Source organism: Pogoniulus pusillus, chromosome 9, assembly GCF_015220805.1.
Source record: "Pogoniulus pusillus isolate bPogPus1 chromosome 9, bPogPus1.pri, whole genome shotgun sequence".
NCBI classification, from domain to species: domain Eukaryota; kingdom Metazoa; phylum Chordata; class Aves; order Piciformes; family Lybiidae; genus Pogoniulus; species Pogoniulus pusillus.
Genome location: NC_087272.1, coordinates 27,511,330 through 27,655,508, shown reverse-complemented (window position 1 = coordinate 27,655,508; position 144,179 = coordinate 27,511,330). Strand labels below are relative to the sequence as shown.

Here is a 144,179-nt window from a genome sequence, read left to right as displayed (position 1 = left end):
TATAAAGTGTAAATGCAAAGTACTTAAAAGTTAGAAATACATCTGTGTAAAAGGGATGCTGTCATAATTTGCATTGTTAAATATCACAAGGTGAAAGAAGTTAGGACAGATACTACTTTGATAGCTAAAAATTCATTCAGGTGGCTAGCTTGTGATAACTAGACTCCTTACCCTGTTTGCTAAAATAAGTGAACAAATACCCCGGTAGCAAGTTAAATACCTGGATGATAATGTGTGGTTAATTAATTTCTACCCTTTTGAGGCAGCAGATTGCACTAGTGGGAGGTCTTGTGGGCTTTATCTGTTCTCATCAAGAAAGCCTGGAGCTCATGCTCACTGCATATATATATATACACATTCTTGCTTATATTTCATATTTATTGGGATCCTCATATTCATGAAGAACAGTAATGCTGTAGTAAATGGCACCGGTAGGAAAAGTGCCACAGTCTGCTTCTATATCTATTATCTCCCTTTGCCTTCTCACCCAAAACCAACAGCCAAAGCAAGATAGTTGTTCAGTGGAAGCTGCTCAACTTCCAAGTGCATTTCTTATGAAACTTTAGTTAAGATTCCTCAAAGTGAAAGTAATCACTAGGCATTTCCAGTCCAGAATTTTATTAAACTAAATCCTCAGTTCTATGAACTATTGATCAGGTCATTGGAATTTTAAAAAGTGATTGTTGTTGCATTTCTCTGGATGTTTAGGAAAATTTAGGAGAAAGTGCACTTTGAAATTATGATAAATCAGAGACTGATGACAACAAAGGAAACATTCTATACCGTGATAATTTAGGATATAATGAAACAGTGATTCTTGTAAATTACAGTCCACCAATGCTAAGACATTTGCACATTGTAAACAAATGCCTCCTAAAAAAACAACAGAGCATCCACTAAAAGGATTTATTCTAGTTTTTAAATAAAACAAACCAGAGCAATAGAGTATATAATTTTGATATTGCACTTGTAAACCTTTGATTTGAGGCTTTTTCCAAATAACCTAGCTACCATATAGTTGTAAATGTCATATAAAGTGAACTAAAGTTAGCTTCTAAGACTGCCTGAAATACTGTCTCTAGCTGATGAAAAGTACTTGTGGAAAGAAACGTTCTCTTTGAGGATTGCTTTTGCTTAACAATTTCATGTGATACTGTGGTGGCTATTATTTATTACTTCAGTTGTCCAAAACTTCCAGAAGGAAATTATCATCTTTGTCTTTAATACATGGAAATTCTACAAGTATGAATTAATCTGAAAAGAACAGAGCATTTGATCAACAAAATTACAGATATTATAGAAGAAAATGCTTGACATGACAGTTCTAAGCTCATCTAAGTGATATTTTGATTTTGTAAAACTTTGTTCATGCTATTTCAATTAACAAAATTATTATCTAGAATTTCATTGAACAGTATACATGTGTCTATTATTCAAATGCAAAAAAAAATAGATAGAATCCCTTTAAAAATAGAATAACTTGAACAGAAGAAGAAAAAGACATCATAAATGCTCAGTCTGTAACAATTCTACTTCCTCTTCTATTTCTTTTCAAAGTCGGGACAGTTTATCCTACAAGGGGAACAGTATTCAAACTGACTTACCTGTCTTTTCTTGGATGATAGCGTGAGATGATTATGTGAGTTTTCCAGTGGTCCAGCAAACTCTCAATAGCAAAGAGAAGAAACACTGGTAATATCATAAAATGGCATAAAATGGCATCTCTATTTCTGTAATCAATATCTGATCATCGCTTCTTATCAAAAGAGCCCTCTTTCCCACAACTTCTTAGAGACGAAGATTGAAGTTGAGAGAGAGATAGGCAGTATATTATACTCCAGATTCTGGATATTTCAGGTACAATCATTTCCTTCTGGTGAAAGCTAAATTGTCGTGGGGTATGGTCCTGAGTGATAAAAAAGTGTATGGGAAATCTTTTGCAGAGAATCTTTTTTTAAGTTAAGACATTTATATGCCACGATTATTCACCCTGAGATTTGCTGTCTTCCATCTATAATCTTAAACATTTTCGAAGGAGATGATGATACATTTAAAAAAAAATGCTAAGGCTGAGTTTAAATCAGAGTTACTGCCAAATGCCATTCTGATATAACCTGACATTGAGATGAACATGTGCAAAAAGTTTGTTTGCTGATAGTGTTGAAATCGGTCTTAGTTAATATACAGTGCCTGAATAACCTACTATCCACAATGTAGATTTTACTATAGGGCCTGGTTTTGCTTTTATACCATTTGGAGATGCTGGTGGAAATCAAACCCTTACCTTTATAGGTGTGTCAAATGCTTCTTCAAAAATGGTGTTCTCTATTTTCATGTAAATCACTTACAAGATTACAGCAACATATCTAATTTTACTTAACACATTTCTTCTATTCAGGGAGAAATTATAGCAAAAATCACTATTAAAGTACTGGATCTAAAGTAAGTACTTATTCCACTGTTCTCTGTGCCTGTTTAGACATGTATTTTCTAAGTTTCATTGGAATCTCTTTCAAACTAGTTTTAATCCTGCACTGGCACCCTCAGCTAGAGGACCTCAAAATGAGGCAAAAAACCAAAATGCAACAAATGCACAGATGCTTTAAATTCTGATACAGTTCAAAGGCATCTATGCTTATATTTGCTCTCTCAGAATGTTTTTATCTGCTCTAAACTTGTTTTCTGCCAATGTTAAAGGAATTAATAGAAATCCATTAGGTAAAATGTATGCCTTAAAGCCCAGTTTATTTTCCTACATTACACAGAATGCTCCCCTACTATTTCAAGAAATATCAAGTAACTTTTCTGTATGTGGAGCAGAAGTGATAGGAGAACCACTTCATCTCCAACACAAGTTCATGACAAGATTTGTGATGGACAGACAGTAAAATCTGTAGGCAATATGACTTACAAAAGACAATAGCTGATATTACTCTAGTTTTTAATTATTTTTGTATAATTCAAATATAATTTGTTCTATACTATGTTCATTCATAATAGCAGGAATCTATGTTGTATGAGACCTTACTCAACGTGTCATACCTTACTCAAGACACCATTTCTAGCTACTTTGCAGGTGGTGTAGTCATCTGTCCAGCTGAATTGTTCATTCAAGAGTTTTATCCGATAGAATATAGATTGGTAGCAGGCAACCATATAATGGAGACTCATCCTTGGTAAGAGTGCAACGATAGCTAAAAATTACAACGTTCTGAGGAATCGCTAAAATTTGATAGCTAAAAACTATAATGTTCTGAGGAATTGCTACAGATTGTGTTTTTGCACAAGACGTGCAAGTGAATGGAACAGATTTAATCTTTCCCCAATTGTTTTTATAGATATAGGTGTGCCAGTGTATCACTGTTGGTGATACACTGTATATACAAGAGGAGTCAAGTAATAATTTATCAATATTTAGTACATTAAAGGTAATTTTTAGAGGAGTCTTCATTTAATGATAACCTAAGATAACAATAACATAATACTTCTGCTGTAACAATAACTTCTGCTGACAGAAGTAGCTGTAATGGGAAACGTATTTTTTTTTCACAAAATAAATATGAAGAGAGAAAAAGGAAGACTGGATAGCTGTTATTTTGGGGCAAGAGTATTATAGTTTATAAAGAAAGCTCCCGGAGAAGAATGCTCTGTTTATGTGTGCATTCCTTTCACATGATAGTTTTTAAGAGAGGCTTTGCGGTTAACCCCTGTCAATGGAAATGCATGGATTCTGCTGGAAGGAGAATGAGACACTACCACAATTTGTAGGAAAGCTTTATTTTTAAAGTATTGACTACATGATTATCAAAAAAAAAGTATGTCTGAGGAGGGTAGTAGTGAAGAAAAGCTTTGCTCTTGCTCCTCCTGAAATCAGTAGATAAAATTCATGCCTTTGGTGTAGTGAAAGTAAGTCTAGTTCAAGAAATTTTATGTCAAAGATAAAGGCCATTTTCTAATTTTATAGAGAGCTTACAGCATGCTTCTATAGTAGGAAATTAAGGAGGTTTTTTTTATTCCATTCCGTTGATTTAAGTGTTTTACAGGAACTTCTCTAGGTCAGACTGATATTTTGGCAAATATCAGACATTTAATTATTATAACTCTGCTGCAGTTAAGTTTGCACCAACAAACTTATTCCATAATAGAAGAAAAACCAGGAACATACAGTTCAATAAAATCACAGAATAACAATCACTAACAATTATGTAAGTCATAATACTTCAGAGAAAACTGTTCTCTTCCACTATGTGATGGATTGACCTCCTGAAGAAAAAATAAACCAACATTGGTAATGGTGAATGAATGACAGAATCATAGAAGGAACCCTATTGAGGGTTTTCATCAAGATGTCACTTCCAGCAGTCATATAGGCTTTCTGCCACTAATTCTACATGTTCTTACATGCTGACACACCTCCTGTAGAAGTCTGAACACAGAACTAATCTTGATTAGACGTTAATAAGCTTTTAAGAGAAAGAAGCTGAGATACGTAGCTTAATCTCTTCTTATGTCTTAAGAAAGACAATCAGGGCTAGATTTCAAGAAGTCTTTTTGAGAAGCCGTGTAATAAAGTGTGGTGTGGCAGAAAGAGTCATTTTTGCAAAGTGAGCTGGTATACGTGCAAATGCATGCAAGAATCCAAATCTTTTGTGAGAACAAAGAAGTTGCCCAGATTTAGTTGGAGAAGAGCAGAAATCACACATGAACAAAATTAAAAAATACAAAAATCACAAAAACCCAAAACCCACAAAACCCCAACACAATTTCTAGGGCAAATCTTAGATTTTGATTTTAAAGTTGCTAGAATATCTGTGAAGAATAAGATAAACTTTTAGGATTCTCATTAAGTAGGTTGCATTTTGAAAGGTCCTAAGTTAATTGACTCATTCTCCTTGAAATCAATAGCAATCAGTGCTGGCTCTGTACAAAAGACTCAATCTTATTTAGGCAATTTTTCAGGGCAATTTTTCATTCTTAGGTGCTCGCTTGTCTATTGGAATCCAGAGCTCTGAGGTGAGCGGAAGAGTTTCTCATGAAATGCATGGCAGCTCGCCCAAAGACAGACTATGTACCTCCAGAACTACAGCTGTGATTCCTGCTCAGGTCTGCCTAGGCCAAAAGCATTTAAGCTTCAAAGGCACAGAAGTTTGAGCATTAGGATTTGCCAGGATTCTGAAATTCTGTTTTTCAGTATACAGAAGGGTTCCCTTCACTGCTCTCCACATAATAAACATCAAACCCAACAAGGATCTATCTTCTAGGTACCCTATATCTTTGGCTACTCAGGCTATTCAGCATACTCCAGTACTCCCTAACACAAGTTTATGAAATTAGAATTCACCAAGAAAACCTTCCCACACCCAAATAACACTGGGTTTCCTGGCACATGAATCAAAGTGCCTATCAAGCTTAATAGTTTGGAGTTCATCACTAAAGGCCTTTGTCTCTGAAGATGAAAACCTAGCTCAAACCCCAAGTTACTTGAAAAGAAATAGAGGGGAAATCTTACTATACCTTTTAAGCTTTTTCACCAGGAATAAAAAAGTAAACTAAATTTTCCACTGTGAGAGACAGGGAGAAAAGCATTGTAACGGTGCCATTATCATATAGATCATAGGCATGATTCAAATTCTCCTCCTCAATCAGCATGGGTAATAGTCTTGCATCTGATTCTCAGAAGGTCTGGGTTTATGTCTTATCCTCTGGGTGTAAACTCCACCTCAGCTGCCACTTAATTCTGTGAGTATTAAACCGGACAGTACAGAAGTTCAACTGTTTCAGTAAAAATGGATAAAATTACTTGGGACATTCAGAAAATCTGAATTCAGGAATTGTGGAGATGTTTTCTTCAGTTGTGAAGTTAGACATTCACAACCCCACATCCTCAATTATGTTTTCTTCAGTTATGATAATCAGAGAATCACAGAATCACAGAGCATTAGGAGTTGCAAGGGACCTCGAAAGATCATCTAGTCCAACACCCCTGCCAGACAATAGTTTGTGGACAGGCACTATGAACTTAGTGGCTGAAATAAAGTGGGACTAAAAGCCAGAGAACCTTTGTAACAAAGCATCCATCTAGGTTCTGACCAGCTTGTAAAGGCTTTTAACCACTGAGGAAATGTCTACAATCTGCAGATCACATCTACACTTCTCCATATGTTGATATTTAGAGATACCTAATCAGTGTCAATCACAGTAGCTCCAAAACTGGAATCAGTGTGCTTCATTGCTGCAATGCTTCATCCTACATACTTAGGGGAAGAGGAGAGAAAATCTCCCTTTATGTTAACCTGAAGCAAAGCTATGTATCCCCAAGTCCCTAGGACAGCATTTTAACTTAGCTATGTGCAACACTGTTTGCATGAAGTTAACAGAGACATCTTTAATACAGCACAGAACAGTGTGGCATGGAAATAGTCTGCTGTAAATCAACAGAAGAGGAAGTGACCAGCTGCTGGGGCTGTCCCTCATAGTGTTCTTGGTCATGTTGCACAATATGTCTTTTCACTGTCAAGGATCACAATACTCTGAATGGCTAAATATGCAATGGATTTCAATACAGATTGTGTAATGAGGTATCTCTGCACATAGGTTTGATAGTCACAGGTCCAGATCCTCAGCTCAGGGGATATCAGTGTAATAGCATTAACTTAGAGATGCCTTGATTGACACTTGCAGTCTGTTTGGTTTGGAGCTTTTTGTTTGTTTGTTGTTGACTTGTTGTTTTGTGGGTGGGTTTTGTTGCTTTGTTTTGTGGTTATTTGGGTTTTTTTGAGGTGAGTATTTTCTAGTCCTTTTCCCATAATCTATTGTTTTAATACCTTCAGTCTGCCCATCTGCACAACTTTCTCTTTATCTGTTCATCTATTTTTGGGCAATACATGTTGTTGCAGGCTGTGAAATAGCCTAAAATTTAAATTCCCATTTTTTGCAAGACTTTATTTAGGCCTCATATAAAATCAGCAAGAGCAGAATATGTTAGACTAGGAAAAGACTTAATTATGACAGACCTAATAATATACAGCTATATGAAAACTTGGTGGGAGAAGTGAAGATATGAACTGAGAATGAACTCACTTTCATTGCTATATACAAATATAAGCTGTATGCATATGCTGAAATTATGAATAAGGATATGAAAAAAAAAAAAAGAAGGAAGAAAAGAAGGATGAAAGTTTGTTGAGATGGAAAGAGAAGTCTGAAAACTTTGCATGTGCCACTTATTATTTGTATTCTAAACATGTAAAATTACTGAATTGTATCAAGTCCTCCGGACGCTAAATAGGAACACAAATGCTGAGAGATGGGAAGGGCAGGCCCAGTACAAAATATTCATCAGTTACAGATTCAGCACTGCACTATGTGGTGTTACTGCTCAAAACAAAGGAAATATTTCAAATGCTTTCTGCAATTTTTATAAGGCTTTTAACAGTATTATCACCATCACACAAATCATCTCTTTTCTTGTTCATTGGAAAATGAAACTTTATAACTATTAAAAGCCTACTATGAAACAATGATATAGTGTAGTGTCTAAAACCATTTGTTAGGACATTCTTCTATTCTTTGCTAGTACATACTCAGGGCACAATTCTTGACAGGAAAAAATGGGAGATTGCATTTTGATGGCCAAAGATACCTACAAAAACAAGAGAGAAAAAAATTGCAGTGTCCCAGTAGTAGTGGGGAAAGCAGCTCTTAAAAGCAGAAGGTGTAGACAAGAGTGCATACTTGCACAATCTTTTTAACCAACTTTTAGTGTCTACAACAATATTTACAGGTTAATCCAACTTAAAAAAAGTCTTGGACTTACAGCTTTTTGTTGACTTCTGTAATAAATGTTGCTGCAAAGCACTACCTCAGATTCCTGGATTGGTTCTCTTACTTAACTATACTTGTATTGAGGTTTTAGAGAACTCTATGTCTTATATCTTTCCATCATGGTGCACTTTATTTCCTATAAGGAATTTTGTTATTGTTCACTTATGGAAAGCAAAGAAGTATACAAAGAGGTATATATATATATCTATATATCTCTTCACTTATATATACATGAAGATTTATTTATAGAATAAAAGATTTGCAGAAAACATTTCTGGTGATTAAATATCAACTTGTAGAGGAAGAAATGCAACTAAACACAACAAAGCAGCTCACTGACGGCACTTCTCATTCTGGAGAAGAGTACCGTTTGAGGACAGCAGAGAAATGTAGAACTAGAGATTGTGTAGGGTGTTTCAAAGATGAGCTAAGATTATAGACAACTGAAAAACTCATTGAAATTGTGAAAGACCTAAACCATGCAGCTAAGGACCTAAATCATGCAGCTTCTCATAGGTTTCAATATTAGAAAATATGCTTCTTCAGGTTATCTATGGGTTTTTAAGCAGCTCAGGTACTGAAGATACAAAATAGGAGTAAGACATGTTTCTACAGTTTTCTTACACTTCTATACTTTTTCCCTTTTCTGATCTCGCCAGGCATTTTTGGACATGATGTGACCTCATTGCTGACTACAACTACCTGAAGGGAGGCTGTAGCCAGGTGGGGGTTGGTCTCTTCTCCCAGGCAACCAGCAATAGAACAAGGGGACACAGTCTCAAGTTGTGCTGGGGGGAAGTATAGGCTGGATGTTAGGAGGAAGTTCTTGCCAGAGAGAGTGATTTCCCATTGGAATGGGCTGCCCAGGGAGGTGGTGGAGGCACTGTCCTTGGAGGTGTTCAAGAAAAGCCTGGCTGGGGCACTTAGTGCCATGGTCCAGTTGATTGGATAGGGCTGGGGGATAGGTTGGACTGGATGACCTTGGAGGTCTCTTCCAACCTGGTTGATTCTATGATTCTATGATACCTTTCTTACTGCAATTTGAGGGAGATCACTGGGGCAGCTGTGGGAGGGGTGCTCAAACACTGGAAAGCATGCATATGAAAAGGCTGAAAGATGGACTCATGATACAGAGACTTTAGAAACTTTCTATCTTAAAAAAAACATAATTAAAAAATCCCTAATATAAAGCCAGATTGTCCTGCAGAGTTTAGACACCTGGATCTAATGAAAATATAGAGAAAGGTTGTCTAAAATCTAAACAAATAAACAGACAAAAAAAATAAATCTCAGCCAACCTTCCGTAAACAAAATCAAATCAAGGGTCAAATTACTTGTTATATCACTTCTTTTGGAATTTAACTTTGCTCTCCAGTTCAGTACAATTACATCTTTGCCTTTAAAACATCAGTGAAAGAGAATGGGAGTTCTTTGTCTTTCTTTTCCTTCTTTTCAGTAGCAGATAGGAATTTGCCCTCTGTTTTCAGTTTGTATAACATCATACTGTGTTTAAATAACCTAAAGGGTGAAATTCAACCTGATATAGCTTCAGTTTCTTCAGAAAAACACAGCTATATATTCCTATAGCAAGTTACCCTTCAGAGGTGTGATATAACATCTGAAATACAGCATTTTAAGAATCAGAGGAAATGTCACCCATGGGGTACAGTGATGCTGAGAAACACAGAAGCCATAGCTCTTCACAGAGGAGCAAAGTTTAAATAAAGATATAACAAACCAAACAATGCTGGGTCACAGTAACCTGAGAAAAGTCAAACTAACGTAAATAGCTCATGTTTCTCTTACAATCCTACAAGCTACACTCAGCAAACATCTTTCAAACAACAATAACTTTAATCTACATTTCTCAGCCCTCAGCATATGTATTTTCTTTAGAGGCATGAAAAGAGAGGGCATAATTTTGATCCTGAGCTTTTTTTTTTCCCCTGTCTTTCTATATATAGTTTATCTACACTTTGGAAGCTCAGTTTCAAGATTAAAATTCAATGAAGGACAAGTACAACAATTAAGGAGAAGGACCACATAGGTCCTCAATTACAGAGGCATGGGGCACTCCTAGACAGTAAAGATGGAAATAACATTTCAAAAGAAAAAATAACAGAAAGCAACTTTAGGAACTTCTTAAAGCAACTGCACGAGTAGTAAATAGTTGCTACAAATGGTTGCTTTTTTAGAGCAAAAGATATATCTCATGAATGTATTGTGCTTTGCCTTCTGCGTTATCCAATAATCAATCCTAACTCTTACAGCTGCATCCCTTTATAAATAGGTACAGCATACTGATCTATAGCCTGAAAATCATTGATGTATGCAATATGTGGTTAGCATGTCTACCAGGTCAGCCTACTCGTATTATTAGTCACTTAGCTCCTACAGGTCTTTTTTGTTGTTGTTGTCTTGTTGGATGATTTGAACAGGAGGGTAATAAAAAAAAACAGCAGACAATAATTAAGAGCAAATGCTGTTGCATCTACTCATTATTTTGATTATAAAAATCAGGTATGTTTGTACAAAATTTTTCAGCGGTGCCCAGTCACAGGACAAGAGGTAACAGGCATCAATTTAGACACAGGAAATTCCTTCTAAACTATCCGGGTGGTAGAGCACTGGAAGAGGCTGCCCAGAGAGGTGGTGGAGTTTTCATTTCTGCAATCATTCAAAACCTGCCTGGGTGCTGTCCTGTGCAAGCTGCTGTGGTTGACCCTGCTCTGGCTGAGGGGTGGGGCTAGATGATCTCCAGAGATTCCCTCCAACTCCTATTATTCTGTGATTCAGTGATTTCCTGTAATTTACATTTTGAAGACTTAATAAGTTAGACAGATTTCAGTTATACCTTTTCTATATGAGAAGAAATAATCTACTGTCTAGTCCCTAGAAAGTACTTATTTCTACTTAAGTTTAACCTATAGATAGAAAGTCTACAGATATTGCTATTTGTACAGGAGAAGCATGACTAACATTCATTTTTTTTCCTTCAGAAATCCTATACTGGGTAAAATCATGTCCTTGAGATAGTGTGAAATCTCTGCAGCCAGGTGACATTCTTCCCTCTTAAAGATCTTCCTTCTAATTAAACTTTATATTAACAACTGAATGCAGACAGGTTTTCCTACTTTCAATTATACAAAGTTAGTAATTCAATGGTTGTATGCACATTAATTTACCTAGAACTTAATGGAATTTGCTTACCTAGTTTCAACTGATACATTTGCAGAGCTATACTGAAACTCCATTCACATTCCATATATTCTTTCCTGGTGAAAAAATACTTGCAAATGCATGTGACTGCCTCTTTGGATCCATTTCAAAGCCTTCTTTAGGAATCTGAACACACCCTTCTGTGGGAAAAAAATGAAGAAACAAACAAAGGAATGAAAAACGCTTTAAGACCATTCTTCCTCCCAGAAGTTTCTCAGAATTTGATTGAGAGTTTTAAATAGAAAGAATCCTAAAAGAACGGGAAGGATGAAAGCTTCCAGCATCACAACATTTTGGTTTCACCTTTCACTGCACCTCCTCCTTACAGTCATGAGTGCAGAAACAGTAAAGCACAGGGAGGGAGGAGATGAAGCTCTGGGAGAGATGTTTAAATGGGAATTTCACCATGGATGAAGCTTGGCAGGTTATCTAAGCTGTACTATTTTCCTGCTTTGATCCCTGCTGGGAAAATACACACCTTTCACTTTCTCAGTGTTTGCCATCCCAGAGAAATTGCAGAGTATCTTGACCTACAAAAGAATTGTGTGATCTATATGTACATGCACACAAACATACTGAAAGCATAAATCGGCAGACACTTGTAATGATTCATTCACTGTGAAATCATACTCTGCCAAATCAATGAGTTACTGCTCTGTAACTGAAGGTAAATTTCACTCATGGTGGATGATTCATATCTATTGTGTTTGGCAGGATTTTGTCAAAAAAGTAATTGAAAACAATGATTGTCTATTATGCATGAATAGTATTGTAAACAACACAGACTATGATGTGAATGACATCTGTAATACTGTAGTTTTGAACCACAGCATTTGGGGCAGAGAGAAAGAAGTGCGAACATTTGGTGGTTACATGAAAATTTTCATTAGAAAAGTAGGTTTATTTTATGCCTCCTTTCATACCTAGATCAAAGAAGCTTGTGATGTGACTCATGCTTCTAAATAATATTATGTCTGTCCCCAAGGTCTTCACATATCCCAAGGGAATTGGCATTATACATCAATTGCAGTATAGGTATAAAGTATAATAAATGGATCTTGGTGTACTAGCTATTATAAATTATGGCTCCTCATGTTTTACTGATTGGTATGAGAGCATCTGTATTGACTTACAAATGGTGCTTAGAGAAGTGCATACATGTTCTACCTGCTTATGAGCCGAGTTACTGAAAAGCCCTTCTCAGCCCCTTCACAGCATAAATAACTACGAAGAGCTCAGACACAGCGAGCTTTAACCTCTGGCCTGATGGTAGAACTGTAGGTGTCTGTGTTTTTCCATTTGGAATGAATGAAGAAAAAACAAACAACTGTTCATAGACTGTTATTAATCATTTACAGTGAAGTAGCTACTCATATGAGATAGATCTATCCAATGTGCAGTTAATGAGATGTGAGGATCGAAGCTGCTTGTTTCTTTTGATGTATTATTTTATAATACATTTTTAAATGTTCTGCCTTTGTATGCCAGCAAAAAATAACAGGATGGCAGGAGGTGACATGTGAACGTAGATGTTCACACTGAGTTAATACAGCACATGCAGAGGTTGAAGCTAAACAAGAAATTTTGCATTGATTTATTCCTTATGTAATTCACAAATAATTGCAGTAAAGAAGATCATTCAGAAGGATGTACATTTACTTCTGTGGACTTAGTTCATGGATTAGGATGTCAAGACCATTTAAAAGATAAAAGTGCTGAGCATGAAAATTATATAATTGGACATTCATGTAATCTTGAGTCAGGGATGGGGACTGGGAGTTGGGGGATGCTGTTGCCAAGAAACTTAAAACATTGCAAATTTATTGCTATCCCACTTTTAAAACCAAGGCAAGGGCACATTTCTCCAAGTGCTTCTCATTGTGTTTGGAATACAATTACAGAAAATGCCTTCCTTGCAGTTCTTGCTTTGCAGGCCTGAGGGTATGTCTGAGAGGGCAGACAGTCCTGAAACTATGTTTTAAGCACAATCTCTTTCTACTTTAGTTACTGGAAGAAGAATGGTCATAAGAGCCCCATCCATTCCAGTATCCTGTGCTTTAACTACGGACAAGAGAAATGTCTAGAGAAGAATATTACTGTTAGGTAGCACCATGCAGCTGGACTCGGGAGTCCAACTGCAGGCAAGTCAGTATACACCTGAGCTTGAAACTAGGCTAAATGACCTGGACACTACTCAGGTGAGGAAACATTGAAAGCTGGAACTATTCTGCCTGGAGAAGAGAAGGTTCTAGGGGATCTTATCAATATGCATAAAAATCCTACAAAAAGGAAAGGAGAGAAGGGATCTTGACTCCTCTCAGTGGTGCCCACAGACAGCATAAAAGGCAGTGGGCACAAATTAAAACACCTGAAGTTCCCTCTGAACATCAGAAACACTTACTGTGAGGATCATCAACAGTGACACAGGTTGCCTAGAGAGGTTGTGGAGTCCCCATCCTTGGAGATATTCAACATACAACTGGACACACTTGTGGGAAAACACCTGTGGCTGACACTATATGAGCAGGACAGTTAAACTAGATGACTTCAAGTACCTTTCAACCACTTGGAGATTCTGTGATTCTGTGGCAACAGGATTGTCTAGGGACAAAGGTTAATAAAAGGTAAGGACATTGAAATATTTCTCCCAAACACTCCTCCAACACTTTGACTTGGGAATTTCTTTCAGCCAGAAGTGGTGTTTTGATATTGAACAGAACATTCATAAACTACATATTCTGCCATAAAATGTTTCTCTCTTTCTTTCTTCTACTGTTCAACCCATGATTAAGTAGTTAACACTCTGCAGAGGCACTAATTTAAGGCTGTCTGCAGACTCACAAGAACCACTGAATTATTTCACACTAATATTTTTATTATCTTTGCAATCTGTGAATGTGTTTAGGACCTAATGTCGTTTCCATATGTGAATAGATGAGATCAGTGGTAGCTCACCATTTGCATTAATATTCTGAATGAGGTAAGTGCCTAACTTGATGTGGCACTTCTGAAAATGCCTAGAAATATTTAACTGCATTTATTTCACACAAATTACCTTTGGATACCAATTCCTACTATTTTAGATAACAGCATGCTGAGAGCAAAGATATAGGTAATTGCACTTGCTTGCTGAGGTAACCCAGTTTAGTTACTATCTTTGTGCATTTCCATTTAAAGTTACATCATAAGTGGTACTTGATATTGCCCTAAATAGGTGACAATAACAATTAATCTACTAAATCTCTTCAAGGTCCTTTATAGTACAGATAAACTTGATCAACCTGCAAGCTTGTAATTTTTTTTTTTCACACAAATATTACAAAATCTAAAAAAATTCATTGTGGTTAACATAGAATGACTCTTGAGTAGCTTTATTTAGAGACACAGGTCCTTAGATGGCTGATGGGAGTTGTTTTTTGCTCTCCAGTCTTTGTTTTTAAGTCTTCAGTTCCTGACTGACAAATGATCAGTAGGTTATTACAATGCAATAGTACATCACCTTCCTAAATGATGGTTCTATGCCTTTCCAAGACTTGAGAGTGAAAAAAACTTATTCAAAACCATTCACCACATTCACTCTGACAGAGCAGCCTTAAGATCAGATGTAGTTACCGCAATTGCTACTGTTCAGGATTAGTTATAGCACCAGAAGTAACAGCTCAGCTAAGTGTAGCAATATGCAGTTGCTTCTGACACTGTTTCATATACAATGCTAATTATTGTTATTCTGACTTTACTGACCTATTTACGATGCCTCAATATTTCACAACTAATAGTTTAAAATATGGATCTTAGGTGCTTGAACATCAATAGTACCTGTGAGATTTTGGCATCAAAGTAACTTAAAAATTGGTCTTGAGCATGTTAATAAAAGCTCTTCTTTGTGTTTCTCTTTCTCAGGTATGAAGTGAATATACCAAAACCTTCTAACTACAAAGGGCAAAGAAATGCATTGAAGTTGTGAAGTAAGCAACTGTTATATGATAATGTAAGATGGTAGTTACATAGTCTTAGAACTGGATTTTGAAATAGAGCAATTATATACAAGAATTCCATGCTAAAATGACTTATGCTAGAAGAATAACTTTGCTGTATGTTTAAATTTACTTCTGCAAAGAAAAAGAAACTAAAATAGCGGCTAGCATCCAATAGTATGCTGCTGAACAGCATTATTTAAATCTAATTAGTCAATTAATTTAAAAGTTCAGTTCTTAAGTCTTTCTATTTACATTAAGATAAAGAAAATACCCAAAATGTGAGCTTTCCTTATCCAGGTAAACTTCTCTATCCTACATGCTCCCTAAAAACATTCTGGAGTTCTATAACATGATCAGAGAGTCAGCTCATCTGGACTCTGAGAGCACCACAGAAGTGTGTTCCATGGCCATGGATCCAGAAAGAAAAATGCCATGAGAGACAATGAAACCTACTGGAACTGGGCTTGTCAATGTATTGAGAGATGTGTGGTTCATATTGGTCACAAAAAAAACCCCAAAACCAACAAAACAAACAAAAAAAAAAGTGAAAACAGACAGAGTAGAGCAACCCAGATATGATTAAAAGAACCAAATGAAAACTGCTTACAGAGGGTAAATTATCAACAGGTGTCAACTGACTGACCAGTTAATTCCAATACCTGCTTTTCTTATGGAGACACTGACACTGAGCATCACAGCAATGGCAATGAATCCTTCTCCTTGTTCCCTGTGTGTCCCCTACCAAGAGCAATGTGCTAGTTTGAAGCTAGCTAGAATGTTTGGTGAGAAGAGCTAGATCATAGGCTGTGAAAGGAAAACAATGGTGATGTCCACTTCCATTTGTGTCCTTGAAGTCAGTTGCAAAGCTTTCCTTGCCAGCACTCTGGTGTTTTATTCTTCTCAGTTCATCTCTCATAAGTCATTTATACACTTTGATGACAGAAACATGGAGAAAATCGTGGAGGGATCATTTTTAGTAACTTATGACAAAAAACCATTTGCAAATTTTCGTTAACATCTCACTTTCTCCAAAATTCTCATATTGCCATCTGGAAATAAACAATACAGCACTCCACATTGAAAATTACTTCAAAGGGCATCCTAATATTCTTCAAATTAAGTAGCTTAAGGACAAAAATCCTTCAATTATTAAAATATCTGGTAAGCATCTTGATTTATTTGGACTCACTGGCCCACTGCCAGTGTCTCTTGTAAATATTTTCAAAATAACTAGTTAAAATCCTTCTGAACCAGCCCCAAAAAAATCTCTTTTATTTACAGTAACCCTGACAACAGTTAGTTTTCTGGCAGTGATACTCAGTCCTCTCTAGCTGATCACTGCTTCTGAGCACTTCTTGTCACAATTCTGTAACTATTTTGCTTATACACACACAAACATCTTGAAAACCTAGGAACAGGAGTAGTTTATTGCATACAGGGAGCCTGAGAACAATTGGGGGTGAAAGCATTACTGTAGAATCTAGGCTCTATTTGTAGTAATACTTGATAGTAGCAACAATAATACATTGCAAAAAAATATTTTTCTTTGTTGAGTTGAATTCATGAAACAGAACAGGTGGTGTGGATTTGACCAAGAAACCAAGTGCATTTAAATGAACAGTGAAGAAAGGAAAGTCTTAATTTTCTGTAGTTTCTATCTAGAAAAAAAAATAATGAATAAGTCAAAGAAAGCAAAGGGGGTGCAGTGTATGTCTGTGTGTTAAAAACAAAACAGACAATGAAACAAACAAAAAAGCCACCAAAAAAACCCCAAACCCAAAGCATTCCTGCATGCCTGACACTTCCACTTTAAAGGGGAGTAGCATATCTGTGTTAAGCATACCTTAGTATATCTACTATCATGGATACAATACAATATAAGCCAAGCAAAACATTTTCTTAATAGCAGAGTGAGACTTACACATAAATAAACTATGGAGGTCTAATTCAGACAGGACCATATTACACAGATCAGCTTGAAGAAACGCTTCAAGATATTAACCAAAGGGGAAAAAGAGTTAAAAAATATCACTCATTGGTTCTATTCCTTTTTAATAAGCACCTCATCCATAGCTGCAAATCTGAAAGGTGTCTTCTTAACAAATAACTCTCCAAAATGTTTTTATTGGAATTGTGCATGACATTTTCCCTGAATTTGTTTTAACCAATAAAACAAAATATATTTTTTCCTGTGGTTTAAGATTATAGTAAATTTCCTTCTTTCTCTTTCTTTCTTTCTTTCTTTCTTTCTTTCTTTCTTTCTTTCTTTCTTTCTTTCTTTCTTTCTTTCTTTCTTTCTTTCTTTCTTTCTTTCTTTCTTTCTTCCTTCCTTCCTTCCTTCCTTCCTTCTTTCCTTCCTTCCTTCCTTCCTTCCTTCCTTCCTTCCTTCCTTCCTTCCTTCCTTCCTTCCTTCCTTCCTTCCTTCCTTTCTTCATTTTTTTTTTTTTCATCTTGAATTTTGCTTAAGGTCCAATTGTGCAACAATTTCCTACATTGGATTTTGCTTAGGGAAACATTTTTTTTTATAGTAGTTACAGAATTTCACCTCATTTTTAACTACATATCCTTTAAAAAAGAATAAGTAATGTCTGCAGTAATCTGTGAATAGTCTGAGAAACTCAAGCTCTTGATGCACATGATGCAGGCCTCCTTTTATTGCTATCACCCACTTATTTGCATTTTCAGAGAAAATGTTATTCCTGTAAGAGTCTCTAGAAATATCCCATTTTATCTTCTGAAACTTTAACTGTAAGTCCCAAACATACACTCACACAGAACTAGATTAGTTCTCAAATAATTTTTTTTTACAGCCAGAGGTGAGCTACCAGAAGGTAACACATTTGGTTTCTACTGGAATAGGTCAGTTTAAAGCCAGTGACCCAGCAGTGAAAAATCCATTCTCACTCCCCTGAGCATCCATCATCTCAGATAACCTTTTTACTCTGTAATTATTTGTTTCCGCTAAACTCTAAAGTACCCTATGATGCTTGGTAAGATACAGGCAATTTAACTTTCATGTTTGATATTTCATCAAAATGCAGGAAACTCTTTCATGGTCAGAGCTTTTATTCTTCTGTGCAGTGGTCTTTGCAGTTAGAACACAACTGGAAAAAAAGTACAAAAGAAATGCAGCTCTCTCTCTCTGTGTGTGAAAATACTCTGGAGAAAAATATTTTAATTAAAACTGAAGGAAGCAGAACTTCCAAATATTTTTTGAAAAGGACAAAATCTTCACAACAGTTTACAGATTCAGTTAACATAATACAATCAAGTCATGCTCTGTTATAGCCACTGCAATTCCACTATGCAGAGTCTTTTGTAAGTGAGCCTACGTGATTGGAAGCACCCATTTTCATCAGAAAGAAGGCTAAAAATAAAACAAAATCATTTTAATAGGTACTTTTATGTATGTAATTAGAAAGCACAGTTATTGTAACCAGACCAAGCACTTAGTTCAACCATATATTTGAATGTTTAAATCAAGCAAGACGAGAAGAGTCATATACCAAAATACAATTCCATGTAATTTAATTTCTGTCTGGCATCCCTGTAGAGAAATGAGACAACCAAAATATTTCAAGAAGTTGAGTAAAAACTTATTTCCTGCTCCTCAAACATAGTTACTCACTGAATATGCAAATTTAGTCCATTGCTGTGAGAGCAGTGAGTCTTTTTCAGTCTGTTTTTTACTTTCATTTTGCAAGGGATTATGAGTTACGATAGCAACTTTATGAGATACAATCACTCAGTTGCTTTTGATACCCTGACATAGTTATATCCTGATGGGAAAATACTGGTGATAAATTCTAGCACTTATTTCTCTAGTTTTCCTTGGGTCATAACTTAAAAAGCAGGTGTAATGACATTGCTAGCTCAACACATCCTTGCCTTAGAATTGTTTAACTTGAATGGTGTCTTGATAATATCAAGTATGAAAAAGAGATGAGCTATACAGCAGAAAAAAAAAAAAAACAGTTAAACAATTATCCAGACTCATTGCATTTATGGGACAGAAATTTCAAACCCACAACCCTGAAACAGAAGCCTTTTATTGACATTGAACACTATATAAGACATTCTGCTAGGTTTTCAGCAAAGGTTCAAATGAAGGTTCAGTGGAGTGCCTCATTTCTGAACACTTATGGTAGTAACAGTAATAGGAGAGAAAGTTGAGCAGAGAGAAAAGTCAATAACTTGAGAACAGAGAAGGACTTATCATCAAAGCAAGCCTTCCGTCATGTACTCGAATCATGATTCTTATTACAGCCATGGAATGGTAAGTACACAGAGAAATTGTGAGACAGACAGCATTGGCAGAAATATCCTTAAAACTTGTTAAAAAGGGAAAGAGGAGAAGGGAAGAGAGAAAATTCAGATAAAATGCCAACCAAGACAAATATGGAATAAGATCAATCTTTCTTCAAAATTATTTCATTTGCTACCATGCCTTGGAAATGTCAAATTTAAAGCAATCTCTTCCCTCATTGTTCTCTTTTACAACACTGTCCTTGATTAACTGAAACACATTTTCCTGTGGGTATTAAATAATTGGTTTGTTCTGGGTAAAATACATGCTGAAATATTCTTTATTCTGGTTTTCCTGCAGCAATATGATTTATTCATAATATTGTAATGGACCTGATAGAGTCTTTGACTCAAGAGCCTTGAACAATGTATCTAAAATTCTATCCATTGTCTGAAAAATACCATACATATATATATATATATATATATATATATATATATATATGCATATAGATCAATGAATCAGTACAAGTATTTACTACTGGCTACATCTGCTTTCAAGATACAAGTAGATCAAACTATACTGGCTATCTGAAAAATCTGCATGAAATGTGCAAAAATTTCCTGGTAAAATAGAACTTGGAACACCTTAACTGAATATCACCTCTGCATCTCACACAGTACCTTTTCTGTGTGTGAGAATATTTCTTTCTTTCTTCCTCATGTATCATCTGTCAAACTCTAGCCAGTCTACCTCTTCAATCTACTTTGTCTTTCTTTCTGCTCCCTCTGTAAGACCTTCTTTGGAGATCTGTCTTTCTGTTTAGTTTGAACTAAAATAAGGGTTTGTTTTTTGTGAACTTGAAACCATTAGGAGGTGAGGCTAGGTGCCATACAACTTTTATTATACAGCTTCAGCTTCTGAGACACTAGCTTTATAAAGATTGTCAATATAAAATAATAATACAGTACAATTTTATTTTAAGGGCAACTCATGCCTGAAGGCATGCTCTATAACTTACTATAGGTAAGCAATGATGTTGCAATTACATCCAGAAAAGGACACAATATATTTCTTGTGACTGACACATTTATATATGCTTATGATGTAAAAATGGACTGCATTGGTATTGATTCTTACTTATATCCTATTTTGATATATGTTTTTATTTTACAGACATTGAACTTTATGTGATCCCATTTGTAATGGAGTTTTTCCACACATCCAGAGTGCTACGGGATTGGTCTGAATGAACACTTCCAAAGTGTTCATTATTTGGCTAATTTACATAGTAAGAGCCCTCTCTGATGTGCCATAACAGCACTAAAAATGGTATGGAGTACTAGAGATAGTATAGAAATTAGAGCTGAAACATGACATAGCTTTATGATGAAGAATGGTATATTGATCTTAGACATTCTGCAAGGCTTTTAATGATTTAGTTGTTTAAAACACAGAACATGCAAAATAGAATTAAAGAAGGAAGCAAACCATATTGTCTATAATGAAGATAAACAGAACTTTCTAAGTGCTGAAAGGGGAAGAGAAAAAGCAGGTTGTCAAATCATATTCAGTAATACAGAACACATGGGAGAATGAGACAAGCTTTATGCTGAACATATATGCTTTCATTTGAAAATGCTACTCTGATAGCACTGTTCCAGAAGATAATAAATGAATGAATGGCAGTTTGTGAGAAGGATTGCAATGGAAACTCAGATCAAACAGAATGGATTCACCAAGCCCTTCTCTTACACCGAGATTCCAAAAAGCAGAGTAAATAACTTCCAAATATGGGAAAAAGTCTATTTCATTAACTTTTAAAGTAGAAGACTTGAATTCTTAAATGGGAAAAAACCCACAGTGACTAGGTAAGAAAGCAAACAAATACATGGTTCATAAAGGTGTCTTTCCCTACCCACTGTGCTCTTGCAGAAGGGCACACTAGATTCATTTCAGCTAAATGAGAAATATTTTGGAAGTAAGGAATTGACCACTAGTACTCATGAAGCTAGGAGTTTTTTTCCCATCATCTGTGGAAGACAGCTGTACAACAGCTCTCTCTTCTTAAAGCAGAGATTCATTTCCTTGCTACCATTCTGTGCTTGAGCTAAATCACTGAAAGGAAAGAGGACTTTTTGTCACGACAAGCACCTTCTGTTTGTCACTCAGGTATTCAGGCACTTGCAATACCCAAAAGGCATTCATTAAACTCAGCCTCTTTTCATTGATTTAAATGAAATTCTGGTTAATAAAGTAGATGATATGACAATGAAGAAAGGACTTTTTCATATATGCATTCTTTCTGGATCAGGCAACTCAGTTTACAGTAGATGGGATGTCATATGGAATGGGAGAGTCTAGTCATGAGAGTCCATTCTTCAATTGGTTGAAATAATATCCTCAAGTATATTGAATTCCAGAAGCTGAATACAGGTACATAAAGGTTAATTGTAAATTAATCCTAATGCTAGTAAAATGGGATAAAACCATTGGTGAAGATTGGGAATCATTATTTTGATGAAATGTGAGGGCTGCAAACCCACAGTAAAAACATAATACTTTACACACACTGGATACTAAACCTTTAAGACCTCTGCACCATAAAGACAAGCATTAGGTTCTCTTTTATTCACTTTTTATAACCCTAAATGTAGCTGTAAATATAGATTAATAATAGCAGCAGTATAGTATAAGTATAGTAATCCATGCCATGGAAAAAAAAATGAGCCTTTATGATGGTGGAAAACAGCTTCTTTTCTAACTATGGGCCTTTCAAAATTCTGAAGTCTTCTTGGTTTTTAACTAGTTGAATTTGCAAATTCTAAACCAAACTGTAATTTAAGATTAAAGTTGGAAGAATATGCAATACCTCTCAAAACAAACAACCAAACACCCCCACCCCCCAAAAAAACTCCACTAGAATGAAATTGTAGATGCTAGCTCAATTAAAACCTCTGAGTCCTACAGTACACTGAACTCAATTGGGTTCTAGATTTACATGCTATTTATATTTTAATGTTATAGATTTATTAGCTGTAAGTCTAAACTTAGTCTTTATAAAAGCCCCAATGACCACAACAAAAGGGATATGACTTAGTTCCAGCAGAGACCTATGCCTTCTCTTCATCTTTATGACTTGAAGAATTTCATAGTATTAAATTCCAACATTAGTCATCCTAAACTAAATTTAAAATGGTCTACCAGTCCATGAACACTAAGCAAATGCATGATTTACACAGAAATCAATCTTATTCTTGATGTTTATGAGTACCACAGTCCCTGGAGCCCTCTACTCTTCTCTGCAGCTCTTCAAACTCTAATTCTAGCTTTAGAACAAATTTTAGAACCAAAAAGGGCAGTACCTTACTACAAAACAGAACACAGTTCTGTAACACCAACATTTCTTTTACTTCATGCTAATGTCAACTGAGCTCTTAAAACTTTAATTTTGTGAACTCATACCAGCTCCAGGATTAATGGAACCCAGACAACTAATTCCAACTACTCAAACCCAAGGAAATTTAGGTCAAAATTTATCACTATCCTTTAGCACTGCATATATATTAACACCATCTGGACTCTAGCCTTTTAAGTTTTCAAAGCTCTAAGCTTCAAATTCCTAATTTACTGCTGAAGAGCCAGCTCAAGAAAACAGGAGGTTTAAGACCCTGTGAAGAGCAGGTTTCTTTCACCTCTTTTTGTCCTACAATGTGCCAAAGTCATCATGGCTGTGCGCTGTTGAGTCTGGGGAAAAACAAAACAAAACAAAACAAAAACAAACAAAACCCAACCAACCAAAACAAAACAAAAAAAGAAACAAAACAAACAAAACAAGACCAGAATACGAGCCTATACACCTTAAAAAATAACCACGATTAAAAATACCTATCATCAGTATAGCCTAGTCCTGTTCTGATTTTTTGAACACTTTGAATGCCCTTTAATTACTTAAATCTAAATTGAAGACCTCTCCATGCTATAGGCATGAGACTGTGAACTGATGCCTTTATGCCTTCAGCTCTGTGGATTTGAACTTGATAGCACAGTTCAAACACCACTCAGTTGGAAAATAGCAACACCTAACAGAAGAGCAGATGTGTCCTACCTTACTGAGCCAGACAAGACAAAAATTCCCATTCCACCCTAGGGAATATTGAAGACAAGTGGGATGTTTCACTTTCATTTGGTATGCACTAGCACGAACCATCACCCTAATTTCAATCCAAACCTTTAATCAGAATAACAGTCCTGTCCATAATGGTGCAGCTGGTTCTGTTCACTTGACAGTGTGCAACAGGGCAGGATAAATGCCTTAAAATAAAACTGACTTTATGTGATTTTTAAAATTATCATTATTATTGTTGCTTATTATGTGGACTTAATCTATTTGACTAGCTTCAGCCTGAAATAGATTGATGAAGAAAACTGATGTGGAAAAGCATTCTGTGAGATTAAAATATTGTAAATTGAGATTTTCTAGTTCACTTCTGTTTAGAGAATGTATTTCTCACTCCTACTGCTTGGGGGAAAAAAAAAATCAGTTTTTTTCCAGATCAGCTGGCTCAGTTTAAAGGCTGTCCTCCCCCTATTAGTGTCCCCCTCCTATTAGTATCTGAAGAATTGTACCTAGTGACATAAAATAATCTTTTAAGTATGTTTTCATCTTATTCTTCTGCAGAATTGCTCCAGGTTTTCCTTACTGTTGCAAATCATAGAATCAAATGTGCATATTTAACACATATCCACAAATAGCTGTAGCTTCTAGGTTTAATGATTGAGTCACTTCAGTAAACTCTTCTTTAGGTTTGCAGGGCACACAATGGATTGTCAAGTAGCTGAGATTGTTTAGCATTTCATTATACCAATGCTGATATACGACTACTGTTTTGACACTGCTGCTTTGAAAACAGTGTGAAAGGGTACCTAATCAAATAGTCAGTGATATTTTACACAGTCAGAATTCTCTAGGGCAAAAGAAAGCCAATAAAAATAATGAAACCATGAAAAGTTAAATATTCTTGCTCAAATTATGTTAAAGAGATACATGGTTTGGATAGAAAAATGCCAGCGCTCCCTCAAGTGTGTATCTCATAAAAAATGTCCCCCCTTTTCCTCTCTAAAGAGGGGACAGGAGGAGAGAAGTGGACAGCTGTAGCTCAGTCTAAGTTTGCAAAGAGTAGACAAGAACAGACAAATAGGCAGAACTGGGTTTTTTTGTTGCCTGGGTCTGCATTTACAAGAGAGAAAACAAAGCACAGTGGTAAAAGGATATACATCCTTGACTGTAGGCCATGGAGAGGGTGATTTACAATTATTTGGTAGCTGTGTTGTTTTGGTTTGCTTTGCTTTGCTTTCCAGAGGCTGCAACTGAATAAGATGTTGAGGATCTCTTCCTGGAGTGCTGTCATAAGACATTGAGGCTAGATGAGGAAAAGGAGAGCAGCTAGAGCAGAGCTTCTGCTAATTAGCCTCTTCTCTGTGTGTAAATGCAGCTCAGGTAGGATAAAGGCTTTGTGCTAGCCTTTCCTACTGTAAAGAATTTTGTTCTTACTGTAAAACCAATGTCAGATCAGCTCATATTTAACTGATAGAGAACTTGCTTGAAACAGTGCCTGACCCCATTACTGGGAAGATATATTTGCCCTCTGCCACAGAGGCTCAATGTTTATGGGCCCTTGATTGCCCCTGAGTCATAGGCTGCTATTGTGTTCAGAAGTGCTTTTTTTGAAGCTGTGCTCGGTGTAGCAATTTTAAACGTTTCACCCTCATAGAGACCAAGCCATAATTATCCTCACCTTTGCCATCTCTGAACTGGTGCAATTCAAAGTGCCAGATTCGATCTTTAAAGCTTTTTGCAGCTACAATTTGAAGTTAACTTCTCTTTTCCAAAATAGGAACTGAGAAATCAGAGCAAAGTACTTGAAGTATCATTCCCTGAGTGCATACCCAGAACTGATAGTATGAAAATTTCTCTGAAGGACACTTGACTTCAGTATTTCCTTCCTATCTATTGACTTACTCAGTTGATCTATCAGCTACTATTTGTTAAATACATATCACACAAGAGCTGAGATCTGTGAGGCTAGGCTTTGAGGAAGATTAATGAAAAGAGTATTAGTGCCATAATGTCTTACAGGAAGACGATGATAAAGATGATTATATGAGAATTATTTTATGACAAGAGTTCTCTAACACAATTGCTTGCTGGAAGTCAGATATCAGATTTCTATTTTAGTTCTAGGGAAATAATGCCAAAGTTGAAGGATCCATGATTCTCTTAAAAGAAAACTAATTCTGAGAACTTTTTTTTATCATTTTATTTTATTGCCAGTTGAGATAAATCTTGTTTTGGCTTAGCCACTATCATAAGAACAAGGATATTCTAACACGACAAGGAGCACCAAATGTATTTTGCTACAATGGTTGTAAGACTGGAAGTTTTTCAGAACAAAGCATGCTGCCCTGGGCACTGAGGTATGATTTCAGGTATTCTCTTTTGTGCTTTTCCTATAGGTTAGCAAAATGTAACAGAATATATTAATTTTCTTTGGGATAACTTGTGAAAAAGATACCCTGTGATGATTAATCTTTAAATGTGATAGTCAACAATGATTACCACACCTTCACTGACACTATATCCAAGAATAAAAATCAAAGAGTAGAGAAAACATGAAATACAAATTGAATATTCAGCAACTATCAGAATGACTTTGTCAATTTTATTCATGACATTAGAAAACTGGTTTAGGGGGTAAAACTCTACATATCAAGAGGACTTATGTACACACTTGACTGGACATCTTGGCTCCAACACTACATCTGAGGTGCTAAGCACCATTACCCACTGTTGAAGAGTGACGGCATATCCCTTTATTCTTCATCTAGAGTACTTACTGTCAGCATAGCATGTGTCTAGAAGGAAATTCAAATCAGAAGCCCCTGCTTTTTTATCTTTACCAGCTACTTTTGAGAGATGCTCCTGTCGTGCTTATAGAAGGTTAGCACATTCTCCAGGCATTGAGAATCAGTCTTTACAGAAGTTTTAAAAATCTGCTGTTCTATTCTTTCATTACACAGCAATCAACCACAACACAGTCACGAATCTGAAAGACAGCAAATTTTACATTCCAAAATTATTAAATATTTTCAATTGTACTGAGTAGAAGTGTGGTTTACATTTGTTTCTAGCCCTTAACTATAACGCTTTTAAAGTGTTCCTTATCTGATCATTCTCTGGAATGCTATTTTCAATGCAGTTTACTTTATGAAGATCATTTTAAAGCATTTTTACAGAAGTAAACATCATTTGGCACAGTGGCACTTGGATAAGAACTTAGTATAATTCCATTTAAGGTCTTCCAAAAGTAGCTCTGAGATGCTAAGTAAAACAATCAGCTCTGTCTGTTGTGGAAATTTACAAGGCCAGAGTATTCTGACATTCAGCTTTCCAGACAAGTTCGTTCAAAGTGTTCACTCTCAGGCTGAATTGTCCTGTATACACTATTTGGAAATGTACTTAATATTTATATACAGCAGTTTGTATCTGCTCTTCCTAACACAGAATGTACAACTGCACGCTCACTTGGCAGCTTTAGTGATGTATATTAGAGGAGATAATGATCCAGTGTCTTAAGAAATCAGTTTGACTTTTGGAGGAAAGCCATGACTTCAAGGTGTTTCAGAATAAATGATGTTATAAAAGAATATTTTACCTTCTGAGAACCTTGGTGTGCTTTACAAATTTAGTGGTGTTCTATGTCTCTCAGGTAAATAACTTTTAAAGCAGTTTCTGTAGTTTTCCCTAAATTTTATAAATGCTGTTATTCATGAACTACTCAGGCTCCTGCTTTAAGCTGATTCCTGCCACTTAGCAGTGCCACTTTTCCCCGACTTTGTCGAGGAAAAGTAATTGTATGGGGGTTACACTGAATAAGGGAGAACCACGGTGTAAATATGCCTTGCCTGGTTACGCATCATTTCGCTTTTTATGGAGAAAGGGGAGGGAAGAAATTGTTTGCTGTGACTTGAAAACTACAGCTCCCCTGAAGTAAAGGGAGGCGGGGGAGGGGGGCGGGGGGAGAGGGGACGGCGAAGAAGGAAGCAGAGAAGGGATCATAGAATCATCATAGAATCATAGAATCAACAAGGTTGGAAGAGACTTCCAAGATCATCCAGTCCAACCTATCACCCAGCCCTACCCAGTCAACTATACCATGGCACTAAGTGCCTCATCCAGTCTTTTCTTGAAGACCTCCAGGGACGGTGCCTCCACCACCTCCCTGGGCAGCCCATTAATAACTTTTCTCGAAAGCATTAAAAAGCAAGCAACCAAACAAAAAAACAAAACAAAACCAGAACTATTCTAGTATTAACGTGGCTGGGGGAGAGTGGGAGATTCCGGTGCTCAGCCCTCCTGGAGTCACTCGTTATTTCAACGGCTGTGCTCTGCCGAGGAGGAGCCGTGCGGCGCTTTCAGACGCAGCCGTGCAGCGAGGTAGCGGCATCCTGCCGAGACGAGCAGCGCATCGGCGGCGGAGCCAGCGGGGTCACTAACGGAAGGTGGCCGCTGTGGAGGCTTCAGGGCGCTTCACTTTACCTGCGGGCGGGCGTCCGCGGCCCAGGTGCGCGGCAGCGGCGCCGTGCGGCGCGGAGCGCAGCGGCGTGCACCGCGCTGCTGGCGCTGCCGCTGCTGACACTACCGCCGCGCTCCGCTGCAGCGGTGAGAAGAGGCAGGGGGTGGTGCTGCTAGGAGCAGGGGCCGGGAGGGACGGACGGAGTGAGAAAGAAGACAGAGGGAGAGGGAGGGAGAAAAGAAGGGAGGCGGGGGAAGGAGGGAGGGAATCGACGAGCCGGAGCAGCTTTCCCACTCCCTCTGTTCCTTGCTGCAACTCCTCAACTCTGCCCGTTCTTTGCCTGGACATGTCTTAAGAAAGTTGGATCTCTCCCTCCTTTTCGCCGACTTTTTTCTTTCTTTTTTTCTTTCTTTCTTTCTTCCTTTTTTTTTTTTTTTTTTTTTTAATCCGAAATTCTTCCTACCCTTATGTTTTTCCTTCCCACCCTCGTTCAAGTCCGAAGCAGCGGATGGGTCGGAGCCGACATGCCGCGCTGTGGAGATGGGGCCGGTCGCCGCACTTGCTGCGCGCAGAGACCGTGCTGAGCGTCCGGGCCGCGGTGGAGTTGACTTTGTAGAGGTGTGTGGGCACCGAGGCATTGCTCGGCGTTTCTCAAAAGGGAAAAAAAGGGAGAAAAAAAAAAAAAAAAAAGAGGGGAAAGGAAGCGTGCGGGCATGAACAACTGAGCTGCAGCGGACTTTGGGGGAAGAGCGCCGAGTCCAGCTGGTCTGGTGAGTTCTTTTGTTTAATGAGTTTTTATCAGTAGGGTGCTTGGAGGAACTATTCCCATAAGAGTTTTGGTGCTGTGATTTGCTACGTTATAGAAAATACCCAGGTCTTCATCCAGTAGATTGTAACTCTGCAGTGTATATGTGTTTCTCTATAGATGCGTGTATATGTATGTGCGTATATTTATCCAAAGCTATGCATTCCCGAGGGCACCCCCAGCTATGCCGCTACCTTCATGGGAAAATGGGCACACAGCTTCCTCGACCCAACCTCCTGCAGCCGGATCTGGGCTCGGCACGAGGGGCTATCGGCTCGGCTGCGCTCGGCCGAGTCCGGGCTTGCCGGCGGCGCCGTGCCTGGACTCCCGTGTGCTGTGGCGCGGCGCCCCCTGCCCGGCCGCCGCGGAACTGCGCCGCCGCCACCGCGGGGCGGCAAAGTGCCTGAGGCAGGGACTGCTGGGACAGCCCCGGGAGGGAAGGAGGACAGTACGGCGGACGGCGCACGGCGCAGGCTCCCAGCTGCGGGCTGGAGAGTCGGCGGGTTTTGGAATGGTCGGTTTCTTCTGATCTACACCATGGAACTGTGGTTCCGGGAGCCCCCCCGCGCAGCAGGCTTTATTTATTTATATGGCTAATAAAAGACGTGGCGGGGCTAATGCACCGTAAACGCGCTACTGCCGTCCTCTCGCCCGCAGCCCAGCTTCGCAGCGAGTCTGGGTCGGGATTCCCCAGGCAAACGTTTGATCGTTATCAAGTATGATCACTTATTAATGACCAGGAAGTCCTAAGTGGGCTATTGAGGATTATTAGCTTTTAACGTTGGTCTGGCTGGTAGACAGCCCTCCAGCGAGACCGCCCGAGGTAAACCAAACCGCTTTTCCCAAGTCGTCGCTCATTCCGCTGTCTCTGGCCCCGCACACGCATCCCTCGAGGCTGCTTTTCCCGGCACCGGAGCACGGTGCTACTTCTTAGAACAGTGGCAGAGCACCACGGTAGCCGTCAATCGGTTTTAGCCTCTGCTGGGAGACATCCCCCAGCACGGCCATTAAGCGACGGCTCGCCCAGCCCGACACTGGGAGGCATGAGGCCAAGCCCGCCGGTGCGGTCCGGGGGCGGCATTTTGGCCGTCGCCTCCCGCTCGCCGCACGGGGGAGGGGCTGCCTAGCCTCTGCTGTCCCCGCTGGGTGCTTCTCTCTGCCACCGGCGCCAGGGAAGACCGAGGGGCTTGTCCCAAGTACCCGCTGCTCGGATGGCAGAGCCCCGCCATCGAGGACCTCCAGTTCCAGTGGGCTGCCTGACTCTCTCACACTCCCTGCATGATAACCCTCGGTAGCAGCTTTCTTAAGTTTCCGAGTAGTCCCTCCGAGGAAAGACTTCGCCATACGCGAAGTCGCCCACGACTCCAAACCACCAGTATCCCCCCTGCCTCCCCAGCCGGGCTAGAACGGAGCGAGCCCAGCTGAAACGATGAGCGCCTGCACAACCCGCCCCCGCTGGTCTCTCCGTGAGAGCCGAGCTGCCGGGGAGGACGACTCGTGCTGAAGTGCGTCGCCCCCGCCCCTCTCGCACTGTGTGTAGTCCTCGGCCCTGGGCGGAGAGGCCGGGAGCGGTGCTTGGGCTGCCGCCGACGCTCCCGCGCCCGCGGAGCGCCGCAGAAACGAGTTCCGGAGGGGCGGCCGTCCAGCGCCGCGGAGGAATACAGCAGCGGGGGGCGCAGCGTCTCGGAGGGGGCGGAGGGTCCCCGGCGAGGCGTGCTGGTAGCTGGGAAGAAAGGGGGACAAGCTCGGCGGGTACCATGCGGGGCTGGCCCCTGTCTGTGCTCTGGCAGCTGTAAGCTGAGCCAAGGAGAGGTGAGGTGCGGCTGCGCTGGGTCGGGCCGGGCTAGCTGAGAGTTGAGAGAAGTTTTGTGGTGGGGGTGGGGAGCGGGCAGCGGTGGTGCGGTGAGGGGGCGGCACGGTCCCCCTCAGAAAGTTTTGGCTCTGAGGCGAGGCCGAGATCACGGCGAAGCTGCCCGGGGCTCTATGTGAGTGGCCGCCTCCTGCCAATGGACCCCGTGGGAAGCGGCTGCGGAGCGGTACCAGTCTCCCCTCCCTTCTCTTCGGCGCCGGACCGGGGGGGCGGCTCTGGCGCCCCACTGCTCTCCCCGCCGCTTACGGTGGCCGATGGGGCTAGAGCCGCGGTCCCGCTCTATTGAGAGCCCGCAGTTCAGCCGGCAGGTTGGTTGTAAGTTACGTGGAGGAGAAGGGGCGGCGGAGGTGTTTTGCCCGGAGGCGAGGTGTGTTCGGAAGTGTCTGATGGGCCCGTTGCAGCCTGAATTCCCCGGTGAGCCGACAGTGGCGGTTCGCTGCCAGCCGATACCTTGAGGTGACTTTTTTTTTCCTTTGTTTGCACTTCACCGCCGCGTCCCTCGTTGCGTTCCTCGCCGGATTCCTCCGAAGGATAAAGGGCAGCGCCCGCGAGGACGCAGCAGCAGCAGCTCTCCGGGAGATCCTGGCTGAACGCAACAGCTTCTGCTGATGGTTTTTTTTTTTCCTTCTTACGGCAGTTGAAAGAAAAGAAATCTGTGATTAAAAGGTGCAGTTTTTAATCTCTTGACGTCAGTAAGCGACGGTGTGCCTTACCCTACAGTAAACTTTTTTTTTCTTTCGGTGGAACGGATTAATAAATTAAAAAATGCTGCTTTGTAACGTCAGAATCTCCTACAGTTCAAACGACTTGCGTGCAAGTTGTTCCGGGCATAGGAAGTATTTACCTGTATTACCTCTCCTGATATTTTTCTGGGAAAGAAAATAATGCTGTGTAATAGATGTGTATTTCCTATTTACACGTTGAAGTCTGTGGAAATAGTCAGCTATTTAGTGACTAAAATACTTAAAAATTAAATATTTTTCAATGTTGAAGTTTTTCTTTTGTCCTCTATGAAATCCTAAAATCTCACTTTTAGGAGACTGGAAGGTGAGTTTTAATAGTTGTCCTAGTGGTAGGATAGTCTCCTGGATTCTGTAACAGCATGCCACAGAACTTTATTATAGCTAAGTTATGAGCGTTATCAGCATATAAAATCCATTTGAATTCTTCAAGACCTAGTGGTGGGTTTTTTTTTCAGTTTAAAACTGAGCGCAAGTGCAGTAAAGCTGTTTTTGTTGTCGCAAAGTTGCAGATACCATGCTAAATTTCAATCAAACTCTTTCATTCAGAGCAATCAGAAGTCTTTTTTTTCTTGCACAGCTGGTGAGTTCAGTATTAGATACACTGGTTTGTAACTGCTATACAGATAAATAGTAAAAATTCCACGTGTGAAACTTTGTTTCACTCCTGAGTCACAACATTTCTGTGCCGTTAGATAACAGCTACAAGTGTTTTCATTCTAACAGCAAAGATCTTGAAAGCATAAATCTCAGGTTAACTCAATGTGGAGAATAGAAGCATAAAACTTTCTGGATTTCAGTCACAAGTTGAAACTGTTATGTTAATCTCTGTGACAATGTACATCTTTAAAATAACTTACCAGTTTTACTAAGATGACATGCTTTTGTCATGTATTAATTTTCTGAATACCAGAATAGACAGACACTCTCCCTCCCAGAAAAGAAAAGGATACTTAAGATTTTTTTAATTGGAAACTTGAGTATGTTGAAACAATGAAACATGGTTTGTTTATTTTCCCAACCAGACTACATAAATAATTGTTTTTAAGCAATTGAAAGAGTGAGTACAGCCTACAAAGCCACATGATCTTCTAGAGACTTCTGCAACAGGTATCCTGTCATAATTGTTTAGTTACTGCAGTAATAACTACACAGTGCAGTTGTGTCAGATGGCATCAGTCACACATGCTGATCAAAACTGGCCTTTAAATAGGTGACGTTTTGATCTGCATAGGTGTTTCAGTGTTATTAACATTACAAATTTAAGGAGCAGTCACACATGTGGCGGGATGCTGCCACAACATTTGTTAGATGTTAAAGATTTCAGTGGAAATTGTAGAAAAAACACTAAAAACCTTTCTTAGTTCTCAGAATGCTTGCTGACATGTCCCTGGAGCAGTGTATCAGGCCATATTCAGCCTCATTCTGCTAATAATGTAAAGGATGTAGCTCAATTCTACAGTAGATCCTTCTGGACCTAGCTGGCAGATGTTGCATGTAGAAAAGAGGTAGTGGGACTAAGACTCAGTGTGACTTGGGCTATGTGGCCTGCTTTGGTTTCTTTTTCTACTTGCAACTTGAGAGTGAAGATGATCACTGAGTGAGTAAATCTCTCAATGTGTGTCCCCCACTATGTAGAAGATCAGTTTATTTTGTCTCTTTTTGTTGTTGGCTTACCTGGTATTGAGATTCCCTTTTGCTAAATTCTGTATTTTATCTTGAAACTTTCAAATCTCAAGCTACAGACTGAAGTCTGGGTACAGTAAACACACTGCTAAGAGAAACAGTTTTTATATAACTACTGTTTTGTCCAAATCATCTTTATTTGTGAGTTACCCATTTGAGGTTTGCTAGCCCCAAAATTTTGCATGTTCTTAAACTTTTAATGAAAGATAGCTCACATTTCCAAGCATTTTACCCACATGCACATTATGTTATTGATGTTGATGTGCTAATAATTTTGTTAGTTTTCACACTTAGTTACAATGTTATCATATGTATTTCAGTGCTGTATATCCATATAAATAAAAATTACTTGGATAGACATATAAATACTTTTTTAAAAATCTGAGTAATAATTTCAAATAGGAAATCAAACCATAGGAAAGTAGCTTTTCAGAATAAATATGGTGTGCGCTTCCTGTAAATCTAGTTCTATGGTGTTTTGTCAATCAGTTGCTTTATGTGTTGAAAATGGATGCAGAAAATTCTAAACTGCTCATATTCCAAAGATAAGAGAAATTAGGAGTTCAAAGTGTAGCCTGTGGCTAAAGTGTTTCTGAAATTCAGTCATTCTGTAAATGAGCCATTGAGTTTATATCTAATACATTATCACTTTATCTTAACACTTCTATACTTGTCCTTAATAGTTGAGTGTCTTTTCAACTATCATTTGTTTGATACTTTAGATATCTATCAAGATTATATTGTTTCAGTTTTTGATATCCTAGACCAACATTTTTTTTTAGTAGCTCTGTAAAGTGGAAAAAATGTCATGTAACAGAAATGACTAACTTGTTTTTATTCAATATGGTGAGATGCTCTTAATGGTCTTGATTATGACTCAGAGGTAAAAGTTGCTGCTGAAGAGTGGATTCTCTTGCTGGTAGTTGCATCATTGTCTGTAATAACAATAGGCTGCCAGTTGCCAGTTCTGAGTGGACTCCACTTGAAAGTTATTGCAGAAAAGCAGCAAGAAGTGCTTAAATCATTACTGGACAGAAACATATTTAAGCTAATAGGAATTCCTACACCTTTTTCAACTTTGAATTTTAATGTCGAGATTGGATATCTTAATATAGTCTAGTGCATCATAGTACAGTGCATGTTGTCTATAATGTGACCAAGATGTGAGGAGCAAGTGATAAAAGATACAGACAAGTACAGTGTTTTACATAATAAATACACTTCTTCAGACAGCTGGTTGCCAAACACAAGTATAGGCAGTGAATTACAGGGTGCCATGGCATCAGAGGTGAAGCTAGATTTTGGACTAAAGCATAAATTTTTTTACACCAAATCTTAGTCCTTGTGTAGCAGAAGGAGAAAAGAGGGAAAGATCTGATCATCATGCAGCTTTTGATAATAGACAGCTTCCAAAATTCCAGCAAGATGGAGTAAAAGAATCTGCTTCTGTTGATTAATCAATTATTACATAATTTTAACACACCTCTTAGTACAGTCTAATGACCTCTTCAATTGCTCAGAGATTTGGAAGTACGTATATCAGTTACTTATTGTAGGACTTTGGTTGGTTTGGGAGTTTTGTTGCCTTCTGCTTGCCTTTTTTTTTTTTTTTTTTCCCTCTTTTCTATGAAAATATTCATTTATGTGGCAGTATATTAAGGAGAGTGAAGCTCTGGAGACTTAAGTGTCTATTTATTCTCACAAGAAGTTTTCATAGCCTGGGAAAAGTGGATAGGGGAGGAATAACATTGTTAACCCATTGAAATAGTAACTGTTCCAACCTTACCCCATGTGCAGTCTTAACCGATGCAGTCTTCAGCCAGTGTTAAGACCTTGTAAGCAGTGGTTCCAGATTGTGGCTTACTTTTAAAAGCTCATACACATTTCAGTATTTGCTAATTAACTTCTTATTGTTTGCTATGATTATAGCTTTAGTCGTGTAGCTTAATTGCTAGAATTGGTAAGGAAAAAAAAGTCTTTTTATCTTTTAAAAGGATGCTAGCTAAGTTTTCATTACTGCTCTCCAGTATTTCCTGCAGTTTGTGGATCTGAGTCTTAAATCCTTCTCAAAATCATTGATTTACTAACAGCTGTGACTAAATTAGCTGCTTCTAAACTGAGTGAAGTGTTGATACAGGTAGATTAATTTGTTCTAATGCTTTCTGGCTGACAGCCTGTGAAATTTCAGCCTGTGTGATCTTTCACCTATGTACCTGAGCAAGTAGAAATTAGGGGAGAGAGAAATAACTAAGAGAAGGTCTGAGCGGAGGAAGGAGACAATATAACATGATACCTTTTTTGCTGAGACAAACAGAACTAGCATGAGGGTAGGCAATGAGGAGAGGCTGATAGCTAATGATACCATGAGGACAAACTAGGGCTAAAATGCGGGAGAAAAGATCAGGAAGAATGAAAGAAGGGTATAGTTAGTAATTAGTATAATTAGGTATTAGTGTGAGTTATGTAACAAACTGACCAGGGGAAAAGATGCTAAAAGAAAGAGAAGGGGAAAATATTTAGAATAAACAGAGAAACATGAAAGAAAAGAATGCATGCTCCTTAATCACAGTAATAGAGGCAAAGCTAGATTGCTTTTCACTTGCTGGAAAGAATTTTTTCCCCCAAGATTTTGTTGAACATTTGGGCTCGTTGAGGAAGCATTCTGAAGCTTTGATCTGTTATCCTGTGAGACTCAGGGGAGTAAATAGTGTTGCCACCAACCCAGATGGAGATGGTCCTAGATGTGTAACTTCTCATTTTCTTTCGCTGTGAATTCTAAAATGAAGATCAAGGTTATATGAGTAATATTTGAATAGTCGTAAGTCATAACACATCTCTCTCTTGTTTCAGGGTTTCTTTGTAATTGCTGCCATGGGAAGATACTTGACTATGCCGTTGCTGCTGATGCTGCTGGTGCAGCATTTTGGAAACTGTGAAGGAAATCAAAGGCCACATCATGCTCCATCAATGCAGTTTACACAAGTACAATATAATGCCACTGTGTATGAGAATTCTGCAGCCAAGACTTATGTTGGGCATCCAGTGAAAATGGGCATTTACATTACAAATCCATTATGGGACCTAAGATACAAAATTATTTCTGGTGACAATGAGAATTTGTTCAAAGCTGAAGAATATGTTCTTGGAAACTTTTGCTTTTTGAGAATACGGACCAAGGGAGGGAACACAGCTATCCTTAACAGAGAGGTGAAAGACCATTATATGCTGACAGTTAAAGCAGTTGAAAAAAATACCAATGCTGAAACACGAACGAAGGTCAGGATACAAATACTGGATACAAATGACTTGCGGCCTTTGTTTTCACCAACATCTTACAGTGTTTCTTTGCCTGAAAACACAGCAATAAGGACCAGCATCGCAAGAGTCAGTGCAACAGATGCAGATATAGGAACAAATGGAGAGTTCTACTATAGCTTTAAGGAAAGAACGGATATGTTTGCTATACATCCAACTAGTGGAGTTGTAGTTCTAACTGGTAGACTTGACTACTCGGACACTAAGCTTTATGAGATGGAAATTCTTGCAGTGGACCGTGGGCTGAAGCTGTATGGTAGCAGTGGCATAAGTAGTATGGCAAAACTAACTGTTCACATAGACCAAGCAAATGAATATGCCCCTGTTATTACAGCCATTGCTTTGACTCCGTCAGAGTCAGATAAAGATCCCACTTATGCCATTGTAACAGTAGAGGACAACGATCAGGGTTCAAATGGGGAAATAGCATCATTAAACATTGTTGCAGGTGATCCACTTCAGCAGTTCAAAACAGTGAGGTCTGTTCCAGGAGGTAAAGAATACAGAATAAAAGCTATTGGTCACATTGACTGGGAAAGCCACCCTTTTGGATATAACCTTACCCTTCAGGCTAAAGATAAAGGAAATCCCCCCCAGTTTTCCTCTGTAAAAGTTGTTCATGTGGCATCACCACAGTTTAAGTCTGGTCCTGTCAGGTTTGAAAAAGATATATATAGAGCTGAAATAAGTGAATTTGCTCCCCTGGACACACCTGTGATAATGGTGAAAGCTCTGCCTAGTTACCCACATGTAAAATATGTGTTAAAAAATACACCAGGCAAAGTAAAATTCAGTTTAAATGCTGACACTGGTCTTATTACCACTTTGGAACCCATAAAAGCACAATATGCATCTCATTTTGAACTTGAAGTTGTGACAAGTGATAGAAGGGCTTCTACAAAAGTATTAATTAAGGTACTAGGCATGAACAGTAATCCTCCCGAATTTACTCAGACATCCTATAAAGCCACCTTCAACGAGAATGTGCCAGTAGGTACAAGTGTCATGAGAGTAAGTGCAAAAGACCCTGATGAAGGGGAGAATGGTTATGTGACCTATAGCATTGCAAACTTAAATCCTATACCATTTGTGATTAACCATTTCAGTGGGGTTATTAGTACCTCGCAAGACTTGGATTATGAATTGATGCCAAGGGTTTACAACTTAAGGATTCGAGCTTCTGACTGGGGTATACCATATCGCCGAGAAGTTGAAGTTCCTGTTACTCTTATTTTAAATAATCTGAATGACAATATACCTCTTTTTGAGAAAATAAACTGTGAGGGAACAATTCCCAGGGATCTTGGTGTTGGAGAACAAATAACAACTGTATCTGCTATTGATGCTGATGAGCTCCAGTTGGTGAGATACCAAATTGAATCTGGAAATGAGCTGGATTTATTTAGCCTAAATCCAAATTCTGGAGTACTTTCACTCAAACAGTCATTAATAGATGGTCTAGGTGCTAAAATGTCTTTTCACAGTTTGAAAATTACAGCTACAGATGGAGAAAATGTTGCAAACCCATTGTATATCAACATAACTGTGGCTACCAGCCGCAAACCAGTCAGCTTGCAATGTGAAGAAACCGGTGTTGCCAAAATGCTTGCAGAGAAACTCTTACAAGCAAATAAATTGCACAGTCGTGGAGAAGTTGAGGATGTTTTCTTTGACACTCACTCTGTGAATATGCATGCACCTCAATTTAGAAGTACTCTCCCCAGTAGCATTGAGATAAGAGAAGATCAACCTGTGGGCTCCAGTATAATACTTATGAATGCTACTGATCTTGATACTGGCTTCAATGGAAAGCTAGTGTATGTTATTTCTGGAGGTAATGAAGATAGTAGTTTCATTGTTGATATGGAAAGAGGAATGCTGAAAATTTTATCTCCCCTTGACCGAGAAGCAAAAGATAAATATACTCTAAATATTACTGTCTATGATCTTGGAATGCCACAGAAGTCTGCCTGGCGCCTTTTAGATGTAACAATTTTGGATGCTAATGACAATTCCCCTGAGTTCTTGCAGGACAGCTATTTTGTTGAAGTGAGTGAAAACAAAGAGCCAAACAGTGAAATAATTCAAATTGAAGCTACTGATAAAGATTTGGGAGCTAATGGTGAAGTGAAATACTCTCTTATTACAGATACAGACAAGTTTACTATTAATGCTGTGACAGGAGTTGTGAAAGTTGTAGGCATTCTGGATCGTGAAGAACAGCATGTCTATTTCTTGAAAATAGAGGCAAGGGACCAGCCTACTGAAGAACCTGAGTTATTTTCAACAGTTGTTCTGAAAGTGTCTGTAGAAGATGTTAATGACAATCCTCCTAAATTTATTCCTTCAAATTACCACGTGAAAATTCGAGAAGATCTTCCTGAGGGGACTATTATTACATGGCTAGAAGCCTATGACCCTGATTTAGGCCTGTCAAGTCAAGTGCGATACAGTCTTTTGGAAAATGGAGATGGCATGTTTGATGTTGACAAGCTAAGTGGAGCAATACGCATTGTACAAAGTCTGGATTATGAAAAGAAACAACTTTATAACATGACTGTGCGTGCCAAGGACAAAGGAAAGCCCATTTCATTGTCCTCTACATGTTACGTTGAGGTCGAGATAGTTGATGTAAATGAAAACTTGCACCCTCCACGGTTCTCTATATTTGCAGATAAAGGCTTTATAAAAGAAGATGCCCCTATTGGCTCCTCCGTAATGACAGTATCTGCTTACGATGAAGATGCAGGACGAGATGGGGAGATTAGATATTCAATCAGAGATGGATCTGGTATAGGAGTTTTTCAAATAGATGAAGAAAAAGGTAAGGTGGCTTTCCGTTATTTTTATATTCTGAATAAAGTCATATGCCAGCTGACATAGAAATTTGTGTCAGGACAAAAAGGTGTCACCGCTAATGTATATAGTTCTGCCTGTCAGTTTGGTGAGATCATATGCGTACATTTGATAAGTAGTCCTGTATTGTCTTTATTTCTATCCAGCCTATCTAAAGCCATTCTTAGATATAGAAAATCTGTGCCATCTGGCAAAAAGAAGCATGTTATTGATACAAAAAGAAGATCTGCTTCATGGGAATACTGTTGCCTTGTGGACAGTAGGACTGAGAAGCTAAGGCAACAAATCGCTTTCTGCGGGGATTTTCACACTTTTAAATCTTCATGCCATGTCTCTTTTGCTTTTTTTACTAGAAGTATGCATAGATGTGATACTGCCATACATCTGGGTTTGGTAGTCATCTTTGAGAATTGCTAGAGATGCCCATCTGTTAAGCAGTTCCTTCTTTGTATAAGGGCTTCTCTCAGAGAAAGCATGGGTAGAGACTTTAAAAAGCACATAAATGAAGTAGGCTGATGTGCTGACTTATCTAATTATCAATACATAAATTTATGTGCAGCAGAGAGTTTTGCTAGTGTCACTTATTTGGAGGAAACATAATTATGGTTTCAGTAAAATCCTGGTGCTAACTTCTTGCATTTTGGTAGGGCATCTGGGCAGCTGCCCCTTCCTTTATGCCTGATAAAGATAGAGCATTGATTCTCTGATAGAGATAGATACACTCCTTAAGGAGGAATCTTGTGCAAAATTAGGCTATGGGTTACAGCTAAGTAAATTATGACATGTGACTGATGTTTTAGAGAAAAAAATCTTGAAAATGGGAATAAAAAATACCAATCTTATTTGTTTCATTCAGTGGCTGCTCTATTATGAACGGATTTTCTAAAAATGGAAATTTGAGTACTTTGACAGAATTAGTATTTTACTTTTTGTATACATACTGACTATTAATTTCTGCATCATTGCACCTTTCTCTTGGCATAGGTACATTGAAGTTTACTATGCATTATAGAGGAAGACTTCCTTTTTACAAAGAATCACATGGTAAAGACAAAGGATAATGGGTAGAAGTTGCTACTGGGGAGATTCAGACTGGATGCCAGAAAAAAATTGGAATAAACTCCCAAGGGAGGTAGTGGAGTCTCCTACATGAGACAGTTTCAAGCTTGACAGGGTGCAGGGCCATCACATTCTTCCCTGAAAGGCTGGACTAGGTGATCCTTAGGATCCCATCCAACCTGGTATTCTGTGAATCAATGAATCATAGAATCTAATTGTTCTACAGAATGAATCTTATGTTTGCCAGTTTATTGTGCAAGTGGTAGATAGCAGTAACAAAAATTAAAGAGTGAAGAAATACATTTATTTTGACAGCAGTATGTGTATGCATACCTATTTATGTGTGTGTGGGCAGGTGCACATATTTTTGTGGTACTACTACTGTGGCAGAATTGTCTGCATGTGCTATCTGCATTCTCTTGGCACAAGGCTAGTTTGCTTTACTGAAGAACTGATGTGACTTTAAATAAGTACCTGTTTATCTGCCGGAATTTTAAAATTGGTGGAACTTGGGGCAAAGCCAGCTTCTATTTAATAGTCTTGTCCAGGACAGTGGCTCTGTATTTTCAAGGTGAGGGGAGAGGTGTATCTTTATTTGTATCTGGTGTCTAGTGTTTGCAGTTCCTCAGGACTGAAAGGTAGAGGGATTTGTTAGGGAGGGAGTGGTGATGAAGTTCCTAGTTTTTCATCTTAGTGAACAAATTCTGCTTATGACACCTGCTTGGGGAAAAAATACATGTATTTGTATTTGGTAGGTGTGTGTTTTCTGCCGAATGTTATCTGAAGGCACCAAAGAAAGAACATGCTGGGTACAAGCTTGACATTTTATGTCAGTGCCTTTTGTTTTATTTGGCTTAATTGATAAGAAACTGTAAGAATTATTACAGAAGATGCTTTTTTGTGCTGAATATTTGTCATGCTTTTCAAAACGGTCTGGCCTTGGTGTAGGGAGCAGACAGATAAATATCCAAGTGAGCACATTAAAGACTTTATGAAAGAGGAGATTCGGCAAGCAGCTCAGTAACTTTTTCAGCTCGCTAAAGGGCTTTTCTGACTTTACCCTTCAGCTATCTGTTGCTTCCTACTGTCTTTGAAAACATCATACTATCAATTCAAAGGTAGATAAACTGAATTTAGGAAGTTATTTGAGTCAACACTTAACTATTCGGTGGCTAAGGCAAATATTTTTGTGCCTTTCTTCTTAGGACAGCAATCACATTTGCAGAAAGAATAGATGATTGATGATTGTCAAAGCACTGAATAGCTGGCTCCCTGCATGGAATTTGTGCTGGCCTTTAGGTTGTCTTTTCTGTGTTAATGGGGCCTTGAATTTTGCATTTGAAAAGGTAGGGAATTATTTGAGGGTTTGATATTTGTACTTGTAATTCTGCAATTTAAAAAAAAAAAATGTATCTTTGCCACTAATTTACCTTTGTTTTAGGTTAACTGATTTTCATAGGTTCTGTTTTCTGACATCTTACCCAAATCATTAGAAGTAAGTTTTTACAGGCAGCGCAAATTCATTCGTACTCCCAAAGTCAGGAATTGCTTTGATTACTTTGCTGCCTTATTGCTTTGATGCTTTTAAAAAACACATTAGGGGTAAATTTTGGTAGTGAGTGTTGTTTTAGCTTTCATGTAATACTCTTTAGGTTGAAAATGCAGTAATGATAAGGAAAGGAGGAGAGCAACATGACCAAAGTCTATGAAATTGCAGTAGTTGCTGTTGCTTTTCTCCTATCAGTGTCTTTTGCAGTGCAAGAAATAGATCACACTCAATTAATAGAAACCAACCTAAAAGGCGCTATTTTCACATGAAGTATAATAAAGTCATGAAACTTATTTCCCCTGGAAGTTATACAGATTGAAAGTATGACTAAAGAAAATAAATGGTACTAATGAAATTATTTTGAGTTTTGGACTCATGCTACCTCCACCTCATAAATTGTTAACCGGAAGCCAAGTGGGTAAGGGAAAGATCAGAGATCATTGCTCAGTATATAAGTTTAACAGGGCCTTGTGGGTTTGATATAATAGACTGTGAGTAGGAGATGTTCTAAGATTTAGTCAAAGTTTGTTTACAGGAGTTGTGACAATAACATTTCCTACTTGGCTTCTATCTACAGATGCAGTCTTATTAGCACATAGGTTTTGACATTAAGGTTCATTGATGTATTTTGGCCAGTTAAAGATGAAGAATTAAATGGGAAGATGACCCTCTTCTGTGAGGATGTTCTCATGATAGTTTCTTCTTGCAAAACACAGTAGTTCTTCACATCTCTTTAGGCAGCTGTATAAGGAGAGGCTCTATTTTTGTAGAATGCTAAGTGGTTGCAGCTTTTTGCACCAGAAATGTTTTACACTAGCTGTTTTGGTACAGACACGAGTGAATCTCAGAGCACAGACTAATCTCCTAGGTATTTAATTAGCTTTTCAGACAAGCTATTTTCACCCTACACTGAGCTCCATACTACGACATTGTCGTGTGTGTTAAAATTAGTGATGAGCCCATGTAGCTATAGCTGCTATTTTTCTAAGGTGGCAAAGGTATAAATGTGCTAGAGTAAGAATTTCTAAGGTTATCTTGATGTGGCCAAAATAATAAAAAACAAGCAAACTCTCCCCATACCCCCCAAAAAAATCAAACCAAAGAGTGCCCCACCCCAAAAAAACCCCAAAACACCACAACACAAAAAAATCCCAAACAACCACACCCCAAAATCAACCAACCAAAAAAACCTAAAATGATTACTAGGTTCTATAATTCTAAGTAAAAGTTCTTAAGCCAGTGAATGCAAATTTGGGAAGCTTTTAAATGAGAGGCTGCATCAGCACTTCAGACAGTAGTTAAGGAAGCTATAAGCAGGTTCTAATATGTACACTGGAGGTTTTAATGACATTCTAGCCAGCAGAGAGGAGCTTTTTAAAAACAAATAGACTTGGATTCTGAAGTTGAACGGTCAATTGCCACACTGACATCTGGATTGGTATTCCAGGTCAAAACCTGTAATCCAACCACAAATTGCTGGAATAATTTCTTTGGGAAATAATAATAGAAAGACAAAAATCTTTTATTTGTTTGAACAGTTTAATTAAAGCTGTTAAGGGAATTAAAGGAAGAGTTTGAGGTGCATTTTGGAGTGTGAGATGTGGGTTTTGTGCATATCAGGATAAAGGTGTGCATTGAGGTTTTGGGTAGGCTTTTTTTTGTTGTTGTTGTTTTTTTTGAGAAATGTTAATAACCTACCTATTCAAGACATAATAGTTTTATGTCTTTTAAATAATTAAAAAAATATAGCTTTTCTTATTGTGGAAACAAGAAATAGGTTTTTTTGGTGTTCCTTTTTTTTTTTTTTTATTTGTGGCATATTTGTTTAATGTTGTGCCTAGATGATCCCTGCTATTGGTCTTGAATTGAGAGACAACAACTTAAATTGATATGAATGGGAGACAAGATCTACCCATTTCAATTCCTATCAAAAAATCTGTGAATCCTTTGCAGAACAGTCCTTGTCAAACTTCTCCAAAGCCCACCACAAGAGTTTTTGTTGTGACAGTAATGAATACCAGGCCCACCCAAACACAATAACCTGTTTTATAAAGTCTTCGTCCCATGATGACTTCGCTTCCCTACCAGAAATTTCAGTGATAGTCAAGCATCCAGTACGTGGAGCAGAGCTGAACTTCAAGCTTAGTCTGCAAAAGAGAAAAGACATTTTTATCTGTGTGGGGCACTTAACCTGAGGAGGTTTATTTTTGGCTGTTGATTGCTGATATTTTAAAAACCTGTTGTGTAGACCTTTTAAATGGAGTATTATCTTGTTTTCTGCTTTCTAGTTAATGATACCCAGTGCATTTGAGTGTGTTCAGTATGATGTTGGAAATGAGAGAGAAGCTGACACAGGGGAAGATCTATATGGTTTTGTTCTAGTTTTGTGGCAGTTTTCTTCAGTAGCATTGAGGCAAACTTGAGCCACTGAGGAAGAAAAAGTTAGCTAACAAAAATGAACTGTGCCTAAATTGAGTAATAATTTCTATTTAAAAAACATTTGCTTAAAATTTCATGCAACTAAAATACATTTTCCACCAATTTGTTATGGTTTGAAAAATGAGGCATTTGGCACTTAGATTCTCTTTCATGAGACAGTACAAATAGCTGTAACTGCAGCTTACAAAGAATAACTGTTATATCTTTAGATCTTCTCTCGTACAAAAAGAAATTTAAAAAAAATTTAGTATAGATGCAGTTCACCACAATTTGTGTCTGTTTAAAGAAATAAGGTACGGGCTAGAGACCCACTATCAGTTAGACTGAGGACAAGTACTAAATTTGCTGTTATGCAAAAAGAAAATCCAGAAAACATTTTCCTGGGAGATGACTGACTTTTGGGAGTGTGTTATTTTGCTTTGTTGCTAATTCTCATAGCCTGGCTGGCTGATACCTGAATTTAGTCATGTGCTTGTAAGTACTCAAATTCAGAAGTTACCTGGTTAACCTGTCAGGGACAATCTGGTCTTCACTACCATTTGCAGCTTTGCACTACAGTACTTGGGGTGATTACATTCAGGCTAATGTCTGGAACTGATGGTGCCACTGGGTTAACCTGTGGGATGCTGCTGCTGCATTGGTGTTTATTTTCAGGTGTATTAAATGTGCTAGAGCTAAGCCTGGCATTTAGAGATACTTCTGAGCTTCAGTTAGGCTGAGGTTAAGGAGGCCTGGGTTTGGACCAAGGTCCTGAGCAGCCTGGAGCAAGCTGATTACCTTTCTTTCTTAGGCTAGAAGGAAATTACATAATTTGCATTTGTGATGGTAATGGCTAAGTACTATTAGGTTGTTAATGTAGCACTTAGAACATGTCTCTGGAACAAACTGAATTAGTTTCAGACAAACTATTCATCTTGTGTTTTGATGTTGGCAGGGCATCTTCCAAAGTAGTTCTTAGGTATCCTGCTGAGTAAAACATCACCTTAGCTGCCAAAGAGAGATTCCGTACAAAAGCTGAAGCTCTCCTCCTCTTCTGCAGGGATGTCAAAAGTAAAGGATTGTTGTGAAAGGTGCTGATTTGGTTATAACTTGTCCTGATGAAACAAGAGCTGCCTGGGGGCTGTGTCTCTGTAGGAGATGAACTGAGGCTGAGCCACATGCAGTCCCAAAGATTACCTTATAAACAGTGATCAATTCAGGCAATACAGTACATATTAAGGGCCTATTAACTTGTTTAGGCCTCTCTTTGGCTTGGAAAGTACTTGTGAGCAGAGGAATAATAAAAGGGAAGGGTTACCAAAAGCTATGGAAGGTGTGTCTTGCCATATACTGATAGTACATCTGTTGAGTGGGGATTTATTTCCTACTAAGCATCTGCTTAGCTTTTGAAGTACATATTAAGGTCAAAAGAGGGGAGCTTGGAATAATTGCATAAAGTTTATTCTTTTCTTTGAAGATTTTGAACTTTAATCATACAACATTTGGACATATTTAACAAAGGACAAACCTACATGAGTATTTGGCAAACTTCCACAAGTTATAACTTGCAGTTTGTTGCAGCTTTAGAACTTGGATTTAAAAATATCTTAGGCTTTGCTGAAGCTAACGTTTGCAGGTCTATTTTGCAATCTTATCATCCTTACTGCATCTCTGACTTGTTTACACTGGTCACCTGAATGATGCCAAAAATAAATTTTCAATTCTTAAGTCTCTGTGGCTCAACTAAAGAAAATATCTAGCATTTCATTGTCGTCAAAGAGAGATTTTGAGGAAAAACCTAAATTCCCAAAGAATCTAGCAATAGGACTGTAACAGGCAATTTCTTTATTCAGAAATTAGGTTTCCCCAAACTCTTTGTGTTCCATCTGTGCTTCTAGTAGCTGCTTCTACTTAATTTTAAATTATTTGTGAACAGAGATAAATCAACACAATCATGGCTCTTACAGAGTTGTGTGATGTTGATAGGCATTGTGGCTAAAGAGCAAAGTGCTGAACTCTCATGGATACAAACTGTCTTTACCTGTAGTGATGATCACTAATAGTTCTTTGAACTCTGAGTTCTGCATCTGTCTAGGCTGGAATATCTGTTTATATGACAGGGAAGATTACACACAGAAAATTCAGTAGTTGCATTGATTATTTGCCTAATCTACTTCTTAGTATAATCCTTGCTGACATGGGTTGCTTCCAAACTTTGCATGTTTCCTGAATTCATCAGTTCAGGTGCTTATACAAAAGGCCATTTTTATTTTGCTGATTGAAGAAGCATGAAACTGCCTCTGTACACTAAAAAATGATAACTCCTGAGTTTTGATTTTGAAGTCACTCATCAAAGTGTGCATATTTGTGTTCTGTACTGCACATAAGGATTAAAAGATTATTACATTTAAAAATTCAAAATTTTAGAAGTATAGTTACAGAACAGCCTTCTAATTTTAATGTAACTGGTAAATGTACCTGAGCATTACATAACTGTTCCAGTTATGTGGATAAAGCAATGAAAATAGTTTACTGAAAATGAATACAGACTTCACATATGTATTACCTGTAGTTTCTGCTTGTGTTTATATCTGGAGAGGAAGTTTGGTGCTTCAGCTTGAAAGAGTTGCAGTACATAGAAGTGTTATGAATGGAATTACATGTGTGGTCTTTCATGCTGGTACCTTATCCCTTCTTTCTCCAAAGCGATGAGGATGACATGCATAGCTCTTTCATGTGGGATACATCTCTATTCTATGGATTTTTTTTTTTTCTTTCCTCACCCCAGTATCTTTGCCTGTAGATTTACCATGACAGGGTATATCCTGTCTCTATGAAAATTAGAGATTGCTGTCTAATGATAAGGGTTTAATCTGCAACGAATCAGACATGTGGAAACTTCTGTCTGTGGAATTTTCTGTCTGATCCGAGAGGAATGCCCTTGCTGTGCCCTTCCTGTAATGAAAGCAAGGTAGAGTGAATCAAAGTGATTCTAGATAAGATTGGAATGTGTGCATTGGTTATGCCTCTATTATATTTAGTGTTGCAATTCTGGTAGTAGGTATTATTTTACTACCCAAGAGATTAACAGCATAGTTCATCTTTTTTAAAAAAAACACCTCTTTCTTTCTGTTTTAGGTAAAAGTGCTGAGTTTTATTGATTGTATTCCTGAGATAACTACTTTGTTTTGAACGTGGAAAAGTCTTGCTTACAAAAACAGATATTGTCAGCAAAATATTGAATGTGCTCTGGTAATACAGTAGGGGTTTTGTAACTGTAAATTATTTTACACTAAATACTCAGTCTTAAAGCTTTTTTTGGTGTACCATTGTGAGGAATAACCAACAGTTTATCTCCCTGTCTTTATTGCACAAACAGTTAATGATTAACAAATGTCCAGCTGCCTGTGCAAGGAATGTTAATTACTTCAGAGAGGAAAAGAAAGATGACTATGCCTTTGCATAAGTCTGGTACCATAGTTCACTTTGAAGGTAGTTTTGAGTATTACAGCAGATTATTCAGAAACAGAAAAAATAACCATGATGCATGGTTATACATCTGTTTCTATACCTGTGCTGCTAGCTAGTACAGTAATGTTTTGGGTTGTTTGGGTTTGTCCAGGTCATATTGAAGAGATGGCAACTTGTCAAGAAGTGGATTACTTTACTTTATGTGTTGGTAGGGAGAAAACATAGCTCAAGAAACCTCCTGAAAAAATAGTGATAAAACCTGAAGCAGTTCATAGTCCCCACTATTTCACACCATTCCTAATCAGCTTTCTAAATGGGGCTTTGTGTGTTAACTACAGAAGCCTGGAGATCAAGAACTTAGAAATATTTAAAGAAAAAAAAATTAGGGAGTGGAGATTACAGTGAGGCAAGATTGCTGCAGATTGTGGATTAGAATCGGAGTGAACCTTGATCCAGTATGTGATAATAGGGGGAAATGAAGTAAGAAATGCATGCTGTAGTATGTCTGCAATTTCAGGAATGATCAAAAAATTCTTTCAAAATTGAATTGTTCAGACTAATTAAACACAAGAGTGGTCAGCATTCGAGAATATATTGTTGAAAATAGTCATGCACAGATTTGAGAAGGTCACCTGGTGCAACTACGTCCTCTAGCCACTGCAGAGTCTGTGAAGTTCTTAAGTAGAAAAGTCTTTAGTGGTTCAGGAACAAAATCTGTTTTGTGCCTAAGTGGTCTACTATTTATCTGCAATATCATAGCGTCCTTTCATTTACTGCAGGAATACTAATGTAGACAGAGTCGATCTAGTTTTATCGTGGCTCTATGACAAACTCCTTGTTTGGCAGCAAGTTATTCATATCACTCCTTCTCTTTGATACCATTACTATCAGTTGAGTTATATTCATTCAAAAAATATTTCTGTTACCAATGGAAATTCTAGCAGAGAAGCATTTTGGTCTGTTCATCTAAATACTTCAGGATCTACTAGTAAGCAGTAAATGCAGAGCAAATTAGAGGTATAGATTTTCTATTCCTAAATCTGTTAACTTGCATTAATTTCTGCTGCTTTTAGTCAATCTTTTTCATCTGAAAAACGTTTATTAAAACTGTGCAGGCAGTTATCCATTATGTGAAAATGACTGAATCCATCTCCTAACAAGCATCTAGGACACTTACAAATATATATTTGACATCCAATAAGTCATTTTTAGTTTTCTAGTTGCAGGTCTCCTTTTTAGATGTTAAGTATTGATTCTTCAGTACACATGTAAAAATTTGCTTACAAATGGAGTATTTCTCATTTATTTTGTAGAGTTATCTTAACCACAGTATCACACAGTATCACACAGTATCATCAGGGTTGGAAGAGACCTCACAGATCATCAAGTCCAACCCTTTACCACAGAGCTCAAGGCTAAACCAGAATGAACAAGGTTCCTTGCCCTCACAACTCTCATGTCCAGAAGTTTTTAATCAGAAACAAACAAGATCAGGCATGTTTCTTTATAAGGCATTTTGTTTATTTTAATTAGTATGCAAAGACAAATTGTAAGAAAATAATAAGTACTGATGAGTGTGGAATCCCCTCTGGATACATCAGTAGAAATATAATCAGTAGAAATAGTTTGATTATACAAACAGATACTTTGTAAGGTAATGAATCAGACTTTCTCAGAACAAGGCTGAAAATGTCTTTTAATGCTACCAGATCTCAGATACTTTAATCTCATGACTTCACTGACTTGCTTTGTTCTCCTAGTACTTGCATATCCACAGGTACATATAAATCTGTTCAGGAGCAGCATTTCTGGTGACAGTAATTAATTGTTGTGGAATATATAGCTACCTGGTGCAGTGATATCCTGATTCCTAGTATACCTCAACATGCTTCTTGATAGGTGTCAGTATCTTTCTTGCTCAGAGCTGAGCTGGTCTGGAAACTGTCATTGTTAGCCAGCAGTTTCTGCAAATGAAAACAATCTGGAGAGTGAAGGCTTCAAGCACAATTGTAGTAGTCTAAAATACAATTGTTGTAGTCTAAAACATAAACTGGAATGAATGATGTGTGCATGCTAAAGGAGATTTTTTTGCATGCAATTTAATAATGAGCCAGTGTTGCTCTGATAGCTATAACTGCTTCCTACTGGAGTGGAACTGCTCTGATAAACTTGCTGGACCTTCAGAGTTACTTTTGTGGAAGTGATAGGAGGCAAGCTGCAGTTGTTCAAATTGTAACCAAAAAGGGAACCTGTGAGAAATGCTTTGTGTGCAGGAAAAAATATTCTTGAGATGCACAGAACACTTTTTTTTACTGAAACAGTCACAAAATGTTGAGATGTACAGAGGAAAAAAAAAAAAAAGTGTATGTGTTGCAGAACTGTCCAGCTATTTTAACACTTTGCAAAGGTCTAAACATCTACATCCTTCTGGATCAACAAACCAGTTTCTGTACAATTAAATGTGCTGCTCTTGTGCGTAATTGACTTCCCATGCGTCTCATTATTCTCCTTGTAGCCTCTTCTTCTGCCTAAGGGGAGTCTAGGTTAATCTGTCAACTCCAGTTAGTTTTGAAATTCCTGGAGCCATTTACAGAGGAATTTCCCCTTCAGAAGCTCCCCATTTCCTACTTAAATTATAGAAGTGGTAATATATCCACTAACTTTGTCAACGGTTCCTTAGTGCTAGAATGACTGACAGGGATTTTGTAAAGCCAGAGTATTAAAGAGCATATACATGTTCCTTTGTGTGTGTGTGTGTATGTAAGAAATTCTTATAAGCATTAATGAAGTTAACACAGATGTTAATCCTTTGCACACCTTACACTTATGCAAGTACACAATCACATTTAGGAAGGTATAAATACATTTCTGTGTCACTGATGTTCAGAATTAAACGAGCAGCACACCTGTAGAACCCTTCAGTTGTTTCTGAATTGCCTACATTTCAGAAGAAATTTTCTGTTGGTCATGAAACTGTAGTAAGATGGCAGGAATTAAAAGGAACTTAATACTGTAACCATATTATCCCAAAATATTTTTGCTTACACATAGTTTTGTGATACTATGTAATTAGACTTTTTTGGGATATAGAAACCAATTGTGTCTTTAAATGAAGATAAAAATCTCTTCTGTAAGAAGACTGATGATTGGAGCAATGATTTGCATCAGATCCTGCTAACTTTGCTCACGTTAGAGAAGCTTACTTGATGCTGAGTACCCATGTGCTTGGCCCAAAACCTGTTGGCAGTTTAGTCTGTTTTCTCTCATATTTTATAAACCTTCTGTAATACTGATGTACTAGTGCAGTCATGTTTTTTTTCAGCATGATTGAATAAAAGCGAATCATGAATGACTACTGAACAGCAAAGCTTGCTTTACGTGCTCTTCAAAGAAATGTAGATCATATGTGGTTGTATTACAATTATTATTTTTCCTATTGGCATAGAAGTTAACATTTTATTTCCCTAATGTGTACTCATCAGGGGGTTTTTATGTCTCCATATTGAGTTTTAGCAACATGATACTGTTCCTCTGTGTAGCAATTATATTGGCTGTCCAAAAGCATGACATACAAGCAGCCTAGCTGACAGAAATAAGCTGGAGCTATTAAAATAACCGTAAATGAGGCTGACAATGGGAGCTGTCTGCCATTGTCCCAAAAGATTTTCTGAACTGGAAGTAATCATTTGAGTTCTAAGGCAACCCCATTGGGGATCTTCTAATTGCGAAAATTCCTCCTCTTCCCCCCCCCCCCCCCCCCCCCCAACTTCCTGAAAGCAAATTCAGTCTTTGTGTACCTTAGTAGATTTATTACTTTTAGCCTAGACTACCTACTACCAGATCATAATTTCTGGATGCAGTCTTTTATGTAGACAATTTCAAGAGCATGTTTTCAAAACTTTTTTTCTTGTATAAGTTGTCCAAACACTGTGTTTTCCACTCGTTTGACTTGGGTTTATAGAAATGTGCAGAAAGCAGTGTGGCAGACTCTGGAAGTCAAAATGTTACTGGGTGAATTATTTACATTTCTTTCTTTTGCCCCGTGTTTTGTTCTGCTTTACACATTTAACTAAGATGTGCAAAACCTGTTCTTCCTGTGTTTTAAAATGTGGTCTGGTGCAAAGCTTTAACTATGCACATCATTGCTTCTTGATGTCCTATCTCTAGATGCTTATTCAAGTGACAGATGCTCTTAACTATTAAACATTCTAGATTTCTTCAAACCTCTTTGTATCTACCTTGTTTACAAGCTGCATGTATCAAAGATCAATTGTGACTCTTCCTCTCCCTCTTCTTGAACACAATTCAAAGTACTGCCATCTGCTCACAGGCCAGAAGTGATTCATGCATTGTTCAGTGTTTTAAGTTTTGTGTCAAAAGTCCAATTTGACCATGTGCTGGGGCTCTCTGGATGCCACGTTTTTGCCCCAAGACAGTGTTTTACTATGAATGCATTGGCAACTTCTATGCATGGTTAAAAGCTAGTCTGCCAGGTCTAAGCGAACACTGATAACATCTGATTGTTTCTCCATGATTTCTGTTGTTCCATTAGCATCATATGCAAATTTTTTTAAATTCAAAACCAGGAGGTTATTTTATAGAATTTAGGAGGTTTTGAAAACTTGTACTCATACTAGATTTACTTAAGGTGTTGATACGAAGTTGGGTGGGTCTATATTTCACTACATCTAGGCAGCTCAGTGAAGTTACATTTGATACATAAGTCATCATTTTATTATAACTGAGGTTTTACTTAGTTCAGTTTTGTCTTGTTCAGTTAAAATCTCAAACCTGTTCTCATGGTGATGGCTCCTATATGCTGCTAAAGGTTCTCTGTGCTTCAGTTATCGCACCTCCTGTATGGTGGTGTTCTTCCTCCTCCATCTTTCAGACTTTAAGTAGTCCATGGAAAGAGAGTAAGCAATGATGGACTTGATGTATTTGAGGGTCCTGTGACTGCATGGTGAAATGGCATACAGTAGTTAAATTAACTTGTGCAAATTCACTGCATTTCGACCACCCGATGGAGATGGTGCTTGATACTTATAATGATGTTACTGGAAAGTTTCTAAGCCTTAATTTGTTAGAAAATGAACAATTTGTCCTTGAAACAGCAACAGAAGAGGCTTTCAACTTAAACCTGTCTAAGCATGATTTCTCAGCTGGTAGTGCACAAGACACAACTTGAAATGTATACAGCTTTCTATTTCAAGGAGCTATAAATAAAATTTAATTGAATTTTCTGGGAATCCACCTTCATAAATGCTGAGAAAGGAACTGTAATTGCAATATGTTACTTTCAGCGTATTTTCAAGGTATTTTTTTTCCTTTTGCTTCTCCTGAGAGAAATTATTCCAAGTGTTCTCTGAAGCAGAAATTGTAAAATTTAGTTTTTACATTGCCTTTTCTCACAAGAAATATATACATATATATAAGTGGATTAAGATCACTGTATAAAAATGTGTTGAATAAAGAAAACTGGGATATGTGAAAAGCTGTAACTGTTAGAAGGAGTATTTGTATTCATGACAAATGTTAGGTGATTAAAGACTTTTGAGATGGATGTGAAAACCTTTACTCCATAGCCTGCAAGTGTAATTCATAGGATGAGGGTTTCTTTGTGGTGTGGTTTCACTTGTGGGAGGTTTTAACATGCAGCTAATCAGAACACTTGTAAAAAGTAAAGCCAGCAAATTATCTAACAAAATAAATCAGAATCTGTTAATTTAAGATTCAGCTTTACTCAGGCAAAATAGAAGAATCCTGGAGTAGTCCAAAAGAATCAATGAAACTGTTTCAAACTAGATTGAATTATTAGTTATGCACATTCATATATTCCTCATACTTGTTTGCAAACAAGTAATTTGAATTCTTTGTGAGTTATGCAAAATGTAATATTGGTGATTTGTTGCTAGGTTACAGTATTTCTAGCTGTGCCTAATTAATGCTTCTAGAAAAGAGAGAAGAGCAGTGAACACCTTGTTTGTGTGTGATTCTAGCAATAGTTGCTGAAGCTCTCAGGGCTGCAACCAATGATTATTTATATTCTGAAACAGTACAGTTTAGTCTGTAAATCTTCAGATGCAAGAATTCTTATGAGGAGTGTGCATTGTCAGTGATAAGCTTTAAATTCCTGTGGAGTTGAAGAACAACTCATATTTCTCTGGGTGGCTGTTGCACTTTGATTCATAAAGGAGTAAAAGCATAATGCTTCCTGCTCAAAGTGCTGAAGTGATAAAAGTAAGGTAGGCTAGTACTTCTCCCACTCAGTTTTATTTATCAAAAATATTACTTCTCTTAAAAGAGAGATTGTACATACTTTACACTGCCTGCTGCAGGGCTTTAGTATTTCAAGAGACAGAGTGCAGTGTCTCTTGGCATTCTGCCCTGTTTAGAGAGTGGATGAGCTGACATTTCACTTCTGCAAAAGGAAACTCATTCCATTCCTTCTTTAGAAGGAGATTGTTTCAAGAAGTTCACAGGATGGAGATTTTGGTCTTTTCAACTGACATTTTAAGTGCTGAGCAGTTAGTTGTCTCTGTGGAAGGACGTACTTGAAATCTTCGGTGTGTAAGGATAGTGGCTTGTGTAGAATAAAGACTGGCATGATACTGTTGTCATGGAGGGGATTTCTCTATTCCTCCTCTGTTAGGGGGAGGTGAGAAATTAATTTGAGGTGGTTTTGATTTTTTATAAAATTATTTATTAAAATTAATATTTACAAATCTATACCAAGCCAAACCACTATGAAATCAAGGTTCATATTGCAAGTTTATGAAAATAGCTTTGGGATATATATTTCCCGGGATTGATTATTAAATGGAAATATCAAATTATTAACAATTATTGACAGAGAGAAAGATTTCTTAGGCTTAATGCCTCTTAACAACTCTAGTGTTTGCCCAGCAAGGGCTGAAACTGTGTGTGCTCTTCAGATAGAGATAACTTATATTACAAAGGTATTAAGGCTTACTTAGGCGTGATGCTCTTGAGTATTAATCATTAATCACCCTCCCGGGATTCTATCTCAGCGTGTGCCCAGTATTGGGGTCTTGGTGAGCTGGAGTCTGTCCCAGCTTGCAAGGGATGATAAAGTTTCCCAGTCTCTGGGGTAACAGTATTTCTCTAACCTTCTCTCCTGGGGTGAAGTGGGCTCTGCCTCGGTGCTGCGTCTTCTGGAGGCTGTGCGTGTCCAGGGATGACCAGCTGGCAGGAATTTCCCGATGCAGGAGAAGGATTTGTCTGTGCAGCTTCTGACAGGGTCTCACAGCTAGCAGGCTGCGTTTGCAGGTTTGCAGACCATCTGGAAAGGGGTCTGCTGGGCTCTGGGTCTTTCCAGAGTTACAGAATAGCTGGCAAGCAATGTCTATGCCGGGCTAGCAGGGTCTATGCTGTGCTGCATGGAGATGAGCTCTGTAGATTAACCAAGACAGCTCTAGGCTTAGGCAGGGTGTTCTTGGCTCCCCATGTATGTATGGTGCAGGCATGAATGTGCTCTGCTTCTCAAAGGATTCACAGGTAGCTTGACTGCGCCTTGAGATCAGTGCATGAGGTCTGAGCCTCTGTAATGCTTGCAAGTGAGTAAGGCCTGATCCTTTGTCTAGGCCATGCAAGCAGGGTCAGGGCAGCAGGGTGCTGCTGTGGATCAGAGCTGAGTCTAAATGCTCTAAGCTTCTGAACTGGTAAGCAGTCTGGACTGTCTGACCACGTGTTACACAATTTGCTGCCTCGTGGGTCCTGGCAGAAAAACATGTCCGGGCATGTAGAGGCATGGTGAAGCCTCAGTTTTGGGGCTGCTGCCCCTCCACCACAACTGTGCTGCCTTTGATTTGGTTTTGCCAATTGCCTATTGCTTGACTGGTCAAATAATATTAAATTTGGTTGACATTAGTGTTGGATGATATTTTATAACCATAAGATTAAGGCTCATCTTTCTCTTACGCATTGATACTTGGTAGAGGTCTGAGTTACAGTAGCTCATCAGCCTCAGGGTAAGAAAGTTTTTTTTTAATTGGGAGTTTGACAGGCTACATGTTTCAAAACCTTCACTTTATAGAACGCTTTATGGCATTTTACATTGTGGCTATACTTGGCTGGTGCTGCAAAGACATTTCCCTATGTCAGACTACAGTGATGGCCAGAAGTTATGGAAAAAAAAGTTAAGAAGCTGTTAACAGAAATACAGATAAATTGGCTAGAGATTTTTTTGTTGTTGTTGTTTTGGTTAGTTTTTGGGATTTGTAGGGTTGTTTGGATTTTGGTTTTTTTTGTTTTCTTTAGTAATTGCTGTACAAGTTGAAAGACTCTCAGATATGATACTGGTCACAATTACTAAGCAAATCACAGTTTATACTGAGTACTACAGATGGGTGTAGTCTGTCTACTCTGGTTTATCTCGTGTGGGTGAGTGCCAAAATTAGTAATAAATTGTCCTTTTTTTTTTCCTTCTTAAATCACCTTGTTTTCGCTTACAATGTCTGATAGGATGCATAAAGTGGAGGGGGAAAAAAGCCACAAAAACAACCCCTGCGTAACACATAGGATTGCACTTGCCAACTGTCCTAATTGACTGTGCCTCTAAAAGCTGCTCAAGAGGAAAAGGAGGCTGAAAGAGTATGGATGTGTTTCTTTTCGAGGTCTCAGGGGACTGCAGAGAAGCAGACAAATACTGCATCTTCTGTGCCACAGATGCTCTTTCCTGTTTTTTTTGCTTTGGGTTTGGGTTTTCTTTTTTGTTGTTGTTTTTTAATCCTGTCAGCTATTTTGTATTTATTAATCTCAGGAAAATGCTTATCATGTCATGGCAGGTATTAATCTGAGAGAGGAGATGTATTTCAGGAAAGGCAAAAATAGACCACATCAGAAGATATGAAGAAATCTGCCAAGGAAATCATCTGTTATGCTGGTTTAAGGGCCACAAGCTACCAATAGCAGAGGACCTCAATAGTGTTGAGGAACTGCACTGTCATTAACTTGCACCAAAAGACAAAGTATGGGTTAGAACAGATCCTATTTTAAATAAGATGACCTAGGCAGAAATGGGAAGTTAATTGAAGTGGAAAATACTGGCTTTGTAAAATGTTTTTCTGGTCTGTTCTGGTTGTGCATGTGCGGAGATTTTGGTAGCAAACTTTAAAACTGCCTGTTCCAAGTGCTTATTTCACTTAGATGTGAAAGTATGACAGTAGTATATGTATTAAGATTTTACTTTAAAAAACAACAAAAACTAAACCCAAACTAACCAGCCAAACCAGCAATTAGCAAGGCAGATGTGATTCTTTCTTTAGCAACTAAACAAAGTTCCACAAAATGGAAATTGGCCAGAAATTTTGCCAGAAAACCTGTAAAATGCTGGGAGTTATGGTTCTTTGGACCCATAGCCACATAACTGACATTATAAGTAATAATAACTTTATGGGAAGTCTCTGCAGCCTACCTATTGGCAGATTCAAGTAATGAACTGCAGTATGTGCTGAGCATGCCCCTTAGTTTTTACTTTAGATTCAAAAGATTATGTAAACATCAGTGATAGTTTACACTGCAGTGACTTAGTGTTTGTTTAGAATTCAAGGCAAAGTTGCCGTCTGCGGTGGCATGTTGGCACATTAGTGCTGTTGAGGGACCACATGCCTCTGTGTTTAGCAGTTCTAATCCTCTTGCTTTCAAAACTTTTGATTTCAATTGATTGTTCATTTAAGGTTATATTCAATCAAAACCTCTGTTCATGCAGTTCTTAAAATGCTGCCTTTTTTTTTCCTTTTCCTTTTTTATTTTTATATTTTAAGCAGCTAAAGAAGGCTTTTGATTTGCCCAGCTTATTAGAATTTAGATTAATTAGATTTGTAATCAGATTTCAAACATCCTGTTCCAGGCCAGGGATTTCTCTTTGTCTGAAACGTCATTCCAAGGGCGAATTCTGCTAAACTGCATTTTCATGCTTTGCTTAGAAATGATTGCAGGTTTTTATTTCCATTACAGAATTGTTAATATTGTTAATGAGAGTTCTCATGGATCAGAACAGCTAAGGAGGATCATCCCTGGGAATTGGGAGTATTATAGTTTCAGCATTTGTTAATTAGGTAGAATTTCCCTGTGTAAGACTGTCAGATTGAAGGTAGATTTATATGTTTATTTTTGTTTTAAGAGTGACTTTGGTTGTAGTGACTTGGATTGTGGGATTTAAATTAGATGTAGTGTTGGCTCTTACCAAGAGTGGGGTTAACATTCTGATTTTACCTCAGATGCTGTGTTCATAAGACAGCCTTTTCCTCTGCATTGAGTTCTGTCCAAATTTTCTGTAGCATTTACGTAGGACTTTTGCCTTAATTAAATAAATTGATAGAATAATCCTGTTTCATCAAGTGGGAACAATATTGTCTAAAATTTCAGGTGTCTGAACATTATACAATCAGCTCTGACGTCCTCTTGCAGATGGCTGAGGAACATTTCATCAGAGCTCTTTTATACTTCCCTCTGGTGGTTAGTGACTGCATATGAATATCTTTTTATCTTGACCACCTGAAAGGCTTCAAAATTACATATCCAGCCAAGCGAAAAATGTTTCTGGAGTCTTGACTTCACCACAGACTTTGAACAATAATATTTGTAAGTCTTTGAGATTGCCATATGTTCTAAAGATTGTTTAGCGGTGCTCTAAGGACAATTTCTCTACTTTTCTTGCTGCATAAAAAGGAAATGGTTTGTAAAAGTTTAAATTACCAGATTGCCTCCATGTAGAGAATGGATGGGAAATTTGCTGATTAAAGATTTTTCTGTGAATGGGAGAAGAATTAGAGCAGAGATGGAAGATAAAATGGAAGCACGTAAGATGTACTCCCTAAATGTGCTTTGCACCACTTGAAGAAAAAAGTGAAAATGCTTTCTAGGTGTCAAAATATGCTGTTGAAACTGATGATACTGATCGTTATGGATACTTAATGGATTGAGCAGATGGTTTTATTACTTGTCTTTGATGTATGAGTTACATTTTTTTGTATGCTGTCTTGAGAACTGCTAGAACTAGAACTCAGTGAATTTATGAACTCTGCAAGTACTGGCATTCAGACAGCATACAGTACGATGCTGCCCTAATATGTAAAGTAGGCCACCATAGTCTATGAAAGCAGAAAGTTGGTACACCAACCAATGGTAATTTTAAGGACAGGTTCTAGAGATGTGATTTAGTAGGAGAACTGTGGTTATCTTTGTTTTAAAAAGAAAAAAAAAGAAACTTGGTTAAATTTTCTTTTGGGCTAGTGTTTTTTAAAAGGTATAGTGTTTTTTAGAAGGTATAGTACACTACTGAAGTTTACATGCATTTGTATTTGTTATTGTTACACAGAAATTAAAGACAAAGCTATTAGTGTTCTCACAAGCAAAATCAAGAAAGATGTAGTGTTAAACTTGCAGTAGCAGGAGCAGTTTCAAGTAGAGTAATGAGAAAAGGATGGTGGCTTGTAATAACCAATGTGTAAGGGTCAGATTGTACAGTAACATTAAAAGGGGGTGGGAGGGAGCCCCAAGTGCTCCATCTGGTTGTGTGAGTTTAATGTTGATTTGTGACATAAATACTGATGCAGAACCAAAAGAAATGCAGATTTTGATAGAGCTTCGTCACAGCCCTTGTCTTGTGTATTGTATTGATATTTATTCCATGTTACTGCTGGGTGGAAACTACAGGAAGAAGGCTGAGTCATATTAATAGATCAGTCATCCCTTCCCTCCACATGCCTGTATCTTCGAGTGATGAATGAGAGCTAGGTGTGGTGGCCTTTCCTCTACTCCCCTCAGTGTTCCAAAGGGTAAAAGGAAATACTTTTGCCCTATATTTCTGTGCTGTTTTTATTGCATGGCATTTATACTGGAGGGATTTTATTTTGAGTCTTCATTTTTAATATTGTATAAGCAATCCATTTGAGTGTGATTTTTGTCTCTAACACTTTTTTTCAGCTTGGGTACATACTTGTCTATTCCATCTATTTTAAACTGTAACTGGGAGTACATGGACATGGAGGTTTTTAAGTACCCTCTGTGACTATGGGAAGTGTTCATTCAGGAACTAATCTGTTGGTTAATGTTAAACAGATTTTTTTTGCATGTCTGATCATAAAATCATTTTCCTAGATTATTTCATTTTGGAATTATAAACAGCACATACAGTTCATGACCTATTGAGTGAGATGCATGAGACAAGTTGAAAAATAATTTCAGTGAATGAGATATCATGTTACTTTGACTGATGCACACTTAACATGTGGATGACTGTAGAAAATTTGAGACATTCTGAAAATCAGAGCTGCCGTGTTGAGTAAACAACTGTGACACATGACATGCTCAGTGGTCAGATGAGCTTTTCATTGAAATTTCTGGAAAGGTCACTGTAAAACATACAATGTCAAACACAGACCTAATTTGAAATAAAAAAATAGCAAAAATAATAATTGTGTGTGTACTGTATCATACTGTTAGCCACCATTCTATAATCTTTTTATGTAGTTCTCTTTGAGATAGTTGTTACTGTTGTTTTGATGTGGTACTTCTTTCCCACTTTGTCCTTTGAAGTGTGTGACTGAAGAGAGTAGACCCTTGTGAACTAATAGTCCACAAAACCCAAAATAGGTTCAGTCTTCTTTTTCCTTGAGATAGACTTTGATAACTAAGGTAGTAGAATTTGTGAATGCCAGCGGAACAGCTTGCAGAAGGGCAGCTGCACTACTACAGTCTCTTTTTATGTTTCTTTAAAATCAGGCAAGGCTATCTTAAAATTAATCTGCCACTTCTGATATAGCTGCTGTTAAGAAAGCAGGACAGGTGTAAAATTATAACAGTTGTGCAGTTCAGCAAGTAAGACTGTCTACTGTGTGCTATATAAGTCACAAACAGACCAGTATTGATGGAAGCTGTGTGAAAGTAAAGCCTGTTTTTGTGTTTGGTAGAACATGAAGTCTTTACATACTTTTTCCAAAGCATACATGTAGTCTATCCAGACTTAAGGTGAAGTGCATACATGCCACCTACAGCATTTAGCTTGAAAAGTTGAGGCTACAATAATTAATGATTTTATTTACTCCAAACAAGTGTCCTGGCTGAAGTAGAGAGGTGCAAAAGGCGTGATGTGAGTTGCAAAAATGGAGTCAAGATAACTGGTTGCTGTGTGGCCATTTTTAAGAGTGAATTTATGTACAGTATCAGTCTGAAGCTATGTAGGTAACCACAGCAGAAATCCAGTGACTATGCAGGATTTTTTTTTTTTAATAATAATAAAACTACCATCAAATGAAATATAAATACTGAGACAAAAAGACCTGAAATGTAAAATGCCACTATCCTTAAAATTAACACCTTGAGTTATTTTTTTAAATGATATTCCCCAAAAGAACAAACAAACAAAAATAGGGAAATTATAAAGGCAAATTGTTTAAAAAAAATCTTTTCTAAGCTATATGCCATGCATGTTTACTTTCAAATTGCAGTGCCTCTCCTTTTATTCCAATTTGGAATCCTTTGGCACTATATAAAACCAATTTCCACACTGACATCTGGTGGTAGTTCTGTGTTGCTCGAAATGCTGTAGGTGGTATTTCGCAGGTCTAAGCATTAGATGCTATCCTCTCCAGCCCTTCTGAAGTGATGATAATGACATCTTACAATTTCAAATGATCGTCATCAGACATTTTTGCAGCTTCCCACAAGGCAGAGAAAGTAATGAGTAATTCCTCGATATTTAGATCATTGTGCTCAGCTGGTATAATGCGTTAAAGTGTCTGGAGTGTGTCCTTATCTCCTTCCCTGAAGAACTCCTGTAAAAGCACAGTGACACAGTTATATCAAAGTCCTGTTTTACTGTTACTGTAAACGTTATTCAGAATAAATGAGCTCAGGAAAAGGGTCACGTCATGCATAGTCATATTGCGTGGCCGTATCTGGATTCCAAAACTAGTTGTCACTGTGATAGTTGGACTTGCCTCCACTCCAGTCCTGATTAGGTCTGGTCTGTGTCAGTACAACAAACATTAATAAACCCCTTTTTCCACAGAAATAGATACCAAGCTTTGCTCTGTCCCTTAGTTGTTCCTTAAAGGATAATTCATTCTATGTGTCTGAAACAAAGCTAAGTATTGTTTTCCATTGCCAGAGTAACAAAAGCTATTGGTTGGTCCTAATGCCACGAAGATTAGCTTCAGGTGTAGCTTTTGTTTTCTTGCCTCTGAAATTTCTTTGTGAACCCAAAGGAGCACATTAAGAAAATTAAGTTAAATAATTCATTTAGACACATAGATAAGAATGTTTCCCATTTAAGTAGCTGCTCATTAATATGAATAATGGTAAACATTTTAAGAGCATCTAAGTCAGATAGTTTAGTATAAAATTCACTGTAATCAGTGATGAGTATAGAGGGTCATTCAAGTCCCAAAAGATTGTGAATTAATCATTATATTTAATCTTTTAGATAAAATAGCTCTTATGAATAGTGCTAATGGGCCTGCTAAATCCCAAAGGATGTTGGAAAGGAAATTAAGTAATACATTTAATTTAATATTTGTAATGCATAATTGCTGAAAACTGTTGTAGTAATTTCTGTGGCTTCAGGTTAGCCTCAATGTGTTTGTGTATCTAACACAAATTGTACAATCAGTGTCATTTATTTTGAAGTTATAATTTGTTGTTCATTTCTTTAGATTTGTTGCTTACTTTCCTTTTAAACTGTGTATTTACAGAGTTACTGATTTTCTATTTATCTTTCTTATTATTAAACAGGTATTATTGAGACTGCAGATCGCCTGGATCGTGAGACTACTTCACATTACTGGTTAACTGTTTATGCAACAGACCGAGGTGTTGTTCCTTTATCATCTTTCATTGAGATCTACATAGAGGTTGGGGATGTTAATGATAATGCTCCTCAGACCACAGAACCAGTTTATTACCCAGAGGTCATGGAAAACTCGCCTAAAGATGTATCTGTCATTCAGATTGAGGCATTTGATCCAGATTCTAGCTCAAGTGAAAAGTTAACCTACAAGATCACAAGTGGAAATCCACAGGGATTCTTTTCAATAAACCCCAAAACTGGTAAGTACAATACAGCATTTTATTTTACATATGAAAGAACTAACATATTTGTGTAAATAAACCAGGGAAAATCAAGATCTTCAGTTTAACATTGTAGCCACAGTTTCACAATAGTTAAACTACTATCTTACTAAGTTAAACAAGTAGAAGTTAATTTGGGAGTGAAGTAGATAGCTCAGTATTTGACATCCATATCATGAACATTTTGGGGAAGTTTACTTCTGAGTAACTTCACTCTAGACTTGTCAATGTCTATTTGCTGTTGTAGTGCAGTAAATGTATGGTAAAACTGCATATTTTAGCTTAGTTTGATCCAAGCTATTTCTAGCAATCTGTCTTCCAGTTAAGCTATTTGTAGCATTCTGTCTTCCACTTTTCACACAGGCTTTTTTTTGGTCAAACATTTTTTTGGTTTTGTTTTGGATTTGTTTGGCTTGGTTGTTTGTGAGGGGTTTATATTTGGGGTCTGAGGGGGTGTGGGTGTTGGGTTTTGTTGTTTTTTTTTTCTCCTCTGGGTAATGTTTGTCTGGGCAGTGCAAGCCATTTATTACCTGCTAACTCACTTGTCACATGATCAGAAGGGACTATCTTTGTAAGTAACTTGGTTTTGTAAGAAAAACAAGACTTGGAAGATAATTAGCAGGTGTTGTTGCTATGTGGTCCTTCACTGGTTGTTTGGAAAGCTTCAGTAAAAACATTCTAAGGTGTTAAGAGTAAAGTATAAATACAAGAAACAAGTGACCTTTTAGTTGCTGTGAATTACAAATACTGAAATGTGTATGGGGCAGAGGAACTGGAACCAAATAAAACAATCAATTTTAACTGAAGCTACGCATTGATTTTTAACAGCAGTGTAAAAGTTGCCTACCATTCTCTACTTCTGAAAGAACACAGAAAAAAAAATAGTTCATATACTTGAAGTTTTTGCAGAGATCTTTCCAAATGGTAAAGAAAGGTTTGGTTTTAGTTAAATAATGTTTTTGTATGTTAGGCATAGTGTAGCTTTTTGTATGTTATATTGAGGCAATATTTCACAGGAGATGCTCCTGATGCACTCAACCAGAAATTTCTTGACAGAATCTGGACATTTTTAGGCTAAAGATACTATAGTCACGTAAGACAGTGACTTTAGTCTGTAACAGTCTCAGTAAGTGGAAGGGAACAACAGAAGCCTTATTCATCTAGCTCCTGGTCATTCGTGTTGGGACTTTCTGGGGATTTAAAAAGGCAAAAATAGGATGAAAAACATGTTTTGAAGGCTGGATTGACACTGTGGCCTTCGTTCTGATTGCTAGTTGTTTCAGCTCAGGTTATGAAAAACTTCTGTGCTGTATCAGCTGTAATTGCTGTGGCAGCAAAGCTTTGAGTGCAAGCACACATATGTTATTTGGGCTGTTTTTGACATAACTTCTTTGTCAGCATATGCTGCATCTGCTAGTGAAGACATTGCCAAAAGGGACACACGAAATAGCTAAAAGAACAGAAGATCTGTAGCACAATTAAAGTCTGTATGTAAATACTCTGGTTTAGAACACAAGCAGCCCAATGTGCAAAAGAAGAAAATTCAACCACACAGTCTTCTAAAGTGAATGCAGTAACTGTGTATGTGCTTCATATTTGTTTGTATTACACATGATACAAAAGGAAAAATACTCTACTCTTCTGTCTACTTCCTCACCCTTTCTGTTTTTTGAAAGGTGCTGTTTGCCTGATACTTCTGTATTCGTTATCATGTCAGTCAGTCATACCGATAAACATAGGAGTAAAACTGCCCAGGAGTTGGGTGGAAAGAATTGAATGACTGCAGTGGTTACACTGCAAGTGAACCTATGTTTATCTAGCCTTTAATATATAGTCTGATTATTTTTGGTTGCTGTTTTCTTACTTTTTTTTTCTGTAGCTCATTTTCTCTTCCTTCTTCTGCCCATCCTTTCCTACTTCTCTCTGCCTTCTGTATCATTATGCAATGTTTTCCAAACTTTGTTTTTAAAAAAAGGCTTTGCACATCTCTCTTTTCTAATTCTGAGGTGAAGAAGCATCTTTATTTCTATTTAATGGATAGAAAAATTAGGGCAGCAGAGGACTGTGACTTGTCTTCAGAGTTTGTAGTTTTCTACAATCAGTAGTTTGCTGTCAATCTCATTTACGTTAGAGAGAGCTTGAGGGAGCTCAACACACTAGGTGGTGAAGTGATAAGGAACACTTAATAGAAAGCTAATAAAGATTTTCTGTCAATAAAGTCTCTAACCTGACTTTATTGTAGTATCCATACTGTAGGTGTAAGCAGTGTGGTCCAGAGTCCTCCTCAGCTGTGTGTCTGGGAAGTGGGAAAAAGGGTGTGGGAAATAATGAAATAGTTGTATTTCAGAATAGAAGCGCTGAGAAGAATGTCCTGATTTATATTCTCTCTCTCTCTCTCTTTTTTTTTTTTTACTAAAGTTAAAAAAATAACAGGAATAGGTAAATTTGTTGTCTAATGCAGTTAAAATGGTATAGCTATATAGACATGATAAATGCAGACAGAAGGGGAAGTTCTAGAAGAGCAGGGAAAGAAAACCTCTTTTGGCTGGTCTCTTTTATGTTTCCAGAATGCACTCAAGTTCAGTGGATACTGAATAGCTAACTCGTGTATCTTGTCTTCCTGTTAAGTAGAACAATTAATTTTATGCAATCTGGTGGGCTATTTATGGTTTTCCTGTAAATACTCAGTTTAAAACTGTCAGTCTGCAGTAGGCTCTAATGTAGTGATCAAGATTAGTTGTAGTTAGCAGGTTTGAAACTTAGTAAGTTTTCTTTTCTATATTTGATTTCTAACATTTCACCTGAATAGATCTCATCTGGAGTGAAAGCAATTAACTAGGACTGAGATGTTAAGGAGCTGAAAAAGAACTTTAAAATACACGAGTTATTTTTGTAGTTATTTCTTTCAATTAATTAGAAGAGTGTTCAGCTGTAAAATACATTTGATTAGAATTAGTGAGATCAAATCCTCTTCTTTGCTTATGCAGCAGCATTACCATTCTTGGACCTTATGAGGCTGTTGCACTGTAAGATATTTGTCAAAGAGAAACCTTCACCAAGACTCAGGGGATCCAAAGGGGAGATAGGGCTTGAATATGAATCAAGACCTTAACCGTATCCCAATGTAATGTTGAAAGTAACAAGAGTTAGAGGAGTGCTACATTTGTTACTTTGGGCTGCTGGGTTCAAGAGACAATGAAGAGTCATGGCTGGGTCCAAGTAGAGGAACAGCAAGTGCTGGGATTCTTGAGGTCTAAGATGAGTGGGAAAAATATATTTCAGCTGAGAGTATGTTATTACCTCCTCTCCATATCAAGGACCTATATTTTTCTCTCTCTTTAAAGAATTTAACATTCTGGTACTGTTGGCTAAGGCTTGGACTCACACAGATAGTAGTAATGAGGATTATAAATAGCAACAACTTCAAGTACAATACTGCTTCCTGTTTTCTGGAAGTAGCCAATTTCTAGAATTTTACAGGCCACAAGCTGAGGTATCTGTGTCTTAATTTCTTTATACTTCAGTTTTGCAGGTATAAAACAGAAATAATTGCATGAGACAGTTCCTTGGGCATATTATGAAGTTATATTCACTCATATTTACGAAACACTTGAGTATTATCAGGAGAGTGTCATGGACATTCCTTTGAAGAAATTGGTAGTCCTGTAGTATAGAAGTTAGTCCATTTAGTAAGGCCTTTTTTATGTAGGGAATTCCAACTGAAGCATTGAGTAGTTACACATCTCAGAATATACTGTATTTTATGCTCCCAGTTAGGCTTGAATATATGCGTCTTAATGCACAAATGCAATACAGTCAAGATTGACTTTAGAATTACCGAGCTTGGGTGACTAAATCTTAAGATAAGTGTTTTTGTCTACAATTTAATATTATTTGACACAACTTTTTTTTTTAATGCTCTTTTTTGCTAACTCTGGTTTTTGTAAATATTTAGACTAAGTTGATCTGGTGGCAATTTAAGATTGTGGCAGTTTTTGTTTCATAAATTATACTACGCATCAAGGTGCACATTACAAAGTTAACATCAACCTTCAAATCAAGCGCTGATTTAAAGACATTCTTGTATAAGCAATCCCAAAATAGAATGATATTTTAATGTAAGAAGTTTGTTCTGTCGAACAGCAGAATTTAAGTTTTGCTGACACTGAGTCTATCGCTGTTTGTTAGTCTCCACTAATCATTAGAGCTTTGTGAAGTTATAAAATGCTAATAACTCATGGGCAAATCACCTACCTAGAATGATTTTATCATTTTACACTTCATGTAACCTTTAAGGCACCATCTTTATGTGTGTATGTGTTTCTGATTTGGAGACTGAAGTGGAATAGGAAATGGGTACAGCTGCAAACAACTTCCACGGGTTTCCGATAACACTGGAGAATTACTTAGTGAGGAAATGAAGGGCCAGTGACCGCACAGTAGTATTGGCTTCATTTGAACAAAGGAAATCTTTGTTGTTTAACTACTTGTGGGTTTTAATCCCAATTGACCTAATGTTTCAGGATTTGAATAAAACCAATATCACTGCATTGCACACTAGTATTTGAAGTTGAATAAAGACCCAAATGCTGCTGTTCATGTTACTTCTGTAGCTGGAAAACAATGCCAGGCTCAGTTATTGTTCATTCATGTCACACAACTTGAAGTGCATGTAGCAGCCTCCATGTGCCCAACTCTCTACCTGTCACATGCAGAGAAAATATTTAATTAAACTGTCTCTAGGGCAGATTGTTTCCTTTTCTTTACCTGTACTGAAAATGTAACCAGAATTAACCCAAATGTTTGTTAAACTTCTGCAACAATAGTGGGTTACATGAGTAGACAAAAGTTTGAACAGGTGTGTATTTGGAATGAGACTTCAATTCTGCAAAAAGCTACTTGAGTTTTCTTTTTTAAAATACTGTTTAAAGCACTTGAAGTGCTGTTGGATTAGTGTCTTCATGTCCTCTCACTCTACAATAATTAGAGATATAACAGTTGAAAAGATATAACATTTTATGTAATATAGAGAGCTATTCTTTTAAATTTTAGGTGGTAGATTTGTGGCTTTTTCTTTCCATCTTCTTACATCTATTTGGAAAAAGATAAATGATAAGAGATGGAAAAACAGACAGAAAATACAGCAATCATTCCCTTCTTTTTTCTGGCCTTGGAAGTACTTAACTTCAGGTTTTGCTCTGCATGATCTATGCTGTTAAGCAGGAATTTAAAACAAAGTAAGGCTTTCTTTCAATTTTCAGTGGTGATGGAGACCAATTCCTTCTACATCATAGATCTGAAGTATATAATGTAAAAACTATAATTCTATCGGAGGAAGAGATAGTGATCAGATACTGTTACTGACACTTGCATAGCACAGCCATCACAGATACCAGTCTTTCCTTGATATGCTCTCAGAGTAGTGCAATTTAGTGGCATTTGCGTATATAACGGCACTGTATCATTAGCATTGGCTAATTTCCTATTGAGAGATAATAATAATTATTGGCTAAAAATTGGCTAATTTCCCATTGAGAGATAAATACTTAGAATTAGTATTTTGATTGACATCTGTCTTGGCTTGATGTTTGAGTGATGAAAGTTAAAGATCAGCCCCTGCAAAAATGTAGTATTGCATTAAGTAATACAGTTTTTCTAACTGAAAAGTTCACAGTGGAGTCACAGTTAAAGACTAACTGGGAGTCAGCTATAAAATTCTTCTCCAGCTGAGACAAGACCTTTGGCAGTAGTTTATGTGATCTTCTCTGTCATTAGTGTTGCATGGAGGTCTTTACTTATGGTTCAGTTATAAAAGCAGTTATCTTTAATTTAGTAGATAAAAGACAAGTGCAGCCACGACTTGTTCTAGTAGCATTCTATCTTGTAAATGTAGAAAATAACATGCAGTTAAAACAAAAGGGGGTGGGGAGAAAGGCAACAGCATTGTATAAATCTCCAGATTCTCACTCAGAATGTAATTTTTTTAGGGTTTAGATCTGTAGGGTGTTGAGGGCGCAGAAGAAAACCTAGAATTGTGTTGGAAATACCCTGATATTCTTAGTGTCATTTGAACACTTTTCTCTGTACTTTTGTAAATGTGTATGTCATCCATAGAAACCATTCTTGACATCAAAGGAGAGAAGATAGTATGGACAATTATATCTAGCAGATTTGTTACACTGTTGCTTTAACTTTACTTTCATATAAAAGGTTTAAATGAGTAGCTAAAGAAAATTCCAAGAAATGTGTCAAAGCGATAATCTCTACCCCATTTATCTATATATAGAGAACACTAAGGCAGTTCTTCACTAAGGAGTTGTTTCTATTCATAGTGTTCAATCATATGGTGTTTTTTCTGGCATGCTACTCTTAGTTCCTGCCACAGTTCCTTCAAGATAAAAACTTCTGCAAATATTGCCAGTGCTATGATAAATGTTGAAAAATCCCCTGCCAAATCACGTTTTTAATTAATCTTTTTCGAATCTTTAAAAACAATATAAATACATCTCTGTCTGGCTTTTTAAGAAGACACATTCTGAACTCGATGGCCAATTCTGAATATATCAAACCAAGACCATCCACCTCTTGAGAATGATCAGCCTTCTTAGTGGAATCTTCATTGTTACAATTAATAAACAAATAGCAAAATAAGTAAACCACATAATCACTGACTTTTGTATGTGCGTGTCTAATATTCAGGTTAGTTTCCCCCTTTTATAAGCTATGTCTTTAATTTCTGTAGAGAATGAAGTTGGTCCAAAACAATGTGTTAGCTAGTTTCATATCTGTTCTCTGCACATTAGTTAAAATGTATAACTACGGAAAATCTTTAAAATGTAATGTTAGCTAAATAAAACAACATCACTTTCCCAGATGATTTTTTTCATGAATTAATAATTTTATCTAGAGCAAAATGAACATTTTTAATATTGAGATGTGTAGCTGCTTACTCCTTTTTCTTTTGTTGTTGCTTTTTTCATGGCATAAATTACTACAATAGTGTTGTAAAGGAGTTATTAACTATATGTAAGAATGAGAGAATTCCCTTTTGTGCTGGTGATATGACCTGTACACTTCTAAGCCCAGTGGGGTGGTCTCATTTATCTTTGCGTAGATGAAATTTTAGATGTTCTAAGACAACAAAGAACTTTCAAGACTGTGAGATTTTGTAGCAATAATTTTGTACTTAATTACTAAGGATGATGTTTCTCAAAATAGGATAATAAAGGTGAGTGACAAAGGTCAGGTTAATTAAAGAGTTAATTGTTAAAAGCATTTGATCTTTGAGTTGGTGTGGCTTCAGTATACCAGATGGTGCTGAAGGCAAGAATGTTTTTGCATGGTAAGCAGAGAGATTACAAAAACCTGTAGTGTAGTGTTGATAGTAAGATTAAAGTTCATTCTACATGAAATTTATCATCACTTACTAGCCTCCTTTCAATATTTTTACCTGGGTTTTACTTTCCATTCAAAACTTTTATGTAGATATGTATTATTTATTAAGTACCTTTTGTGTGTGTGTGATTTCATCTTCTTACATATGACTAAACAGTTGAAGTTTTTACATTCTTATGCATGAGAGACACAAGCTGCCAAAAGAATATTGACAATGAAACTGGACATACCCAATATGAATCATAGGCTTAGGATTTTTTTTTGTCTAGTGTACCTTCTTCAGGGATGGGATGTTATTTATGTATTTCTTTTTGTTATTTTCCCAACAGTTTTACTAGTAAAAGAATTTTTGCAGAAGCAGGTATAGTGGTGTCATCTTAATTCCAGACTGAAAATAATGCACTCTGTGAGTAATTAGAGTATATTAAATTACATGACTTACATTTGTAGGTTATAGTTGAGCAGTTTTCTATGAATTTGTCATCACTAAACACAGATTATTGTACTTAAAATCTAGTTGAATTTGAAACTCTACAGTGTTTTGGGTAACCTGGTTGTTTTTGATGTGATTTTTCTTCCTTGTACCGTATGTTAATATTTTTTGGTGGGTTACTTGTCTTTGCTCCCTGCTTGCAATAACTATGATGATTCACGAGTACTCTGATCTGCAAATTCCAGGTGGAAGTGACTCTTAACTGTAGATGTGCACCTTGCACTTATACTTTGTCATAGTAGGGACTGTGTAATAAAATTGCCTGGTTACTGATTAACGTGGTGACTGGTGGTATGAAATATCAGCCATCGGATTAAGTAACTAACTTTCTGACCCTTTATTACAAAGCTGTCTCTCCTGGCAACAAGTAATGAAGTCATAAACACTGATATTACTGTACTTCAATAAATATCTAATGTGCCGACAAAAGCATAGAATCAGCCGGGTTGGAAGAGACCTCCAAGATCATCCAGTCCAACCTAGCACCCAGCCCTAGCCAGTCAACTAGACCATGGCACTAAGTGCCTCATCCAAGCTTTTCTTGAACACCTCCAGGGATGGCAACTCCACCACCTCCCTGGGCAGCCCATTCCAATGGCAAATCACTATCTCTAACATCCAGCGTATACTTCCCCCGGCACAACTTGAGACTGTGTCCCCTTGCTCTGTTGCTGGTTGCCTGGGAGAAGAGACTGACCCCCCACCTGGCTACAGCCTCCCTTCAGGTAGTTGTAGACAGCAATGAGGTCACCCCTGAGACTCCTCTTCTGCAGGCTGCACACCCCCAGCTCCCTCAGCCTCTCCTCATAGGGTTTGTGTTCCAGTCCCCTCATCAGCTTCATCATTCCAGTATCTCAACATCTCTCTTGAATTGAGGAGCCCAGAACAGGACACAGTAGGCTAGTTACCCCTTATTAGTGGTGGTTCTAATTTGAGTAGGACTGAGATCTCAGTTTTGCTTTAATTCTCCTAAAGCACCATTCAAAGGGCAAGATACATAGCCAGCTCTGATAAATGTGCCAAAACCAGTTGGGATTTTTTTGTGGATGAAATCTAGAGAAAATACATCACTCTCTGAAACCGGGAATAAAGAAGTGCCTAAATCAGGTTAAAATATAATCTGAAAAGCAAATGGAGTTGTATTTGTAGAAAGCATTTTAGATCTTTCAGTCTGGAATTTACCTAGGTGCCTGGTCACTGTGGAAGTGTCTTGCTGGCTTCTGCTTGAATGCTGCAAATGAAAATTGAATAGAGAAAGGCACCAAAGCTTTGAAAATGGCAGTAGATGAGTGAAATTGTACTGTCCTTGACATACAGAGGGCACTGACTTCAGCACAGTGTCCTGCAGTATCGTTTAATTTTTTTCTAAAACTGTCTCTCTATTGGGTGGTGCAACTCATTTTTGTAAAATGCCCTGATTGGAAAGGTCATACATGAAGTGGAGGACTAGTCCTTTAGCCCCAAAAGTGGAGTTAAATAGCCTGGAAAAGTCTGTTAAGCCACAGACTGAAAGCTGCTAGACAGAAGTGATAATTGTTCTACCTAAGCAACTGTGCAGCAAACAAAGGTAAGATTCAGGAGGACAGAGTGAACGAGCAAGAAACAGCCTGTACCTAATGGACAGACTATTCCGCTATGAGAGTGGAAAGAGGAACCAAGACTCTCCATTTTTCCTTAAAAGCTGTGTCCTTTTTGTAGGCCTTATTGAAAGAACAGAAACAGTGACTTTATAACTTTTTACTTGAGCAGAAGAAGCATTTGCAGCCATTTAATGTGTTTCTATATGATATTGCTAGGATTATATATTTACAACCTTATTTTCAGCACTTAATAATTACTTGTTAACAGTTCTGTTACTGGTTGTATGGAGAGCTGTTAAGCTGTTCATGACAAGGAGGAGTTCAGGAATGAAAAGCAAGTCAAATTGCTAAGGTACTCTATATGACTGTGTCAGCCAAAGCTGTTCAGTTCCATCGTGATTTGCTTTCTGCAGTATGATAGCTAGTTAGGACTATGACCTTACTTGTTTTTTAACAGCAGCTTGCCTTCATGGTGTTACATTACAGTGGCACACTGTCTAGCTTATATTAATCGTTTATACATGACTGGTAAGATATTTTGTCAGCTGCAAAACTGAAACCTGGTCATAAGTCCCTCTGCTATTACTTTTCATTGACCTGTTTTAATTAATCTGTTTATTTACATTGGTTGTGAAGCCTTGTCTTGGCTTACATAAAAGACAAGATTTGACTACAGTCTTGCCAAAAAGATTATCTGAACATCTTTGAAAAGGAAATGTGGGCCTTTTCTGATGGTCACTGATCATAAAGTGAGTTAAGTGTAAATGATGGTTAACATAAAATCAGTTGAAAGGAAGACTAAGGAAAAAAACAACCCACTATTTATTTTTCTGTGGCAGTGATGAAGCAATCATGGATTCTTGTTCTTATCAGTCATTTTGTCCATATTTCAGAAAGTACTGAGTAACTGGAAACAGTTCAAAACAATGTCATGTGAGAACTTCCTGACAGTGAGACTTTATGCATCGTATCATCAGAGATGTCTAAGACATGACTTGATTGCACTAAGTACTTTTATGTGGAGGAATCTGCTGACTCCTGTGGGCTTCTTAGTCAATCAGAGAAAATAAATATATATAACTCTATTTAAAAGGGAAGACTGTCTTATATTTGTTGTTGTATACTGTTTTTTAAATGAGGATGATTATGAGGAAATCCTGCCCTGAGATATGACAGCATTTTTATCACTTGGAGAGACATAATTGGTCCTTGCTTTACAGAATGTATACTATAACTTACGCAGCGCTTTAGGATTGTGTTACACAGTAATCAAACTAGGCTATCATTGCAGCCACATGGTAATATAAAATCCATACTTCCTTCAACTCTTACTATATTAAGACCTCATGAAGAAAATAACAAGATAATTGTTTTCAACATTCATTAGCAATTTGTCATTTCTAAAGTTGAAGTAGGGGAATGAGAGCTTAATAAAACATTGTAAGTAAATTGATCTTTAAACTTATTGAGTTGCGCTGATGCAGTCCAGAGAAACCATTTCTGTTGATTGGTTATGTTTTATGTTCAAACAAGAAAGCAAAAATCTCATCAACAAAATATGGTCTCTCATGTATTTCATTCCAGTGTCTTGTATTTGTTGAAGTCATTGATTAAAAAATGTTGTAACTGATTTCCATATTTCCTTAAACCTTTGTGCTAATGAGCTCAAAGATCAGAGAAACTATTTCTTTTCATACACTACAGTTCAAGTAGTGTTATATTATGTCCAGATAAAGCCTGTTGGTTCAAATACATTGGAGACAATTTAACAGTCTTGGCATCTCCTTTAGTCTTTTAGATTGTGGTGGGCTAGCCCTGGCAAACAGCCATATTCCCATCCAGCTCCAGAGCCTGCCTCACCACAAGCTGGATGTGTTTGTAAAGTCTTTGTATATTTCTGGAAGCGCCACTGCACACATTTGTAGGTATGCCTGCAGTAGGGAAAGCATGATACATACACCACAAGATACAAATCTTGAGCCTGCCTTCTCCTCTTACAAAGACCATTCTTTCTGAAATACTTGTGGTGCGTAGGTTATGTTGAGTCTTAATTTTGGACTGAAGAGAGAGCAAGGGAGGATGACTTCCAATGGGGCAGCCTTTGGAAAACAAGAGGTGGGGAAAAGCTCATTGTCTAGTCACTCACTCCCTTCACTGTGTTTTTTTCATCACTGAGATCACCCCTGCCACAAAGACAGCTAAGAGCATGAAATTAATATTGTTTCTTAACATGGTGCCTACTTAATGTTTGAAAGAGACAGCCATTTCAACACTGAATCAAAGCTGTGTTTGTGCTGTTTTGCAGATACAGAGATAACATCATTTAACTGGGCACTGAAATGAAAGCTACTGCAGGAAAAAATAAATCCCTGCTAGTGTCAGCTCCCTTGTGCTATTTTCTGTTCCAAATGTAGCAGGTTTATTTATGTTTACCTAATAGAATTCTGCAGTTGGGTTTTTGTCTGTTTGTTTTAATTATGTTCAAAATAGAAATCCGAAGTAAATTTTCTTTGAATACAGTGGTAGCTATTTTGGTTTTTCAGTAGACCTGAGACAGGCAGCAGATGTCCCCAGGATGTAACTCAAAGGAGAAAGGAAGAGAGAATACAATTGCATTTGTTACCTGGTGTGCATGGGTTGTTTTTGTTGTGCTGTTTGGGTTTTTTTTTAATGTTATGGATTTTTACAATGTAGCTTTAGTTCATTTGTTCATTTTAGTGCCTCTCTAGCTAGTGTGGCAGGACAGTTGTGGTTTATCCAGAGTCTCTAAATTATTAAGCTTCTGCTATGAAAATATTTTTGCTGAGGTGAGGTTTAAATTGTTACTGAGTAGGAAAATTGCACCAATTTGCTAGAGATACCATTTGCTCATGATTATCTTAAAAATGTTTGTTATAAATGTGTGCTTTTGCAAGCATGCTTTACCACACCTTGGCACAGTGTGCATTCCAGGGGGAACAGTAGTGATGTGAGTTACTACAACTTATTATTCCTATTGTTTTCTTTATGTGTGTGTGTGAGTAGGTGGTTGATAAGAGGAGGCAGAAGGAAAACACATAAATATGACTGCAAAAATGATGCTCTATAAGCTAGTTTTCCTTCAAAAATTAGTACATTGTCACAATGATCTACTTCTCACACAAGCTGTCATTTCTCTTATTCATTACTGAACAGATTCTCCCCACCTGATGATAAAGATTTGCAAACTGTGATTATGCTACAGACTTCTTCAGATTTCTTACTTGTCACTTCTTTCTGCACATGCTGTGTTCAGAGATGTGGTTATTCATTTATTTGTGAAGAGGGACAGTCACAGCAAGGAGATGTCTAAACTGTTACATAAAAGAGAGGGAGCTTAGTCTAAAAACTTACACGATTTGTATTTTCCATAGAAAGAGCAAACTGGTGGCTCTTACTGCAGGCTCGCTCTTACAGGAGGTCCAAAGATTCTTCACAACCTTCTTAATGTGCAATCAAAAAAGCCATACTGGATAGGAACACTTGGCTTTATGATCACAACCTTAATTCAGAAAAGCTCTTTCACAACTCACAAAATCTGTCAGTGCAGCATTAAGCATACTATAATGAAGCATTATAATACAGAAAAACTTGGAAAAAAAATAAAACCTTCAAGATTGCTGTAATCAGCTGTTTTACAGGCTTCAGCTGTAGTGAAGCACTTCACTGAAGCTATATTTTCACTTAGGAAAACAGCTAGCAGTGAAGAGTTAAATGAAAAGAATGTCATGCATGCGTATGTGATTCTAAATCCAGAAGTGTTACATTTCCTTTGTTGGCATTAGTTTCTGCTGAATGTACAGGATATATATGGTGAAGACTAAATCCTTTGGTCTCAAGTGTTTTAACAGGAGTGTGGCATGACTGGTTGAAAAGACTGAAAGTTGTAGCAGACCAAAGGAAACACATAATTTGTTCTTAGTTGATGTTTTTCTGCTTAGCCATTTGAGTTCTGTTGACCAGCTTCATTTACAGAACTGAAATTAGACTTTTTTTTAACAAATGGTAGAGTTAGAGCTAGAGCAGTGCATAGCAGAATTCTGTCTGAAGTGCTTGCAGTAAAAGCATTTATGATTTTATTTTTTTCATTCCCCCCCGCCCCCCCTCCAAGTGTTAATTGGCATTTATTAGTTGTTGTTCCAGTCTTAATGGCTCTTGATGGGGAAAAAGTGGATAGGCAACTATTGAAAGGTGCCATCTTTCTGATCTTATGTATTAGCAATTCTCTGCTTGCAGATGTTGTGAGAGGTGGAGTCTGGTATTGTTGGAGGATGTACACTGAGTATTAAATATTCAGAAGAAATGCAAGCTTAATGAGATATTTCTACTGGAATTACTTTGTTCTGCCTGTGCTTTTTGGGATCCTCCTCATCCTCAACCCATCTGTCCCAACAGCCAAATCTTTTAGTGGCTATGCTGAATTCTACCTTTTTTTCGTGTAACTGTGGTGAGCCTCAGAGGATTAATGCTTCCTGGGAGGGCTTGTGCTGGCTTTTTCAAGAGGTACTCAATAGAAAGACATATTTAGGAGAGCTTATGTTTCTTGAATTCACTTACAAGTCCCTTTGCTCAAGGGAAAGCATATGAGGCATTGGCACTGCCATTTGTTTGCATCCAGTTAACAGCTCTGTGCTATTCCCCATAGAGCATGTGAAAAGAAAAGGTGTGGCATAACCAGCCTTATCCAGGATATTAGGAGAAAGCTTTATTTAGATTACGTGACAATAAATACTTTCAGTTGTCATTGTTCACTGCTCTGTAGTCACTATGGACGTACATTACCTTAAGAAGATTAACACAGTTTCTTTAATTCCCATTTTCTTTATAATTAAGGGAAATTATTTCATAATACCAAAAGATGTATCCTAACAGCAATAAACATATCTTCTATATATTGTAAAAATGTAAAGTAGGAAAAGATGATAGATCTTTGTCTAGAATGCTAGGCATATAATGGATTTGATACAATGGCAAGCCAAATTACTGGAGAAACAAAGGCAGATTTGACCATAATTGAAACAGTCATTATTTGCACTATGTATTTTTTGAAGAACAGTGATTTGAACATTTGACAGATGTAAAATTGCTTTATAGGTTTTGTTCATATTCTATTTTTGTTGGTATATGTAGGCTACAATTGTATTTTGACAGGAGCACTAGGTACCTATGCAGTGTGGTGGTATACCATTCCATTTCTGTTGGCCTTTCTCTTTGAAGTGAAATTGAAATCTTTATTGCTCTTCTCACTCATGTGCTCTATTTTTTATGAACTGAGACAAAATTTAAGGCTTTTTTATTGCATCAGATTAACCCTGAAAACCTGATAAATGAATATTAATTTTCCTTATAAGAGTTTTTACTCCTAAAAAGGCTATACTATAGTTAGAAAAAGAGAATACAAAGTATTCACCTGTGTTTTGATCTCTATTTTGTCCTTAATTAGTTGATTGCATCCCTGCTTTTCAATTTGACAATTAAGGATCAGGAGGGCAGTGCTTTCCTGTTACTGTAAAAAGCCGGGTAGAAAGTCTTGGGACATCACGGTGTCTTCTGTATCTAGTATATGCAAGATTCCTGCTGCAGAGGATATGGGAAGCCTTAGCCAGCACCTTAAGTTGGACAAATTCAGATCTTGGTGTTTGCTTCAGGAAAGGCCAGGCCGGATCTATTGAGGTTTACACAGCACAGGCTCAGTGCAATGTTAACACAGCAATGGTGTTTGTGGGTCAGCCTGAAAACAAATGAATGGATTTTGTGCAGCAAAGAGACTGAGTAATCTCGTGACTTATAGCACAGTTAACCCACACCGTCTCAAGCCATTCAACTATGTTGGAGAGTTGACTGAGTTTACTATACCCAACACTCAGTAGTTAAAATTTTGAATGTACTGTTAGGGAGAATTAATTCAAGTAAGATCCTTTTGCATTGTGATTTCACTGTCTTCTTGTTACCTCTTACTCTTTGATTTTCTTCATGTAAAACAAAATTCATTATGCTTTCCTAATCTTGCATCAAAGGTGTATTGAACTTTTGTAACAAAATTTAACATCAAGCATAAAAACTTGTACTTGTTCTTTGCTACTGCCAACAGAAACTGTTTTAACTTCTTATTGTTGCCAAATCAAGCCAACACACAAATTGCAGTGGTTGCTGTCATTAATGCATCTCTTCTGGCCATCTTTTTTTCTGTTGTTATCAATAAAAATACAAATATATATTTCTCCTGATGAGATTAAGATTGGTAATTATTCAAATAACATGTGTAAACTCTCTATGAATAAGGCATATAAGCACCCTTTGAAAACTACTTCATGTGAAGAAATTACACACACGACTCCTCAGAAGCAGGACATGTATCAATGTGTTGGGAAATTGAACTGTGTCTGTCATAAGGGCTTCAACAGCTTAACCTTCAGAATGCAAAGAATATATTCATGGCCCTTAAGGGTTGGAAACCTCTTCCCTCAATGAAGGCATAAGTTCTGCAAAAATAGAAGAGACCAACTATGAAGAAACTGAATATATCAATAACTCCCTGTTTAACCTAATTTTAATGCAAATTATTTTCTCAAAGAGTCTGATTAATTATACTTTTATGTTTACAGGTCTAATTACAACCACATCTAGAAAACTAGATCGAGAGCAGCAGGGAGAGCACATACTGGAGGTAAATAATTTCTTTAGTACTCTGAAAAAGAGTGGCTATGTGTTCATTTCTCTCTTACAGAGAGTTAAGTTTACCATACTTGATTTCTATATGACAAATTTAGAGTACTGGACCAAATTGGTATAATTATTTTAATTTCTATATCAGCTTTGAAAAGAGCTCTTTGCACCGAAGTAGCAGTAGGGTGGGATATCCTCTGCAGTGTGTTTCTAGTAGTAGTAACAGTCAAATTAATTAGGTGGCAAATGTGATTTAGTACTAGACATTATTATTCTAAATCGTAAAGTCATCATTATTCTCTTTTTAAATTACTCCCTTAACTCTGCTTGTGTCAGTTTTCCAAGTACTTCACATCAGTTATATCTTATTTCTTGATCACTGCTATGTAAAGGTGCTAACAGGTATCTTATGACTTTTACATGCATTGTGCTGCCTTTTGTATTAGATTTATACAGTAAATAAAATGAGCTGTGGATCATTCTTTGATCCTGAAGTTACTTGGTACAGAATGGCTTTGATTGCTTACATTTTATTCCTGGTGGCCATGTCCAAGTTGCCTGTTGAGAACGATGTCTGATTAGCGCAATCTCTAAACTGCAGCTTTAGAGCAGTGATGTGATAGTGTGCTACTTGTCCTGGGCCAAAACTTATTCCCAGAGATCACACTAGCAGTGTAATGGTATGGGCAGTTGCCTGCTGGCTATCATGCCTGCTGATTTAACCTTAAGTCACAACAAGATAATATACAGAATTAAGAAAGTGTTGCTTTTTTTTTTTAAGGTTACAGTACCACACAATGATACATAAACCCTCCTCTTTCAGCATTCTCTGTAAAGACAGAAGATCAAGCTGATTGCTCTTTAGTTTGGAATATTGAGTTTTGGCTGCTGGTATCATTTATCTTCTTCATTCTTTCTTCAATTGGAATCCCATTTTTAAACAAAAGTCTGCAAAGTATCCAATAAAAAACCTCTTAACTACAGAGCAATAGTGACAGACAGTACTGCCCAAAGTAGCAATTTTCCCTTTTTAATTTTTTATGTTTACAACTTTAAAAATTGATTTGAAAGAAACCCAGAAATGCACAGAATGACAATGTTATGAGCCAAGTGCTGAGCATCTGGCTAATTAATTGAGCATTGAAATGTTGACCAGATGGGTTGGTGGGTTTATTCCTTGTTTTCTATTAAATTTGATCTAGATTGCACTCCTGCTTACATAATAGTAATTAATATGTCACATTCTTTTTTTCCCAACTTGTAACTGTGTTTTGAGTGCCAGCTGGCACTTTTTTAATGCAATTATTTTAGGTTAGCTTCATGTTATTTTGCCACATCAGTATTCAGTTTGTTATGTCAGTAATGCCTTCAGAACTAATACTATATTCAAATCAGACTAAATTTTCCTCAGATTTCCCTTTTTTTTCCTGCCTGTCCTGAGGCAATGCTAATTTCTTTACCAGACAAGTTATTTTGCACCTCTTGAATATTTCTGGTTTGGGATGTGATGTAGTTTTTGAGTTTTTGTGCAGAGGGTTTTTTTATGTTGTTTAGGTTTGGGTTTTTTTCTGTGGGTCGTTTTTGTTGTGTTTTTTTTCCAACGGAAAGTTACGTGGTGATGTTACACTAAAAGTACTAAAGGGAACAGGTACTAATATATGTGGAAATCCTACCATCTGTTAGACATGAGAGTATTTGAATTTCACGCTATATTTAATGTGTTTTGTGGTTGATTATATTTTTTTCATTTCTTTCATGCTCTCAAGTCATGGCATGTTTCATTTTTATTTCCTTATTTATTTCCTAAAATGTATGATAAAAGAGGAAAAAAAATCTGATCAAAATGAAATCACAAAATGGTTTGGATTGGATGGGACTTGAAGGATTTCCTAGTTTCACCCCCTGTGTCATTGGCAGGGACGCATTTCTCAAGCTCAAGTTGCTCAAATCCACATCCAGCATGCCCTAGAACACTTACAGGGAGATTATTATAAAGAAGGGTGAAGGGGAAAAAAGGTTAAAAAAGAGGAGTGAGGAAAAATAAAATTAGGAGGACACCATAGAAAAGCTGAGACAGTGCTACATTGCATCATTAAATTGTTCCTAATATGGGAGACACAAGGATTAATACAGTTAAAGCTGAACCAGAGGCAAAGACAAGGCAATGAAAAGAACATGAAAGACTGACAAAGAACAAAAGTGTCTTTACCAATCATTATTCCTTGTGTCTTTACTGCCAGTGTTTTGGAAAACATTCTCTTCTGAAAAGGAGCTTTAGCTAAATTGGCAGAAGTCAGGTAATACTGTTATCAGTAAGGAATTGGTGTTTATTTAAATGCTTTATGTGATAGCAGCTGAAGTCTCCTTTGAAAATGCTTAGCATCTCTCTGAGCCTATTAGCTTTTCTGTGGAGGGCAGAGTGCAACCAGAAAATGATGGGCCTCTGTCTTTAGCTCTTCTGCTAACTGAGCTGTTGCAGGAAGCAGCAATGACTATCTTTTTTTTTTTTTTTTTTTTTGCAGCAGATGCTAAAATAATTTGAATATGCTCATGTTTAATCCCTTATTATCCAACAAGAGATTAAATAGGGAAGAATTAAAGTATTCTTATATTCTTCTGAATTGCATCTTTTGAGGGGTAAAATCAAATTATTAAATTGAAAAGTAAGTTATTAGTTAGAGTTGTCACAGGCAGTTGCAGGGAAATCTGCTTTTAAAAGAGTGTTGTTGGAAGAATTGTTTGGAATAAATGCTAACCATATCCTTTTTAATACAAACAGGTAATGGTAACAGACAATGGTATTCCTGCAAAGTCAACAATTGCACGGGTGATTGTGAAGGTCTTAGATGAGAATGACAATAAGCCTCAGTTCTTGCAAAAGTTCTACAAAATCCAGCTTCCAGAGCGTGGTAAGCCAGAACGAGAGCGAGCTGCCAAAAGAGAGCCAATCTATCGAGTTATTGCTGCAGATAAAGATGAAGGCCCCAATGCAGAGATCTCTTACAGCATTGAAGATGGTGATGAACATGGCAAGTTCTTTATTGAACCAAAAACTGGAGTGGTTTCATCAAAGAAATTTTCTGCAGCAAGGGACTATGATATCCTCTCAGTGAGTCAAAATATTTTATGCCTTTACTACACAAACTGTTCTTTTGTCAGGGTTTTCATCACTTCTCATTCAGTAGCTGGCAGACAAGTGTAATATCTGAAGGAAGAAAGCTTCAACCAGCAATAGAACAAGGGGACACAGTCTCAAGTTGTGCCAGGGTAGGTATAGGCTGGATGTTAGGAAGAAGTTTTTCACAGAGAGAGTGATTTCCCATTGGAATGGGCTGCCCAGGGAGGTGGTGGAGGCACCGTCCCTGGGGGTCTTCAAGAAAAGACTGGATGAGGCACTCAGTGCCATGGTCTAGTTGACTGGCTGGGGCTGGGTGATAGGTTGGACTGGATGATCTTTGAGGTCTCTTCCAACCTGGTTGATTCTATGAAATCCAAAGGCTGTTGTTTTGTGGGTTTGTTTTGCTGTTCATTGTTGGCTTTTTTTTTTTTTTTTTTAAAAGGATGATATCAGATGTTTCAATCAAAAAACTGCAGTTGTTTTCCAGAACATGAGGGAACACGAACAGTTAGTTTGACTCTCTTTCAGGAAAAAAGGAAAATATAGTAAATTTCTGGTAACAGCCTGTGCTACTATCAGGTGCTACATTTTCTCCATTTGTGGCACAGCTAATGAAGGGCAAGTGGCACTTCAAGAGACGTTTAACCTTTTGGGATGTATCTCACACAAGCAAACATGCTTGGAGCTTATTGCTACTTTTCCCTTTATGTGACTTAATGGTTTATGTGGTCCTGTGCCCTGAAAGATGTCTCTATTTCACAGATTAAAGCTGTCGATAATGGCCGTCCACAAAAATCATCAACTACGCGACTTCACATAGAATGGATTCCAAAACCTGTCCCACCCACAGAGCCCATTTATTTTGAGGAAGCATTTTTTTCTTTTACGGTGATGGAAAGTGACCCAGTTGCTCACATGATTGGTGTAATAGCTGTTGAACCTCTTGGAACACCACTTTGGTTTGACATAACGGGTAAGGATGCCTTAAGGGCTTTTATTATTAGAAACAAATGCATGCGGTCTGAGATACTGGAGGGCTCATTGCAACGTGGTTTCTTAATAATACAAGGTTTTGGTGTTCTGTAGATGAATATTTTTTCCCTGATTTCATTACAAATCAAAATGACATCTTTTTCTCTACACCACTATATATCAAAGATTAAAATTGCATTGCAAAATATCTACTGTGTTAAAGTTCTAGAAATGATTTCTGAATGTTGTGTCAGTGAAATTAAAACTAATCTGATCAATCTCAGACTGTAGTATAGGGAAAGAAATAAAATGCCAGTCTTCTGTGAATCAGGATGTTACACACAATGCTATTCACATTGATTTCTTGCCCTCTGGGCTGCTTCTCAGTTTGCTGTCCCTTGTTTCAGTACTAAGACAAAAGCTTGCAATATTCCTAACCCCAGCAAACTTCTTCCTGTACCTATTCTTACTATTGTATCATACCTTAGCCTCTACCATTGGAATGCAAATTCTGCTCACTAATATGACGGTGCTGTGGTGGCAAAACAAATGGTGCTATTTATTTTCATATGTACTCACTAGATCTATGAGCACTGGGGGCACAAAGTGTTCACTGTATAGCCAATTCTGAAAGCAGGTTATGTCATGGATTACAGGCTTTAGAGTCAAGAAAAATATTTAGCACAGCCTTGTTTCATGAGAGGAGTCTCATAGTGAACTGTTTCTGATCTTAAAATAGCCCTATCAGATTGAGATTTTTCTGCCACAATCATGAGAGAGAAGGGTCTTCTTCATCTTTGTTACTACTGAAAATTTTATTATTATGATGCTGACTTATAGGGGAGAGTATTTTTTACATTGTTTTAAAGGTCTAGCTTGCTGTTGTCTGTCCTAAGGGATCTTGAGAACAGCAACAATTAAAAACAAAGTATGTAAAACTAATACATGTAGCAGAAATACATAAATTCCACTTGAAGGAGTTCTCAGAAAACTTCCAAGCACATGATAACAGACACAATTCTTCCCTAAATGCATGTTTCACATGTGATCATGTTGCTAATTATATTTTTTTCCCATTTTTATGTTCTTAATGTGTTCTGGGTGAAAAAAAAACCAAATTAATTCCTGTCCAAAGAGTTCATAGTTTACATTTAGCTAAACCAAGAAGCTGGAGATGTGTACAACTGTGTAGTGAGTAGAGTTCAAAAGGTCACAGCTCTGCAGTTAGAGGTGTTTTGGAGCTGAGGCTACTCTTTTGCTGTTCTGCCAAACATACACACACATGGACATGGGAGTAGAAAAGCAGAAAATGTAAACATAGCTGAAGTGAGCAGGAGAGAGGAAAAAGTTCTATGTGCTCCAATCAGGGTTACACAGTCAACAGCAAACAAAAAAATCTGTAGACCAAAAATAGTCCTTTAAAGGAAAGATTCAGGAAAGGACAGCATCAGGAAAATGTGAGTGATGGATGGAGATGCAAGAGAGCAGATAGAGGCCTCAGAGCTCTTCTAAGTTTCCACAGAGTACAGCAATGATGTTTCCTGGGGTCTTTAATGAGTAAAATTTATTAATTAAGTTTGAGTTATACTTCCCTTTTTAGTTTGCTTCAACGACTATGAACTCTGAGCAGTACATACATCCAAATAGAATTCTGATGATACTATTATTTGGATTTGCTCCAAGCATACAGAACAGGTTTTGGACATTTGCAGAATTTTTATTGTATGCTTAACGCAAAAAAAATAGATGAACTTTTCCTGACATTTTTAGAAAGACATGTATGGAAAATCCAAGAGGAAAGAGCAGAACTTGTCCATGCATTGTAAAATAAGCCCTTCTATTTTGACTGTTTTTCTAGTAAAAGTGTTTTGGAAAGTTTGTTATGTTGTGAAGTTGGCAGCTACTTCTACAGGTGGTCACTTTACTGCCCTCTTTTACTGTTTCTAATAGCATGAATTAATTTGATTGACAGCTTTCCTTTGTGTTCTGTGCTTGCTTTCCATGCTTTCTTTCTTTTTGGCTGAGCCAGGAGACAAGCTTGCTAGTGAAGTATTTTACATCTTTCAGATGGCTTGTGACCTGAACTGTACAGCAGAAGGTATCTGCTGAGATCACATAATTTATTACCAGATTATGAGATCTGAAATGAAAGCGTACATTTATAAACTATTTATTTAATTAACCCTTCGGAAATCAAAGTGCTCACAGTTGCATTTGTGACAGGTTCGTTTTTGTTTTGTTTTGTCATCATTACATTTGTACAACATCGATTCAGAGCATTCAGTTTTGGCTTTGGCCAAAACTGTTGCTGTTACACTTTGAGTGTACCAGCTGCAGAAGTTTGGGTTGAGTTCTGCTTCAGTGGATTACAGCTATTGCCACTACGATTTCCTTGACAATGGGAAAGGAACAACAACAACAAAAGGAGGTTAGAGTTTACCCTTCTATCAGAGAAACTAAATGAACAGATTTGTACCTGCTCACCTTTCTCTTCCCTTTAAAATGAAGATGACTTCACGGGGCCATCTGAGAAAATGGTGTTGCTTACCAACTAAAAGAAAGCTAACTATAAAAGACAAGCTAGAGACTCACTTTCTGAAGGTGACATTTTGCACAAACCCCATTTAAAAAAATCATGTACACTTGTTAAACAGAAAAACAAACAAACAAACAAAACACCCAAACCAAACAAGCAAACTAGACAAACAAAAAATAAAACATGAACACTGCAAAAAAGCATGAATAGATAACATCCATTCATGTGATTCTGAAACTGCTGCTGGGCCAGTAACAGGAGCTGATTTTCAGTGAAACTAAAAAAATTGTATTATCTTTGTCATTATCAAATATCTGTAATCCAGTGAAGCAGAATTGAACCCATCATTCCTGAACTGATATGTCTGTCATGCAATGGAACATTCTAAAGGTGAAGTCCTTTTCCTATGTGAAGGGGGCTTCATTTCACTGTTCTTTATTTGATTTAGTGTAAATTTGCAACTTTTTGAAACTTCACCCTCTTGCTTCTAGCCTTGGCTTTTCATGAAAGGCATTTAATGATTTTCAAAACAGCATGTCAAAGCTCTTCTTAGAAAAAAAAATAGGGGGGGGGGGGGCTACTCAGATGATCTCTGAATGCTATCTTAGTAAAGTATAATTCAAAAAACACATGCACATAATTAAGAGAAATTGGTTTGCTATTTCACAGGCTTGACCAAAATTAAAATTGATTCCTCCATTTTATGCAGTTTATTGAGAGGTCTGAAGCAATTGTAGTTAAATGGCAGGATTTATCATTGCTAACAATATTGGAACTTAATAGACCTTGTATTCTCATGACAATCTGCTCGAGGCGACGTGATGATCAATTAAATGTTTAAACAACTAAACATAACTATTGATCTACATGATTATTTAACTATATTACTCTTTGAAATTTGAAAGTTTTGCAAGGGAGCTTTAGATAATTTGCTTCAGAAAGAGAGCTTGGGCATATTTAAACACTGGGCATTTAAACATTTAGCACTCTGATCAGTCTTGCTTATCTCAATAAAGTAAGACAGTGAATTCTTTAGCACTCAGACGAGAGTTGTTTGGAGGTACTTTTTCAGTGTTTCCTGTACCATACATATCAGAGTACAGAAATTTGTACTCTGATGCAAAAGACAAAAATTTGACTATATATCTGATTTGAGACTTAAGTTTATTTTGATAGAAAGTATGATTTTTTACCAATTATCTTGACATTCTGCACAAAATAAACTTGCACATGGCACCTCATAATTCTCATTTTCCTGCTATTTGGAATCTTTAAAATCTGGTTTTAAAAGCTTAGATAAACATGTTAAAAATTAACCTGCTGACTTTCCATGAGCCAGACAAATCAGCTTTGTTTAAACTTAATCAGTTTTAAATATCTGTAAGTAACAGCATATCACATTACCAGGAAAAAAAAAATCAAAAACAAAAGGCAAAACACAAGAGTTAAGTATAAGTGTGTGTGTATATATATATGTGTGTGCGTGTATATATTTCCACCTTCATTAAGCATCTGAAGACAGAACATGGTCATACCTGAAAACATTGGAGCAGTGCTGTGTTTTATAAACTTCTCCCTTTCCTAATTTCCTGAACAAGGTGGCAACTATGACAGTCGATTTGATGTGGACAAGGGCAGTGGAACTATCATTGTCGCTAGACCTCTTGATGCAGAACAGAAATCAAATTACAACTTGACAGTAGAGGCAACAGATGGAACTCGATCTATCAGTACTCAGGTAATGAATTCTAATGAAGCACTTACAAAAGAAAGAAATTGTAGCTGTGGAGTGAGTGTTGCATTTTTTCCTTACATTTTTTTTTTCATCCTGGACAATGAATATGGTCATAGAGACTCTTGTCTAAAATGGGAGTAGATTCTGATATTTGTCAAACCATGTTGTTTGGTAACTCGAGTGGCAGGTTACTATGCTATGGTGTGTCTGAATCAGCAGCTTCTAAGTTGCATCATGTTCCTACAGTAACCAAGTAAATGAAAACAAACTAAGCCCTTCCACGCATGATTAAAAGAAAAACATTAATACTACTTACCTGAACTACCATCCTTTATCCATCTCCTCTCAAGTCACCAAGTAACATGATTACCTTACTTTAAATTTAAAAGACCACTACAAGGTTGCTTGGTATGTCCATGTTGTTGTCCCCCACAATCTGTTGACAAACTGTGCAATGTCCAAATATTGGTTTATGAAACTGAATTGCTCCTTCTGTATGGTGTGCATACAGAAACAAAGTTTATATGATAACATCTCTTTGTGTCTTCTTTCTTCTTAATTTCTTTCTTTTCCTTCAGTGGAGGTAGAGATTGTCAAACATTTTCCAAAGCAGCAATCTCAGACAAACCAATATTTTTTCCAAATTATCTCTTTATTAAGACTCCATGGTGGTGGCAATTCTTTACATTTGATTTAATAAGTTCACTTTAAGACAGAAGCCTCTTGTGAAACTACTGGAAATAAATCATAGTAAAGTAGGTTATCATGTATAGCCCTCTGTTTTTTGCCATCTAGTTTTCTTTCCTCAGCCCAGAACCTCAATATATTTGGAAGCAAAGTTTAGCTGAGGTTGGTGTGGATAGAGCTTTGAGATGCTCTGCTTTATTTCCAAGTAGAAAGGAAATTATTTATTTACTGACTTAAGACTGTTGGATTGGCAAAGTTGTATGTCTGTTACCTGCCCCTCTCATTGAATCTGCCCTTCAGGAGCTCAAAAGAGCAGTGAGCAAGTTGCTTCTGTCATCTGTACATGAAAATCTATGTTTTAAATGCAATTTCTTGTTCTACTTCTGTACAGTGTATATGTTTCCCTCTCATCTAATGTCTTCAACATTGTCTTCCTCATTTTGGCCAGAGGGAAAAATATTTCTTGTCAATGTTTAATATTTGTAATGGAATCTTTATTGACCCAACTGCCTGTCTGGAGGCTTGTTAGGTCAGATAGACTAAATTCAATCGCAGAAGACTGAAAGATGAGCAGTTTCCTTGAAGAGCAATCTTGTCCTTTAGTGGTGACAATTGTGAGTGCTATTCTGAACCATTTATTACCAAACACGATGTCCTCAGGTTAGTACTTGCTGCTATGATGGCCATGATGCCACCGCTTCTGGTGCTGATAATCACCATAAAAGGTCTGGAAAATCCTGTCATAACTTAATTACCTATTTGTAATATTGAGCAGATTTGTTTCTACTAGTTACAGAATTCTGAAGAGAAGGCATGAATTAGTTTGAAAGTAATTATAAGAATCACAAATCCAACTTAAAAAAGAATTCATTTTGCCAGGAAATTCAGACAGACAGTAGGAGGCTTTCCACACACACTTCCCCCTCCCCCAAGAATGCAGTCAAAAATGTCACCATGCAGAGTTTGTTGAGATAGCCTGGGGACTGGTAAAGGCTGAATACGTAGTTTCAGTGACTGTAGATGTTTTATCCAGTGCTGCTGCTTATATAGCTGAATTTATGCAGGCGTCCTGAGCTGTCACAGTTGAACCATGATCTGCTTTGTCTTATAGAACAACCAAGAAGTGAAAGGTCAAAAAAATGTTTTAACCCTCACTCCTCCTCTTCCTCTGAGTTATACAATTCATTTTTCTTGAAAGTGTAGAGTCTAGCTTTCGTCGAGTTTCTTTATTGTGTTAATTTAGCATTTTGTAAAGCTGAGAGAACATTTTAAACACGGACCACAGCAGTTTTCTGCAGGAGAGTTGAAGTAGTAGTCTCAAATTTATCTTTTTTTTTTTCTCTGTGATTGCTTTTTGTGTGATTTTTCTGTCTTCTCTCAGCTAGAGTTGGCAGGAGCAGGGGTTATGGGTTTTGTTACAAGCAAACACAAAGACTTCCTTTGCATTATCATCTTTTTTTCCCCATGCTTCTGGGATAAGCCCAAGTTATACTGTTGCTGTTTGAGTCTCAGGTTACTGTGGTCTACAGATTGAGAAGCACAGATTAGTTCAAACTCTGCAACTGCTGGTATATGAACGAACTTCTGATTTTAACTGATTCACTATCTTCCCCCATAACTCCTCGCCCACCCAAATGAACTGATCTCTTAAGATATACTTCAGGACTGTCATTAAAAAGATACATTTCAGATGAGTTTTAACTTCACAAAGGAATTAAAAGTGTTGATACTAAACCCAAGTGTAAGGTGCAATTTATGACTGCCACTGTGTAAATTCTATTACTGCTGAAATGATTGATCATTAAAGTTCGAATGTTGATGTGTTGTTGAATTCTTTTAAAAGCTGGTAGACTGTTGAAGTGCAGTCACAGGCAAAAGAAATTCTGAACACTGAGTACGTGCATTAGGAGCAACAATTTACCATAACACAGCTTTTAGCTCATAAAGTAATTACTGTAAACATTGCAAATAACAGTAAACAATTTAACAAATATTGATCAACAGCAGATTAAGTAATTATGTGTTTAATTTGAAAAAAGGAAATAACATTTCCAAGACACTGGGGAGGGGAGACAAGAAACTGAAGTCTTATTGTGTAAAAGCAGTGTATGAATCTGACTTCTAACTAGTAGGCATTTGCTGGCCTCTGGCCATTAACATCTGTAGAGTATTTTACTCTTTCAGAACTTCAGTTAAATAGCTTTTTTGAAAAATACAGCAGCAGTAGGCGTGGAGACTATTAGAATTTTGCATACATCTAAATGCCAAATGCATGATGCAAAGCAAGGGCAAACAAATTCCAGGCCCATAGGCTGGGCAGTGACTGCCTTGAGAGCAGCTCTGAAGAAAAGAACCTATGGGTGTTGGTAGATGAGAAGCTCAATATGAGCTGCCAGTGTGCACTAGCAGCTCAGAAAGCCAACTGTGTCCTGGGCTGCATCAAGAGAAATGTGGCCAGCAGGTTGAGAGACGTGATTCAACCCCCCTATGCTGCTCTTATTTCAGAGATTGCATTGGCTTTGGGGAAGGTGAGGCAGATAGGAGTTTAGTGAAATCTTTCCCTGCACCTCTTAAATCTGTTGCACTCCCTGGGAAAAATTTGTCTTGGGGTAGAATTATTTCAGTATTATAGTCTGATTTTTAACTGAATACACTTTGTCATCTCTGTTTCCGAAATATAATCACTGCTTTTCTCTTCCCATTGCATCATTTCAGGTGTACATCAAAGTCATAGACACAAATAATCACAGGCCTCAGTTTTCTGCTTCAAAATATGAAGTTGTTATACCTGAAGACATCATACCAGAGACAGAAATTCTGCAAATCAGTGCCACAGACAGAGATGAGAAGAACAAACTGATTTATACTATGCAGGGCAGCACTGATCCCATCAGTCTTAAAAAATTTCGCCTGGACCCTGCAACTGGCTCTCTTTATACTGCAGAAAAACTGGATCATGAAACCATGAACCAGCACATTCTCACAGTCATGGTAAATAAACACAAAATTTCTTCTGTAGTCAATAACAAACATATGTTTTTTAATGGCTTTTTAATGTGTCCCCTTTATTCAAACATTTATTTGTATGTTTAATTTGTATGCAGTGTTTGTCTCTGTGACTGGAACAGATTGAATCTTGAATTATTACTAATATTTAACGAACTAATGAAATAACAATGCTAAGTACTAGTAATATGCTAACTGTTTCAGGTTCGAGATCAAGATGTCCCTGTAAAGCGCAACTATGCTAGGATCATCATTAATGTCAGTGACACAAATGATCATGCTCCATGGTTCACCAGCTCTTCCTATGAAGGACGGGTCTATGAATCAGCAGCTGTTGGATCAGCAGTGCTCCAGGTTACAGCATTAGATAAGGACAAAGGAAAAAATGCAGAAATTGTGTACTCTATTGAATCAGGTATATTGACTTTCTTACATCTTCAGTTCATTTCAAAACAGTGCTTGATAATACCTTACTTCAACTGTAAACATGTAATAAAAACAGCTACCAAAAAAAATAAGAGGGAGATACAGGGGAGTGTGTTGTATTCTTTCAGATGTATTTAAGATACAGTCTCGGAGCAGTCAAATGAAAACTACAATGACAAATATTCCTCTCCTTCACTTAGCTATTTATATTATCCCTTAGATACATTCTGAATGTTTTAGTGCTAGGAGAAAAAGCTACCTTTAAACCCTTCAGAGGGGTGTTGTCTTTAGACACTGCAGGAGCATTAAATTCAGATCTGAAGAAAGCATTCTTTTGTGATAATATAAGTGACATTTTGTGGCGTAGGCAAAGCAACAATTTGATGAAATGGTAGGAGACTGAGACAAGTGCTTTTGAGATTAGCAGAATATGAAAAAAGGAGCTCAGAAATAACTTATAAATATCCATACATTTAACCACTACATAGTGACAGTTTTTAAGTTTCTGGTAGATGGAGCAAGGAAGGAGGATTGCTTTGCATGGTTTCCTCTCTCTGTTTTTTAGGTAATGGGGCTGCTATTCTACTTGATGAAAAAATAGAAGAAATTCTTTAATGACTGTTTAATTTGACATTAATGCACCTTTCAGGTTGCAGGCCAGAGAAAATCATTAGGTTCTGCTGCTTATTTTTAAAGTCAAAAGTATTTTTCTAAACTTGCCCACAGCAGTGCATATGGCAGGTTTGAGCAGTACAAAGACATAATGACATTGACTGAGTTTGCTTACCAGATGGAAGTGAGTTTTGAACCAGAATTCCATTAATTCCAGATGCAACTCTGCCATTACCAAGGTCCTGAACTATTTGGATGCTTATGACTAGAAAAAAATTGTAATTTAGATGTCATTACCTATGTACAGTACTACTTTCAAGGAAGAAAGTAATTTAAAATAAAAATCCCACTATCAAGCAGAAGAAACTGTATGAGAACAGCAGGCAAAAGGTTACTGAGTTTCTGCTGCATGCAAGGTGATACGTGCAAATGCTTCTTTTTATTTGACATAAGTTGCTTTGAGAAGCACAAGAATGTACTCTAAATATTTTGCTGTTTTTCCCACACTACAAAGTATTGTTTCGATTAAAAAAAAAATCTTTTAACACTGTATTAAAATGAAACCACGATTACTAAAGAGGAAGAATGCATTTAAGTGCCTCATAAGTTGCTTAAAACACATGTTTATTTTCTCATATTTGTACAGCTTTGTTTTACTGAGCAGTACACTAATGTCCATGGAACTTTTCTCTTGCCTTTCCCATTTCAGTAGTGCTTGTTTTACGAATGCCAAAGCATGGCAAGAAAAAAAAGGTGTTTGCGTAGTGTCTAGAATGAATTTACATCCTGTTCTTTTCTACTAGCTTTTTGTAGGAGTAAATGTGAGACTTTTTAGCTTTGTTTTACAGGACTGTGATCTACTGGGGGGTTAAAGCATTACAACTGATGTTCTAAGTATATGGAAGGAACATTCCTTACATGTTTGTAATGGCTGCTTAGATTTGTAATGGGATATTCTAAGAATGCCACTGTTTTAGAGCCTCCACTAAAAGAGAAAAAAAAATCCCCTCTTGCCTACTTATGTACATAACTCAGAAGTTTTTAATGATTTTTTTTCCATGCTGAGAAGGTGGCTTTAATAGTGTAATTTATTGAGGAAGTAAAATGTTAATTCTTAGCATATTTAGTATATATACAGGTACAGTATATAGTGTGTGTATTTGAAAATAAAAAGAAAATGTATTTACCAAATGTTAGCTGTTAACCCTCAGCAGGTAATATTTGTAATAGAGTATCATACAGAATGACTTGCCTATGTATTAATAGGAAGTTATGAGAGAGATAACTATTGCTCTAATTCAGAATATTTAATTCTGAAGCAGTGATTTAAACAGTGCAATTAAGATTCACAAAAAAAAATATTAAAATGCTTGTCTCTTTTTTCATAGCAGTCTAGTTATCTTTAACTTGTACTGCACTATTGTTATCTTCTGAATATAATTTTGTTTCAGCTTTGGTAGGATATTTAAATTGACTTAAGTGTGAATTCAATGACAAAGATAACTTGAAGAAAATACATAATTTGTAATGTCAAAACTTGCAAAATCCTTGTTATCTTAAGGATTTTTTAGTGGAAAATGAAGCCTTTTTTGCATTTACTTTCAAGGCTTGGATGGCTTTGCTAAATATGCTCTTGCATTGTTTCCACAAGTAAACAGAATTAATGCTACTTCTTGATTACAGGAGATTTTACAGAAAGGCTAACAAATGTTTGTTAAACAAAACTAAAAAACTTCAATATTCCCTGTCTTCTCACTGTGTGATCTCTTTTAATATATCACTTAACAAGCAATCATTCTTTAAGTTCTATATATATCTTTGTTAATTACTCTTCTTTCTCTTCGCAGGGAACATTGGAAATTCCTTCTCTATAGATCCTATTTTGGGTATGATTAAAATTGCAAAGGAATTAGATCGTAGTAACCAAGAAGAATATAACCTGATGGTGAAAGCTACAGACAAAGGAGATCCTCCAATGAGTGAAGTGACCTCTGTGCATATATTTGTTACAGTTTCTGATAATGCCTCACCAAAATTCACAGCCAAAGAGTATTCTACAGAAATCAGTGAAAGTGCTAGCATTGGCAGTTTTGTTGGAATGGTTACAGCATCCAGTCAGTCTTCTGTAGTTTATGAAATAAAAGATGGTAATATAGGTGATGCCTTCACTATCAACCCAAACTCGGGTGTCGTTATTTCTCAGAAGATGCTTGATTTTGAAACATTGCCTCTCTACACACTGACTGTGCAAGGAACAAACATGGCTGGCTTTTCTACTAATGCAACCGTTTTGGTACATCTTCGGGATGAGAATGACAATGCTCCAATTTTCACGCAGGCTGAATATACAGGACTCATCAGTGAATCAGCTTCAATTAACAGCGTGGTTCTGACTGACAAGAATATCCCATTAGTAATTCGAGCTACAGATGCTGATAAAGAATCTAATGCTTTGCTTGTTTATCAGATAGTTGAACCATCTGTCCGCAAGTATTTTGCCATTGATTCGAGCACTGGTGCCATTCGGACAGTAATGAGTCTGGACTATGAGGAGACAAATATTTTCCGCTTTTCAGTGCAAGTACACGACACAGGGATACCACATTTATATGCAGAATATGCAGCTAATGTTACTATTTATGTAATTGACATCAATGACTGCCCTCCTGTGTTTTCAAGAGAGTTGTATGAGACATCCATTTTGGTCCCAACCTATAAGGGCGTGCAGGTCATCAGCGTAAATGCCACTGACGCTGATTCAGGTGTTTTTTCACAATTGATTTATTCCATTGTTGAAGGCAACATTGGAGAAAAATTTTCAATAGGCCCCAAGACTGGAGATATAACAGTACAAAATACAACTCAGCTAAGAAGCAGATACGAGTTGACAGTGAGAGCATCTGATGGCAGATTTGCAAGCACCACATCTGTGAAAATTAATGTGAAAGAAAGCAAAGCAAGCCAACTGAAGTTCACACAGAGTTCTTACTCTGCAACAGTGCAGGAGAATTCCACGGAGGCAAAAACAATAGCTGTTGTTACTGCTATAGGGAATCAAATAAATGAGCCATTGTTTTACCATATTCTAAATCCAGACAGCAGATTTAAGATAAGCCAAACTTCAGGAGTCCTCTCAACAACAGGAATACCATTTGATCGTGAACATCAAGAATCTTTTGATGTGGTCATAGAAGTGACAGAGGAATACAAACCTTCAGTTGTTGCTCACATTGTGGTTAAAGTCACGGTGGAAGATGTAAATGATAATGCTCCATTTTTTGTCAATCTTCCATATTACGCTGTTGTTAAAGTAGACTCTGAAGTAGGCCATGTTATTCAGCGTGTCACTGCAGTAGATAAAGATACAGGCAGAAATGGAGAGGTCCATTACTATCTCAAAGAACATCATGAACATTTCCAAATTGATCCCACTGGTGAAATCTCACTGAAGAAGTCATTTGAACCAGATACTTTAAATAAGGAGTATCTGGTCACAGTAGTGGCTAGAGATGGAGGAGACCCTGCTTTTTCTGCTGAAGTTGTAGTCCCAGTTACAGTAATGAGTAAAGCTATGCCAGTTTTTGAAAAACCTTTCTACAGTGCAGAGATTCCAGAAAACATTCAGCTCCACAGTCCAGTAGTCCATGTACAAGCCAACAGCCCAGAAGGACTTAAGGTGTTTTACAGCATCACAGATGGAGATCCTTTCAGTCAGTTCAATATCAACTTCAACACTGGAGTTCTAAATGTTGTTGCTCCTCTTGACTTTGAGTCTCATCCAGCCTACAAACTGAGCGTTCGAGCAACAGATTCCCTAACTGGGGCACATGCTGATGTCTTTGTAGACATAATAGTGGAAGACATCAATGACAATCCTCCTGTATTTGCAGAGCAATCTTACACTGCAACCCTTTCTGAGGCATCCGTTGTTGGAACGTTTGTTGTACAAGTGAGCGCCACAGACGCTGATTCTGGAACAAACAGGGGAATTGCTTACCACGTGGTTGAGGACGGTAGTGGAAGTCATGACTACTTCCACATAGATAGCAGCACTGGACTCATTACTACAGCAAGAACTTTAGATTATGAACAAATCAAACAACACAAATTACTAATAAGGGCCATAGATGGTGGCATGCTGCCCTTGAGCAGTGATACTGTTGTAACCATTGATGTAACTGATCTCAATGATAACCTTCCTATTTTTAACCAATTGCTTTATGAAGCTAAAATTAGTGAACTGGCTCCCCGAGGGCATTTTGTAACATGTGTGCAAGCTTCAGATGCAGATAGTTCAGACGTTGACAAGCTGGAGTATTCTATTTTGACAGGCAATGACCAAAAGAATTTTGTAATTAATGGCAAAACTGGCATTATCTCCACCTCAAACCTACGCAGGCAAACACTGAAGTCACATTATAATCTCAACGTCTCTGTTTCTGATGGGGTCTTCAGGAGCTCAGCCCAGGTCCATATAATTGTAACCAGTGCCAATATGCACAGTCCTGTTTTCACCCAGAATGAATATGAAGTTGAACTAGCTGAAAATGCTCCATTGAATACTTTAGTGACTGAAGTGAAAGCAACAGATGAAGATTCTGGTACATATGGCCACATCACTTACCACATTGTGAATGACTTTGCCAAAGACAGATTTTATACTAATGGGAGGGGGCAGATATTTACCTCTGAAAACCTTGACCGTGAAACACAAGCAGAAAAAGTCATTGCCATTAGTTTGATGGCCAAAGATTCAGGAGGAAAAGTTGCTTTCTGTACTGTTAATGTCATCCTTACAGATGACAATGATAATGCTCCTCAGTTCCGAGCAACAGAGTATGAAGTAAATATTGCATCTGATGTTCCACGGGGTACTTCTGTTGTTAAAGTCTGGGCATCTGATGCTGATGAGGGTACCAATGCAGACATCACATATGCTATTGAAGCAGAATCTGAAAATGTTAAAGAGAATTTAGAAATTGATTCATTATCTGGTATAATTACTACCAAAGAAAGCTTAATTGGTTTAGAAAATGAGTTTCTGACCTTTTTTGTTAGAGCAGTTGATGGTGGATCTCCAAAAAAAGAGTCAGTTGTTCCTGTCTATGCTAGAATACTCCCTCCAGAAGTGCCTCTTCCAAAATTTCCAGAGCCATTTTATTCTTACACAGTTTCTGAGGACATTCCAATTGGGACTGAGATAGATGTTATTAAAGCAGAGCACAATCAGACTTTAGTATATAGTCTGATTAAAGGGAACACTCCTGAAAGCAATAGAGATGATTTTTTTGTGATTGACCGACAAACTGGACAGTTAAAACTTGAGAAGAATCTTGATCATGAAACAACTAAATGGTATCAGTTCTCAGTTCGGGCAAAGTATGCAAATGAAGATTATAACATTGTTTCCTCAGTAGAGGTAAGCATTCAGGTAAAAGATGCAAATGATAACAAACCAGTTTTGGAGTCCAATCCATATGAAGCATTTATCGTAGAAAACATGCCAGCTGGAACGAGAGTCATCCAGGTTAAGGGAGCTGACTTAGATTCAGGACTCAATGGGCAGGTTACTTACAGCTTGGATCCTTCTCAAGAACTAGATATTATAGAGTCTTTTGCCATAAACCTGGAAAGTGGCTGGATCACCACTCTCAAAGAACTTGATCACGAGAAACGAGACAAATACACAATCACAGTGGTTGCATCTGATCGGGGTGAAAAAATTCAACTGTCTTCTACAGCTCTGGTCAAAGTTACAGTTACAGATGTGAATGACAATCCTCCACGCTTTACTGCAGAGATATATAAAGGAACAGTCAGTGAAGATGACCCCCTTGATGGGGTAATTGCCATCCTAAGCACAACTGATGCTGATACAGAGGAGATCAACAGACAAGTCTTTTATTACATTACAGGTAAATCTTTTTGACTAATGTCAGAATAGTCATCTGAGTGTTCTGGAATGATGCAAGATAGAGCTTCATCTTTCAGATTATTGAGAAGTATCTGAAAGCATTGAATTACAAAGAAAAAAATGTGTATATCTTAATATTAAAACCATAAAGGGGAAAAGATTAGTTTTAGAAAACATGTATTTGTTTCATGTGTGGCTTGCTTGAAATGTTTTCCTCTGATCCTCATTTAAAATAAAATGTGAAATGTGTATACTTACACTTTAATTAGTGATACAGTTAAGGAAGAAACAAAGGAAATTTTGCAATATAAGACTATTATTTTCTAATAGAGTATTTTATTGTCTTTGTTATTTAGCGTGTCTTGACATTATGTCACATAGATGCTACATATATTTATACACTGAATTTTGTAGGTTCTGTTGGCTGCACCTAAATGTGTTGTGTGAGAATCAACTTACTATTTGTACCTGAAAAATGAAACTATTTTCTTGTAAAGCCACAGTGTCTACTTGCTTTTAATTTTTTTTTCTCTTAGCTGTAATGTAATGTTGATAAAGTAATAGTAACAGTCTTTCTCTTGTCTTTAAATGTTTCTTTTTGTATTTCAGGAGGTGATCCCTTGGGACAGTTTGCAATTGAAAATATACAGAATGAATGGAAGGTCTATGTCAAAAAGCCTCTGGACAGGGAAGAAAAGGATAATTACTTCCTAAATATCACAGCTACTGATGGGACCTTTGCAACTAAAGCTGTGGTGGAAGTTAAAGTACTTGATGCTAATGATAATAGCCCTGTTTGCGAAAAGGTGGGTATAATCTTATGTCAACCATGTCTAGCTCTTTCCATACATAAAATCTGCCTTTTCTTTGAAGTTGCTTCTCATGAGCCTTACAGATAGATATTCCTGGTAAGATTGAATGCTGCTACAGAAAAGTTATTTCACGGACAGTTTTCTTAAATAAAAATCCAAAGACAATTCGTTGATGTAATTTTCACACTTAATGGATATTTGAAGAGTATAAGGAGAATTGTGGTACATTTCTTCTGTGCTAATGCATGCTTTTCCAAAAGGAACTGGTTTAAGCTGCAGCCATAATAGTTTATATGATCTATTTTCTAAAGGAATCAAAGACTGGAATATTATCCTGCAGTTATACTCAGTAGCACCAGAAATATGTAGTCCTGAAATACTTTGTTGTTACAAAGTTACTAGATTGGATAATCTGAAAAAAAAAAAAAAAGAAAAAAAAAAAAAAGAGAACATGAAAAACAAAGAATGGTAAAAAACAAAACAAGATCAGGGTGGATTTTTTTCACATCCTTGTCATGGTTAGCTGCAAAAGTGCCTTAAATCCTGGAGGCTTTTCTCTTGTTTTTTTCTTTTCAATGGAAGCTTTTATTTAGTACTGAGTCAGACGTAGAAAAGATGAGTTACTAAAAGAATTAAAACTCATATTATCAAAAAATCATAACTCTGATTTTGGGAATGCATTTAATTGTCAGTTAATCAATTACAAGTGTTTAGAGTTCTTAGCTGTGGAGCAATACTCAGGAGTCTTCCCTGTTTTCACTATTAATTACCTTTCTGAATAATAAATTAAAAAATCATAGGTTCTTTTCATTTGCAGGTGTTTTGTCCTCTAGTTCACTTCATATTTTACAAAAAATTCAAAGAGGATTATCTTATCTGCCATTTCTCCTTCCTTTACCCTCTCCAAGTTTCTGCTTTCTTCATGTGTTTAGTCTTTTAGTGTAACTTCAAACTCTTACAGGTTTTATACACCGATTCTGTTCCCGAGGATGCCCTTCCTGGCAAGCTGATAACACAGGTATCTGCTACAGATGCAGATATTCGTTCCAATGCAGAAATTACTTACACACTACATGGCACAGGAGCAGAAAAATTCAGGCTCACTCCAGACACAGGTAATAGTACTTCCACAAAATGCCAATCATCATCTCATTTTCTAACAGTATTTTGCTTCTGCATTAATATATACATAAATGTCAGTACTTTAAGCTTTCCATTAAGGGTTAGTTTATATAACTGTTTAAAATGTGAGTTTCTACTGCACAAATAATTCGTTGAATAGAACTCAGGCAAAAAAAAAGCAAGTATTTTAATATAAAGAACTAAAGAGTAAATAGGGTAATTGTCCTTGGGCCAGAAGCTTCCACACTCAACTGGCTGGAATAAAAGTATGCTATAAATTTTGTACATTTTATATTCATTGTAGCAGTAGCAATAATGGTTTATATCTGAAAATTTCATCATTCAAATTCTCTCTGCCATCATATGGTTTAGCATATTAAATGGGATGAGGTTAGATGGGGCTTAAATTTCCTTTCCATAGTAAACAGCAGAAGTGTCTCTGGTTTTATTTGAAGCATTATATAAACAAGATTAACTTAACTTGCCTGACTTCTAGGTTTTCATGGTACTGCTGTCTTCTGGATTGTAATATAGTTCAAAGCTGATATCACAATCCTGTGCTTTGTGGGCTGCAATGGACAAGCAGTAGGAATGGAGTAGTAAACAATATAGAAAAACTTTAAGATAAACACAAATGTACAGTGGAAATATGGAGAAAATTAAAATACTTCAGCAAAAGAATGAGAAGAATCTTACATCAATTCAGAATTGGTGGGAGTAGAATGCTTAAAAACAGTACTTCAGAGTTCTTTCTGAATTGATTAAAAGGAGACAGTGACCATACATTGTGCCTGTCATCATGTGTTGTAAATAAAATGTGTTACAACTTGCTGCTACAGACAAACTCCTACAAGTCTATTTGGCAGGGTGAAGAGCTCTCTTCATTCATGAAATGTTAGAGGAGGAAAGTCAGCTTAATAGCTGTGGAAGGAACACAAATAAATAGTCCAGGAATCCATACATGGATTTTACTTTGCATTTTTTTAAAGCCAGAGTTCTGGTACTTTAATTTTTTTTACAGAACACCACATGGATTTGTGCATACACAAATACTGTCTGTCTTTCTGCACCATCTGGTAGTTTTACTTTAGCCCATTTCTGTTTCAGAGGCTTTAAATACTAAAATGCTCTCCTTTTTTTTTTTTTTTAATCTTTTATAGCAGAAAAGACAGGCCACTGACATGGTTTGTCCAAAGAGGAGCTTGTTAGTCCAGCTGTTGAATTAGACACTGTCATTAAAAAGAAGGTTGTTGTTTAGTTATCTGAGTACAAATATTTTGGAGGAGAACACCTTAAAGTCTTGCAACATGGTTTAAGTTACTTGTGCTATTTGATCTGTAGGTGAACTGAAAACGTTAATGCCACTCGATCGTGAGCAGCAAGCAGTTTATTATCTGCTAGTGAAGGCCACAGATGGAGGAGGAAGATTCTGCCAAGCTAATGTTATTCTGACTCTGGAGGATGTGAATGATAATGCACCAGAATTTACAGCTGATCCTTACACCATTACAGTATTTGAAAACACAGAGCCTAAAACCTTTTTGACAAGAGTGCAGGCAACAGATGCAGATGCAGGTATGCATTGTTCGACTGATATTTTTGCAGAGGTCTCAAAGTAACAGTAATGTTTATGTAGTCTTATCCTGAGAGATGTTAAGTCTTTCAGTACAACTGACAGTTGTTCAATACCACTCAGGATTACACTCCTGAAAGACACATTTAGGTCTACTAAATCATGTAACACCTGACTTCCATGTTTACTTGAGTAACTTGGAAGATATCCCTTTTGTGTATCAGCAAAAAGAGGCAGGGAGAGAGACAAAGTCCAGGATATTTTTAGTGTGACAATCTATTAAAGTTGTGATGCATTAGGGCCATCCTTTTACTTCTGGTGTAAGTAAAGGGAATATGAAGCCACATCAACTCAAGTAAATATGCATTCATAGATTTTTAAATGTGTGCTTCTTTGGCTAGCCTTCAATGACCATACCATAAAGAGAACTTTGCTCAATTGTAGCTTTCTGTATACACTGTCCTATAAAGAGATTTGCCAGCTCTTTATTTCCACTCTTTAGTTACAGGTATTCAAGTGAACACAAACAGAAAAAGACATTAGAAAGTGGTTTTTAGGTTTTGTTGTGTAGAATACAACAGCATAAGGTCTTTTTAGATGTGTATGATTTCCACATGTCATCAGTTACTAATCAAATGGTATTAATTGTTCCCTCGGTCTCATGAAAAAAATAAGCTCCTTTGTGCTATGAAAAAGCTAGGTTGTTGAATTGAAAGATAACAAACAAATGTTTTCACACTTCACTAGTCTGAGGCTCAGAAGGAGCAAATATACTTGGCCAAAAATGTAGGTGGCTTTGTTTTATACAGAAATGTTGCCAGAAATTATGTTCTTGTTAATTTTGGGACATAGTTCTTAAACAAACTTACTAGTGTTTGGTCTAGTTATTTGGTGCAGCCTAACCCTCCCATATCCTTCAGTGTTATTTATAAGTCAGATTTATATGACTAATTGTTTCATATTAGCTACTAATGTGACTGAAGCAGAACCATACTTCATGTTTTTCACATGGCAAAAAATTGGTTCAATGAAGCACTACCTTTATTTTTTAATAAGACTACACCTTTTTGGAAATCATTTTGCCTTTTACAAGAGCCCTTAACTCTTCCTGAAATTTACCATGAATGGTAATATTTAGCATGCATGTTTTATTTCTGTAGCTACCAGGTCTGTTGTTTTGTTGGTGTAGTTTTGCATCATCTTCATACTTTGCAATTGTTTCAAAATGCAGGGATGAACCGTAAAATCCATTATTCACTGGTGAGCTCTGCAGAGGGCCAGTTCTCTATTGATGAATTCTCTGGAATCATTCGTTTGGAGAAGCCTTTGGATCGGGAATTACAAGCTGTGTACACTCTTACTTTGAAGGCTGTGGATGAAGGTTTACCTAGAAGACTGTCTTCAACAAGTAGTCTTATTGTTTCTGTTTTGGATATAAATGATAATCCACCTGTATTTGAGCATAGGGAGTATAGTGCAAGTGTATCAGAGGACATTTTGGTTGGAACTGAAGTCCTGCAGATCTACGCCGCAAGCAGGGACATTGAAGCCAACGCTGAAATCACATACTCAATAGTCAGTGGCAACGAACATGGAAAATTCAGCATCGATTCAACAACAGGTAACAGATTACAACTGAGAATATATTTTAGGCAAAACGAGCACAGTAGTGTATTGTGTTCTACAGCATTTCAACCAAACAGGTTATGTATAATTTGTTTGTATCGTTCTGGTTGTAAAGCTGGTGCTGCTACCTGTTCACCCATTTTACCAGCATGCTTGCCAGCAGAATACAGTAAAACATTGAATAAGGATCTTTATTTGTTACTGGTATTTATTGCTGTTTGGGTTAGATTCATTTACTTGGTGAAGACAAGATTTCCTAGCTGCAGTATTCCTCACCTTGTAGACAAAGGGGTTGGAAAGATACAGATCTGTGTTAAATGAAGTGTAGTAGTCTTTTTACAACAGCTATATAATCAGAATGAGTGGCCAGACTTGGTAAAAGAAAGATCAGAAATTAAACTAATTGGGAAAACTAGTCATTGGGCCACAAAGATAGTAATTCTGAAAGAGTTTGATATGACACTGAAAAGGAGAAGAAATAATCTGTTTAATTACACATCCAGCATGGCAGTGGAGGGTTTAGACTTGTGTATTAGTCAGATCTACTCTGTGACAGTGTTTAGATTATGTGGACATATTTTCCCTGTTGGTGGCAATTCATTGGTTAAAAATCAATGTACACTGCAATTCTGGCTTTGTGTTCTTATATAATTCTTTTTTCTAGAGTTAATTTCTGGTAAAGTTTGTTTTTTTTAAATAAGATTTTTACTCAAAAGTTCATAGTAATCAATTACACTAGTGTAATTGAAATGATGATTCTTCCAGCTGCTTTTACCAGTGTGCATGCCAGTACTATGCCATAGAGGTACTTTGTCAGTTTAACTTTTTCACATACTTGAAAGCAGGAAAAAGATTCCAGAAAAACACTCTTCTAACAGCAAATCAGTGTGGATGTTAGGAACTGCTCTTTCTTAACTAGTTGGTTAGAAACTCACACTTTTAACTCAGATATTTCTGTCAGTCAAAATCCATGGTCAGACACCACTTCTACACCCTCTGTATACTCTATGCCTGACATTAATGCTGGTTGCAAGGAAAGCTACGTTAAAGGTCATGTCATAGTTTTGGTTAATTTTAATTGAAAATTAAGAAAAGGACATTTTTGAAGCACAAATCTTCCATGATAATGGCAGGAACTTTCACCTTTTTACTTCTATATGTAAAGTCTGTTCATTTCACTGTGTAGCTTCCAGCTCTGAAAATGATGAATATTTGCGAGACCAAAATCAAAGTCTGTAGTATGTTACAACAACAGCAGAGTCTATATGAGATAATTTGGGTTTTTTTCTTCCCTAGGAGCCATTTTTATCATTGAGAGCTTGGATTATGAAAGTTCTCATGAGTACTACTTGACAGTAGAAGCCACAGATGGAGGCACACCTTCATTAAGTGATGTTGTAACAGTGAATATTAATGTAACAGACATCAATGACAATACTCCAGTGTTTAGCCAAGACACTTACGCTGCAGTAATCAGTGAAGATGCTGTGCTTGAACAATCAGTCATTACGGTACGTGTGGTGGGTTTTTACTTTGAAATACTCTGTTGTGACAATCGTGCCTTTGGTCTTGAAAGAATAAGTAGAAGGACACAAGTAGATAATTTTGCCACTGAGTGAACTGAGAATTTCTTTTGAAAAGGTTTCAGAACTAGATATTTGAAATACCTAACAGTAGGTGAGATTTTGTGAAAATGGATGGTATTTTGGATGTGTTTGTGCTATCGCCATGAGAATGTGGCTTCCTTTTTAGAACAAGGGGACATAGTCTCAAGTTGTGCTGGGAGAAGTATAGGCTGGATGTTGGGAGGAAGTTCTTCACAGAGAGAGTCATTTGCCATTGGAATGGGCTGCCCAGGGAGATGGGGGAGTCACCATCCCTGGAGGTGTTCAAGAAAAGACTGGATGAGCCATTTAGTGCCATGGTCTAGCTGACTGGCTAGGGCTGGGGGATAGGTTGGACTGGGTGATCTTGGAGGTCTCTTCCAACCTGGATGATTCTATGATTCTAAGAATTTTAGGAAATTAAATGATGTTGGTGTTTTCTATTTGGATGACATATTTCCCAACAACTAGGACATGTGTTAGACCAAAGCAACTGTACTTAAACTCATCCTGAAGGTACCTGAAGCATGATAAAGTCTATTTGAACCTGTCTTAAATGAGACTGTAATGTCCCTTAGGTTATGGCAGATGATGCTGATGGACCTTCAAACAACCGCATTCACTACACAATTATAGATGGCAATCAGGGAAATCCTTTTACAATTGACCCTGCAAGGGGTGAAATTAAAGTGACTAAACTTCTAGACAGAGAAAAGGTAAGTTTTTGATGCTCTTTAAGCAGTTTGGAGTAATTTAACTATACATGATAGATGATGACCACCACTTAATATATTTGTAAATCACCATGTTGTGTTTCAGAATTAATAAAGCTGTAATAAAGTAAAAGCATCTACTCATGTCAGTGGCTCTGGGGGATGAGGAAGGAGAGGAAGGATTAAATATACAAAGGCAAGCTTTACTAGGTGTTTGTACAAAAATATTTCTGCCGTAAAACCTGAACTTGGTACTTTTTGCTCCCTGGTGAATGTGTAAAATTTATTTTTGTTTTCATTATTTCCTAGATTTCAGGATATACCTTGACAGTTCAAGCATCAGATAATGGAAATTCACCTCGAGTTAACACAACTACGGTTAATATTGATATTTCTGATGTAAATGACAATCCTCCAGTATTCTCCAAAGGAAACTATAGTGTTATCATCCAGGTAAATACAGATAATGAAGTAGGCAAATCAATAACATTATTGGAGTATTAACTTGTGGCCTGAGAAATTCTGCAAGATGTGATACACCTAATGCTTCAGTTTTAATTTCCAGTATTTTCAGTTATTATGGTTGTCCGTTGGACTGTTTACCTGAATAAGTGTTATTTTGTGCAGTCTATTTAGACTTCTACATTGCAAGTGTATTCTTTTTTCATATACTTCACATGTCTGTCTATACATATGTTATACATAGCATTTATGTTTGTTTACAACATTCTTAGCATTATATAGGTAGGTTAAAAAACATAATATTTTTGCTGTTTCTTTTTAATTTCAAGAGTTACTGCTTAGGAGAAGATACTTTAGGTACCTATTACTGTAAAGGAAGGTTGTGACACATACATCAAGACTTAATTCCTGTTAGCCTCCTCTGGGATCAGAGCCAGTTCAAACGGGAGTAGTATTTCATGTTGCTGCATACCAATCTTTTAACTAATTTTGCACCTTAGGATGGTAGTAGAGGACCAGATTCTCAAATGGGCGGCATGTACTTGCCTGATTCAGTAAACTCTGTGCTAAAGGAGAGAGGGAGGCAGCATCTTCCTGACTCCAGCAGAGAAAAAATGGAAGGAAATGAAGGATACTGTATTAAGGCCTGTTAGGTAGTAACGTGAGTTCTTTCACTGTTACTGGTCCCTAGCCTTGTACAGTAGATAAGTGGGGATCAGGCAGTGTTATCTGGTGCACTGTGCCATCCTACACGTACCACTTTGGTTTGGGGACCACGTGCCTGATTTGTAGAAGAGGGCAGTCATTCATGTCTACCTAACATATACAGAGCGTGCAAGTTCTTGATCTAACTTCTTTTTCCCTTTTTTTTCCAAAGCAACAAATTTGTTCATATTCTGTAAAAGGTATTTTGCTCTCCCCAGTTACACTCTTTCTTGAAGTGAATGTTATTAATGTATCCCCTAGAATGGCAGACTATATAGACAATGTCTGTAATGTTTCTCTCAGCTGAAAATTAAGACCATGTCTTACAGGTGATTCATATCAGCCTGTCCCAGTATCAAGGGTAGTGGAAAAAAAGCTTGGAGGAGTTGCCCAAGAATGCTGGTGTGCATTTCTTGATGCATTAGAAATAGACATATTAGTACAGAGTTGGAAATGTGCTTAGCTATTATGAAAATCAAATTAATTTAGATCTTCCAGTGTAAATATTTGTATTCTGAAGAGATGATCCTTGTCAGTTTCTCTGAAGGGAGGGGGGAAAAGCTTCAGCTGCTGTAAGTGATAATTGACTTTCTCAAGGATAAATAGTATGCTTGTTGTTGGGAGCTTTTGCAACTGGGAGAGGAAAGCAATTTTATTATTTTTATACTTCACAGTAACACTTTTTTTCCTTCTCTCTTTAAGTGTGTGTATGTATAACATGCCTGTTCAATACAGTGTAGCGTGAATACTCTGGAGGAGTTGCTACAAGCATTAGACAAGGTTGTGTGTATGTCTATCAGATACATGATAAAGCAAAGTGTGTAAGTGTCTGTGAAACCTCAGGCATCCACATGATGCAAACTTGGAGGGATTTTATGAGGTGAACTTTAAAATCTGGATTTCATATTTTGACCAGACTCTGACTGTAGCAACCACAGCTACAGTGGGAACACTAACTAAAGATACAAGGAGTCAGATGGAGGAGTGTGTTTTTCTAGTCATCTCAACAGAGACAGATATTTTAGCTAAATTTGGAATCTTTGGCTTGGTAATTAATCTACAATAATCTTAATAAAGTTCAGACCAAAAATGTAGTTTCAAGGCTGAGTTACTTTTAAAAATAAAAGAGCAGAGTTTAAAAATGTAGTACCTTTTCTTTTTACTGTTTTCCTCATTATTCTCAGGAGGCAGTATTTTTCCTTTCACAGTTTTGTCATTCTGATTTCTCTCATATCCATTAAATGGTTTGACAGTAATTTGATTTTTTTAAAATGTTTAATTTAAAAAAATATGTTGTGAAAAATAATCAATGTCAGCTTACATCCTCAGTTATAACAACACAAATGTAATTTTATTATACGCTTATAGGAAAATAAGCCTATTGGATTTAGTGTGCTCCAGCTAGTGGTGACAGACAAGGATTCTTCTCACAATGGCCCTCCTTTTGTCTTCACCATCCTGAGTGGAAATGAAGAGAAGACTTTCCAGATTAATCAGCAGGGAATACTGACAACAACTGCTACTCTGAATCGCAAAGTGAGGGATCACTACTTACTCCATGTTAAGGTAAGATGTGCTCTTATTGTCTTGCCTTATTAGTCTAAGTTTACTTAATTTTTGCCACTCAAGCCAAATCCATCATTTTTTCCTTCTTACTTGTTGTCCTTGTTACAAGATCCTGACATGCCAAGTAGTCATTGCTTTCAGAGACAGAGTCTGTTGACTTAAGTGGAAATCTACACAGGTTTAATAGTAAGCTTAATTAAATTCACAGTAAGGGTAAGGTGTAAGTGAAATGTTAACTGAGTAAGTGGTCTCGATAAGCCCTTTGCCTTTCATGTGGGATGCTGCAAAATCAACAGGCAATAGGGACCTGCCGCCACTGCTATTTGCTACAGACTTCTTTCTGCCACTATCAACTGAAGATGTGACCAGGTGTGCACTGAGATGATGAAAACAGGAATATTGAAAGTTGCAAACCATGGCACCACTGAAGTGTTTTTCTGTAGACCCACTTTCTGTTTCCAATAGCATTTTAAAAACATCTCTTTTATGCAGTTTGGAAAACAAGGTCAGTAGACCTTGGTCATAACATTGAAACTTGCAGTGCAGTATTTAGAGACCTCAGAATCTTACAGGGGAAAGCAGAGCACAAAGTTCAAAATTAGGCTGAAAGGCTATAATGTATGCCTGCTTTTACCATTGTTGTGTAAGAACACCAGACCACAACCAAAAATTGAGGTTACATTGACTTAGCTAAGTTCTCTGAAATACTTTTTGTAACTTGATACAAGAAAAATTCAAATGAGTTTTTGGTTTTCTTTTATAACCTTATCCAATCCTTTTTAATTCAGTTCTAAATTAAGCAGCTGTGAACACGGGACTTAAAATTGTTAGACTAAAAATAGCTGGCCTTAATTCTTAAACCTCATTTCCAGTTTTGTGTTTTAAGAAAATTCTTTATTTTTCCATGAGGAATTTCTTTAACCTCAAAATTATTCTCAGTACATAATATTGCAGGCAACTGCAGAATTTTATTGCAGTACTGTTTGCATCTCTGCATCAGTGTATACTGAACACTCTCCACACTAGGATAACAATTATGATGTATTTACAGAGTCTGTCTCCTCTTTCCTGGGAAAGGAAAACAAAAAATCTCACACATTTTTTATTTTCTGCTTGAGTCACTAGAGCTATGGTACCACAAACCATCTCTATAACTGATGGAGATAAGGGTTCCATTTAAGTGCAGTTTAATTTGGGGTTTGAATTTATTTTAGGGTTTAAATGTGGTTTAATTTAGGATTGGGAGATATCTCATTCCTCTTAGCTTCTTTTTTTTCCTCAATAATGATCTGCTTAGGTAGTGGTTGAACAGATTTGCCTTCAAGGTACCCAAGGAGAGCACTGGCCTTCCTAGGCTACATGAGCCCAAAACAGCAGTAGGGCTGGGCTGTGTCACATTTGCCTAATATAGTCTTTCTAAATTCTATGCTAATTCCAGTTGCCTTTTTGTTTAAGGCTAATGAACCAGCAATGTTTTTCCTGTATGTTGAGTCGTGTGTTTGTTATTTCATTTTTCTCAGCAGTAACTAATTCCTATTTATTTTGCTTTTAAAACACACTCTTGTCAATGTATGCACAGGCAGTTATGCCTGTTCTATATGCACTGTTATAATCTTCGTCACATTTCATGATTTAGCTGCAACTTTGACCCTTCCTAATGTGCCTGCCTTTTCTTAAGCATGAGACACCTGTCTAACACCTTTCTCTGGGTGGAATCATGCAATTCTTTTATTTCCTAAGCTGCAGGATGCTTGTAAACAGCCTGTCACTACTTCAGATATCTTCTCTTTAGGATAGCACTTGAGAGTGGTTTGGTTTTTTTTTTTCCTAAGGAAGGGCTGTTTTAATGGCATCCAGTAGCTACACAAATGTACTCATTTAGAGCAAAAGCTTCTCAGAGACTGTAAATCATTCAATCAGGCTCTACCAATGTGGATTTTTTGTGTGTGCTGTACTACTCAATCTTAGTATTTTGGGCCTCTGTAACCCATTGACATACAAGTTCCCTGCCTGGATTCTGGAAATACACTACTGTCTTACTGTTGCCATTGTCCTTTTATATTATGATAGCTTTTTTAGACAGATGCAGTGCTATAACTTGCTATTATCTTCTGCTTTGTGAGTCACTATGCACGAGTATGAAGGTATCTAAGACTAAAACTAGCACTTCCATATCACGAGACTTCAGTTCTAGTGATACACACAAACCAGCTGCATGACTTTTGTGGAAAAAAATACTTATTTCATTTAAAAGAAAAACTTTTTGAAAAGTGTAGGGGAGGAACCTTCTCAAGCTTGCACTCTCTGCTATTTTTGCACTTCCATGTTGCAGCTCACAAGTTAATGACTGTATATGATCTCTCAATACTAATTTTCTTTCAACTGACCTTCACTGATGTGCTTTTCAGTATTGTCAGCTTTTACCTTAGTTGCTTCCTGAATTGGATTGCTGAGGCAGAGGTCTTCTTATGTTACAGGCATGCTTCAATTGGAAAAAAATAAAAGCAAACCAAAACACCCACAAACAATCCCCATCCCATATACACCCCACACACCAACTACCACCATGAAACTTTTACTTGTGTCATTTTAGTAGCAATAAGGATTCTCTCTTCCCCAAAAGCAGCCTGTGTGCATGCCACTCACATTTGCTTTCCCTCTCTCCAGAGGAAATAGATTATCCATTAACAAATGTCTCGCAGCATTAGTGTGTGAAATCTTCAGCTATGAGTCATACAGTTCTTTGTGCCACACTCTGAATGCTTTAGTTTAAAAACTGCTGCAGATTTTTTAATATCTGCAATATTGAAAAATCTTTTCTCCTGGGGCTCTTCTTTCCTGCTTGCTGCCCGTTTGTTACAATTTTGCTTGCCTGTTTGTTTTAAGCCCTTTCTTGTTTCCTGTGGATGTTTCTCCAATAGCTAAACTGCCTGCCTTGTCTTGTTTCCAGGCAGGAGTCTAGGCAAAACAAAACTTTGCCAGCTTTCAGCTCTATGCCTTGTTATTCATGTTTGGGTAACTAGAGGGCAAGTTTTTAACCACGCCTGTATTTTGCCGTTAACTGATGATGTGCTTTGAGACATACCTTACCCTTTAAAAATGCTACCATTATATGCTTACCCACAGATCTTCCTCTTTTGCTTAAATTTGCATGAAAAATCAAAATCTGCTTCTCTGCATAGGCCTTCCAAATGTACTAACTACCTCTAGTCACTGTAAAATTATTGTGAAATCTTCTAAACAATGTAGGGTATCCTCTACCTTCCGAGCCCTGTGTACACTCTCTGTCCTTCTACAGCTCTCCAGTTCCTTAGTCTCACTTTCAGTAACTGGGAAACTTCCAGCTCTGGGTAAAAGTTAGATGGGGAACAAAAATGGAGGAACAGAAAGAAAGAACCCAAGGGAATTCTCATTTCTTCCTTTTCTACTCTTTTTGTCTCCTTTTCATACAACAACACTCTATGCTTTTGTCAAAAAGGAGTGGAGGACAGGCCATGTGGTATTTAAAAAGGCTTTCAATTTGAATTATGATGATTCTGTAAAAGATAATTACTTCAATTGTCTGAAGTAAGTGGGGGAATTTTTGTCTCCCTGATAACAAATCTTGAAAGACAACATAATTGTAACTTTTTACATACACTGTTTTTCTTTAGAAGTACTGTTTGGCATACTGGATTTAGACTGTCTGCAAGACCACCTCCTAATCATTGTGGTGAAGCATGTTGTAAATTTCTAGTGCATGACTCATTTCAAGTTTGTAATGTTTCTACAATCGAAATACAAATGCTTCAAGCACCATCTGCTGTCCAAAATCAGTTACTGTCCATTTCCTCTGTATTTGCTAGAAGTGTTAGTAATTTCTTTGCATTGCCAGGTATTTAAAGCACTTTAGTCTGAGAAGTGAGAACATGTTTGTGTGTATGTGCTCTTATAAAAAAGCTTTTTAAATTGTCAATATTAACTGTTATGTCAGGACCTGTTTTATGGAATTTACATAAAGAACCTACAACTCTGCCATATAAAGTACAAGTATCTACAGTAGAACTTGAGATAAAGCAAAAATTTAACTCTATCCTCACCTTCCTTTAGGTGGCAGATAATGGAAAACCACCACTGTCGTCTTTGACTTACATTGATATTAGAGTTATTGAGGAAAGCATTTACTCTCCAGCAATTCTGCCTCTAGAAATCTTTATCACGGCCTTTGGGGAAGAATATTCAGGTGGTGTCATCGGAAAAATTCATGCAACTGATCAAGATGTTTATGATACATTGACATACAGTCTGGACCCCAAAATGGAATCCTTTTTCTCTGTTTCCAGTACAGGTGGCAAACTCATAGCACACAAAAGGTTAGATGTAGGTCAGTACCTCCTAAATGTCAGTGTCACAGATGGAAAATTTACAACTGCTGCTGACATTACTGTACACATCAGACAAATCACACAAGATATGCTGAATCACAGCATTGCCATACGCTTTGCAAACCTTGCCCCTGAAGAATTCATTGGTGATTACTGGCGCAACTTCCAGAGAGCGCTAAGAAACATCTTAGGTGTGAGGAGAAATGACATCCAGATTATTAGTTTGCAGCCTTCTGATCCTCCTTCAAATCTCGATGTCCTCCTGAATATTGAAAAGTCTAGTAACTCTCAGCAACCAATGAGAATTTTGCTTCACAAGATAAACTCTTCTGTGCCTGACCTAGAGGAGATTTTAGGTGTCCGGATAATTGATGTTTTCCATAAGCTTTGCGCAGGCCTAGACTGCCCTTTGAAATTTTGTGAAGAAAAAGTAACAGTGGATGAGAACACCATGTCAACCCACAGCACAGCCAGGCTGAGTTTCGTCACTCCTCGTCATCACAGAACAGCAGTTTGTCTTTGTAAAGGTAAGAGAAACAGTAAAGAAAGTTATATCCTTCTAGTTATATGTTCTAGTTTTGGACAGCCGTAATTCATAGGTAACAGGTACTACAAGACAAGATTAAGAATGTCTGGTCCTCACTGCACCATTTGCCTAATTCTAATCAGAGTAACTTTTTCCTGTTATCTCATTTTAAGAGCTCACATCTCTACTGGTTTAAGCTTCCAAGGCAAATACCCACGGGACAGAAATCTAAGTTCCCCCCCCCCCCCCACACACACACACTTCTCCCATAGGGAAAAGTTAGGCAGAGAAAGGTGAAAAGGGGTAACAAAAGACTGCACCAAATAGAGAGTTAAAGAAGTAATTTTACAAAAAAAAAAAAAAAAAAAAAAGATGTTTAGGATAAAGGGAAAGTACAGAACTATCAAGGAAGGGATATATAAAAAAGGTATATACAAAACCAGAATTGGCAATGGATTAGGCCCAGACATATGGCAAGTCAGCTTCCAGCTAACACAGAGCTCCCCACCACACAGCAAAAGCAAAAGGTAAGAGAGAGCTCCCTGGATGTTCCTGCCCTTTAAAGAGAGGGTAGGCTAGAAAGGGAAGGGAATAACATAATCTGGTGCCTCCATTTTAGGTGGGATTTTCCCACCAGAATCAAGGTTCCACCTTAGGGTCCAGTAGTTAACCCTTAATCCACAAGAAGGTCATATAATAAGCTTATGGGAGGGAACTTTATATACTTCTTTTTTCCCACACCTTCACTTTCCATTTTATGAAAAGAAGTTCCTTTTTTTGTGTGGCTTGTTTCAAATTGCTAGAGATAGGTTCTTCCAAAGTGCCAGAATGCTTGTTTCTGCTTAGAGTAATAGCCCACAGAGTGTTCATACTTGGCTAGTAATGACAGGGAGAACTGGGAAATGAATACTGATTGAGACACAAGTATACAGATTTGCAACAGAAGATTAATTTATCTTTAGCTCTAAGGAAAACAAACACTGCTCTTTAAAAGCATGACTTGACGTTGCTGAGTGAACTTGCACATCTGAGGGAAATATTTAAAGCCTGTTGCTGTCTGTATTTGATACACTCTTCTTCTGCTCTCTACTTTGTCTATGTTTAATATCTACACATTGATTTTATGGTGTATGATAGTAATGGTGAACTTTAAACTACAACATCAGTTTTCAAATGTTACCACTTGAGTCAGGGTAACTGAATGTCACCCACCAGGTATGCCATTTTCTAGTCTGTTTGTGCCACTCATGTCCTGTAAGTATTCACTTCCTTGTCTGTTAGGAATGTAATTTAAGTTACTTTCAGCTATTGTACTTAAGTGTTCATTTTCACAAAATACCATTACCACCATAATGCATTTTGGTTTACAGAAGGGAAGTGCCCATTGGTTAATAATGTGTGTGAAGGAAACCCATGCCCTGAAGGTACCAAGTGTTTAGGAGATCCAAAGGAAGGAAAATACACCTGTGTTTGTGAAGACAGCAAAGCTGGGCAGTGTCCTGGTAAGAAGTTAAACTCTGCATAAAACCATATCAATTTCTAAACATAAATTTGATTCCAGTCCTGTGTTTTAACTCATTTTATGCTTTTCTCTATTCCTCAGCACCAACTGGCTCTGCTGTGACATTTACTGGCAACAGCTATGTGAAATACCGTCTCATGGAGAATGAGAACAAAGAGGAAATGAAACTGACAATGAGACTTAGAACTTACTCTGCTCATGCAGTTGTTATGTATGCTCGAGGAACAGACTACAGTATTTTAGAGGTATATTAAAGTCTTCTAGTGCACATCTCCTTCTCTTTTCTTCTTACCATCTTCTTACTATTTTTTATGTCAGAACAAAATACTGAATTGTAACATCTTTGTTGAGTTGTTAGACTTGAGAATTGTCTCCAAAGTAGAGAACATTTTGTCATACGCTTGGGTGACAAATATGTACATAATTTTGTTTAATGTGTAAAAGGTGTTAGTTTAATTAGTTTAAAAAGAAAGAAAAGACACAAAACAAACACACAAAAAAAAACCCAAACACCTGAATTATCTTTTAAATAACAACCTTAAAATAATTTGTTTATAATACTCATCGAGGCCATACAGGAAAAGCCCCTTGAAGCACAGGGTGAAAGGACATCAATATTTTATATTCTTTAAGTGTGCAGACCATTTGTTGATGTTGTGTCTTTCCTCTGTAGATTCACCATGGAAGACTGCAATATAAATTTGATTGTGGCAGTGGACCTGGGATTGTTTCTGTGCAGAGCATTCAGATAAATGATGGCCAGTGGCATTCAGTATCTCTTGAAGTGGATGGAAATTATGCACGACTTATTCTGGATAGGGTTCATACTGCATCTGGTACTGCTCCTGGTACACTTAGGACACTCAATCTAGATAATCATGTGTTTTTCGGTGGCCATATTCGGCAACAAGGTACAAGACATGGTAGAAGTCCTCAAGTTAGCAATGGTTTCAGAGGCTGTATGGATTCTATTATACTTAATGGACAAGAGCTGCCTCTAAACAGTAAGCCACAAAATTATGCACACGTGGAAGAATCTGTAGATGTGACTCCTGGATGCTTGCTGACTACCACAGAAGGTTGTTCAAGCAGCCCATGTCAGAATGGAGGCATCTGCAATGCATTGTCAAATGGAGGTAAGCCATGCTATGTTCTTCTGCTTTCAGGTTTCAAAACTGCTTTTCCACTTCCTTTCCTTGAAGGACAAAACTACTTTCTGAATAATTCATGCTTTCCTAGAGAGCTGTAGAAGACTGGCTGTTGAGCAGTTAGGAAGGCTATGTTCTAGATTTGGTTCCTTGTAATATGGAGTAGGCAAAATCCAGGAGAAGTCTATAGTGTCAGCAGCTGAGGTCCATCCTCTTCTCTGCCTACTTTAGAGTCTTCCTTCAAAAATTCTGAAATCACTGTGACAAGTTTGAGTTTTGTGACAGAAATGGAAGTTATCCTTCAGTCATAATCAAGTAAAAAACTTATTGCTTTCATCTTGCGATATGACTATTTCTATTTTCCCCTCATCGTCTCTTTTCAAACAAGTGGGTGGGGAGGGAGGATTTTGTCATATATCCAGAGGTGGGCAGGGAGGATTTTATTTTAATTCAGTAGAGCCATGTGTCTTTCAGAAAGACTGTATCTTTGATTCCAGGTTACTACTGCAAGTGTGCACCTTTGTTTATGGGAACTCACTGTGATGTAAGTGTCAACCCCTGTGCTTCCAACCCCTGCCTTTATGGTGGTACTTGCATCCCTGTCAGCGATGATTTTATCTGCCAATGCCGAGGGCAATACACAGGACAAAGGTATGTTTGTATGGTTTATTGTACTAATGCAGGCCTGAGAGAATAAGCAACAAATGTAACACTTCTCTTTTTCTGTGTTCTACTTCAAGTTTAGACTTTGAAGACCACTGGGGTTAGTTGAAGTTCATGCCAGCCCCATATATGACAGCCCTGAATCCCACACTATATACTCGCTTGCTGTAGAGTTCGTTCATGCTTCCCTTTCTCTCCCATTCTTTTCTTGTATTTTCAGATGCCAGCTGGGTCCATATTGCAAAGACAATCCTTGTAAAAACAGTGGCAAGTGTATCGACAGTTTGGATGGTCCGGTTTGTGAGTGTGAAGCAGGCTTCCGTGGAGAAAGGTAGGCAGTGTTACATGTACATGGAGTCTTTTTTAAACAGTATTAGTTAACGTGGAAATCAGGAATGTTGATAAAATAGCAAATTGCCTGGTAGTACCAGAGTACTGAATATCAAAAATTGTTGAAAACAAGGAGACTACAAGAAAGACTGCTGACGTAAACTAACTGTCGCTCCTCTGCTTTGTTTTTGGTAGGTGCCTGACTGATGTTGATGAATGCATGGAGAGCCCATGTCTTAATGGTGCCCTTTGTGAAAATACTTATGGGTCATATCACTGCAATTGTAGCCATGGATTTGGAGGAAAACACTGCACAGACATTGTTCTGAACAAATACGTTTCAACATCTTGGAATATTGGCTTAGCTGAAGTGATTGGGATTATTGTTTTCATCGCAGGAATATTCTTGCTAGTTGTGATTTTTGTTGTTTGCCGCAAAGTGATAAGTAGAAAAAAGAAGCACCAACCAGAACCTGAAGACAAGCAGCTGGGAGCTACAACAGCTTTCCTGCAAAGACCGTATTTTGATGCAAAATTGAATAAGAACATCTATTCTGATATCCCACCACAGGTTCCTGTTCGTCCCATTTCATACACTCCAAGCATTCCAAGCGACTCTAGGAACAACCTTGACAGGAACTCTTTTGAGGGGTCTGCTATTCCCGAGCACCCAGAGTTTAGTACTTTTAACCCAGATTCTGTACACGGTCACCGGAAAGCTGTAGCTGTTTGCAGTGTGGCACCAAATTTGCCGCCACCACCTCCCTCCAACTCTCCCTCAGACAGCGATTCAATACAAAAGCCCAGCTGGGATTTTGACTATGACAGTAAGAAATGTTCTTATTTTATTATTTTTCTGTTAAATGTGTGTGCTGGTGCAATTTTAACTTGGATGTGAAGTTTCTGTCTATGCCTGTTAGGATATAGAAGGCATTGTGACTTTACTGGATTTTGAATCTGATCAGGCTTTGTGCTTTATTAAGTTCTGTAAAACCATGTGGATCTCAGCTTCAGATTTTATTGATTCTTTGATCTAGAATCTATTAATTGTCTCACTTGAAACTTTTTTCTTTCAGCCAAAGTAGTAGATCTTGACCCCTGCCTTTCAAAAAAGCCTCTAGATGAAAAGAGCTCCCATCCTTACAGTGCTAGAGAAAGCATGTCTGAGGTCCAGTCTCTCAGCTCCTTCCAGTCTGAATCATGTGATGACAATGGTACGTAAAATACAACCATTTTGTACTGCTACCTATGTTCACTTTTTCAATCTTTGCATCTATATCTCTTAAGTATAGGACTTAGATATATCAAATATATATTAAATAATAGCCTATTTAATATATATCTGTATTTGCTTGTGTCAAGACCTAGATATGTTATCTTTTTAAGTGTTCTCCCTGTCTCATACCTTGTGTTAATTACATCAAAATTATATAATCATTCTGTTGTTAGACTATCAACCATAAAAATGCAGCACGAGGTGTTTGCAGCCTCATGTTCAAAAGGTGTTAGAAGTGTGTTCACATTTCAGAAACCCTTGTAGGTAATCAATAGTTGTCACCTTATACAAAAACAGTGTGAATTTTTTTTTATGGCCTCTGCACAACTATAACTTTGACATTCAGCTGTCAGTAAAAAAGCTTTTTGGTATTACAGTTTCATTTGTTTCCTTCTCTTTTTCTTGCTGCGACCTCAGCTCCCATATGGATCAGATCAATTCTGAGTGAGAGCAGAGTTTAAGGGACTGCTTGTAAGTTTGATTACTTCAGTAATGAAGGAAGCTGCACAAAAAGGAATTTTGTTATAGTAGAAGAGTATATTTGGCTTTCACCATGATTAAAATTAATTACTTTTAAGAAATCATACATTGAAAAAAGCCAATATAAATATTTTGATCATTATTCCAGTCTATCAAAATATAATCAACATATCTATATGTGAGTTTTTTTCTTATTATTAATTGGAAGTCTTCTACTTTTCCATTGTGATGACAGATGCTTTAATAGTTGGTAAGAATGCATCTATTTACTCAGGAACATTTCAGACTGATTGGGCAGTTATCTCTATTTACTCATTTAAGGTGTTTTGACTCTTTATTGCAACTTCTGCTTTTGTCTCTGTGTGGTAAAAAAAATTCAAATTATTTTAGCATAGGATTAAAAAAACATTCTGCTTCTAAATGATGTGGAATGATCTGTTCTTAACAGCATGAAAAGAAAAATCTGTGTTAATTATTGGTGAAAGTAAAATTGTATGCTTACAGTACTCATTATTTTATCAGTAGATCTGATATCAGCTTTCAACTTTTTTCCTGTGGTATTAAGTGTTGTGCAGCAAATGTTCTCCCCTCTTCTCCATGCTGTATGTTTCATATATTCTTAGTTGTCATGTGTTGATTACTCATTAATACATCACTTTAAGAGAAATAGCTGTAGCATCACAGATATTGTTCATTCCTTCCTCCCTTTGTGGTAGATTTGGAATTTATTACTTTGATATTTAATTCCTGAGCCATGCAAGCAAATTGCATGTGCTTAATTCCATCCTACCATACAAGAGTAATCCTTCTCTCTTCCAAAAGTAGCCTGGGAGAGGGAAGACATAAATACATTCATTTTGGTTGCTTATAAATGAGAATGTCATAACCTGAATTTGGTATTCCTACTGTCACACACCACTGTTCACACACAACTTAAGAAGGTCAACAGAAGTTTTCAGTAGATACTTTTCATATTCTAATATTTTAGCTCATCTCAATGGGTTTTTTTTTTTTCCATTGAGAGAGAAAATATAAAGTAGCATGCAGCCTAAAAGGGAAAGCCTAATGCAATACTCCTCAATTCACCCGACACAAGCTTTTAGAAAAGCCTTATTGCTGTCTGCATGAAGTATTATGGAAATGCTATATTTAGGCAACATTTCAGGAATTCTAGCACAGCCATAGCAGCTGTGTGCTCCTGCAGTATTTGCTTCGGGGATGTTTTCTGTGTTTATCAAGAAAAAAAATCAGGCTTAAAGATGTATTTTATGTATTGCATTCAGTTGCTTTCAAGATGGAAAGTAAATGTATGCATACACACTGTTAAGCTTGCTTTGTAAAATATGAATGAGCTGCAATTTGATAGTGCTTTGTTTTGTGTATCTGTATGATGTTTAAAGTGATGCTAACTATAGGTTTGTTTTAATTTGCTCCTTTTATACCTTTTACAAGCTTCCGTAGTGACTGTAATACACCTTGTCAATGCTGTTGTTGACTCGGTGGAAAAAGAAGGTATATACATGTTTTCATATTTATTTACTGCCTTAGCAGAATAATGCACGTTTTTCTTCTAGTAATGTAGCCTTAGAAGATGGGAGTTGTAAAATATTATTTACTTGGACTTTGTGATAAATTTTAGCAAAGAATATGTTTAGAATGTGAATATATATATGTATGTGTTCATATTTTCATGTGCATGCTGTAGCTACTCTGTGAACAGATTTCCAAAAAATTCTTGCCATAAACAAATAATCTCTTCTGAAAATAATGGCACTAAAGCTTCCAGCAGAACTGAAACAGCATCAAAGGCAACTGCATACATTATTGTGATGAGGAAATGAGGGTTGCTGTTTTCTCTTCTTCTCCCACCCACGTCTGTTGTCATCCTATCCAGCTGTGCAACATAGGGGTAGTCTGTTATCAGTAGTCACTTCTTGATCTTCAAATCAGTCTGTCTTTTTAGAAGAAAAAAAGGCTGATTGCTAGTATGCAGTTGAGGGGTATAGGCATACACATCACTATCAGTTTAAGCAATAAGTTACTACTCAGCCTTACATCAGTATCTAAAAGGTATGTTTGGGTGTCTAGATGCACGCATGCATATATCAATGTGTATGTGGTATTTGGAAGTAGCTATTTTAAATGGAAATTTATTTCTTTTCTGCTCACATTTAAAATCTGTCTCTCTGGAAAACACAAACTCTTGGAAAGAAAATTACATTAGTAATAAAAGTGCCAGTGAGTCTATAGAAATTCTTTTTATTTACTTAATCCTTAAAGTTACAGTTAGATGGAAGCAATTAAGAACATAAAATTAATTATAGTAGCCAAATTTTTTTTTAAGTGTATTTAAAGTACCTACCATCTAATGTATGCAGACACACAAAAAAGGAGACAAATGAAAAGACTTCTACTCACATGACAGTATTTCATTAATGTGTACCTATAGACCGTAGTCCTCAGTGCTAAAAAACTATAATGCTCAGCACTTAGGAAAGGGAGAGTTATAAGACTAGAAGGCAAAATCAGTCAGGGGAAGTATGTAATAACTCAATTCAGATTTTTTCTGAGATAGTAATTGGTAGAAACTAGTAATGATGGATATAGCTCCCAAGTCAAAATTGAAACTCTTGTTTGATGGTTGAGTATCACTGTGAGATAAATACAAGTATTTCACGCATGGCAGAATTTTTGTAGAGAGATTTAAGATGTCTTGCTGAGGTACTTCTCAACACTTGGAAGTTACTATTAACAAGCATTCCTTCTTTGAAAGCATCTTAGGTAAAGAGTTTTGCTTCTAAGCACACTCAGAAAGGTGTTAGTTCAACAAAGATCCTTAGGCAAACTATCAGCAACATGAAGTTCTGAGACAGATGGTCTTTTCCTTTAGTCTCTCAAAGAGTTTCTGTCCAACAGGTGTCCTGGAAGTATGAACTGTAACTAGTCTCATTCTAGGACAGTTGTAGGCCTGTGTTCTCTGCATTGATCCAAAGAGAAGGTCATAGCTCTTTACAAATCAGCAAGTGCAAGAGAAAATACAGCTTCAGACTAGGAGATTGTCATGTAGAAAGACAGACGCTATTCATGTAGAATGCTGTTTTCTAAGTAGATTGGTCATCAGAACCTTCTGGAGATGAGGCCAGTGATATTTTGGGAGTCTCAGATTAGATATCCCTTGCACCATGAAAATATTTTTCTTGTCTGGGCTAGGCAAGCTTAAAAAAAAATGAAAGAGGTGGAAATCTTTCCCGGGACTCAACCTTCAGTGTTCAAGAATAGGTAAAAGTAAGAATTCTTAAGAAAAGATTTTGGTATTAGAATAAGCATCACCTGTTCTTACAGACCTGAATAGAAAATAACGTATTCCTGAAGAGAGAAAGGTTTAAAAAATGTCAGGTAATACAGGACAGTTCTCTGCTGAGTGGATGAGTTGTTGGAACTGCTGTACAAAAGGAAGCAGGGCTCTTAGTGCTTAGAAGCTAGATACTAAAGGAAGAGTTCCACCTTTGCATGAGATACTTGCAAGTATAGGTCCTAACAGATGCACTGTTGAAAAACAAGGGGAGGGGTGATACAGGGAAAGAAAAAAATCAGACCAAGTCCTGTTACCTTTTTAAGCAGAAATCCTAAATATGCTGGTAGGAGGATTTTGGCAAACTGTAGAGTGTAGATTTTGCCACTATACAGCCATATCCCAGGCTACTTTAACACAGTAGCTATTCAACTGTTCAAGTCTAACAAAGGCCCGGCCCAGGCGAGAAAATACCAGCTTCAGTACTGCTAAGTAAACTGGAAAAAAGCAGCATCACCATCATAGTGACAGTCATTGTTTGTCTTTGCATTGGTTCTACTATTTGATTCCTAACTACAGATGTTTTCTCCTTTTTCTTCTCATTCTGCCACCTAAAGAATCTTTTGCTGTTCCTGACCTCAGCAATTCAAGAGGTGACTTCTGCATGCAGTTCATTGGTGTTCACCAAAATATTTCTGTTGATACTTGGTTTTAACACAGACTTACTGTTGCTTGCTGTGCATTTGTCTGCAGTGATTACTGTTTACTAGATTTGCACCTTATTACAATTCTGTATTATTTTATTTTTTGATCTTCATATGAGAAAACCGTTTTTTTTTAAATGAGATTAGGCTCACCTCTAGTTTCCAGCAGAAAAATACAAACTTACTCAAGGGGAGTTTGCAAGAAAGGATCGAGTTTGGCCATTTTTTGCATGATTGAGTTTGATTTTCCTGGTTTGTTCTTGTATTTGAATGTGGATTGTCTCTACTAATAGTGAAGCATTTTTTATCAGAGGTGTGACAGTGACTGTAGAGCTAACAGCATTTTGTGAAATTAACTTTGTATTTCTTTTAAGGCTTAAGTCACTTTAAGTGGTTTGGATATTTACCAATTAGAAATTACTTCTTTTGTGTAAGAAAAGCATGGTCTTTATAGGCCAAATATATTCTTAAGGAAAACAGGTAGCTGTTACCACCCTAACTGCAGTTACTCAAGATTAATAATTTAGCAGCACCAGGGAGGCTGTTGGTTCTTTGCAATCCAGTGGCAATTCTATACCATTATGTATTGTGACAGCCCATTCCATAGGTGACCTACAGCTCTTCCCGTGTTAGGAGAGATGGCTGAGAAAACGTTAAAAGTTCAAGCGTGAATGATGCGATATCTAATGCGGCTGAGAAAACGTTAAAAGTTCAAGCGTGAATGATGCGATATCTAATGCATGGCATAAAGTAAAGTTGTGTCGAATGTCTTTTGTGGAACTGGGGCAAACTGCTTTCTAATTAACAAGTAGTGTCCTAATCACAATGGTTGCATTGTCTTAATATCTGTGTTGACTTTTCAGTTCAGACTGACTTGAAGGCAAGATACTAATGCTACTTCTTTTTTTTTCTTAAATATCCCAGGTTATCACTGGGATACATCAGACTGGATGCCAAGCGTTCAGTTGCCAGGCATCCAAGAGTATCCCAATTATGAAGTGGTTGAGGAATCAGCTTCCCTCTACACCGATCCAAATGCCATTGATACAGACTATTACCCTGGCGGTTATGACATCGAAAGTGATTTTCCACCTCCACCTGATGACTTCCCTGCACCTGATGAGCTTCCACCGTTGCCACCAGAATACAGCGACCAGTTTGAGTCAATACAGCCACCCAGAGACATGCCAGCCGTAGGTAGCTTGGGTTCTTCTACAAGAAGCAGGCAGAGATTTAACCTTAATCAGTACCTTCCTCATCACTATCCTGCAGACATGTCAGAACCTCAGACCACAACCAATGGCATCAACAGCAGCTACAGAGAACCCTACGCTCCTTACACATTAGGGTACAATAGAGACTTTGAAGCACCCACTGTAGACAACATGTCCATGTCTGTGTATGCTTCCACAGCTTCATGCTCCGATGTGTCAGCATGCTGTGAAATGGAGTCTGAAGTCATGATGAGCGACTACGAGAGTGGAGACGATAGTCATTTTGATGGTCTTGTGAAAATCCCTCCACTTGATTCTCAGCAACATACAGAAGTCTGACACACTTAACAAAAGTGCCTGGACTCTAAAAAACTTGATCAAAATTCTAGAAAAACCTTCAAGAGCTTTTTTTTTTTAATATTATTTTCTTTTTTTTTTTTCCCAGCCACGGGGAATGTTCTTTTTTTTTTAGTGAGCTAAACTGGCATGGCAGCACTGGATCATGCACTTCCTTTCACTAAATCAGCCTCTTTCCATTTCCTGACCTACTGTAATAGGACAGTTCCATGATTTCCATTGGCTGTGCCATTTCTGAACGTCCTTTTTGTACTTACGTTGTCTATGTTAAAAAATAAATCACATACCACTTCTCCATGTTAGCATGATGCATATATTTATATAGTTCTAATGCAATTAATTTTCTGCTACTTTTTGTAAATTTTATGTACAGTTTTGATTTGAATAGTTTTAACTAGATTTTGTAGATATTTTGTGAATTTGTTTTCCACTGAAACTAGTGATGTTAGTGTGCCATTAAAAACTAGCACCCTGACTCCTTACAATCAGAGCATCACTGTATGTATTCCCCTGGAAACTAAGGTTTGACATTTCATTCTAAACAATTCAACATATTCACACAATTCCAATTATACAAAGGTTAGGTCTAATATTTTTCTGGGTCAGCTACATGGAAATGTCTTAAATGGGTTGCTGTATTTTAGAACTGTAAACATTTTTTCCCTTCTTGGAAAGTGTGTTGGGGACCCTCTACATACGAGTTTAGAACCAAACCCACCATGACACAGTTTTTATAGTGTCTGTATATTTGTGATCCAATGGTCTTGTAAAGGTTTTTACTGAGAATTACCATTAGCCAGTCTTTCTTACTGACAATAAATTATTAATAAAATACTTTAGCTTTGCTCTGTGTATCTCTATTATATAATATACCATTGACAAAGCATTCAGTGCAGCATTTTTAAATCTGTATATGTTTTGTACTGTATTAAGTTACTTGCTCCAAGCAACACGTTTTCCTCTCCTCAGAAATCAAACTGCAGCTATGTTAGAGATGCTCAACTAGATGGCAGTGTGTGTCTACTTAATGGTGTTTTAAAAAGTAATTGGGCCAGTATGAATAAAGATTGATGGGTATCAAACTTCAGTAGCCTTCTCGGTAGTTTGCATTTTTCTTTAACCATCTGATACCAACTATGTAAATTACTGAGTATTTTTTCTGAAGTCTCAAAAATATATACAGAAAGACCCAAGACCTTTAGAGTAGTTTCTTCCTTTCTTAGTCACCCGGATAGTTAGTTATATAAATAGTTGTCCCTTGATTGTGCACTTGCATGATGAAATTCCTGTGCCGCTTTCTGAGTTTGTGATGACTACGCCGGGGTTTTCATGCAGTTGTATTTCAGTTTCTGTTCTTTGCATAAAGTTCACACTAGAAGTTTACCTTGAAAAAGTCAAGATAGGATACAGCTTGCTTGTGTATTATCTGATTGCTTTTCTGGATAGTAAAGAACAAAACCTCTAGCAAAGTTCTTGAGCATAAGTTTGCCCTGATGGTAAGCTGAAGGAATAAGGTAACTGTCGTCTGCATGAGGGACACAAGATCAGAATGGATTTCCTATAACATTAGTGAGTTGGTGATGTAGCCTAGAAAGGTACAATACTAGGTTCTCTCAAGCATGAGAGCCAAGACCAGGCTTTCTCATGACCTGGGGAGAAAAGAGTACTGGCTTTGTATTTGGAGTGCACAAAATGGAACAACTCCTAGCCTGGCAGCTGTATAATAGAAATGGATGAATTAAAGGATAAAGCCAAGAGACATTCCTCTGTGTTAACTTGCCTATATATACAGGTAAGAATCTCGTTACATCTGTTGAAAAGCTAAAATCAATTGGTTTAAAACCATGTTCTGGCTGTGAGCTGCAATATTCATGTTGATAATGAAGAGCCTTTTGTACCTTGGGTCCAGTGTTAACATCTTATTAAATAGCTTTAAAAGAATTTTACAGAACTGAGTAAAGGGTATCAAGCATTCTAAGCAGTGATCCTAGTAAAATCCATCTTGAGCTATTAAGCTTAGTGACAGTTCTGCTCAAGATTTCTTAATATCTGCTTCTTGGTAGGCATGAACCTCAGAATTCCATCAAGTAGAAGATGTTGCACAGGCTTGCATCATTTCTCAGTTGATAAGAATTCTGGGTAGAGACAAAAGCTTGCTCTACAGATTTATTTTCTTAAGTTACTTATTTACATTAGGAAAGTCTGAAAACATTTGAAAAATGAGAAGAGTGAGGAACAGGAATATGAACACTTAAGTATACATTTATTTGTAGTACTGTGACCGGAAGTCTAAGAGAGAACATTGTGCCAAAAAAAGATTTGGTGTCTTGCAAACAGACTCCCAAGTCAGCTTATGAAAACTTCATGTCAAAAGTATCACAATAGCTTTTTTCTTTAAGAACTGTGCTGCTCAGCAGTGTGCAACTCCCAGGTTATACTTCATAGCAGAAGACAAGAGGGCATCACAGCAGCCTCTTATGGAAATACCAAGCAGTTTCAACTCCACAGCAGCCTTGCAGTTGGTGGGTAAAACACGATCCTGTTAAACAAACGCTCCTTTTGTAGAAGAAGCAGGAGCTAGTATCGCCTGATTCAAGTCCAATAAGTGCAATTAAACCTGATTTCCCACAATGAGCTACAAAAGCACACAAGACCAAGGTGGTGACATTTTTTATTCAGTTGATACAGTGGTACAGCAGAGCATTTCTGCTTGACTCAGTAGTAGTACAAGCCATTCAAAAGCATTGGGCAGATGACTTGGTTTGAGACAAAGATTTTAAAATAGGGAATTTCAGTGAAGTCGTGCATGCAGGTCCTCATAATGGCAGTTAATATCTCACCTAACTCCTCGTTCACATTTTTAAGTGGCTAAAGATGCACAAACTTCATGTCTCAACTTTTGAGGAGTTGGTTTATCTGTATTAAAAAGCCTTAAAGCAATATCCTGAATCACAGAATACTTAAGGTTGGAAGACAACTCTTGACCATCTTCAAGACAGACTGAAACCTTTCTGGGCAAGTTATTCCAGTGTTCATGTAAGAATTTTGTGTTCTGAAGTAGTTTCCTGTATTTTGGTTTGTGCCCTTTTCTACTTGTCCTGCTCTAGTGCATCACTGATCAAAGCCTATCTTCTTCACATCTACACATAAGGTGCACATTACTAAGTTCCCTACTGAGCTTTCTCTCTCCCAGACTGAATAGTCTCAGTCCTCTCAGCCTCACATATGAAAGAAGCTTCAATCTCTTAATCATTTTACTAGTTCTCTGCTGGACTCTAGCTAACTCTGTCTTATGAGAAAGTGATTTTTCTTTCTGTATTAAAATACATATGACTGAGTGGAATTTGAAGTTTTACTGATCAGATTTTGAGTCAAACTTGTTGCTGGTCTGAACTGTCTACATTTGCTTTGAAGCATATAAAACATCATTTTGCCTTGGAGTGGAGAACAAACCAGTTCTATCTGATCAATAGTATTTGAGGTAGAACTAACAACAGGTAATCCTACAAACCCTCTTTTGGTCAATATTTCACACTCACACCTGGTCTGAGAACTTCACCATAGAGGCTATATGCTTACAAGAAGAGAGATTACCAGCTTGTTCCTGCTCCTCCAAGGAAATTTATTCAGGTCAATTTTCCACTTTTCCCTGCTCTACCCATTGCCTCCATGAAACAAGGACTGTTCCAAGCAACCAAGACCAAGGAGAGCTCCTGTACTGACCCAGGGATACAAAGCTGAATCCACTAAGATTAATACCAAAGAAAGCACTAAAGAAGTTTTAACTGCAAGAAACAACATCCACTGTTTTATTTGGGATAGAGAAGGAAGGACTGCTCCACCTGTAATGTATTTGTAAAGCACTTGAAGACAGCTGTAGAGATTAGTTCATGATATGTCAGAGGTCAGATGGCAGGCACCTGTCTGCAGGCAAAGACCAGTGCTGAATAGGTGCAGCTCAACAAGGTGCCTGTGCTGACTCCTTACTTTCTGTTCACAAGGTCTAGCCAGATCCCAGCCCTGCACACTGAATTTTAGCAGCTAACTGCCACACCAAGGTACCTGAAGCCTCCACATAAGGATTCTATACACTTCACAGCAAAGCTTTGCACACACTTTGTGCACCAGTCAGATAGACAAGAGGTGGGTGCCTTAGTCTCTTTTTGTAGCTCTTGCCAATTTTTATCATTAAATAGCTTTAAAGCCCACACAAGCCTTCATAAAAAAAAAAAAAAAACAAAAACAACTAAAAATATGAAGCCTCCATTAGACCACTGAAGCAGACATTCATTTTGGCAACATTACTCATTCTGCCACAGCTGGAGTAGGGGAGAAAAAATTGGAGTACAGCACAACACCCAGTACAGCTGCAAAGGGGGAAAAAATGAGTTTTTTGCTTTGATCTTAGAGACAACATTTTAAGAGAAAGCTTGTTAGAATTATTTTCCCTTTATGCAAGTAAATTTCTGAACTTACTGATGAAGAGAAGCTTATTGATTACCAATGCCCAACATCCATTGCTAAATCTGATCCATGGAAGCATTCCAATCACAACATACGTTTAAATTGTCACACACTGAGTTAGGTGCTTGCAGCAGCCACACAAGAACCAAGGCCAGGAAACCTTGTCAGCAAGAATCCAATATTATGATTGCTCTAACAAGAGCACACAGTTTCATTTAGAGGTAAAGAGGAGCCACATGCCTTTCTAAACTTTTTGCTGCAGATGATCATTTCTCAGTTTCTTTTCTTGTACATTTGGAGTAGAAATCTTCAGTATGAGAAAAACTACTGAGAAGGCCAATTAGGTGAATGAGTCATACCAGCATTAATCCCCAGGGTGCCAATTGGAAAACATGCTAAGCAGCATGAATTGCTCTTGGAGCTTGCCTTTAACTCTGAAGAAACACACGTGAAAAAAATCTGTGCTGCTGCATCCAAAAGTTTCTTTTTTCTAATTTTCTGTATCTTTTCTCTGGTGAACTCAAAGTCCTGACAGCAAAGGTCTCCTGTATAAACAATTAATACTTTGCAATGACCATAAAGTAAGAGAAACTTCTGCTTTGAGTTTCATGGAAGGGGAAAAAATACATCACCTGACAGAAGAAAAAGCTAAAAATACAATTAGCCTGATAATTGTAGAGGTGGCCACATGGCAACCTCATGAGGTTCAACAGGACCAAATGCAGGGTCCTGCACCTGGGTCGAGGCAATCCCAAGCACAAATACAGGTTGAAGCCCCATCCCTGGAGGTGTTTAAAGCCAGGCTGGATGAGGCTGTGGCCAGCCTGCTATAGGGTAGGGTTTCCCTGCCCATGGCAGAGGGGATTTGAACTAGATGATCTTTGTGGTCCCTTCCACAGTCCTGACTGATTCTATGATTCTATAACTGGAGCATGATTGCATGTATCGAGGTTTTTTTGTTTTAAAGCCAAACACCATTCTGTCCCACTGAAATTTCAGAGTTCCAAAATCCCATTGTAGCTGTTCAGAAACACCTGGAAAGTGGGAGAACAAAGCTTGCTTTGCCTGAGTTAGATTAGCCAAAGTGTTCAAGCATACATCTTTTACTGATTACTCAGAGAGCTCATGCTGAGGAAGCCGGAGAGCCATCTAACCTGAGCTGCAGGAAAAGATGAAGGCAATAGATGTACCTTTTGTCCCAAGAAAACAAGAACAGCAAGCCAACATCAGTAGGGTAAAACAAACAAGTGAAGGAACAAAGCAACCCCACACAAACACACAACCACCACCAACAAAAAAACCCAACTTATCAGCTCAGAGCCAGGCAGGCACAGAAGCAAAGTGTGAGAAATGTTTGAAAACAGCCACTAAAACTGGAGAGCAGCTGAGGCAGAGAGAAGTTCTGCTTTAAGTCCAACCAAATATATCCTATTAACAGTTTAGAAGTCTTTTAGCAGGTCATGTGTTAAACATTCTAGACACTTAAATTTGTAGCCTAGAGGGTCCCTTGCTAGAGTGTGAGCTAATTCTTGCTCAGTGTTGGGATGGTTTGGGTGTTCCCCGCCCCCCCCCACACTGTAGAAGTTACCCAGACTAGACTCAGCTGGCTCTGGGAATATAAATGAAGCTATTTATTTACAGCTAGCACAATATACAAGCAGATATTTACAGTATATACAGAAATATGCAAGGTAAAAGATAGAACAGAAACACAACTCCCCTCCCAGAAACCTGAGTCCCTAGGAGGGGCTCTCAACCACCCCTGCACCTTCCCCCTGCCCCTCTCAACCTTACCCCAGTCCTAAGGAAGAATGGAGGTTCAGCCAAGAGGTTAAGAAGCAAAGGTGAGTGGAGGGTGTGTTAGAGAGATGTAGCTCAGTCAGAAGCCCAAGGCAGAGTGTGAGACAAAATGGTGAGAGTGTTATCTAATGTTTTCATTTCTCCTTCCCAAACTCCTTTGTGAGACTCTGAGGGAGTAGACATCACCACTGTTTTCCTTTCACAGCCTATAATCTAGTTCTTCTCACCAAAACATTCTAGCCTGCTTCAAACTAGCACAAGTGTGCAGGCTTTTCTGAGACCTAGACACAGAGCTGTGCTCCTCAAGCTGAAGTTTCAACCAACTTTGAAGGTAGCAAACATTTTCTGGGCCACTCTTGATAGTCTTCCTAAGCAGGAAAAGAATTTCCTCTCATTTCTATACTGTGCTTTAGCAGTCTTTGTCATCCAGAATGCCTAGACACATCAACACCTATTAGTAACCAAACGCCTACAGATGTTCAAAGAATATGCATCAAGAAGGAATGTTTTCATGAACAGAGCATTTTAGAGTCATTCATAATTAATATCTTACTCTTCCCACGTTTCCAATGTGTTCTTTCTTTACAATGAGGTGAGTACCTTGCCTCAAGACAGGTCGGTATGCCTCCAGACATATCCTCTGCCCAGTGTTTGTCTTGGTAATTCATGCACGCTCTCATGATGTAAAACAGCTTGCCACCTCAGCCCTGTCAGTGACTCCATCACCACATAAAACACACCATGAGCCCTAAACAGCAAAAGCAGCTCTTGAACTGCTCCTTTGCAGTACATAGTGCCCAGTTGAAGACGTAGTATTTAACAAAAGAGCTTAATTTTAAAACTTAGTAGGAGCATCAAAAGCCAAAACTTCTTTCTGTCATGATCAAAAACATCTAAATGGCACAAAAGCATGCAAGCTTTATATGGAGAGCTAAGACAGGCACCTAAAAGGCAAGTCTTTGCATGGAGAACAGACTGTACCAAGATGTCATATTGGCAAGCTTGTACCACTTATCTCAACAAGACTTGAAAGACAAAACAGAGGCTGGCGTGATACAGCAGCAAAACAAGGAAGGCATTGAACTGCAGCAGGCTTGAATTGTACAAAAGAGAGAAAAATAGGAAGGAACAAACTCTGGCAAGTCAAGTGCAGAGCAAGATTATTCCAAAATCCAAAATGTTTGAGGGACAACTTCCACACATCAAACATAGCTCATTTTAAAAAATATTAGAAGTAGAAAGTTCTGCCAGAGAATCTACAAAACCAGTGGAAGATGAGTGTGTAAGAGAAAAACCAAAGAGCTCAAGACTAGCAGATGTTTTCCTCACTGCATCTGTGTCCAGCCTGGGAAAAGTTGTTTCACTGATTTGCAATGTCTTAACATGCAAATCACACAATAGACTGATTTTATGAATAAGCATAAATGGTATCAAAAACAACACAGCACTGACTCAAAACTTCTAAAGCATTTAAGTGCCAGAGGCCCATGCTATCTGGAGCACAACCTACTGCAACTGACTCAGGACCACAAGAGTGGCCATTGATAGAGACAGGATACTAAGCAAGATAAATCAAGTAGCAGCTCCCCTTGGATGCAGCATTTAAGAAAGACTGCAAATTCTAATAGCAGAAGCAGAGCAAACAGGTGAATTGAGACTGTCAAGCCAGACAACCTGGTCTGCTGCTTGTAAAATGAGAATTGAATCAAATCATACAGCACCAGTCTGGGCATTTTCAAATTCTTTGTACAATCCTTTTATGTTTTCTTTGTTCCAACACATAAGAGACAAAAGAGCACCTGCCAACATGACCATAATCAAAAGCATTCATCCAAATGGCTCAGCCTTATCTAATGTAAAAGCAGATCTCACTCACATGGGCGCTGTGACGTTAGGAATGTAGTCAACATCAGAGGACAAAAAAAGCTTTCATCCAGATTGTTATGGAACTGGGACAGAAATTTGGGCTCAGGTAAAAATATATTAGAATTACCACCCAAAGATAACCAGTTCAGTATTTCCTGAAAGACAAATATACGCAGCAGCCAGCTCTGACTTTGAAAGGGGAAAAAAGAGAGAAAAAAACCTTTTATGTAAAGCAGAGATTTTACCAAGGTTTCCCATAAAAAGGAGAGCTGTTTTAGCAGTTTGCAGCACTGAATAAAGGTGTGGAGCAGTTTTACTGGCCCCTTCTCTGGTTTTGTGAATTATTTCAGTTCCTGAGCTTTACTTTTTTTAGTTAAAGGAAGGCATCTTCTTTCTTTTGAAGATGAACTAAAGGTTCTCTTGACCCAAGGGTGTTTTGGGGTTTTTATTTTAGTTTCATTTCAGCAAGATGTAGGAGCTTTCATGAGGCTGTACTGGAAGAAATGTTCAGTTTGGAGGCTGAACCAGGGAGGTTATTTTTTGCTACCCTATTTCTGAAATAGCTTTCCATTTAAGTTACGTATGGCAATATTGTCTGCTATGTCCTGTAATGAAGTTCGCTCTACACTTCTCTGAGGCAACACAACACTGTAGATACTTTTTTTTTCCCCCTAGGAACAAAGCTTTGCAGAAATCTACTGCTAGAGGAGCACTCCTGCATAGATTTGTCAATATGTTAATGTTGTTGGGTTTTGTCTAGCAGGGGTGTGAAGCTGTTAGTGGGATTCTCGTATGAAGCTTCAAGAAATCTCTAAACTCCTCAGTCCCCATGATTTGCACTCACCTCCGGCCACAGCTAAGCCAGTCAGCAATACTATATTTAAGATGAGAAAAAGCTGTTGAGTGAGATCTTTCACTTTGTAGAGGAGCAGGAGAGGGAGATACAACCATGGGGACACAGAGATCAGTGAGGAAGGAGTGGGGGAGACAAGTTGGAGCAGCTATTCCACTTCAAACTATGGTGAGCCCTTGAAGCCCTCAGAGATCAACAACACGGATCAAAACTCCACCTGCAGACCATGAAGGACCCCATGCTAGAAAAGGTGATTGCTCCCAAGGGAGGCCATGCTTGAAGGAAGCCCACAGTGCAGCAGTATGTGGCTGAGAGGACTGCAGCCCAGAGAAGGCACACATGCTAGCTGGACAGGACTGTCTCTCAAGGGAGGGATGCCACATTGCCACAGTGGAAGACTGTGGGGAGTTTTCCACCTGAGAAGGAGGGAGCCGTAGGAACATGGAACGAATGGACTAGAACTGACCCCAACCCCTATGCACCACTAGCAGGGAGGAGGTAGCTGAGCTGGGCTGAGAAGAAAGGAAGTGTTGGGGGACAGCATATGTAAGATCTACCACTATTTATCACTGTCTAGTTCTGATTCAATGGGTGGTCAATTTTGTTTCCTCAGGTCCGTCTTTTGCCTGTGACTATAGCAGGCAAGTGAGCCCTCCCTCTCCTTTGTCTCAAGATCTGAGCCTTTTGTTGTATTTTCTCCTTCCCGTCCCACTAGAGGGGGTTGGAGTGACCAAGCAGCTTTGTGTTGTTTATTGATGACTGGGTAGGTTTAAACCACGGCAGCTAATTTGCAGTTACAACTCTTAAGTGCCTTAAGTCACAGACAGCAAAGTATTAATTGTAATTTAAAACCAGTTACTACTTCAAGTGCTAGCTCTAATTATTCTTTCTTGTACCCTTCCTTCATCTAACTTTAAATATTATCATTATGAAGGCAAATAAGAGACAATGTCCTACACTACAGCCTGAAGTTAGCAATTCAGCATCCAAAAGTATATAGACTATAAGAATGCATAAAATGAAGCTGAATTATGGTTGTTTTCCCATTCAAGGGACATCACAGGAAGAGTTTGCTCCCTTCCAATATTCCTTCTAAGCACTTGGATTACTATATTGTAGAAATTAATCCAAACTCAATGAAGCCTCTTGTCATTAGGATTTACAAAGCCAGACACACATTCTACTCAACTAATAATAAAAGTTACACAGACAAGACTTGACAAGATATGACTTGACAAGATTTCCTCCATCAATTCCTCCACCCATAGCTTTCTCTTTCACCTCCACATTCATGCAAAGGAAAGACATGACAAATTCAGATCATCATTCAGCCACAGCACAGGGCAATGCAGTGGTACTGTCACTACAGGTCTGGAAAACACTGGCAACTGGCAACTCTAACGCTGATGCTCAAGCCCAAAGGCCTTCCCACCTTCAAATTCTAGTTCTTTCATGATGGTTTGCTGGTGCTTCCTTCTGAGAATTTCGGAAGCATCTCGTACAGCTCAAACCCCTCAGGTATAAGCACAGCGTGTGGAGAAATATTACACTTGCCAAGAAGGAACATTTCTCCAACATCATTTTCCTTTGATCTCACCACTACAAAATATCCCTCCTGCAAAGTGCACTGCTGGACTAGTAAAAATAACAATGAAAAACCTAATAAGAATCTTGGAGGGATTTTTAAGGGTTCAGTTCTAGCTGAGACACACATTGTGCATGCTCCCAGAGAGGCTGGTGCCCCAGTGCAGCAGTCACTGTTGGTCAGTCACTTCTTCCCCAACCATTTCTCTATGAGACTAGGTAATATATTTGCTCACATTCGTCCCATCTCGAAGCCTGAGTCTCTTGTTCAGATGTTTCACTTGCCTAACTCTTGGTTCTTTTCCAGAGTACATGCCAGCAAGCGCTCAGCATGTTGAGGAGAAGCCAGTGGTTTGACATTGCATCCAGACAGATTTGCAAGACTTCTTCTGTGATTTGTTCTTTCCTTCTGATGTTCACTGTGACTAATGCTGTTACCCCTAACTCAGCTGTAAACCTTGCAGACAGCAAACAGAACCGTCTCGCAGCGTTCATACTCATCCACACGCCACAGCAGCAGCTTGGGCGCCTATTTAACCTGCTCCGCTTATTTGGAAACCCTCGCTGGCAAAAGCTTCCCTTTATGACCACAAGGGGGCGCTGTTAGCTCTGATAATCAAGACGAGTGGGCTGGGAAAGCAGACTGTATCTCAATAAAGCGAAATTCAGATCAGAGCAATGCAATTGAGTGCTCAGAAATGCAGCAGCAGCTCCTGAGCTGTAAAACATCTTGCTTTCTTCCAGGTGAGGATGCTTTGTTGGGTTTTTTTTTCGGTACAGGATTTGGATTACTGTTCCTGTTACCAAGGAACACGGATCAGTGGTACCACTACGATGCTGCTGATTAAGAAGCCACGGAATCACAACACTTGAACTGACCTTTAAATAGTGCAGATGGCATGCCAGCCCGAATTAGTGAATCTGGATATTATACAGCAAGACTGTCGTGGTTGCCTGGTGTACAAATTACCAAGGAAAACGCTTCCCTGGGGAAAATAAATACATAAAAACTTAAAATTAATGTGCGTGAGAGTTGCAGTCATAGTCAAGATCTGACACTGGACAGATGAAAGACACCCAAGGGACAACTGTGTTTCAGATCTTAGGATGACATCAGGCTGCACAGCTGAGAGCTCATCACCCAGCACTGCATAGATCTGGTCTGACACACCTAAAGCAATGCTCCCTTTATTTATCTTACCAAAGCCAGCATGACAGTGAGGGAACTGCAGTCTGAAGCTGGTTTGTAAATATTCTCTGCAGCATCTAAAATCTATTTATTCCTAGCTAGAATTAAAACATAAATGGATTTCAAGATGACCACGATTCAATGTGCAATCACGACATCAGACAGGCTCCTTGTGTTGAAATTATCAGTTCAAAAATCTCTCTACTATTCTCTTTTTACCATCAACTTAGGAACTGACCCTGCTGAGCTATCACCCTCTCAAGTTGAAGGAGCTGCACCCAGCCTTTTTGTTTACACATCTGCCTGTACTCAGTGTTGCATAGATGAGGTAAATAATCAACACACTACTTACTAGAATTACAGATCACTGTTCTGTTTGAACTTCATTTTGCTGCTTACACAACAATAAAACATCGATGCAGCTATGGAGAGGAGGCCCTGCTCCCATTTTAGACAACTGGGCATCAGCAGGGATGAGACAGTGACCACCTTACACCTCTGAGGTAACGAGGATTTGAGCAAGAAAGGATATTAATAAAGGCTTGTTGTCACAATCTGGTATCCCAAGCCAACCTTGGGCAGCAGGGGAGATCATGCTAAAATTGAAAAATTCTCTTGGAGTAAATTAAAGCAAACCAAGACCAAACAGCTGATGAGCTGGGTTTATTAGAGCCAGTGAAAATTCTTGGTAATAGAATTAGAATTAGAAAGCAGCCCTGTGAAAAAGGACTTGGGAGTTCTGGTGGATGAGAAGCTGGACATGAGCAGTCAGTAGCCAGCAGATGGATTCTGCCACTTTAGTCTGCTGTGGTAAGATTTCACCTGGAGTAGCACATCCAGTGTCCTCAACACAAGAACATGGACCTGATAAAGCAGGTCTAGAGGAGGACCACAAAAATGATCAGGGGACTGGAACACCTCTCCTACAAGGATAGTCTGAGGAAGCTATAGTAGTTGGTCAGCCTTGAGAAGAGAAAACTCCAGGGAGACATAATAGTGGCCTTCCAGTACCTGAAGGGAGCTTACAAGAAGGATGGAGAGAGACTGCTTAAAAAGGCCTGTAGCAATAGGACAAGGGACAATGGTTTTTAATTAGAAAAGAGTAGACTTATGCTGGACATTAGAAGGAAGTTCTTTACCATGAGGGTAGTGGAACTCTGGGACAGGTTGCCTGGGGAGGTAGTTGAGGCCCCATCTTTGGAGATTTTCAAGGTCCAGCTTGACAGGGCTCTGAGCAATCTGACCTAGTGGAGGATGTCCCTGCTCACTGGAGGGGGGTTTAACTAGGCTTGTGGCTTCAGTTAGAAAGGTTTAAAAGAAGTGGATTGTGCACAAGCAACTCAGAAACAACTGCAGATATAGTCCTCTCTTTTGTCATGCAAAGAAACAGAAATAGATATCAGAATGAGACAGATTAATTCCTTTCCAAATATATAGCCTGCAGTTTTCCTCAAGCCTCTATACATTTCTTCCAACCATGAGAATGGTTTAAATTGCCACCCTGGCTAATCTCCAGGTTGAGCACATCCTTCTTGCCACTGTGCATTTGCTGTCTTCACAGAAGAATAAGCAGCACCACATTATCCTTGAATATTCATCCTTTTTCCTCTTGGCAAATACCCTTGTTAGGCTCATGTAGCTTGTTAAAGAAATTCTATTCCCATATTTACTTCAGATGAATTTAGGTCAACAATAACAACATTTTTCGAGGTACACATTTGTTTGTTTAGTGTGCCCTTTCTTAAATTGTTCACCTTTGTCCTTGTTTACTCATTGCCTTAGATGCTGACTTTTAGACTCAGGTTGAAAGTTCACTATTTTCCAGCTCTGTCAGCCAGCAAATAAACCTCGGAAATGTTAACATCAACTCTCTTGTGGCTGATTCGTCTTCTGAAACATACAGTTCATTGGTTTTAACAACAAAATTTCTTTCACACCAGATAAGTTGTACAGTTCCACATGACACCAAATGCTGAATGGCTTCCCTGAAATAGAAATCTAACAGTTGTAAACAACATAGTATTTGTATGGTACATGCTCTGAACTGGTTGCTTCGTTTAGAAGACATAAAATAGTACACAAAATATTTGTGAGCTTTGTTTCCTCCCCATAACCATAAGAACCAGTGCTCTTGTGTGTGTGTGTGTATATGATGCTTCTTTGTCCATTTTGGTTTTTAAATATGCTACATTGCTCAGTGAGAGGTGAAAGCCATCTCAGGGTTTCTTTGACTCTTTGCTGCAACTGGTAACACTCAGTACCACTGCAAAGAATATTTGTTTGCTCTATTGTAAAATAGCACCCTGAAGAGTGAACAATAAATACATTTACAGAAAAAAATACCCTGAAAAGTATATGCAAAGGAGAAGGTGGAGAAAACTCTACACTAAGACTAAGTTAAATCAATAGAAGAAAGTTTAATCAATAGAGAAAGACATAAAAATGGGACATTTCTACAGGACCAACTCTTGCCAGTGTGTAGTTTCAAGGCATAACTACATTAAGTATGGGAAAACATCCTTTTCTTAAACTTGTGGCTTTTACATAGCTCCCTTACAGTTAAGTTGTGTCCAGAAGGCCTCCTCTGTGTGAAAGGATACAGAGCTATGAAGCTGGGGAAGTTATAGGCTGGATGTTAGAAGGAAGTACTTGACAGAGAGAGTGATTTGCCATTGGAATGGGCTGCCCAGGGAGGTGGCAGAGTGCCCATCCCTGGAGGTTTCAAAGATCCTAAGGATTCAAGCAAAGCCTGGCTGAGGCCCTTAGTGCCATGGTCTAGTTGATTGGGTAGGGCTGGGTGCTAGGTTGGACTGAATGATCTTGGTGGTCTCTTCTAACCTGGTTGATTCTATGATTCAGTTGACTATTAACCAATACACCCAGGTCTTTTTCCAAGTAGCAGCTTTCCAACCACACTTCCCCAAATCCATAACTTGACATGGGGTTGTTGTGACCCTAAGTGCAGGACATGACTCTTTGCCTTGTTGACCCTCCTATAATTAACCTTGGCCCATCAGTCTAGCTAACCCAGATTCTGCTGTACAGTTTCCCTACCCTCTAACAGATCAACACAGCCACACAGATTGGTGTCATCTGAAAATGTACTGAGGGTGCCCTCAATATCCTCATCCAGATCATCAATAAAGGTATTAAAGAGAATAGGTGCCAGGACTGAACCCTGAGGAATGCCTCCTGTGACCAGATGCCAATCAGATTTATCTCTGTTCACTACACCAGCTAGATTTAACTCAGTTGCTTCACTGTCATCAGATCTGACTACTTCAACTCTCTTTGCAAGCTTACAGATGCACATCCTGTGACATGAGGCTCCATTAATGCAGAAACCTAACTACAGTAAGACACTAGAGCACTCTAGAAAAATAACCTGGATGGCTCCCACAGGCTTCATTCCTTCCAGCACATAAACACATTCACTCACATCTTTTCTTTTCTCACCAGCCTCCTTTCACTACAACTGCTGCCTACATAGCCCATCTTTTTAGACACGCAGATCCTCCACCTGAGCAGCAGTTACAGTAACATCAACCTCACAGGACACAGGTTTACATTTGTTACATTTCATAGATTCATAGAATCAACCAGGTTGGAAGAGACCTCCAAGATCATCCAAGCCAACCAGGCACCCAGCCCTAGCCAGTCAACTAGACCATGGCACTAAGTGCCTCATCCAGTCTTCTCTTGAACACCTCCAGGGATGGTGCCTCCACCACCTCCCTGGGCAGCCCATTCCAATGGCAAATCACTCGACTCACTGAGAAGCACCTGGCCTGAATACCTTTCCCTCCCAATTCTCACTACTACTCTGCTACCTGAATATTGACACCTTTCATTCTGCAGTCAAACTGGCTTATGTCTGCTTTTCAGAGAGTTAGAAATTCTGTAGGGTATCAGGAGGAACTCAGTGTATTACAAGATAAATTAAATGGTATGATGTTTTATAAATATTTATAGGCTTTGGTTTATTTCTTATAACACCCAATTATTACATGGCAAGTGTACTCACCAGAGGACAAAACCTTATTTCCTTGGTAACAGGATTTAAAAAAAAAAAAAAAAAGGTGACACAACTTATTTGTTGTTTTGGACTCTTATAACTACAAGCTGCCATTCATAAATGTTGAGGCTGCTCGTGCTCTTCACACGCTCTGAGAATAAATATGTACTGGCATAATCCATTTAATAACAGACCTATATCCTCAAAGTATTCGTGTAGCCTATAACCACATACAGTGTGTTACACAAAAAGTAATTTAAGAGAAGTATACAAAGAGCCTTTCCAATAGGAACTGTGTTTCTTATGGCACATGTCACAATAAGGTTGAGGCTTAGTTTAAAGATTTTTCTTGAGCATTATGTTGCACATATTGATCTAAGTTTTAAGGGTCATTTGTTGTACTCTACAATTTCCTTCAGAGCACTGGAGGAAAATACAAGGGTAATAACATACAGAGTAATAAGAGATGGGAAATGTCTATTTTATTGATTAAATATATATTTATACTAGGCTTATTTCCATGATTTCACTGTTTACTTGAGTAAACAGCAGCTAAGTTCCTTGATTCAGCCACTTATTTTCCTTCCCCCCCACCTCTTTCCAGACTTCAGAAGTGTATAACTATAATAAGTTGTCCGGAATTAGATACATAAATGTCTCAGATATTCAAACTCTCTCATACAGCATAGGATTTTCTTTTCCAGCTCATCTATCTACCTCTTTATTATCCAGTTCTCAGAATGCATGAGTTGCTTTAGAGGAGAAGACTGCAAGATGCATTGTGTCCATATGCTGTACATTTAAATTCCATTTTAAAAATATCCTTCATTCTAGTCAAAAGAAAGACATAAGCAGCCTACTGAGGGAGTGCCATAATCAGGCTCTCACTAAGAACAAGAACATTTAATTTTTCTTAAAGTCATGAGGCTCCAAACAGAAGATTAACTATTAACTGAGCTGTTACTTCATTTGCTATTAGCAAAAGTAACATGATTGATGTTGGGAATAATACAACAGAAAAAGGAGAAAGACCAGAGGGAACATGGCACCTCTTCAGGGCTTATTCCTCCTCTTCTACCTCATCTCTTGCAATACTAACATCAGTGTGAATGTCCTCCTGATGGAGCTATGGCTCGGTCTCTAAGACCTCTTCAACCCTAGCAGATTTGACCCCTTGCAGCACAAGAGGAATTGCACATTTCTGAAAGCACATCTGCTTTCATTCTCTCTAAAGTAGATCCTCCTAGCAGTAGTGTACATGGAAAGGTCACCTTAAAGTCTAGTACCGAAATCATCTTACTTCTCAGGTTTTTGTACCTGCTTTTATTGAGCACAGATGGATGCAAGTCTCTAGAGCTCATTCAAACACAGCAGAAACATATAGACAAATGACAAGTCTGAAGATGCTGCAGTAATCAAAAATGAGTAAAGGAGAAAAGGAAGAGCTGGATCTGTCCAGGCAGTGAGAGAGAAGCTTTTGTTAAGTGATTGAATACTATCTCTTCCATACTTATTTGAAAAGAATATTTGCCTCTTAAAAGAAAATTGTCAGAATTATTTCAAATGGAAATAGAAGACATCTGATAAAGAGATATGACATGTGAGAAAAAAGCTTTTCCAGATTTTTCAATCTGCCACTCCAGGTAGACTCTAGATAAGCACAAAGAGAACTCCACTTGGGCTACTTTACCTGTCTGTCAGCTTCATACAGCAAAACAAGATGACTTCATCAAAATTGTCAGGCTCTAGCAACTGGGTTTTCCTCCAGGAGTAGACCTTCCTCAGAAGCACAAGCAAAGCATCTGGCAACACAGGGTCTCTGATTGGCTCAAAATTATGGTTGTCTCTTAGGAGAAAAATATGTATTGCTCAAGAGATCTTGACATAGAACTCAGATGTCCTTAGCAAGAATTGGGACAAGAAATTATGCTTCAGTGTGAGCTCTGTGACACCTATCATAGCAGGGGTATGATTGTGGAATCTGGGGTCTTGCAGAGCTCCCATAAAATCCTACAACTGCCATATGCAGCTCCATAAAAGCAGTTCTTTCCTTAACCAGGGAATGCCCCAGGCTTTACGCTTACTTGCAGTGCAAGGTCTCAGGATTGTCTATACCCTGACCTGAGCTGGTTGTATCTCAGTTTCACAGTTGTGCAGTGGTCAGTGATTGTTCCCTGACCCATTTTGGCTTGAGAACCAGGAATACCCTTGTATGCTAAAGGCCTGAGAGACCAAGCAGCCTCCAAGACTGAAAGGAGGTAATTCCCTGCATCCCATGTCAAAATGTTCCTCGAAACAATGAACTTCAGCAAAGATTAATTGCTTTGACATGCCCACCCCCTCTATTTCAGAGACATTTGCACCATCAACACCAGGACACAATTGGTCATCAAAAGGATGAAGACACCACCAGAGACTGATACTAGTAAATTTTCAAGCATAATAGTTATTATTAATGAAACCTCTCTGATTTAATGTAGTCAGAGTTCATTATTCTACTAATGCTATTTTGCTGGATTAATAACATCCTTATTGCACTTGTCCAGATTGTTAAGATTTTGATCAGAGGAGCAATAAACTTGGCTCCATGTATATGCAATGTTCCCTTTTCCCCCTCCGTAATCAGATTTAGAGTCTAATATCCAAAATGTGCTTTCAAATCACATTTAATATTCTCTATACTCTGTATTACTCTCAGTATACTGTACCCACCTCTGACCTCCAATGTCACGCTCAGAAAAGATACTGTGCATTTGTGTTGCTTGATCTCCAAAAGGACAGTTTTGAAGCCACGGCTGCCCTTTGAGGACTACACAAAAAAAAACATGAGTCATCCTTGAAAAGTGTCTCCATAATAATTTCAAGAAGGGAAGGGATGACAAGGCAAGAGTATCCAGTTCTGGAAGTAAAGAGCAATATAGTATTACATTTTTTTTAATGGGTAAGTTCACCTTCTGTAGAGGAGGAGTGAGTTAATCCTCACATAAGACAGTATACTTAAGAAAAAAAAATCAGTATATTCAAACCAAATTAAATTATCATGAGAACATCAATAACAAGCATATGTGGACAAGAGAAGAAAGAAGTAAGAAAACACCCAGAAATCAAACAGAATACATATAGTGGGAAGAAGAGGAGAAGAACGGGTTCAGAAGTCAGTGGCAGAAGACAAGACAGCATATCCAGGGTAGGATGAAACACAGTCCAAGAAAGGCAGCACAGGAGAAACAGCAGTAGAGTAGATGCCACCTTTTTGCTTTGAAAAACTAATCCCCATATTGTTTGATCCACTTCTAGGCATGGATTAAGTCTCTTTTCACCTCATTTCCCACAATAATTCCAGGTTTTACCCAGGTCTTCAAACAGCCAGCTCCATACCTTACTTCATATAACCCTAGGATTCTCTTTCACTTGATAGCCTGTGTATACTTTCAAAATCTGGATGCATCTTTTGTTCCTTCTACCTAAATTCAGAGTAGAATTTGGAGAAAGCAAACATATACAAATCAATAAAAATCCCTTCCTCCTCTGGCCTTGCATATTACCCTTTGCAGACAGTATGTTGTGTATGTGCCCTAGGAGGCTAATAGGCTTAAAACATGTCCTGGCTTGCTGCACCCTTCTGCTGATGGGGAAGCAAAGGTGGGAGGAAAGCAAAGGTTTTGGCCATTATGTCCCCTCCCAAAGTGACAAACAGGTACTCACAGGTGTTTAGGTACTTGCTGGTGTCTTGCCCAAATAAGGGTGAGCAAGCCCTGGTTTCACCCAGTATGGTCAGTTTTGCAAATGCCGTTTTGATTGGTGAATCTCTGTGGCCAAAGTATGCTGTATTTCTTTCCTTCCTGTACATCTTTAAATACACTTTTCTGTATTCCTCTCCAATTCAGTAAGAGTGTTATTATTTCACTGCCTTTTATTTGAAAAAGTAAAATAATCAGAACTGTCTGCTCATAAACAAAACTATCAACAAGCATCAAAACATGCCTAAAAATAATGGGAAATTATGTTCATGATACCCTAGGCAGTCCTCTAAAAATCGAGGTTGTCTCTCCTACATACAGAGCAAAATAAGGCAGGTACTCTCTGGACTCATCAGTAATGGATATGTCTATAAGAAAATATAGCAATTTTGCCCTGACTGTTCTCTTGATGGTTTTCCATTTGCTCTTTCTGCACTGCACAGTAGGAGTGCACCCTACATACAGTGATTGCCATGTCTGCAAAAAGCACATGGGGAGAAGGAGGTGGAGGGAAAAGTGTCTGTTCTCTTCCTTAAGTCACCCATGGTTTAGCCTCAGTTCCTTGACGTAGTGGTCAGTTCCATCAGACTTATTGGAATTTTGTGACTTTGCTAGACTGGAAACAGAGGTTATACTTGCCCCAGGCTTCCAGTTTCAAAAAGATTTAAGTAAGAAAAATGTTCTGTCTTCTGCTACTGCTCACAGCTTTATTTTTCTTTAAGTAAAAGTGTGACAGTGGGAGAGACA

General features: G+C 37.8%; 1 protein-coding gene across 8 annotated transcripts; it reads left to right on the top strand.

Moving 5' to 3' along the window:
- Positions 1–27,768: 27,768 nt before the first annotated feature.
- Positions 27,769–125,008, top strand: FAT1 (FAT atypical cadherin 1). Of its 8 annotated transcripts, none has more exons than XM_064149023.1 (31): positions 27,769–27,890; positions 28,338–28,612; positions 35,794–39,082; positions 62,369–62,683; positions 78,796–78,857; positions 81,636–81,965; positions 82,737–82,947; positions 84,976–85,044; positions 87,081–87,220; positions 90,620–90,895; positions 91,115–91,325; positions 93,796–97,863; positions 98,472–98,668; positions 99,636–99,789; positions 101,138–101,371; positions 102,601–102,990; positions 104,292–104,506; positions 105,178–105,315; positions 105,622–105,765; positions 107,848–108,045; positions 112,135–112,936; positions 114,306–114,437; positions 114,539–114,702; positions 115,131–115,593; positions 116,103–116,256; positions 116,489–116,599; positions 116,794–117,425; positions 117,675–117,812; positions 119,807–119,866; positions 122,264–122,299; positions 123,275–125,008. In XM_064149023.1, the coding sequence occupies exons 3-31, from the start codon at positions 35,815–35,817 to the stop codon at positions 123,901–123,903; spliced, it is 13,941 nt and encodes a 4,646-aa protein (XP_064005093.1). In that variant the 5' UTR covers positions 27,769–27,890; positions 28,338–28,612; positions 35,794–35,814; the 3' UTR covers positions 123,904–125,008. The 8 variants fall into 8 exon arrangements, 7 of the variants coding, with proteins under 7 accessions (XP_064005093.1, XP_064005094.1, XP_064005096.1 ...); XM_064149024.1 differs by lacking the exon at positions 27,769–27,890 and adding an exon at positions 27,909–27,988; XR_010303444.1 differs by lacking the exons at positions 27,769–27,890; positions 123,275–125,008 and adding an exon at positions 118,292–118,345 and having other exon boundaries at positions 28,105–28,612; positions 122,264–122,293.
- Positions 125,009–144,179: the final 19,171 nt, after the last annotated feature.

Bases quoted from the DNA above. Each gene is read 5' to 3' on its own strand.
- FAT1 (XM_064149023.1), top strand. From the start codon at position 35,815: ATGGGAAGATACTTGACTATGCCGTTGCTGCTGATGCTGCTGGTGCAG. The intron at 81,966-82,736 runs GTGAGTCAAAAT...TCTATTTCACAG, and splicing joins GGGACTATGATATCCTCTCA to ATTAAAGCTGTCGATAATGG. The intron at 101,372-102,600 runs GTATGCATTGTT...TTCAAAATGCAG, and splicing joins GGCAACAGATGCAGATGCAG to GGATGAACCGTAAAATCCAT.